This window comes from Schistocerca serialis, chromosome 3, assembly GCF_023864345.2.
Source record: "Schistocerca serialis cubense isolate TAMUIC-IGC-003099 chromosome 3, iqSchSeri2.2, whole genome shotgun sequence".
In the NCBI taxonomy this organism is placed as follows: Eukaryota; Metazoa; Arthropoda; class Insecta; order Orthoptera; family Acrididae; genus Schistocerca; species Schistocerca serialis.
Genome location: NC_064640.1, coordinates 15,144,313 through 15,277,353, shown reverse-complemented (window position 1 = coordinate 15,277,353; position 133,041 = coordinate 15,144,313). Strand labels below are relative to the sequence as shown.

At 40.8% G+C, this 133,041-nt stretch overlaps 1 protein-coding gene across 2 annotated transcripts; it reads left to right on the top strand.

Annotated features, from left to right (window-relative positions):
* Window positions 1–12,366: 12,366 nt before the first annotated feature.
* Window positions 12,367–110,084, top strand: LOC126469673 (epoxide hydrolase 4-like). 2 transcript variants are annotated; one of them, XM_050096821.1, is made up of 6 exons: window positions 12,600–13,083; window positions 13,159–13,283; window positions 77,085–77,360; window positions 82,832–82,983; window positions 91,638–91,889; window positions 109,298–110,084. In XM_050096821.1, the coding sequence occupies exons 1-6, from the start codon at window positions 12,871–12,873 to the stop codon at window positions 109,477–109,479; spliced, it is 1,200 nt and encodes a 399-aa protein (XP_049952778.1). In that variant the 5' UTR covers window positions 12,600–12,870; the 3' UTR covers window positions 109,480–110,084. The 2 variants fall into 2 exon arrangements, with proteins under 2 accessions (XP_049952779.1, XP_049952778.1); XM_050096822.1 differs by lacking the exons at window positions 12,600–13,083; window positions 13,159–13,283 and adding an exon at window positions 12,367–12,497.
* Window positions 110,085–133,041: the final 22,957 nt, after the last annotated feature.

Here is a 133,041-nt window from a genome sequence, read left to right as displayed (position 1 = left end):
CAAGGAGTGTTGGCAGCATGTGTAACTGTTTCCCTTTTTGTAATTTTGGGTGTAATTTGATGTAACAAATGACAAAAATTCATGCTTTGACGTTCTGAAATATTTATAAAACATCAGTTCTTCTTCCCTGAGTTAACTGTATGCTGCATGAAATTCGCCTTCTGTACCACATAATTATAACGTTGTTCTGACCCACACTCTTCTTCTGCACTGTTTTGCACTTTTTTGCTTCCTCCTAAAATATATGAGCCATTGGTGCAAGCTGCAATCCATTGAAATATTTTACAATTTTTTTCCATCTTTGAGCAAATTTACTTGTAATCAGTGTCAACAAGGTTAAAACAACAACAATAATAATAATAATAATTAATTAAACAAACACTGTTTTTTGCCTTGTTTCACAAATTCTATTATGGTTACTGTGTTACCTAGATTTCGGGTTATAAGTACATTTTAAGGTACATAACTTATTCCAACGATGATATAGCAAAGATAACCATAATAATAAGACAAAGTTACACATGTCAACTTCTTAATGTATTGATCGTTGACTTAACATAAAAATACTTCAATGGCCATTTTGACAAATTATGTATGGAATTACACAATTCAGCAATTACACAGACATGACAAAACATACCTAGGAATAAAGTTATGCATCAGCCTAGCACTTTTTATCTACTCATGTACTGATGTCCAAAGTTTTATTTCTATGTAGAAGTTGTGGTATCATCTAAAAGAAGTTAATAATTCAATTGGGTCTGTTCATTTAATAACAGATGTGGGGATCACACATCTGTTTTTTTAAATTTCTAGAATTTTGGTGTGTCCGACTTTTGCCCCCTTTTCCTCTTTCTATAAGACTTCTACATCTGTTATGTATTTGTGGTTTTTGTTAAGCATTGTCCTGCAAAGGCTGAATCATGCTTCATCATTCTCCAGCTTCTATGATGTTGTTTAAGGAGGCAAAGCTCAGCCATTTATAAATTCTGGAAATTAAAAAACAGATGTTTATGTCCACACAGAGCAATTGCAAGATGAATGAACTACATAGTTATGTGAATGACAAAGATCTAAGTAATCAAATAGATAATTAACAATAAGTATATGAATCAGTAACAAAATAGTTACACAGTGGGGCATATGTAAGGTTCATAGTTAATTTATTCTCCATTTTCATAAGAAATGTGGTCCTTTGACACACACTCAAGGAACTCTTGAGCTGAGTGAATTACTTTACTTTTTGTTCAGCTCAAAAGACCTGTTTCAAACTTATTTACTGGCACTGTGTAGGCATTTTCAAGTGAGGTGTTGAAGTAGACAGGACCAAGATACTCGTAACTGTTATGAGTCTTTGCAAACCTAGCATATGGCACATTAACTCTATGAACATTTCTTGTGTAATTGTGATAAACTGTACTCCTTAGGTAAAATTTTCTTTGATTCTCGTTAACAATGACAATGCAGCTGTAAATATACGGGCTAGGCACTGTCATTATAACTAGTTTCTTAAAATAATCTCGACATAAATCACATGATTCATATGGGCTAAGTCCTTCAATGCCCCTTACAGCTTTCTCCTGCTATTTAAACACTAATTTTGAGCCTAACGAATTGCTCCATAATAGCATCCCATAATTCAGGTGGAAATCCGAATGCAAAATATGCATATAATAAAAGCTCTTTACTGACACTATTCCTCAGCTTGTACAACAGATAGATGACATGGGCTAGTCTGCCACATAATTTCCCTGTGTGGGTACCCCAACTGAGGTTTTGATCAATGTCAAATCATAATAATTTGACTGTTTTGTTATCATGACTGGGAGTATTCAGACTGAATACAATGTCTTCAGTTTTACTATCATTTTTCTGCAGTACATTTTCCTTGAATCAAGTAGAACGTCTCTTCATTGCTATTGCCATGCTGTGTTGCACATTTTCAAGGCTGGTAGCACATGTGATAATTGTTGTGCCATTGAGACTGATAAATGATACTTTCATACCAATGTGAACTCCAGCACTCAAGTCTATCAGGACCACCAAAGAATGTGGTACTGCCGCATCATGTGGATATAGGGGCTTCAAATGGCTCTGAGCACTATGCAACTTAACGTCTGAGGTCATCAGTCGCCTAGAACTTAGAACTAATTAAACCTAACTAACCTAAGGACATCACACACATCCATGCCCGAGGCAGGATTCGAGCCTGCGACCGTAGCGGTCGCTCGGTTCCAGACTGTAGCGCACAGAACCGCATGGCCACTCTGGCCGGTGATATAGGGGCCTCACACATTCAATGATACTGTCAAACTGTCAATATTTTGACCATCTGAGGGCGCATATTGCCAATACTACAAATGTTGACGAGCAATATTGATGGACTTCAAAATATTCTTAGTATTGTCAATACATACTGAATATGTGAGGTCAAATATTACAGTTTGACAATATTCTCCATTCAGATGTTGACAGACTTCAGCAACCATCTCGTGGCGTTAGTGTGCACTGTTTATTTTTTCATTTCACCACTGTGCATGTCATACCCCAGTTTCAATTTTTAAGGAATCTTTTAACATAAAATAATTTAAATACACCAATGCGACGGTAATCATTGTATATGCCACTTTAATAATGTTAACAGAGGATTCTCTATGACACTGCTCATTTCACTAATTTGAAAATATGGTACAGATTGTTGTACCACACAGCAGTTTCGAAAAACGCTCACATTTGGAAAAATACGTCATATATCTGCAATGATTAGCAGGAAGTGTGCGAAATGCACGTCAATTTCACCAAATTATCACAAAGTGCTTACGTTTATTGCCTGCACAGGTTCTTGCCAGGAAGATATGATTGCTCCACAGGTTTCCATGGAATTTTACTAATTGTGCTTGCTGATGTTACAGAACTAAACTTCGAGGTTTAGAATGACATCTCGAAGTTATTTCTAATCTCTTGTCGACTGTGACTGCCTCTTTCAATAACGTATTCTGCCTCTCCATTTTATCTCGTACAATCACTGATAACTTGTACGATGCAGGACTCATCGGAAAATAATTTATGAAATCTTTCAGGTTCTGATTTCAGTTAGTAAATTAATATGTGGCCAGTCGTCCTTTTTTCAAACATTCGCGGACCCATTTCCTCTTTTTCGTTGTTTTCTGTTGCGTGCAAGGTATAGCTAACATAATTTCAGCACAGGCTTTGTTTTGTGTGTTCAACATGTTAACCTTGTAAAATCTCGTTTTGTCAGAGTCATTGATAGTGTGAGGTCACTTCAATTTGTTGAAGGATTGACAAACTGATATTATCAATATGTGCAGGCCCTTACCTCCCGCATAAAAACTAGACTTCGGCACTGTTTCCTTGTTTTGATACTGTGTATCGATACTTGGAACTGTTTTTGAATTTCGAAACGGCTATGTTTCACAATTTCGAATGAGTGGTGTTTCGTTCTGCTCTGTGTCGAAAACGGGGCCAGATTCGATCTTGAGCCAGACACAGAAACTGTATCGTTGTTTCAAAATAACGCTGTTTCAGTCCACTTGTGCTCGGAACGGACTAATTGTATAGAAACAATGATGTTTCATTTCGCTCTGTGTCGGACGAGATTGGGGCACGTACAGAGATACTGAAAAACGTTTAACATACTACTTTACAAAACACTTTCAAGAGAGTCGAAATCTTTTTGACACACAAACAGCGTGAAGCTTAAGATTTCCGAAAATAAAGGTTCGTTTCTAATTGACTGCCCTGTTCCGAAATGGCGTGATAGATGCTTTATGAACACTAACAAACAACAAAATAACGAACACTATTTGCATTCAAAATAATAATAGTATGAAAAACATTCATTTAAATTACACATCTCTTACGCTTCTCTGTTCATGTACAGTAATCATATTAAAAACGCAGGGAAACCTACAACATTTTGAATTAAAAAAAGGCGTAGAGTGGCAGTTTTTAGACATATACATAAATTGGATATACTTTAAAGCAGTCTCATTGACGGATCATTGATAGTGTAATGATGAACAGGAAGGGCTGGGAAGCATGGTGGATTTATAGTAACGGTTCGAAATACCTTGGCGCACAAAAAAATTTTCTCTTATATTTTGTTATTTATCCGAATTGTGTGGCTTTGTTTGCGAGTCTGTAGTCAATGTGCTTATTCTACACAATGATTCCCTTTGTGTGCATGGAATTAGCAGGCTGGGAAATGTGGGAATCCCAGTACTGCATCCATTGTTTCTGCAGTTTTCTCCCGCCTCCAGTTCCATTAGTGCTGGTTATTCTGTCTTCAGCTATGGCGTTACGAAGCCCGGAGTGGGATTTAATTATGAAGATGAATCCTGAGAAAATTAAATGTAACTTGTGCTTGGCAGTGTTGTCGTTTAAAAGTAGTTCAACTTCTTGCTTAAACAGACGCTTGCGACATTAAGCATCCAACAGTTAATTTAAGTGAAACTCGTTCAAAACCACTTTTTATGAATCTGAGCAGTGACTAAGCCAGTTCAGTTTCTACAGCAACTGTTCAGGAATCTGCCATTTCAGTGCCTGTGCGTCAAGATGAACAATCTGTGCAAGAAATACCCAGCACTTCCAACGGTTCAGTTCTGAGTAGGTGTAGTAGACAAACAAAGATTACCGGATTTGCATCAAGACCAGTGGCCTTCATCTAACCGAACCAAAAAACAAGACGAACAGATTTGAAGACTTGTTGTTAAAGAATATCTTCCATTTAATGTAGTTGAGAGTGTAGAGTTTAGAAAAATAATTTATTTATTAAATGAAAACTATGTACCTCCCAGCATAAAAACACTTTCCCACCGTTTACTTTCTCAGGTGCTCCACAGCACACTAATACGAGTAAGATCTGCAGTGCAAGCTGCAGCCTACATCTCCATAACAACTTATGGATGGACATACGTGAAAATGAGAATTATATTGCAGTGACTGCACAATGCATTGATGAAAACTGCAATCCGAAATCATATTTGTTATCTAGTGTTAAATTACATGACAAGCATACAGCAGAAAACATTTCCAGTGAATTACAAAATGCGGCTTCAACTTACCAATAAAATTATAGCTTGCACTATGGATAATGCACCTAATATGGTGAAGGCAGTAATGATGTGCATATGATGGCATGTACCTTGTTTTGCACATACACTGAATTTAATTGTGCAAGCAAGCCTTGAACCAATTACAGACACAAGGGCAAAAGTGAAGTCAATAGTGGAATTTTTCAAAATAAGTCCTCAAGCACTTGAGAAATTACACAATATTCAGAAGCAAATGGGCTTCCCTATTTTAACATCGAAACAAGATTGCTCCACAAGATGGAATTCCACGTTAGAATGTTTAATAGGCTTTTGTAAATCAAAGAGCCTTTGCAAAGCACCCTCGCCATCCTCAGTGGGGATTCACAAACAATATTGTCCAATGAAGAATGGTCAGTTATTGAAGAATCTTTGAAATACTATCTCCTTTTGAACAAGTCACAACAGAAATTAGCAGCAAAAGAAATGTAACCTTCTCAAAAGTTGTCTTATTAAGCAAAGGTTTACAAAGTCGTTGTCTGAGACTGAAAAACTCTGATCACAGCAATGAAGCCACCAATACAGTAACTGCTAAACTTGAAGATGGAATCTGTACCCGCCTCGTTCAAAAGTGTGCTGATAAAGCAATTGCATGCGAAGCAACATTATTGGATCCTAGCTTCAGGGAGCATAGATTTCCAAAAACTGGGCATTGATTAAAAGGAACAAAAGACGCCATAATTAACAAGTGCTGTACAATATGACAGAAATCTACTCAGTGTTCTACAGACAATCCACTACCAGCCAAACCAGTTGTGGTGAGCACATTCAACTCTAGCAGTGGCAGCATCTGGCAAGACTTTGACCAAGCTGTAGGTGGCTTGATCCAAAGTGTAGACAATCCATGTGCTGCAAGTATAGTCGAGCTTGATAAATGTATGAAGATGTCACTGATACACAGATCAGAAGATCCATTGCTGTGGTGGAAACAAAATCATGTGTTGTTTCCCATACTATTTGAAATAATGAAATGATGTCTTTGTATTATGGCACCTCTGTTCTGTTTTCAAAGCAGTGGCAAACAATAACAGATAGGCGATCCCATCTTCCAAGCAAAAAAGTGTCAAAAATGATATTTCTAAACTATGACTTAGAATAGGAACAGCAGATCTACTCAGAAAGGAACAGTAAAATTTCGACTGATTTTGTTCTTCTCTGGAGACTGTGCACTGAATTTGTATTTGACTGTATTTTGTTTAATCCACTAAATCCTACATGTAACTACCTTACAAGAATATTTTTTGTTTTTCAAATTTGTTGCACACAGAAGACACGTTTTTGCTCACCATACAGTGAGTTTAACTTTTTTGAGTATGTTATTTATTTAAATGTTTGAGAATAATTATCTCTTTATGTACGTATATATTTGTGTGTTTATTTTTGTAAATGTGCTATCTTTGGTTATTAAACGATAGGCATCTTGATACTTGTGTATCATAAATAATTCTCAGGAAAATCAAGAATACTTTGATACTTTTGGTTTTGGCGTTCAGATACTGTGATACAAATTGCATTTCAACAGCAACTTAACTTCATCTCTGATTTCCTGGGGAAATTTATAATGAAATGATAATACAACTGCTTGCTGTGTGTACTTGAGGGAACTCCATATACCTGTACCTCAAACTGACTTCTCTAGCAAGAACAGTAAGTGGTGCAGAGCCAGGTCTGCCATGACATAGGTATCACAAAGGCATTACACTGTATGAATTGTTTCAAATTTTAGTCTAGATTTTATACTTCGAGGAAACATACTGATCTCAGCATTTCAGTTATTTTGAAATGTTTTAACATGTTTTCTAGCGCTATCAGGTGTACATATTATGATATGTATCCAGCTAACTTGTGAGTGTCTAATGAAAAACTGCCATACTTGACCATTGTGCTACATGCTCCAGTCTGTTATGGTAATTTTTTGATCTGTGTGCATCAGTCACTTTGCATCCTGCTCTGTGTGACAAACAATGAAAAATTGAACTGTAAGAAAAGTGTGAGTGGCACACTCATAAATGTTAATTCAGTGCCTCGCTTTCCAGAATGTTATCTCAATAAATTACGTCTCATGATACGCCTTTTCAAGAGCACATGGAGATGATCACTAATGAAACCATTCAAAATTAAGCACTAGAATACAGGGAAACAAGCTCTTATGTCAAACATATGAAGTATGTTCTCGGCCAAATGGAAAGTATGAAAGTCACATGAGACGAAAGCAGCGCATTTTCTACAGGAAATACGAAAGTGCCAAGACACCTAATTGAAAGTTTCGTACGTTTGTGTTTTTATTACAATATTTATACAGTAGACACGTAAGATGATATTATGTGACGGCTATTGCAAAACACAAACTGTTTCACTGTTGCGAAACATTACATTGTTCTGTTTCATTTGTTTCGAAACAGTTCCCTTTTGCTCATCTGTAATAAGAACAGTTAATATCTTGCGAATTGCGCAGGTCCCGCCAAAAAACTGTTAAGAACAATTATGCGAATTGACATAATGTGACCTGACGCAAACAGTTAATATCTTGCGAATTGCGCAGTTCCTGCCAAAAAACAGTTGAGAACGATCATGCGAATTAACATCATGTGACATGACGTGGCGTGTAACATGAATACATTTTAAGTACTTTATCCTGTTCTACAAAGAAGCATTTGACTATTAGCACTGTCTTTGTATTGCGGTACATAGATGTGTCCATTTAAATCCAAGCCGATTCAGATCCGCCTGGTTTAAGCAGTACGGTATTTACATTATATGCTGTTCAAAAGCCTTGTTTCTCCTTCGCAGACAAACAAAAGTTTCTTAAGATCTGATTACTAAAACGAAGCCTGCCTTTCGCTATACAATCGAACTCGTAAGATCTTTTCACCTTTCTGTTGTTTAATTCATAGGTACTTTTTGAGTATGGATTTAGGACTACTGAAACCACCTCTAAGGACTAAGGTTCAAAAAAATGGTTCAAATGGCTCTGAGCACTATGGGACTCAACTGCTGAGGTCATTAGTCCCCTAGAACTTAGAACTAGTTAAACCTAACTAACCTAAGGACATCACAAACATCCATGCCCGAGGCAGGATTCGAACCTGCGACCGTAGCGGTCTTGCGGTTCCAGACTGCAGCGCCTTTAACCGCACGGCCACTTCGGCCGGCTCTAAGGACCAAGGCTTGTACCATTTTAAGGCGCGTTTTCGCTGAGGTCGCAACATTGTTCGTGGCTAGTAATGGACTACCGATGTTCGCAACACTTAGATAATTTAATTATTGTTTGTTACTCATATTCTGTCTGTATCTCTTATATGTATTCTGCTATGTGCAGTATTGACCACCGTCATCTCTCATCACGCACCACCTTTTTTATACAGGGTGATTCAAAAAGAATACCACAACTTTAGGAATTTAAAACACTGCAACGACAAAAGGCAGAGCTAAGCACTATCTGTCGGCGAATTAAGGGAGCTATAAAGTTTCATTTAGTTGTACATTTGTTCGCTTGAGGCGCTGTTGACTAGGCGTCAGCGTCAGTTGATGCTAAGATGGCGACCGCTCAACATAAAGCTTTTTGTGTTATTGAGTACGGCAGAAGTGAATCGACGACAGTTGTTCAGCGTGCATTTCGAACGAAGTATGGTGTTAAACCTCCTGATAGGTGGTGTATTAAACGTTGGTATAAGCAGTTTACAGAGAATGGATGTTTGTGCAAAGGGAAAAGTTCTGGACGGCTGCGAACGAGTGATGAAAATGTAGCACGCATCCAGCAAGCATTTGTTCGCAGCCCAGGAAAATCGACTCGCAGAGAGCTGCAAATTCCACAATCAACTGTATGGAGTCCACATTGGCACTTATCTGTCCGTAACTACCTGAACGTCAACTACCCGAGGCGATGGATCGGCCGCCAGGCAGCCTGTGACAGAGCACTTCATCACTGGCCTCCAAGAAGCCCTGATCTTACCCCCTGCGATTTTTTCTTATGGGGGTATGTTAAGGATATGGTGTTTCGGCCACCTCTACCAGCCACCATTGATGATTTGAAACGAGAAATAACAGCAGCTATCCAAACTGTTACGCCTGATATGCTACAGAGAGTGTGGAACAAGTTGGAGTATCGGGTTGATATTGCTCGTGTGTCTGGAGGGGGCCATACTGAACATCTCTGAACTTGTTTTTGAGTGAAAAAAAACCTTTTTAAATACTCTTTGCAATGATGTGTAACAGAAGGTTATGTTATGTTTCTTTCATTAAATACACATTTCTAAAGTTGTGGTATTCTTTTTGAATCACCCTGTATTTTGTCTATGTATCCTATATGTGTTCTACTACCGGTATGTGAGTTATGTGCCACTACTGTCATCTCTCGTCATATACCATCTTAACATAATTTTTCAAATTGACTTGTCCTATATCATGATGTGCTTTGCTGTACAAATTGTATGATCTGCAGGACCAATAATAAATCAAAACAAATCAAACATATTCGCAATACAAAATCAATGTTGCACAGCTGCGTCATTAGAGATCAAAGAAACATTGTTCGTGACCTGCTACCACTAAATTCCGCTACGCAGCGCTAGTGTTCATTTGCTCTTAGTGAGTGTTTTGTGTTTATTTTGCTGGAGTGTAGTGGTGCGTATGTTTTATGTCCCTTCATTTTTATTTGAAATGGAACAGTCACGAGACAAAATTTTCCAATTGATATCGCTCTATGAGGCAGAGGAGTGCCTGTGGAATTTACGTTGCGCAGGTTACAAAAATACCAAATATCTAACATGAGTCATTACAAAAAGTTGCTGCGGCGCTTGGCACTAGCAGCAGTGACGTGGACAAAAAAATTAAATCTCTCTTGTCTAAGTACCGACGAGAGAAAAGAAAAATAGAGGAATGTAAAACATCTGGATGTGGTACTGACACACTTTACGAAACGAAGTGGTTTGGATTTAAATATCTACGTTTCCTGGATGATATGGAACTATCTGAGATATGGCTGGCTTTGATAGGAGTCTCCTGACGCCAGAAAATGAAGAGTAACAACAAATCTTTGGTTCACAGGGATTGATTATCTGAAATTTGTGTCTTTCTTTGAAACAACTGGTCCTATAATATTCAACAATATTTCAAAATCTGACGGCGACATCCTAGTGAAATTACAAAAGCCAGAACCGTCTTCCATATTCAGCTCACAAAGCATGTCATTCCCGCCACGTCTCCTATAGTATGTTTTGGTCCTCCAACGTCGGACTAAGTCGTTTTCTTCATCTGTTTATTTCGTTTAGTATTATTAATGCAGCACCAAATGTCATTAATTCTTCCTCTTCACTTGGCTTAGCGTATGTCTTGATGTGAATACACACAGTAACCTATCAGTTCACCGCAGCAGACTATGCGAATACGTAGAAAATCAGAATTGTTGGTCATAGTGTAAACGGGAATGCGAACAACGAACAATGTTGCCAACATGTTGAGGGAACAAGTTGCACACAATGTTCCGAACAAATACAGGGTGTTTCAAAAATGACCGGTATATTTGAAACGGCAATAAAAACTAAACGAGCAGCGATAGAAATACCCCGTTTGTTGCAATATGCTTGGGACAACAGTACATTTTCAGGCAGACAAACTTTCGAAATTACAGTAGTTACAATTTTCAACAACAGATGGCGCTGCCGTCTGGGAAACTCTATAGTACGATATTTTCCACATATCCACCATGCGTAGCAATAATATGGCATAGTCTCTGAATGAAATTACCCGAAACCTTTGACAATGTGTCTGGCGGAATGGCTTCACATGCAGATGTGATGTACTGCTTCAGCTGTTCAATTGTTTCTGGATTCTGGCGGTACACCTGGTCTTTCAAGTGTCCCCACAGAAAGAAGTCACAGGGGTTCATGTCTGGCGAATAGGGAGGCCAATCCACGCTGCCTCCTGTATGTTTCGGATAGCCCAAAGCAATCACACGATCATCGAAATATTCATTCAGGAAATTAAAGACGTCGGCCGTGCGATGTGGCCGGGCACCATCTTGCATAAACCACGAGGTGTTCGCAGTGTCGTCTAAGGCAGTTTGTACCGCCACAAATTCACAAAGAATGTCCAGATAGCGTGATGCAGTAATCGTTTCGGATCTGAAAAATGGGCCAATGATTCCTTTGGAAGAAATGGCGGCCCAGACCAGTACTTTTTGAGGATGCAGGGACGATGGGACTGCAACATGGGGCTTTTCGGTTCCCCATATGCGCCAGTTCTGTTTATTGACGAAGCCATCCAGGTAAAAATAAGCTTCGTCAGTAAACCAAATGCTGCCCACATGCATATCGCCGTCATCAATCCTGTGCACTATATCGTTAGCGAATGTCTCTCGTGCAGCAATGGTAGCAGCGCTGAGGGGTTGCCGCGTTTGAATTTTGTATGGATAGAGGTGTAAACTCTGGCGCATGAGACGATACGTGGACGTTGGCGTCATTTGGACCGCAGCTGCAACACGGCGAACGGAAACCCGAGGCCGCTGTTGGATCACCTGCTGCACTAGCTGCGCGTTGCCCTCTGTGGTTGCCGTACGCGGTCGCCCTACCTTTCCAGCACGTTCATCCGTCACGTTCCCAGTCCGTTGAAATTTTTCAAACAGATCCTTTATTGTATCGCTTTTCAGTCCTTTGGTTACATTAAACCTCCGTTGAAAACTTCGTCTTGTTGCAACAACACTGTGTTCTAGGCGGTGGAATTCCAACACCAGAAAAATCCTCTGTTCTAAGGAATAAACCATGTTGTCTACAGCACACTTGCACGTTGTGAACAGCACACGCTTACAGCAGAAAGACGACGTACAGAATGGCGCACCCACAGACTGCGTTGTCTTCTGTATCTTTCACATCACTTGCAGCGCCATCTGTTGTTGAAAATTGTAACTACTGTAATTTCGAAAGTTTGTCCGCCTGAAAATGTACCGTTGTCCCAAGCATATTGCAACAAACGGTATATTTCTATCGCTGCTCGTTTAGTTTTTATTGCCGTTTCAAATATACCGGTCATTTTTGAAACACCCTGTACATGTTCTGAGCTCAATGTAAACGCGCCTGTACACATCTTAAGCGCTTTTATGTTTACATTTACCTACGTTGAGAGTTAACTACACTTCTTGCACCAGGCTGATACTACACTTTTTAAAATGGTTTCTCACAAATAACCGCGCCATCTGTGAAGGTCTCATAGTGCAACTGACAACTTATTCTTCAATTTTAATTACAAAATACAAACATGTGAAGCTTTGAAAGAGATGAAACTGCGACTGCCAATGTGCATAAAAAAAGAAGAAATACTCAAGAACTCCCACCTTTCGTTGGTGTCAGATGCCTACAAAGGTTTCACTTTCACATATAGGAGGGAAATATGGTAGTTACCTTAAATATTTTACTTGCATATCATTTTAGCTCATTCTATAACAACGATTTTTTCAAAAAGATTGTGATTCACATCTTTCTCCTTTAGTGCACTCATTCCTAGTTCCAGTGACTCACATCTTTCCCCTTTAGTGCACGCATTTCTAGTTCCAGTAACTGATGCGATTATTTCGTCACTGTTTTCCGTATCCTCATATCACAAAACCATGTACGTGACGATTAGTATTGAGTACTGGAAGTCTTTGATCATAGAGGTGAAGGACGCAACTGCGTGCCCGTAGACGTCAGTTTTAAAGTTCATTGCTTGGTTGTAGTTGGTGGTAAAATTTTGCAGTGAGTGACAGTCGCGGAGAACGGCAAACATAATGAGTGAAAAAGAAGCTTGTGTTGTGAGCATATCGCATTGGGATACATTGCGAATACACGCAATATCGTGTGTTATTGGCAGCTGGGTTGTTTTCCGAAGACTCGTCAGATCATTATGGAGCCCATTAAATCTAAATCTACAGGATAGAGAGAAACCTCCTCAATGCCTGGTTGACTCTTCACTGGGGCAACATTCGTATATAAAAGTCAAAGTAAGTGTTGAAGTAATGTTTGTTGCACGTCTACGCACTGTACAGATCACCTTAAATTATCCATATTATCCACAGGGTGCCAAACTACATTATGTAGAAGCTGGTTCACGAAGTAAGCCGATGCTTTTGCTCTTGCATGGTTTTCCTGATTGCTGGTTAACATGGCGATACCAGATTCCAGCACTCGTAAAGCATTTCAGGTTGGTTGCTACTCAATGAAATATACCGGCTACACAGAAACGTGGAAATATGTTGTGTTGTCTTACTCTAAAACTGTATTGACAGTGATGGAACTATTTGTTTCCACATTTATAGCTATTAAATGTCAATTAAGGACTAACAACATATCAAGTGTTTAAAGATGCTGACAATCCAATCCATTATTTATCAGCACTAAATGCCTTCTCTTATGTGAAACTGTTGATGTGAACATGTTTCTCTGTTTGATATTAAATTAAACATTATAACACTGTGCCATGTGCTTCAGTGGATTGCAGTGTATGGATGTAAATGTGAAATATATTTCACATAAAACTTTATTTTCTAGGACATCAAGTAAAATATTTATACTTGTATTAAGATACACTCCATTCTGATGGTTTATAGAATATGACCATTTTGGTACCACAAGTATAGATGTGAATCACAACTGCACATGTCAACATTACGCAGTTAACTAATGACAGTTGTTAGGTCAACGGTAGAAAATTATCACTTTATCCTCAGAGGCTCAGATTGAAGTAAATGAGATTTGTATGCTTACATATGCATGGTAATTTTTGGTAGTGTTAAAATTCCCGGGTTATAGATACCTTTGCTAATGCAAAATGTTGGTTCTTCTTTGATAGCGGCTTATTCATACTAACCTTTTGTTATTCATTTTTATATATATATATCTGCCGCTTAGGTCAACCAACACATTTACAACGCTTATGTGATAAAGCTATGCCAATGATTTGGCCAACATGATGCTTTTACGTTGTTTATATTAATAGAGGCATATTAGGGATGTGTGACATCCATTTAATATTTCTTGAAAGGGACACAGAGGGCAAATATTAGTACATTCCTAACTTTATTTGAAAGTGTTCTGGTGTTTAAATTTTGCATATCGACTGGAGACCATTCAAATAAATTGTTATTCAAGGGCAGTGTACTATTACAAACATTGTTTTAATTTCTGCTGCTAGATGTGATGGACAGCATTGCAGCCTTAAAAAAACTAAACTGACCAGTTTAAACTGTTGTAACTGAATAGTATCCAAGTAGTTAATTATTTCCTTTAAGGCTAAATAAACACATTACTGTGTATTTTACTGGGAAGCATAGGTGTTGTTCCAGTATTTGTAAGCCAGAAATCATAACTAAATAAACTTGTTCATGGATTTTTATTCAGTACAATAATTTCATACTAATGAAGTGATATGCATACTGTAATCATTCTGCAGTGTTTATTTCTCTTGATAGCCAACTTTTGGCTTAAAAGGTCTTTGTGAAATAACATTAAGTTTGCACTTTCTCGAGAGGGAACAGTAAACTGAAACAGTTATTTTGGTTTGAAGTTTGTGCAAAGATAGCACTGCTGTGGTCACTGTAGTATTCTCTCTCTTCCCTGTCCAATTTCACTTAAAAGTATTCCATAATTCACACAGTCTATGGGATGCAGGAAGAAGGCCAGTGGAAGTTGTGGACAGAAGCACAGAGATTTGAGTTTATAGAATACAGCAATATAAAAAAGTTGGTACTACAAATATTGCAATAAAAGCTGATTTCACTACTTATAAGTTTGAGTCACTGTGGATATTCACTGAAGAGTTAAGCTGTTGTACACATAAAAAAAAAGTAAAAACCTCCTATCCAAGTGATAGAGAGAATCATTTAGCTTGTGAAGCCCATTCTAAGTAATACTTTACACAACCTGCAGATTGACCTTTGAATACACCTACCAGGTCAGTTATAGGGGCACCTGAACCATGGTGTAACTTGACATTTTTCAGATTAACAGTTCATTGACAGAGATGGAAAAAAGTGATAAGTGACACAAAAAATCCTTGGCCTGGCTTGGGACTTTAATCAGGGCATTGGGACCTTTTAAAAAGCAAAGAAGTATTATGCCTTCAGTATAAGGTTGTATGTAAATGAATCATTGGGCAGTTTTTATGATTATGAGCAGTAGAATTTCACCTGCCTATAGTAAAATATAGCACCCACTTTGACCTTGATGGTAGTGAGGTAGCAATAACACATTGTAGTATCTACTTTGAGAGTCCAAAAGTGTTGGGAAGCCCTTCTCATTCGTGACCACTCGAGAGCACCCACAATTCATGGAGATTGGTTAGAGCTGGGTCCAAGATGCACTAAATAATATTTAGGTCAGGTGACCTGACAATTTAGGATTGATACGGTTGTGCATTGTTTTGCTGAAGGAATTGCCAGTGGCATGATGTAAGTGAACAAACATCTGCATGTGGCTGGGTAAAAGGCTCCTGTACCATTCAGTGTCACAAACTTATTTCATTTAAATGCACAACTGTATGAGAGAAACTTAAGTGTATGCTAATATGTGACATGTAATGATAGTTGGACACTGTCTCCATGCTCAGTGTCAATGGCAGTGTTCTTGCCCATATGTTAATCTGTGTCATAGTCCATGTAGAGAGAAGAGGTGCATGTGTGGAGGCTGTGGCTTCTGCACTTCATAATTGGGGGACAGTTCTGTATGGTATGGCTATCTAGCTTTGAATTGGTGAGACGTTTGCTCACAGAGGCCTATGTATTTGATATTCAAATTTCTATTTATCTTTGATGGGATACTATCAAGTTGTCAGTGGCAATTGGCATTGATACTAGTAGTTTTCTCTGAATCAAAGTACCTTTGGGCTTATCATTTACATGATGGCACATGAGATTCACCATCACTAGAACATCTGAGATGGAGTGTCCTATGTGTTGGGCATAACTCAATATGGCCTTGACCAGATGTGCTGCTATCATGCATTTTGCTCATCATGTGTTACTGTAAAGCTGATGGTCAGTATAAGGTCTGAAGAGATTCCAGTTATGTGACACACTATTCTATTCAAAACACAATGACAGTCCCCAATCCAGTTGCTCATGAGTATTGTGTAACATTCTTAATGGCACTGTTTATTTATTTAGAGAGACTGGAACATCTATTACTTCGTGTAAGAAACTTAATCTTAGTTTTCAATCATCATTCCCTGAACTTTAAACCCTTTCACTATTGGATGGCTTGCACAGGTGCATGAAAATGACAAGATTTGGATACATAATACAATAAAATAAGTTTCGTGCAATCTTATTGCTGGCAATGGGGGTATGGCCTGTGCATCCACCTCATTATTTTCAGTTTCAGATGCGATTGCATATGGGAGAACTGCATCTCATGACCAAGGAGAGATTATTCTGCATCCGATTACAATAAACTCATTTGAAAGTTACTGGCACACCTGCGTTAAGGGACTACGGACTAGTCAGGATTGGAGACAGGACTAAAGATGGGGTGGCTGTTGTAATTGATGAGAGGTACCACTCCTCTCCCGACCCTCTTACCACTGCTGTCCAAGTAATTGAATTGGAAGCTTTTGTGCCTGCTAAAATCACAATGTGTTCTTTATAGTTTCCACTGCATGATATGCTGGTTGTAGATGCACTGACAGCTTTTCCAGGTACTCGCTCCACCCATTCTCTCAAGTGACTTCAGTGCATGTAGTGTGCTGGAAGGCTCAGCTACCACGTGCCCCAAGGGGTTGAATTATTGAGTGCTTCATCCATTCAGAGAGTATCTGACTTCTGAACTGTAGTCAGAGGACTCTTTCTTTTCTACAGCTACAAGATCTTCAGCAATTGACCTTTGTTTTTGCTCTCCAGCTATTGCAGACTCTGTCCAGGGGAAGAGGCTACAGATTTTTATTCCAGTGAAACACACTTTCTTGTGTATTTCCACCTGCTAAGTGGTACAGTGACAGGTTGAGACTGCAATGATGGATGCTCTAAAGGGCAAATTGGTCATGATACAGTCAGCAGGCCATCTTCAAACAGGACTGTGCCCAGGAGATTGTGGATCATATAACCTATCTGATCCACTGAGCTGCTGTCGATTTCATTTGCCAGTCTAGGAACCATCTCAGATGACAACCCGTTCCTTGGTGGAATAAATAATGTCACAGGCAGTCAGAGCCAGGCATTCAGCTTTGGAGAAATTCAAACACTGTCCAACTGCAAAAAATCTTTTACCTTCAGGGCTGCGAGAGTACAAGCAAGGTGAGTGATAAAAGGAATGCTGAAAGGAATTCACCACTTCCATCAGTCGATCAGTTTCCACTGTGAGAGTTTGAGAATCAGTTTGGAGGATTTCAGCAGGTGCTGTACACCTCCCCTTATGGTTTTGATGAGAAATGGGGTATTTATGTACCTAGAAATGTGGCTCAGGTTTTTAGCTGTGTCATGTGGCAAACTCTAGAGTTCCAGGTGTTCTGTAGAACTGTAGAGACAAGAAGGCTCCGTTTCTTTTTGTGTAATAAGGAGTTCTACAATCGTCCATTCTCCATGTAGGAACCAGAATCAGCTCTGTCCGCAGCCAGAGACATTGCTCCAGGACTGGATCAGGTTCATTATGCCATAGTCATCTGTGCCCTAGGGCCAAAGATGAGCTCCTATCTTATTCCAATCAGATGTTGTTTGATGACTAGTACCCAGCCACTTGGAAAGAGGCAACATTAATTCTCATATGGAAACCAGGTATAGGTTGTATCTACCATCAGAGTTCCTGGAGTGTAGCCCTTACCAGCTGTATGGGTGAGACTCAAGAACGCATGTTCGAATGCTGCCTCATCTCGCTACTTGAATCCAGAGTTCACATGTGCCACTTTCAGTGTGGTTTCAGGTGCAACCATTCCACCCTTTAAAACTTAATTCCACTATAGTCAGTGAGACAGGAGTGTCTCTTATGCTGAATCCATTTAGTGACATTGTGACCATGAAAAGGTGTATGACACCACTTGGAGGTAAAACATCCTTTGCCAACTTCATGAATGAGGAACTATGTTCATGACTGCTGCTTCTTATTCAGTTCTCCCTCAGTGCTAGATACTTTCTCTTTAGCATTTCTGATGCCTCACGTGACTCTTTATGTTAAACAGAATGGGGTCCCCCTAGGCAGTGTACTCATGTGAGAACTATGGCTGACAGTCAAGAAGCTGGAAACATGAAACAATAAAACTGGTTTTAGGTTCTCACTACACAAGACTACTTCTTAATTTTAACTGTGCTCATCATGGTTTTAACGAATTAGTGCTCACAGTGGGGAACAGTATTCTAAATTTTAAAGACAATAATGTTTTTTTTAATCTACTATTTAACTCAAAACTAACCTGGCTCCCACACCTGAAAGACCAGCAAACAAAGGACATAAAATCATTGAATATTTTGAAATACCTCGACGGAAAGATGTGGGTGAGCTGTCAGGTACTGCCTTATGCAATTTCTTACGGCATTTGTTAGATCATGATTAGATTACAGCATTGTGTTTGTGGATGAGCACATACTTTTTACCTCAACATGGTATGTGCTGTCCACCATGAGGGCATTTGTGTATCATCTGAGACATAAGGGACCAACCCAGTTCAGAATCGGTGTGCAGAGAATGGTGAACCACCACTCCAGATTTGGCAGCTCCTCCTTCTGGCTTGACCGGTCCTGAAAAGTCTTATCATTGCCTCAGTCATGGACATGTAGTGCGGTGGGCAACCACAACTTTGAGCGGGTGTTCAGGAATCAGCTGCCTGTAACCGAGCCATTAAGTATCCCTCCCACTGTCTGTCTCATATATCTTGATATATTGGACTTCAGAATATCCAGCTGGGGATGGAACAAATTGCCATCTTATCTTCAGAGTCTTGATGTGATTTTAAGCTCAACACATTACAAGTTAACTTGTATTCGAGATTGTTTTTACAAATTTGTTTTCTTCAATTTTAAGTAAGTGCCATCATTTAATCATTATACATATGGTTGAATCCCAGCAAGGGAATGCTCTTGGCTGTTCAGTTGGTTTCACTGATAGGGTTTCCCAAGTACACCTTCCGGAACAATTCACAAACTATCGTGTGGAGTTATAAGACATAATGGTGGCAATGGAATGATTTCAGAGGCATCACAGTACAAGGTTTCTCATCTGACTTGCTCAGTGTGCTAAAAGTGTTCCACCATGTGTGTCCAGTAGACATGTTGATTCATCTATGATACCTTAAAGTTGATCTATCTCAGAGGCAAGGTGGTGGTCTTTTGATGGGTACCTGGAGACTTCGGAACGCAAGGAAATGACTCAGCTGACAAAGCAGCCAAAGAAGCATGTGGGGGTGGTGTTGTACGTTTGAGTGTTGTCACCTTGCGTGATGCCATCTGATTGTGATGCCATCTGATTGTCTGACAGAAGAATCGTGTGTGATGAATGATTGGAAGTGGTGAGCAACAAATTGCAGTTGCACAGATCAACCTAGTAGGCATGGCAGACGTCATACCAACCACACCAATGGAAGTAAAGTTTCTCACCAGACTGTGCATAGGGCATTGCGGATTAACATATGGTTTCCTCGTGCGGCAGGATGAGCCACCATTCTCTGAAGTTCGTGCTGTGCAATTTTCAGTTCAGCATGTTTTAGATACTGACATAAGGGTGACCTTTGGTTTTGCTGGAGGTTTGCCTACCATCCTCACTGATGCTGACACTAATGTAAGCTCATTTTGAAATTTTGTGAACTGTTGGTTTTCTTCTCCAAAGTGTTGGCAACAAGAGATCAACATGCTGTGAATGAATAGCTTGTCAAGACAGTTCAGCATTTATATTACTTGATTTTGTTTCATAGTTTAGTGTGTCATGATATTGTTTTTAGAAATGATTGGTGGATTTAAATGCATTTTAAGCATATCTGCATATGGGGACAACCTTTGTTCCCCAAATGAGAATGGCACACTGACACTTTGTACAAGTGCTGATCACCACGCACGGGACTGCCCTACATAAAACATCATTACTTTCATTTCCCTTGTTTAGAGGTAAAATGCCAAGTGCTTAAATATAAGAAATGATAAATGTGGAGTAAGTGACTAACTTTAGCCAGTGCAAATACACACTACACAATGCTTCAGAAACTTTTTAAATATATTATGAACACATTATTTACTTTTGACGCAAACGTGCAAATTTTCAGTTTTTCTTTCTTGAATGTAAGTTGATGGTAGCTTTCATATCATCTCTAAGAATGTTAGTTTGTAAGTAATAGGCTTTGTACAGTTGCTGGTGGACTTAAACTGTGATGGACTCAAACCCTTGTCTACTGGGGGCAACAGTGGTGTTAACTGTATTTGCATTACTTCTTGCTTTGATTTGTTGATGTGCATAAATATTAATGCAAATGCTACACTCTCACATTAAACAGCTGGGAGTAACGTCATGAAATGACTCCAAAGATGTAAAGTAAGGATGACAATGATGTGTAGTAGATGCAGAAAACACCATGAAGAGAGTTTGACCAGATAAGATAATGGCTGTGTGTATACTTACTTAATGTTCACTTATGTTGCCAGAACATGTCAAGGCTGGTTTTCTCAGGCTTGAAGTGAAACTATATGTACTCAACCAGTTGAGGTGTGCTAATGTCAATGCACTAGATTTGTCACCATGTCATGCAAGTTCCAGGCAACATTTAGTAAAAATGGCAAAGCTGCTTCAGAACTCAGCACACAATGGTAGTTGCTATTCTGTAAATTATTCTAGAAATTGAGTTTGGAGTCACAAATGGGAAGCTTTTGTTCAGAAAAAGATTGAGATTATAGCTTACCAGTTGTATTTCTTATGCCAGAGCTTAAAGTATAAGATTGTTGGGCCATTAGTATTCATGTAATTTACATCTATGACCAAAAAATTAGTGAATACATCTATACTCAGCAAACCATTGTGAAGTGCATGTCAGGGGGTTACAGCCCATTGTAGCAGTTATTAGTGTTTTTTACTGTTCCATTCATGTATGGAGGAGAGGTGGAATTATTGCTTAAATGCTGTAATTAGTCGAATCTTGAATTTGTGACCCCTATAGGAGTGGTATATAGGGACTTGTAATATATTCCTAAATTCATCATTTAAAACTGTTTCTTGAAACTTCGTAAGTTTTCACTCGATTGTTTGTGTCTGTCTTGAAATGTCTTCTAGTTCAGTTCTTCAGCCATGTTCATAAGTCTCCCATAGGTTGAACAAACCAGTTACTATTAGTGCTGCCCTTCTTTGTATTTGTTCTATATGCCCAGTTAGTCCTACTTTTTGTGGGTCCCACAGACTTTAGCAATATTCTAGGATGGGTTGCACAAGTGTTTTCTATGCAGTCTCCTTTGTAGACTTGGTTTTTTTTCTTCTGTAGTATTCTGCTAGTGAACCACCTGCCATCTGCTTTACCCACAGCTTGAATCCATGTGGTTATCACTGCTACCTCGACTCCATAATGGATTATATTAAATTGAATCCATGTGATCATTGTTTCATTTCTTTACAAATTGGTGCACCAGAGTATTGTATGAGTTGGCAGATTACAACTGTGCCTCATTGATATTACAGTTATGATATGCAAGTTTTTTTTTTTTTAAAGTGCACAGTTTTACACTTCCGAATGTTTAAAGCAATTTACCAATCTGTGCACCACTTCAAAATTTTGTCAAGATCTGACTGAACATTTATGCAGCCTCTGTCAAACAATACTTCATTATAGATAACGCCAAGTCCTGCAAATAGTCTGAGGTTACTGTTAATATTGTCTACAAGGTCATTTGTATAAAACTTGAACAATATGGGTCTCATCATACTTCCATGAGGCATATTCAGAATTACTTCTACATCTATCGATGACTTTCCATCCAAGTGTACCAAACATTCCTCAGTCCAGTCACAGATTTAGCTTGATACTCGATATGATCATACTTTCATTAATAAATGTTGGTGTCATATTGAGTCAGATGCTTTTCAGATGTCAAATACTAAACCTACCTGATTGCTTTGCTCCATAGCTTTCAGGATGTCACATGAGGAAAAAAAAATGTGACTTGGGTTTCACTTGATCAAAGTTTTCAGAATCCATGCTGGTTACCATGGAGGAGGAGGTCTTTCTGTTTGAGGTACCTCAGTAATCTTTAATTCTACAACAAATGGATGGAAAGAATATTGGACAGTAGTTTTATGGACCACTTCTGCTACCCTTCTTGTAGGTGGGTGTGACTTTTGCTTTCCTCCAAATATTGAGCACAGTTTTTTGTTTGTGGGATCTGTGGTAGGTAATAGCTAAAAGAGGAGGTAACTCAGCCTCAAATTCAGTATGGAATCTGATAGGGATTCCAATGTTTAATATCCCTGTCACTGGATGACATTGATAGTGTTTCAGTGGTGTTGCAGCTCATGAGTGAAGAGTGCCACCAATGGCACAGACATTGTCTGTGGGCTCAGCCGTTCACAGTAGTGGGCTAAGCAAGCAGCTGTGGCTCTTTCGTAAATAGCATGCCACATAGCTCTTCCAGATCTCGCCTAGCTGCTATCTGAAAACCAGTCTTTCTATGGGTTTGAATATTCTGGTTATTACTGGCATTCCTTCTGTGTGCCACTCATGAAAAACTTGACAATGATTGTGTTGGGAGTGGACATACAACATTAGGCCCGGAAGCATTTTCAGTTTTAATGATTTTTGCAGTTTCTTGATGAGGTGCAGCAAATAGGTAGGATGCTGGTGATCTGGAAAACAGGGCAGTAGTGGTTAAGAAGGGAGAGAATAAAGACATAACATCACTGAAAAGCTATAGATCTTTTGCTTATTAAGCATCTTGGCCAAAGTTTAGGAACATCTGCTTCGTGATGGGTTGTAGGTGCACAGGGAGCTTGCGGGTCTGAGCCAGTACCAATGTGTGTTCAGAAAAGGGAAGTTTATCGATGATACTGGTAATAGATCTCCTCAGATTATAGAAAATTTGCCAACGAAGTATGCACTGTCCTCATGATTGATAGTGCAAGCGAATTCTATAATTTTCAGTGCCCTGCGATGTTTGTGCACGGCAGAGATCTTGGGGATGTCTATAGACCATTGTAGTGGGCATAGGGTCCAGTGGCCTGCAGAGCAGAAACAGCAATCAAAACTATCGCTAAGGGTTGTCATCAAGGCTCCATATGTGGTCCATTGTTCTGGAATCTTACAAGGGAACTTCCCCATCGCACCCCCCCTCAGATTTAGTTATAAGTTGGCACAGTGGATAGGCCTTCAAAAACTGAACACACATCAATCGAGAAAACAGGAAGAAGTTGTGTGGAACTATGAAAAAATAAGCAAAATATACAAACTGAGTAGTCCATGTGCAAGATAGGCAATATCAAGGAGAGCGTGAGCTCAGGAGCGCCGTGGTCCTGTGGTTAGCGTGAGCAGCTGCTGAATGAGAGGTCTTTAGTTCAAACCTTCCCGTGAGTGAAAAGTTTACTCTCTTTATTTTCGCAAAGTTATGATCTGTCCAATCGTTCATTGACGTCTCTGTTCACTGTAATAAGTTTAGTGTCAAGAAAGTTTCAAGTTTAGTGTCTGTGTTTTGTGACCGCACCACAAAGCCGTGCGATTAGTTGACGAAAGGACGTGCCTCTCGAATGGGAACCAAAAACATTTGATCGCAAGGTCATAGGTCAAGCGATTCTTCCACAGGAAAACACGTCTGATATATTCTATACGACACTGGCGACAGCACGTGCGTCACATGACAGCAATATGTTGTCGACCCACCCAACTAGTACACTTCGCGAATGGGTAAAAAGATTCTTCTACCTTACCCGATTTAGGTTTTCTTGTGGATGTGATAATCACTCCCAAAAAAGTGATGAAAACATAAGAGTTTGTCACATAAACTGAAAATAAAAAGTTAAAATTTTCACTCAAGGGAAGACTGGAACCAAGGATATCTCGTTCCGCAGCTGGTCACGCTAACCAGGGGACCACGGCCCTCCTGATCTCATCTCTCCTTGATATTGCATATCTTGCGCATGGACTACTCAGTTTGTATATTTTGCTTATTTTTTCATAGTTCCGCACAACTTCTTCCTGTTTTCTCGATCGATCTATGTTCAGTTATTCAAGGCCTATCCACTGTGCCAACTTATAACTAAATCTGAGGGGGGTGCGATGGGGAGGTTCCTTGTTGGTACTGAAACCCTGAAGGTGGCAGGGGTAAAATACAGGGAGCGAAAGGCTATTTACAATTTGTACAGAAACCAGATGGCAGTTAAGAGTCGAGGGGCATGAAAGGGAAGCAGTGGTTGGGAAAGGAGTGAGACAGGGTTGTAGCCTCTCCCCGATGTTATTCAATCTGTATATTGAGCAAGCAGTTAAGGAAACAAAAGAAAAATTCGGAGTAGGTATTAAAATTCATGGAGAAGAAGTAAAAACTTTGAGGTTCGCCGATGACATTGTAATTCTGTCAGAGACAGCAAAGGACTTGGAAGAGCAGTTGAACGGAATGGACAGTGTCTTGAAAGGAGGATATAAGATGAACATTAACAAAAGCAAAACGAGGATAATGGAATGTAGTCAAATTAAATCAGGTGATGCTGAGGGAATTAGATTAGGAAATGAGACACTTAAAGTAGTAAAGGAGTTTTGTTATTTAGGGAGCAAAATAACTGATGATGGTCGAAGTAGAGAGGATATAAAATGTGGACTGGCAATGGGAAGGAAAGCGTTTCTGAAGAAGAGAAATTTGTTAACATCGAGTATTGATTTAAGTGTCAGGAAGTCGTTTCTGAAAGTATTTGTATGGAGCGTAGCCATGTATGGAAGTGAAACATGGACGATAACTAGTTTGGACAAGAAGAGAATAGAAGCTTTCGAAATGTGGTGCTACTGAAGAATGCTGAAGATAAGGTGGGTAGATCACGTAACTAATGAGGAGGTATTGAATAGAATTGGGGAGAAGAGAAGTTTGTGGCACAACTTGACTAGAAGAAGGGATCGGTTGGTAGGACATGTTTTGAGGCATCAAGGGATCACAAATTTAGCAATGGAGGGCACCATAGAGGGTAAAAATCGTAGAGGGAGACCAAGAGATGAATACACTAAGCAGATTCAGAAGGATGTAGGTTGCAGTAGGTACTGGGAGATGAAGGAGCTTGCACAGGATAGAGTAGCATGGAGAGCTGCATCAAACCAGTCTCAGGACTGAAGACCACAACAACAACAACAACAACAACAACAACCCCTGTTACATCTGTTAGGCATGGAGGATACTGCTGAAGATCTTTTTGCATATAAGAGTGAGATCCTAGTGGTGGTGTCTGTGGACACCAGGACGAAACTTGAAGAAAACAAGAATGATGTGCTACTTCAGATACAGCGTTGGTGCACAGGAAACACACTAATTATAGCTGTTCGTAAAAACACACACACTTCTGAAGCCCAGATATTTTCTCTCACCAGAAAACCACTGCTGAAGTTTGATGGCATCCTTATAAAGGGCAGAACTGTTTGCAGGTATCTGGGCATTCTCTTACACAAGGTGAACTTTCTAGAATATGTAAAATCTGTTACTCAGAAAGAAGCTAAAATTGCACACAAGACTGCCATGCTTGCACTGCTGACAATAAATTACTGCTGCATGTTGTATGGTCATGTCAGAAAGCAATCTTCAACATTGTTATGGGCTTCACTGCTACCTGCTGGTTTCATTGACTTTGACTGGAGAGCTGCAAATGGAAACTGGGGTGAATTCGGTGGAGCACACTTCTGAGGCTCGCTGGCGCCTTTTGGAACTAAGCCTCTTGAGGGTTTACTGGAGATTCTTGGCATATGTCCAATGGATATCGTTGTTACAGGTGGTGATGAATTGGTTGTTGCATGAACAGTAATTTTGTGGGTAAGAGATCACAGGAGCTCACATTACTGATAAGACATTTACAAGATTGAAAGTTAGGTGAATGGCGATCTGACTGGGACATGAGATGCACAGCAAAATGGGTATATAACATATTTCCAACCATTAGGAACAGATTCAAATTGCACAAAACTGCCCCTAATCGAGGTATGTTGCACCTATTAACAGGTTATGGTCTGTAGACCAAACATTTGCATTCTAGTGGGATGTAGGAAGCTCACCAATCTGTGAGTGTGGAGAGGAAGGTTCACCTGATCGTGTCATTTTCAGCTGTCACCATTCCCAGTTAGTGTTGTAAGTGAAGAGAAATTTGTGGACTACAGTTAATCATTTCACATTGAATATCTAAAAGGCAACTGCTCAGTTTTTTTCTATAGTGTTAAGTGCACAGTAAGGATGCCAAATAAATGTCAGTATACATAAAATTAAGAGGAGCATTAAAATATATACATATATACATATGTAAATATAAAATGCAGTGGTCTCTCAAACAGGTATGCGTAGACTCCAGGATTGCCGACACACACACACACACACACACACACACACACACACACACACACACACCTGTGTGAGCAATGTAGAATAGTGTAGCAACAGTGAGGTCTAGGAGTAGGTGTAGTTGTTGTTAGTCAGCAAGCCTAGAGTTCCTCAGAGCTTGTCAGTAACATGAGTACTAATAGAAGCTGGAAGTTATCAACATAGAACTTCAAGTAATTCCTTTTATTTTTATGTTGTTATTATTATTTGATTAAATTTTCAATATTCTGATTATGCTGTTAACATAGTTTAAAATTGTGTATATGTTTAGTAAAGCAGTGTTAAGTCACCATGAGTACTGAACAGTAACAGGTCTAAAATTCATGGCAATCAATTGAATCGAACTGAAACTGTACCTCCGTTCCACTGACATTCTGTTTCTCCTCTTTTCAGTGGAATGAGAATTGAATTGGGGGAATTCTTGGGGTTTTCTCTCGTATAGGGACATTTTAAAACGGAGTTGCCCATTTTTGCTTTTGCTTCACTACCCACAATTTCAGTTCCTGTTTCACCAGTGAGTGCCTTGACACTCACTGTGGTGCCACTAACATCATTTACATATGACCAAAATTTCCCCCCTGCAGGCCTGGGGGCTAGAATAGGCGTGAAGTATTCCGACCTGTCATAAGAGGTGACTGCAAGGAGTGTCACACTTTTCGGCCTTTATGTGATCATCCCCTGTAGGGTTTGACCTCCATTTTTCAAAATTTTGTTGAAGAGCGAGCCAGTTGGGGAAGGGCGCCTTACATGGTGCATCGTGCATTGGGATTTTTAGCCCACTTTCTCGTCACGGCACTGTAGTCCTGCTCATCCTCCATTTCTTGAGTGAGGACACCTTCCTGAGTGTGTTTTCCTTCATCCACTATGCAGTGTCGTTTCCTGCGCCGACAATGACCATGGAATTCTTTACACCTCATATCCAGCAAGGTAGCCAGTCTGTTGTGGTACCCCCGACTACACAGGGATGGCTCCACTGATGCCTACGCCCTTAACTCCCCATATGCGCCAAGGAGTATATGCCCGTGACCCTGGGGCATCGGGACTCCAAGCAATGGCCATCCTGCCAGGTGGCCTTCGCTGTGGCTGGGTGGCGCCCTTGGGGAGGGACCCTGGTCGGAGTGGGTGGCACCAGGGCAGATGATGTGCGATGAAGTGTACCACGTTATCAGTTGTTGGTGATCAAATGCCAGCAGTGTTCAAAGTCTCAGTACAATGCAAGGAAGTATGATCCCAAATCATTCCCCTCCCTGGCGACACCATGGGAGGAACACCAGGCTAAGGATGGCAGCGAATTTTATTCACCCTGGTACCTTGTATGTACGATAGCTGATGGGAAATCTTTCATGATGATGAAGCCACAGTTTTTGTTGAGCATTTAGAGGACAAGTTTGGGGAGGCGGAGGGCTTGTCCAAAATGAAATCTGGGTCAGTCTTGATCAAAACAGCATTCTCTGCCCAGTCACAGGGTTTACTTGCTTGTGACAAGCTGGGGGATGTTTCTGTAACCATAAGAGCTTATATATGGCCCTGGCTCTCATATTACACAGGGACTTTGTTTTGCAGTCCCACGATGAGCTGCGCGCCAATTTAGAGCGGCGAGGTGTACATTTCGTTTGGCATGCCCACCAGGGTCCAAGGGATAAACAGGTTGCCACCGGTGCCTTCATCTTGACCTTAGAGGGTGATATATTACCCGATAAGGTCAAGATGATGGTCTACCGCTGTGACATCAAGCCTATATCCCTCCCCTGATGTGGTGCTTTAAGTGTTGGAGGTTCGGCCATAAGTATTCCGCTGTACTTCCAGCCCCACCAGTCGAGATTGTGGACGACCATCGCATCTCAATACTCCATGTGCCCCACCTCCCATCTGTGTCAACTGCGAAGATAATCATTCACCATGGTCACCAGGCTACAGGATTTTACAGAAAGAGAGGAAAATCATGGAATATAAGACCCTGGACCGACTGACCTACGCTGATGCTAAGAGGAAATTCGAACGGCTACATCCTGTATGTATGACATTGTCTTACGCCAATGCTACAACAGTTCTAGCTCTGTCAGCTCCACCAACCTGTCACCTCTCAGAGCCGTAAGACTACACATGCCCCCTCCCTGTTGTTCCTGCACCACCTACTTCAAGAGCAACACTCCCCCCAACAATCGGGGATATCAGTCCCCACTTCTGCACCGGAGAAGTGAAAGTCTTCTTCAGCTCCTCTTGCTAGGAAGGGGTCCCTTGGGCCACTCCCTTCCCAGGTTGCTACTAGTGGTAAAGATGACACCCGGCAGTGGCTGAAGAGCTAAAAAGCAGCTGGTTGTAGGGCTTCACACTCATCCTCAGTCACAGAGACTGAATCGGTGAAGTCCTCCCAGCCAGGGAAACCCAAGGAGCAGCTAGAGAAAGCCAAAAAGAAGATCCCCAAGACCAAGGGAATTGAGGTGGCACCCACACCACTGCTACCTAAAAGCTCTGCGTCTGTGGATGAGGTGGAGATTCTGGCGTCCGCTGAGGACCTAGATCTCGCTGGACCCTCAGACATAATGGATATTGACTGCTTAGGCAAAAAGTCGGTGGCAGTAGGTGACCGTGAGGCGTAAACTGCCTCATTGAATGTTACATTCCTTCCCAGTCTCAAGATGACGACATCCTCAGTGGATTTGCGACCATTTTTTCCACCGCCTGGCTGAGATACGGCAGCTGTTAAGCTTTACATCTGCTTTCTGCATTGCCCTCCAGGAAACCTGGTTCCCAGCAATGCAGACCCCTGCCCTCTGCAGCTATAAGCGATATTACAGGAACTGTAGCGACTATAATCAAGTGTCAGGTGGAGTTTGCGTTTATGTTCTAAACTCAGTCTGTAGTGAAACTGTGCCCCTTCAAACACCTCTTGAAGCTGTGGCTAGCAGAATAAGGACGACACAGGAAATAACTGTCTGCAATGTATATCTTCCTTCAGATGGCGCAGTACTCCTAAATGTATTAGATGCACTGATTGATCAGCTCCCTAAACCTTTCCTACTTTTGGGAGATTTTAACGCCCCTAACCCCTTGTTGGGTGGCACTGTGCTTATTGACCAAGGCAGAGATGTCGAAACTGTACTGTCTTACTGTTACAGTTTGACCTCTGCCTCTTAAATATTGGGGCCACCACACATTTCAGTGTGGCTCATGGTAGTTACTTGGCCATTGATTTATCAATCTGCATCCCAGGACTTCTCCCATCTATCAGCTGAAGAGCACATGACGACCTGTCTGGAAGTGACCACTTCCCCGTCTTGATTATCACTGCCCTGGTATCAGGCATACAGACGCCTGCCCAGATGGGCTGAAAACAAGGCGGACTGGGAAACTTCAACCTCTACAGTCACTGCTGAATCTCCCCCACACGGGAACATTGATGTGTTGGTTGAACAGTTGGCTACAACAGTCCTTTCTGTGACAGAAAATGCGATACCTTGCTCTTTAGGGTGCCCCTGGCGAAAGGCAGTCCCTTGGTGGTTGGCGGAAGTCGGTGAAGCAATTAAGGAGCGTCGGTGAGCTCTACAGTGGCATAAGCAGCACCCTTCCTTGGAACACCTCATGCCCTTTAAACAGCTCCATGACCACATTCGCCAACTTATCAAACGACAGAAGCAGGAGTGTTGGGAGAGCCTCGTCTCGACCATTGGGTGCCATACGTCACCTTCCCAAGTCTGGACAAGGATCAAATGTGTTCTCAGGTACCAGATCCCAACAGTTGTTCCCGGTGTTAACATAAATGGCGTGTTATCTACCAACGCAATCACGATTGCTAACCACTTTGCTGAGCCCTATGCTTGAGCCTCTGCACCGTAGAATTACCCCCCAGCCTTTCGCACTCCCAAATGTCGGTTGAAAGGAAAAGTCCTCTCATTCACTATACGCCACAGTGAATCCTATAATACCCCAGCTACAGAGTGGGAGCTCCTCAGTGCCCTTGCACATTGCCCTGACACAGCTCCTGGGCCATATCGGGTCCACAGTCAGCTGGTTAAACATCTCTCATCTGACTACAAGCAACATCTTGTCATAATCTTCAACCGGATCTGGAGCTATGGTTTTTCCATCACAGTGGCGGGAGAGCACTGTCATTGCGGCGCTCAAATCCTGTAAAAACCTTCTTGATGTGGATAGCTATCGGGCCACCAGCCTCACAAATGTTCTTTGTAAGCTGCTGGAACATGTGGTGTGTCGGCGGTTGGGTTGGGTCCTGTAGTCACATGTCCTACTGGCTCCATGTCAGGGCAGTTTCCACCAGGGGCACTTTACCACTGATAAACTTGTGTCCCTCGAGTCTGCCATCAAAACAGCCTTTTCCAGATGCCAACACCTGGTTGCTGTCTTTTTTGATTTATGAGAAGCGTATGACACGACGTGGTGACGTCATATCCTTGCCACATTATAGGAGTGGGATGTCAGAGGCCCACTCCAGATTTTTATCTAAAATTTCCTGTCACTTTGTACAAGTTGGTGCCTCCCGTAGTCCCCCCGCCTCCATATCCAGAATATCCAACTGCTGGCCAGTTACGTTGCACACGTTTGTAGTTCTCCTGCGCATCCGAATTACAGTCTCTTTTCCTGCCCTGGTGGTTCATCTCCTGCATCGGTGGGTCTGGTCAGATCTTCCAATTACAGTTCATGTCCGATGCCTTCTTTCCGAACTGGAGTCTTTGCCTTTACCACCTATACTTGAGGTCCATTCACGTGCACCTAGGTCGCGGCTTCACCTGGACCTTTCACATGGCCCTAAGGATTCAGTTAACACCGCGGCTCTCCGCTGCCACTTCCTCTAGATTCTTTACATGTACTGAGGCCATGAAGTGGTTTACACCAACGGCTCAATGGCTGATGATCACATTGGATTCGTGTATGTCCATGGAGGACATATTGAACAGCATTCCTTGCCCGATGGCTGCAGTGTTTTCACTGCTGAGCTGGTGGCTATATCTCATGCTCTTGAGCTCATCCATTCATGCCTTGGGGACTCGTTTCTTCTGTGTACTGATTCCTTGAGCAGCCTACAAGCTATCGACCGGTGCTACCCTCAGTCGCTCAGTGGTGTTTGTCTGCCAACAGGCTATGCGGAAACTGCTTACGGAGATCGGCTTCTCTGCAACCGACCTGCATTAAGTACTATGCCACAAGATTTAGCAGCTTTGGGAGGCGGAATGGCATAACGTCAGTACTGCACAACAAACTGCGTGCCATTAAGGAGACTAAGAATGTGTGGAAGACCTCGAAGTGGGCCTCTCGCAGAGTCTCTGTGGTTCTCTGTTGGCTCCGTATTGGCCACGTTTGGGTGACACATGGCTACCTCCTGCACCATGATGACCCACCTCAGTGTGGTGCGGTGCCTGGCTGACAGTGGCCCGTATCTTAGTGAGCTGTCCTTCTTTGGCTGCCGTGCGACCGACTCTTCAGTTATCGGACTGGTTGCCATTAATTTTAGCTGACAACACCTCATCGGCTAATTCAGTTTCACGTTTTATATGTGGCGGTGGGTTTTATCATTCTATATAATTTTTTGTGCAGGTCTTTTGTCTTTTTGTGTTCTCCACTCTAATGCTTTTAGGCTGGATGTTTTAATGTGGCTGGCTTTTCCTTTTTATTCTCGTGGTCAGCCAGGCACAGTCATCTGCTCCCTTGTTTTTAGTTCTTCTACCTGTTTCTTGCTTCTCTCTGTGGTTTTCTTTTCCTGTTTTGTCCGTAGTAATGTTGGTTGTCCTTCTGGTTCTTCCATTCTCCTGTTATTGTGCTGTATGTCTCCTTTCTTTTCTTCTTTCCCTTGTGTAATTATTTTACGGGAACAAGGGACTGATGACCTCGTAGTTTGTCTCCCCCCCCCCCCCCCTCCCTCACTCATTTAAACCAACCAACCAGAATTTCATTGGATTTTTTCAGTAACATTGTGCTACAGTAGTTTTTGGAGGCTTCACACATGGCTCTCTTGACAGCCAAATGCATTTCATTCTGCTTCTGTATGTACCCCTATGCTTTGTTTTAAACCTATTATGTGGTATTATCTGTTTCCTTAGAAGTTCTTCTACAATGTCTGTGTACCCTGGAGAGACCCTCCCATAATGTAGTGATCAACTGGGTACGTATCGTCCAGTAAATTGTCAATTATTCTTTTAAATTTGATCCATAGCTCCTATCAGTACTCCAGTTCTGAGCTGTGAAAGTTCAGAGTTCCTCATTTAGGTGTGATACTACTGCTTCTTCATCTAGTTTACTGAACATATCAGTGTCTCTAAATGTTTTAGTTGTCCTTCATACTTCAGTAATCAAAGTTGCTACAACTGCCTCGGTACAGTTCAGTGTGGACAACCTCAAAGTGATCACATTTATTTGTCGCCATTAGATCTAACATATTTTCATGAGTTGGGTTCTGAACTATCTGTTCTGTTTCATGGGGTGTCCTGTCACATACAAAACTGTAATTTTCCCAATTGATTGTTGTATGATTGAAGTCTCCTCCGCTGGCCGGTGTGGCCGTGCAGTTCTAGACGTGTCAGTTTGGAACCGCGTGACCGCTGCGGTCGCAGGTTCGAATCCTGCCTCGGGCATGGATGTGTGTGATGTCCTTAGGTTAGTTAGGTTTAAGTAGTACTAAGTTCTAGGGGACTGATGACCACAGGTGTTGAGTCCCATAGTGCTCAGCGCCATTTGAACCATTTTAAAGTCTCCTCCAGTGATTACACCATGATATGCGAGCTTAAGTCATAGGTAGCCGAGGTTTTCTCTAAGGTTAGTTACATCAGGAAGCTAGTCTGGTGGTTGATAGAAGGATCCAATTATTATCTTATGCCCACCTTTGATACTGAGTCTTGCCCAAACAATCTCGCAGGCAGCTTCAATTTTTATCTTGATGGATTTGAGTTTTTTGTCTACTGTGACAAATACTCCACCTCTAATTCTCGTTAGACAATCCATTCAATAGATACTTAAAATTTCCCCAAAAAATCCCACTGATATCAACTTCAGGTTTTAACAAATTTTCTGTAAATAGTATTATGTGAACTTCACTGCTTTTTACAAGGGTGCACAGAAAACTAATGCTTCAGATTTTTTCGTGAAAACTCATAACGCTTTTAAAACAAAGCAAATGTTCTTAACATTCTAAATCTTTATTCATGTCTGCATATTTAGTTCTCAACGTAGTCATCCTAGCGACGAACACAATTTTCTCAATAAGACACTGCTTTGTTGACACTATCACTGTAGAATGTTTGACTTTTCGATGAAGTGACAACCACGCCTTTGCTTATGCTGGTTGATTACTATCAGAGTGAAGTCCTAGAAGGGTATTTGTAAGTTTTGGAAATGGATGAAAATTGGATGGGATGAAGTTGGGACTGTTTTGGAGGATTATCAATGACAGTGAACCCAATGCATCAGATTATTACAGGTTTTGCAGTTCTCATGTATGGTTTGGCATTGTCATGATGAAGTGGGTGTTCCATATGTGGACAAACTCTTTGAAGTCAAAAGTCGCTTACAGTATGCTGTTTCTCATACACAAAGTCACGTTATTGCCACCATGTTACACACTACAATTGGGAGCCCTCTAGCAGCAGAGGGATGCAAATATTTAGACATGAAGAATAAAGATGTAGAAAATTAATAAAATTTGTTTTATTTAAAAAGTTTTAACAGTTTTCACATAAGAAATTTGGAGACATTACTTTCTGCATGCTCTTGTTGTTCTTCAGACTTGGGCACTTTATTGTGAATACTTTGACAGTTAATCAGCTTTTGATGTTCTTGCCTGTGGGAGGGATTTATTTTGATCTTACACTGATACTTTCCATTATCTTTCAGATTTAGTTACCTGGTCTGGATGGAGAGTTGTCTAACTCAAAAAATCCTTGTGTGCAAGCCGCACACATTCAGGTACCTGGGAACAGCCTCTGACACGGTGCACACCAGACCCATTTAGTGGGGCCTTACAGTTTTCTTCCCTATGGTGAAGTCTAGGAAGTCACTGTGTATCTTGTTTCAGAACCTTCAAATTCTCTGGTTCAAGCATTCCACTTGACTGAGAACCAGGGGACCACAATCTATTCTTTGAACAATGCTGCAGATATTCATCATTGTTGAAACTCCATGAGCAAAGCTGGTACTTCAGCCTTCTCTGCCAATTGCTGGAATGATCCAGGTATGACCTAGGAGCCCAGGCAACAGGTGCCATTTGTCCCAAAGTGAACCACAGTCTGGCACTACCACAGCACAGGTCTACATTGATGTTTTAAGCACGTTCTTGCTTGCTACTGTTGAAAAGCAATTTGGGGATGGAGATTGCATCTTTCAACACAATTGAGTACCTGTTCATAATGCATGGCCTGTGGTGGAGTGGTTACACAACAACAATATCCCTGTAATGGACTGGCCTGCACAGAGTCCTGACCTGAATCCTATAGAACACCTTTGGGGTGTTTTGGAACACCCACTGGTCACACCTGAACCATGAGCATGCTGCTATGCCACTTACATCAACTCAAGTCTGTTTAGAAAACTGACTCCACGTCTGTAATTGTACAGCTATGCCCAATAGTCCACATGACAAACTGTCAGCCTCCTCCTCCTCCTCCTCCTCTGATGAGTGAGATGCTGAAGTCAAGAGAATGACAAGACACTGCTATCATGCACTTTATGTCTTCGCGCATGATTTTCTTGTAAGAGGGTCAAAACATAACAATGTTGGAATAATGTGCTTTCAATATTAACCACTAGTCTGAGTCCTCTAAGCAATCTTCAATTCCATAGCTGTTTTAAAGAAATTTATTTCAGTAATGGTTTTCATCTCCTTGAGCAGTTTATTGTAAATTTTATTCCCTGATAGAAAGTCTGTTTTAAATTCTTTTGTTTGTTTTTCCTTGGTAGACAAGAGTCCAAACTGGCTATTGATCCTTTGGCATTCTGGTCCAACGATTTTAACTGCCTGCCAGAAGGCATGGATGTAAATGACAGCCGCCAGACGATGCCCTTATGATTTGCAAGCACTGCTGTTGCTGCCACAGCGCTATGCGCAGGCCTTTTCCGCCACGTTTTTCTATCGATGCTAATGATGGTCCTATAAAGCCAGCAGATTTTGTTTTGCTCTCTGGTCTAGGTATTTTGCCGTGTGGTCTGTGTCGTCAGTTGTTGATGTGTGTGTCTGCGTTGTACTGTCAATTCCCTGTTGAGCAGTATGCTCCGGTCTCACTAGATTGTGGTTCCTAGAGTTCCACAATTAGATGTAAAACTGTTAGTGAAATATTTAGTAATGTTTTCCCTGATATGCACAATGGATTGATTGATGTATTCACTTGGTGCACTTACGGATACCTAGTTCTTTAAACAGTTCTTTACAATGAGCCTGACTACCTCTTCCAGTTGTCATTCTTAATGGCCCTAACCTGCTTCTTAAAATTTGCGTCCACTTTTTGTCAGATCTCCAGAAAAGAATCCCATAGCTAAGAGTAAAGTGTAAGTAGGATAGTATGTCATCACAACACATTGGATGTTACATATAGGTGATAGAACCCTGAGCAAAACTTAATGATTTGCCAATGCTTTTGTGTGTTCTTTCTGTGTTAATTGGCAATCAGTACTCCTCCCTACCACTTTGTGTTTTCACACAATATATGGATTTATTGTCCATGGTTACTGCAACAAAATTTTTTCTCCTCTTTATGCTGAAGTGCTTACTGTTTGTTTTCTTTATGATCAGTGTTAATTTATTACATACTGCCTAGTCATAAACATCCTTGAGATTTTAATTTGCTTTCTCTAATATGAGTTCTTGTGTTTCATCAAAAAAATGTCATCAGCAGATGTGTGAACTATCATTACATTTTGCACCCAGTTTTACAGGCAAGACTGGAACCAGTCATTTGCTATTCCTCTTACACATAGTGCTTCTTGCTTGTGTAGTAATAGTTTATGGCCAGCAGTGTGAAAAGCCTTGGAGAAGTCGAAGAATATGCCTACAACTGTCGTGCTTCTTCAAAACTTCGAGTACCATTTTTTGTGAACTCTTTAATTGTTGATGTTGTACTTGTTCCATTTCAAAAACCAAACCTTGCCGCATTAAAAAGGATGTTTTTATTCGTGTAACTCATTAATCTCATTTATGATTGAATCAGTTATTGTAGAGACTGCTGACAGTTAGGTTGGTTAGTTTAGTTAGGTTAGTTACTTTCATGTTCCATGGATCATTTTGCGTGATAGATCATCATAATGTAGAACGAGTTATTTTACATTCATATTGAAAATTAATTTGTACATCTAGTTGTACTTCAAACATCACCATATAATTATTCCCCTCCCCCCCCCCCCCCCCCCCCGCCCTCCCCCACCACCACCACCCGCCTCCCTCCTTCCACAAAAGGAAAACAAGACATACACACTGAGTCAGCAATTCCTACCCACCACATTTTACACATTACAGATGTAGAAATTCTTCTGCGGGATAGTAGTAGTTATCAAGGAGAAACTTTTTCACTTTGTTTTCAAATTTTACCTTGCTGTCTCTCAAGACACTGGGTATGTGGTCAAAAATTTTTGCTGCAGCGTTGTGCACCTCTTTCTGTGCTAAAGACAATCTTAATGTTGAGTACTGATTGTCATTTTTTTCTTCTAGTATTGTGGTTATGTACCTCTTTGTTCTTTTTGAATTGTAGTGGATTATTTACAACAAACTTAATGAGAGAATAAATATACTGTGGAGCAGTAGTCAGAATGCTCAACTCCTTAGTCAGATGTCTACAAGATGAGTGCGGGTGAGCACCACATATTATTCTTACAGTGCGTTTTTGGGCAATGAAGACCTTCTGTCTTAAAGATGAGTTACCTCGGAACATTGTTCCGTATGTCATTACTGAATGAAAATAAGCAAAACACAGGGTGATTCACAAAGATATGCAAATAATTTACTATGTTATTCTACAAGTAAAACTGAAGAAAAAAGTTCATATAAACATAGGTCCATAAATGTTTAGTTTCTGAGTTACGGCTAACAAGATTTTGCCTGAAATTTAGCAACTTTGATAATATGAAGCCATTGCAAATGTGTATGAGGTTAAAGTAAAGCACAATTTCTTTTCTTTTTATTGCTCTTATGAATCTAATAAACCATGTCCCTGACGTGTATCTGCAGTAGTTTTCCAGAACATCCAGAGAAGCAAAGATTATTGTAAAAGTAAATTTGTTTACTGTCCATTAAGGATGTAGAAATGTTTGTGATTGTTGGCAGCTGTTAGTGAGTTGTTGTCATTTTCTAACCATGAAACAAGTTAGTTTTCTGCATTGTTCAGTGAAAGAACATAACAGTGTATTTAAGTGAATAAGAATTATTTGCTTGAATTATGAATGCAATAGACAAAATTAAGGACAACCCTGTGAAACTGAAACAAGCAACAAAATCTGTTCATACAAGTGCAGCTAAATGCATTGAATTCGGAGACATTTTTGAACATTTATTGTGAGTGTATTGTGAAATTACATGTACACTGTACAACTTCCTTGACACGGAGCTTTGTTTTTTTTTTTTTTTGGGTTTAACACGAATTCATGGGTGCTATTGTATTAATAAAAGCAGATTATCTGACACATTCATACAGTTTCGGTCAACGTTATTACCATCATTTTTCCAAAATTAAATTCTCTACAACTTCTGTTGAAAACTTTGTCAATTGTCTGGAATTAAAAAAAAAAAAAAAATTGGGCCAAGTAGTTAATAAATTAAAAATTTTACGAACTTACTTCTTTGTTTCTCTGGATATTCTGGGAAACTACTGCAGATACACTCCAGGGACATGTTTTATTATATTCACCAGAGCAATAACAACAAAATAAATGGAAATCGTGCTTTACTTTAACCTCATACACTTTTGCGATGGCTTCATATTAGCGAAGTTTCTAAATTTAAGGCAAAATCTTCTATTAGCCGTAATTAAACATTTGTGGACCTATGTTTAAAGGAACTTTTTTGTTTAGTTTTACTTGCAGAATAACATATTTTAATATTTGCATATCTTCGTGAATCACCACGTATACCAAATTACTGACTTCTCTCTCCCCAAAATTTGCTATGATTCTAAGTGCAAATGTGGCTGAACTAAGTTGTTTTTGGAGTTCCAAAAATGTGTTTTTTCCAATTTAAATACTCATCAATATGGATACCTAAGAATTTTGAAGTTTCCGCGCTATGTATTATTTCATCACCATGTGTTACATGTATCACTGGTACAGTAGCCCTAGGGATGCAGAACTGAATATGACGTGTCTTTGTGAAATTCATGGTGAGACCATTCGCAGAAAACCAGTCAATGATGCTTTTGAGAACTTTGTTCTCCATTTCTGTATGTACACTGGGAGTGGTCACAATACCAGTGTCATCTGCAAAAGGAACTATTCTGCTTGTTGTACATTTGATGGTAGATAATTTACATATATAAGAAACATTAGTGGACGTAAGTTTGAGCCTTGGGAACCCCATACATGATTTCTCCCCAGCCAGAATTATGTCCCTGGATTCTGTTGGTTGAATTACTACTAAGTACAACTTTCTGCATTCTTTTTGTTAGGTATGACATAATCCATTGGTTGGCTATACCATCAGTCCCATGGAACTTCCATTTATCTAGGAATACACTATGATTCACACAATCGGATGCCTTGGATAGGTCACAAAAATACATACCAGTCCTATTTTGTTATTTAATGCTTGTAATATCTGGTGTGTGAAAATGTAAATGACATTCTCAGTAGAGGAACCCTTCTGAAACACAAACTGTGACTTGCTGAGGATATAATTGTTGCCAAGGTGAGATACTATTCTAGAATACACCACCTTCTCAAAAATTTTGGAAAGTAAATCATTTAATGATGGCATCTGTCCACGTCGGTATCCCATCAGAGGAAAGTAGTCGGCCCACTTACTTACTGCAGAAATAAGCACCGAAAGTCGGTAGTTACTGACATCTCTTTTACCACTTTTCATTAAGAGGGGTTTAACAACTGCGTATTTTAGTCTCTGGGAAAATGCCTTGAGTTAATGATGCATTACATATTTCGGACAATACCGGACTTATTATAAGGGAACAAATCTTTAGTACTCTATTGGAAAAACCATCAAAACCACAAGAGCTTTTATTCTTGAGAGAATACATGACACTCTTAATTTCAGAAGTAGAAATTAGTGGTACATTCAAATGATGTAATTTTATGAGAGTTACTTCTTCAACATATTGCTGTGATCTTTCTCTTGAGCTGTTGTTCCCTATGCTTTCTACTATATTTAAGAAATGACTATTAAATAAATTTGCCACCTGTGACTTGTCATTTATAACTCTTCCATTCAATTTAATAGTAATGTTATCCTCTTTTGTGGTTGGTTGTCCTGTGTCTTGCTTCGCTATATTCCATACTGCCTTAACTCTGTTGTCAGACATACTGATTTGGCATGTGCATGTTTCTTTCTTTTTTTTTTTTTTTTTTTTTTTTTTTCCGATAACCTTTCTTAGTAATTTTGAGTAGTTTAAAAGTGTGCAACTATTGCAGGGTCTCTACTTGTTCTTGCCAAAATATATATTTCCCTTTTCATTTCACAAGATACTTCAATTCCCTTAGTGATCCATGGTTTTTTACATGGCTGTTTTATGTTCCTTCTGATTAGCTTCTGTGCAAAGCTATTCTCAAATACTGATATGAACTTGTTGTGGAATAGATTAAATTTTATTTTGGCATTTAGTTCTTTACAAATTTCATCCCAGGTTGTTTCTTGTAAACTTCTCTTAAAAAAGTTTGCTCTGTAGTCATTAATGATTCTGACTGGCTTCCACTTAGGTGCATCCACACTGTAAGGCACAATGTCATTTGTACTGACTAGCTGTGCATCATGATCAGAGAGAGCATTTGTTACTGATAAACAGTTATTTTCTTACTTTGTGCCTCGTCAAAGAAAACAATATCAATTAAGGATCTACTGTATTTATCCACCCATGTTGGAAAGTTAACTACCGAGAGCAAATTGTAGGATCCAAATAAGGTGTCCAGATCATTCTTACTATCAGAATCCTTTAGAAAATTTACATTGAAGTCACCACAGACTATTAACTGCTTGCCGATGTCTGACACACAGCACAGTAAGGAATCCAGGTACTTCATAAATAATTCAAAATTTCCCAGTGGGGATCTATATGCAGTTACAATTAAAAGTGAACTGTTTTTCAGCATGAATTCACAAGTGCACTTCTTTGTGTTGATCACTACAAAATCCATTTGTGTCAATGCTTTTGAACTTGTGTTCTGTCTTAATATATGCAACAAATCCTCCTTTTCCCATTTAGTTCTGCACGAGTAAGCTGATAGACCATAATCTTTTATATGTAACTTATCTAACCTTGTGGTTATGTGGTGCTCAGACAAGCACAGGATGTCTATCTTTTCCTCTAAATTTTGCAGGCAAGCAAAAAGCTGTTGTACCTTATAACTCAGTCCTGTAATATTTTGGTGGAATAAGCAAAGCTTACTTTCTGTGCATTCTTGTGGGGCTCTTCTGTTATAGTGACTTCCTTCAAAACAGGGTGCCTGGAACTTGATTGTAACCTAAAAAAGGTGCCCCTCTGACAACAGTAACCACAGGGATCTTGCATTGTGTGATGCTGGCTCCCCGTACATTTTGTGCAAGAAGTTCAGCCAACCTATCTTTCCCTCTCCTATTCAGGTGCAGGCCATGTCTAGTATAACCCCATCTCCCAATTGCAGCAATGGGCACTGCACTCATATGAGAAATCAATTCAGTCAGTGGTAACCTGCTCAACTCAGAGTTAACACGGCTCACAGCAGTATTAATCCGGGGCTGGCCATGGCACTGCAGGACCCCCATGAAACTCGCATTCGTGTGTGTAGTTCCTAATCCTAGCTGTCATTTTCAACACTTTCTGCAGTAGCTGTCTTTAATAAGGGCACAATTTGTACGTGCTTTTGGTACTCTGGAGAAATACCTGGACTAAGGGACTCATTATGTCTGTCAGTGAGGTTTGTGTATTATGTATGCACTCCTTTAGTGCATAGACTGGAATGTTGTATATGCGTGCCGACTCTTTTTAATTTCTGTATTATCTTCCAGACTGTGAGCTCTGTTGTGGGAATCATCATTGTGCTTGCTGTGCAAGCCGTAGTGAGTAGTACATGAGGATTTTCTATTATTCCACCTCCATCTTTGATCTGTATGTTGTTATACTTATTTGCATTTTAGAATTACTTGTTTTGTGAAATCCTACACAACTTTGCTTCTATTTTGTGAATTAATCTTATTTTGTCATTTAATGGTTTATTACAGCAAGTGGTAGTCTCCTGTATGTATTTTTTATACCTGTGATAGTAGTCTAGGAACTGTAGATTAGTATAGCACTTCTGTAAAAAAAACTGAGAAATTTAAGCACCTGGGAAGACTTTCTAGTACTTGCGGTTATGTCTATTTTTGTTAGCAGCTGCTGTGTTGAAGTGACCACTTTTGGAATTGCCTCCTCAAGAATTAATTTAAACAGTGTTCAGGATTTGTTTACCTGTAAATTTCCCAGTTCCCTAAATGTTTTTTTACATTCCAAGATGAGCCTTTTGTAGGCCTGCAGTTTTGTGTGTTTTACCAAGCCTGTTTGTATCTTCATCATCTGACAGTAATGCTTAGAAAGGCCAGTAGGTCATCCTATCAAAACTGGGGCCTGAGACAGGGATTTGTGTGACTTGATTCTGAATGCCTTGTCCAAAAATTACTTTAAACAGATAAAGAACAAGCAGCCCATAAGAAACATCAGACCCTCCAAAGATCTGACACAAGACCAGCCAGTATGGAACTAACATGACATGCCTGGAAAACAATTAATTGGATCTGCAGAGGCCACGGCATCTGTGCTGAAAATCTCTACTGATTGGGAAAGGCTTCATCTTCTCAATGTGACTGTGTGAATGAACACCAGAAGATCCATAACATTGTAACAAGCTGTGGCAGAAGAGCCTAACATGGGAACTTTGAAGATTTCTTTGAAGTGACAGAGGCAGCCCTTGAATGGAGCGACAAATTAGATATTAATGTATAGACTTATTTTTTAAATTATAAATTATGAAATTAATATATTTTTGTGAAACTATGTAATCCACAATTGTTAGTTGCTGTTCATATGTAATGCCATATACTAAATAAATATTATGCAGAATATTTATAAAGATAGGAATTGCTTAACAAGAATGACAGGATACAAATTACAGATTATCTGAGAAGTCAGCATTGAATATTCAATGATGAGGGCAGAGATGTGGAGCACAAATGGGGAAAAAAAAAATCAAAAACCTCATTAAATATGCATTACACAAGTATGTTCTGAGCAAGGTCGAAGAGAGCTGCATTTCAGATTGAAGAAAAGTCGGAACGTAGCTGGCAAATGAAAGACGAATGAAGTGAAAATTACTGTAAAGAGAGCTGCGAGAAGTGTTCAATGACTTGGAAAATAAAATTTTCCTGCCCTGCTGTTCTGGGGGTTAGAATAGGCTAGAGGTATTCCTGCCTGTTGTAAGAGGTGAGTAAAAGGAGTCCCACATGTTTCGGCCTTTATGTGATGGTCCCCTGTAGGGTTTGACCTCCATTTTTCAAAATTTTCCTTAAGAGCGAGCCAATTGGGGAAGGGGTCCTTACATGGTGCATCGTGTCCATTGTGCATCGAGATCTTTAGCCCACTTTCTCATCGTGGCATTGCAGTCCCACCCATTCTCCATCTCTTGGGTGAGGACACCTTCCTGGGTGTGTGTTCCACCATACACTACGCAGTGTAACTTTCTGTGTCAACGATGACGATGGACTTATTCGTACCTCATATCCAGCATGGTAGCCAGTCTGTTGTGGTGGGGCTGCCATGTACCCTGTTGGTTGTAGCCCCCTGACAACACAGGGATCACTCTGCTGATGCCTGCACCGTTAACTCCTCACGTATGCCAAGGAGTAGATGACAGACACCCTGAGGCATCGGGACTCCTGGCAATTGCCATCCTGTCAGGTGGCCTTTGCTGCAGCTGGGTGGCGCCCGTATGGAGAGCCCCTGGTCGGAGTGGGTGGCAGCAGGGCAGATGACACGCCATGAAGTGTAGTAAATCATCTCTTGCTGGTGGTCTGCTGCCAGCAGTTTCTAAGCGGGCAAAGTCTAACTCCAATGCTAAGAAATATGACCCCAAGTCGTTCCACTCCCCGGCTATACCATGGGAGGAATGCCAGGCTAAGGATGGCAGTGAAGCTTATTCGCCCCGGTACCTCGTATGTACGAGAGTTGATGGGGAATCTTTCATGTCCATCAAGCCTCAGTTTTTTGTGGAGCATTTGGGGGACAAATTTGGGGAGGTGGAGGGCTTGTCCAAAATGCGCTCTGGGTCCATTTACGATAAAAACAGCATCCTCTGCCCAGTCATGGGCACTACTTGCTTGTGGCAAGTTGGGGAATGTTTCTGTTACCATCACGCCTCCTAAGAGCTTAAATATGGTCCAGGGTATTATATTCCACAGTGATCTTCTTTTGCAGTCTGACAACAAGCTGCGCGCCAATTTAGAGCAGCAAGGTGTTCATTTCATCCGGCGCATTGGGGTCCGAAGGGTAACCAGGTTGCCACCGGTGCCTTCATCATGGCCTTTGAGGGTGACACATTGCCCAAGAAGGTCAAGGTGAAGGACTACTGCTGTGAAATCCAGCCTATATCCTTTAAGTGCTGGAAGTTCGGCCATATGTATTCCCGCTGTACTTCCAGCCCCATTTGTTGAGATTGACTGTCCATCGCATCTCAATACTCCATGTGTCCCGCTTCCCATCTGTGTCAACTGCGAAGATCATAATTCACCTTGGTCACCAGACTGCAGGATTTTACAAAAAGCGAGGAAAATCGTGGAATATAAGACCCTGGACCAACTGACCTACAATGAGGCTAAGAGCACACTGGACTCGCATCCGGGAGGACGACGGTTCAATCCCGTCTCCGGCCATCCTGATTTAGGTTTAGGTTTTCCGTGATTTCCCTAAATCATTTCAGGCAAATGCCGGGATGGTTCCTTTGAAAGGGCACGGCTGATTTCCTTCCCAATCCTTCCCTAACTCGAGCTTGCGCTCCGTCTCTAATGACCTCATTGTCAACGGGACGTTAAACACTAACCATCACCACCACCTGAGGCTAAGAGGAAATTTTAGCGCCTACATTCTGTGGTAATGACCTCTTCATAGGCCACCGTTACGAGAACAGTTGTCACTCCATCAGTTCATCGAATTCCTGCTGCCTCTCAGAACAGACTACTACTCCTGCCCCGTGATGGTGGGGGCACTTCTTCCCTGTCACTTCCGAACCACCTACTTTGGGAGCAACAACCCCCCCCCACCCCACCCCCCCAACCATCGAGGATTTCAGTCCCCATTTCTGAGCCAGAGAAGTGTAAGGCTTCTTTGGCTCATCTCGCTAGTAAGGGGTCCCTTGGGTAACTCCCTTCCCAGGTTTCTGCTAGTGGGAAAGATTACACCTGCCAGTGGCTGAAGAGCCCAAAAGCAGCTGGTTGTAGGGCTTCACACTCATCCTCAGTCCCAGAGACTGAATTGGTGAAGCCCTCCCAGCCAGGGAAACCCAAGGAACAGGGCGACAAATTGAAAAAGAAGACCCCCAAAACAAGGAACTTGGGGTGGCACCCACACCACCGTTACCTACAAGCTCTGCGCCTGAGGATGGGGTGGAGATTCTGGTGTCTGTTGAGGACCTGGATCTCGCCAGACCCTCAGACACAATGGATATAGACTGTTTGGGGAGAAAGTCGGTGGCAGCAGGTGACCCTGAGGCGTAATCTGCCTAATTGAATGTTCCATGCCTTCCCAGTCTCACGATGACGTCATCCTCCAGTGGAATTGCGGCGGTTTCTTACACAGCCTGGCTGAGCTACAGCAACTGTTAGGCTTTACTCCTGCTTTCTGTATTGCCCTCCAGGAAGCGTGGTTCTCAGCAATGTGGGCCCCTGCCCCCTGCCGTTATAAACGATATTACAGGAACCTTAGCAACTATAATCACGTGTCATGTGGAGTTTGCATTTATGTCATAAACTCAGTCTGTAGTGAAACTGTGCCCATTCAAACCCCTCTTGAAGCTGTGGCTGTTGCGGGCATTCTAATAACTACGCACCCTCAGACTGAGTTCAAATATTAAAAGTTTTGGCTGGTTTCGATGTCTAGGGGCTGGGATATGTAGTTGCTGCATTACAGGCCAAATACTGCTGAGTCTACAGTATACGATAAGACTACACACATGAATCGAATGGTCGAAGGTTTCTATCACCTGGCAATTGTGAATTATGAAAGTAACATATAAATTTATAAATGAAAGATTGCGTTTAAATAAAATCTGCAGGTACTATCGTAACGACTTTAAATGATGAGTACAATAGTAGTAGTAGTAGTAGTAGTAGTAGTAGTAGTAGTTTTGAGAATGTGTTATATTTCTGCAAAATACTTACTGGTGTCGATGATCTAGCAATTAAATAAAATATAACTTGAATAACAGGGAAACAATAGATTTCTACAGCACATAATTAGTTATGAACAGCAATACAGCTCGCGAGGTGTTCACCCCTAAACACACACTACATCTTCACTGTAGAATCCACGGAAATCTCACAAGTGCACAAGTCGGCACTCCAAAGTATTTCTATCTGCCGTGACCACATGCAAACTGCTCGACACTCTCAAAGTCTCTGCCGTGACTGTCTGTCCGTCACGCTGTCATTCCAGCACCCGTGTCCTGTGAGACTCTCCCCTCGTGCCGCACTCCCAGAACTCCCTGTCCTCTCTCAAAACAATGCTCTTCCCTCGCTTCCATCCAGTCTCCCCATTCACGAGCACTGTGATTGGCTAGAGCGCTCTTGCCATGTCTTTGGGCTAACGCACCCACACATTATTGAAACATACGGAATACTGGATTTACATTTAAATAACTTGAAATTAAATAAATATTCCTACAGCTGGACCATAAACATGCTCTAACACACATTACTAAATACATAAACAAATTAAATAAACATATATCAAAGAAATAGCAGTAAAGATAGGCCAGTAGCCTAATGTTCCTGTGCTTTCTAAAAAACAGTAAATATTTAACAAATTTCTTCATGAATAGTATACATCGAATATAAAAAAAGTCACAGATGAATACATATATTTATAAGCATGCTGCTACCATTTTTTCGTGTAACTGTGGAGTACTTATGGCCTGATGCAATCGATAGTAATCAGCCACTTTGACCTCCAATAATTCGTGTACTATTAAAGTTTCATGCCTGTAATTAATACCAATTTAGGTTTACTCTAATAGCTTTCAAAAGACATGGTGATCGAATAAATCGAATGAAGCGTTTATATTTTGGAAATTGGTTGCTGGGTGTTACTTGTATAATTTACCTTCAGATACTAAACTTTAAACTAATAAAGATATTGAAAATCTGATTACACCATCAGAATCGTCTTGCAAATAATAGTATTGTACATGTTTCTTTTTGAGATATCATGATTCATCTGGCTACTATTAATTTCTATACGAACTGTGAAATGTCTGCCATTAAGGTTTCACGAAGTCCACCATCTTTGGCACTCTTGGTGTGTCTCCTTCTTCAGCATAGTGTCACCACGGTCCGTTGGCGGTTGCCGGAAGTCACTGAGGCAATTATAGAGCGTTGGCGAGCTCTACACCGACGTAAGTGGCACCCTTCCTTAGAGCATCTGATAGCTTTTAAGTGGCTCCGTGCCAGTGTACACCTGCTTACAAAACGATGGAAACAGGAGTTTTGGGAGAGGTACATGTCGACCATTGGGTGCTGTACGTCACCTTTCCAAGTCCGGACGAAGATCGGACGTCTTTCTGGGTACAAGACCCCAACAGGTCCCTGGCGTTACCATCAATGTTGTGCTACGTACCGATGCAAACACGATTGCTGAGCACTTCGCTGAACACTATGCTCAGCAAAGTGCTGCACTGCATTGGAGACCTACCCCTGCAGCCTTTCGCACCCTCAAACGGCGGATGGAAAGGAATGTCCTCTCGTTCCCTACACGCCACAGTGAACCTTATAGCTCCCCATTTATGGAGTGAGAGCTCTTCAGTGCACTTACACATTGCCCCGACACAGCTCCTGGGCCAGATCGCATCCACAGTCACATGATTAAATGTCTCTCATCTGACTACAAACGATATCTCCTCATCGTCTTCAACCGGATCTGGTGGGATGGCATCTTTCCATTGCAATGGCGGGAGAGCACCATCGTTCCGGTACTCACACAGTAAAAACCTTCTCGATATGGATAGCTATTGGCTCATCAGCTTCACCAATGTTCTTTGTAAGCTGCTGGAACGTGTGGTGTGTCAGCGGTTGGGTCCTGGAGTCAAGGGGCCTACTGGCTCCATGTGAGGGCGGTTTCCGCCAGTGGTGGTCTACCACTGATAACCTTGTGTACCTTGAGTCTGCCATCTGAACAGCCTTTTCCAGATGCCAACACCTTGTTGCTGTCTTTTTTATCTACGCAAAGTGTATGACACCACCTGGTGACACCATATCCTTGCCACATTATACGGGTGGGGGGGCTCTGAGAGGCCCGCTCCCGATTTTTATTCAGAATTTTTTCTGTCACTCCGTACTTTTGTGCCCAAGTTGGTGCCTCCCATAGTTCATCCCATATCCAGTAGAATGTGGGTCTGCAGGGCTCTGTATTGAGTGTATCACTATTTTTAGTGGCTATTAATGGGTTAGCAGTAGCTGTAGGGCCGTTTGTCTCACCCTCTCTGTATGCTGAAGACTTCTGCGTTTCATACTGTTCCACCAGTACCAGTGTTCCTGAGCGGTGCCTACAGGGAGCCATCCGCAAGGCACAGTCATGGGCTCTCGCCCACAGCTTCCAGTTTTCATCTGCAAAGTCGTGTGTTATGCACTTCTGTCGGCATTGTACCGTTCGTACGGAACCGGAACTTTACCTTAATGACGATCCACTCACTCTAGTGGAGACATCGGTTCTTAGGACTGGTTTTCGATGCCAGATTGACTTGGCCTCCTCACCTTTGTCAGCTTAAGTGGAAATTTCTGGCAGCACCTCAATGACCTCTGCCCCCTGGACGACACTGACTGGGGTGCAGATAGCTCTACTCTGCTGCAGCTCTACAAGGCCATTTTTCAATCCCATCTTGACTGTGGGAGTCTGGTTTACGATTCGGCGGCATCCTGAGCGTTGCGTGTACTTGACACAGTGCACCACTGTAACGTTCACGTAGTGATGGGAGCTTTTACGAAAAGTCCAGTGACCCAGTGTCCTGGTAGAAGCCGGAGTCCCTCCATTGCAGACTAGGCATGCACAACTGCTGGCCAGTTATGTTGCACACATTCGTAGTTCTCCTGCGCATCTGAGTTACCGTCTCCTTTTTCCACCCGTAGCAGTTCATCTTCCGCATCGGTGGCCCAGGTGAGGACTAATGATTGTGGTTCACGTGCGATCCCTTCTGTCTGAACTGGAGTCCTTCCCTTTACCACCTCCCATCCAGGTCCATCTGCATACACCTCTGTGGTGTTCACCTAGGCCACAGATTCATCTGGACTTTATGCGTGACCCTAAGGACTCGGTCACTCCTGCCGCTCTCCACTGTCACTTCCTCTCGATTGTTGGTGTGTTCTGGGGCTCTTAAGGTGTTTACACCGATGGCTGATGGTCATTTTGGCTTCGCCTACATCCACAGAGGCTATTTTGAACAGCATTCCTTGCGTAACGGCTGCAGTGTATTCACTGCAGAGCTGGTGGCCGCCTCTCGTGTACTTCAGTATATCCGTTCGTGCCACAGGGAATTGTTTCTTCTGTGTACTGACTCCTTGAGCAGCCTACAAGCTATCGACCAGTGCGACCCAGGTCATCCTTTGACAGTGTCCATCCAGGAGACCATCTATGCACTGGACCAGTCCCGTCATTCAGTGGTGTTTGTGTGGACTCCAGGACATGTCGGAATCCCAGGCAATGAACTTGCCGACAAGCTGACCAAACAGGCTATGCCGAAACCGCTTCTAGAAATGGGCATCTCTGAAGCTGACCTGAATTCTGACTTACGCCGTAGGGTTTTTCGACTTTGGGAGACGGGATGGCATAACAGTACACACGACAAACTGTGTGTCATTAAGGAGACTATGAATGTGTGGAAGACTTCCTTGCAGGCCTCTCGCAGGGAATCAGTTGTCCTCTGTCGGCTCCGCATTGGCCATGCTTGGGCGACCCGTGGTTACTGCCGTGAAGACCCGCCTGAGTGTCGGTGCGGTGCCCGGTTGACAGTGGCCCATATTCTGGTGCACTGTCTCACTTTGACTACCTGGTGATGAAATCTTGGGTTACCGGACTCGCTGCTAATTTTATCTGACAATGCCTCAAAATTTTAAGTTTTATTTGTGAGTGTGGGTTTTATCATTTGATCTAAGTTTTAGTGCATGTCCTCTGTCCCTCTGTGTCCTCCACCCTAGTGCTTCTAGGGTGGAGGTTTTAAGGTGTTGCACAGTGGCTGGCTTCTCCTTTTTTATTCCCATGGTCAGCCAGCCATGGTAATCTGCTTTGTTGTTTTAATCTTTTCATCTTGTTTCTTGTGTTTCTGTGGTTTTCTTGTCCCCTTTTGCCCATTTACATGCTCGTTGCCCTTCATTATTCTTGTGATTTTCCTTTCATTCCATTTTGAGTTGTCAGTTCCTTTTGTTTTATTCTCCCACTTGTGGCATTGCTTTATTCGGAACAAGGGACTGATGGCCACATAGTTTGATCCCTTTCCCCCTCTTTTAATCCAACCAACCAATAAAATTTTGTCAGCCAATCTGAGTAAAACCCCTAAGAGGTTTTGGTCTTATGTAAAATCAGTAAGCAGTTGGAAATCATCTATTCGTTTGCTCAGTGACCCTACTGGTACCAAAACAGAAGCTAACAGAGATAAGACAGAAATACTGAACTCGTCTTCCGAAAGTTCTTGACTGCGGAAAGTAGTAATACAGCCCCTCCTTTCAACCATTGTACGAATGTCGAAATTTGCACCTACTGATGTAACAGACAGTGGAATAGAGGGACAACTAGACATTGGGACAAGATGGAAATGTCGTATGACTAGGGCCTCGTGTCGCGTTGACTGTTCGCCGGGTGCAAGTCTTTCGATTTGACGCCACTTCGCCGACTTCGGCGTTGATGGGGATGAGATGACGACGATAATTAGGATAACACAACACCCAGTCCCTGATTGGAGAAAATCTCCGACCCAGCCGGGAATCGAACCCGGCCCCTTAGGATTGACAGTCTGTCGCACTGACCGCTCAGCTACCGGGGGCGGAAATTGGGACCAGATGAGACACCTATAAGATTCTGTGAAGATTATGCAAAAGATCTTGCTCCCCTTGTAGCAGCAGTTTATTATAGACTGCTGGAGAAATGAATGGTACCTAACAATGGGTGAAAAGCACAGGTCAGTCCTATTTTCAAGAAGGGCCGCAGTACAGATGGACATAACTATAGGCCTACATCATTGATGTCAGTCTGTTGTAGAATTGTGTAACACTTTTATGCTCAAGAATTGATGTTTTTGGAGAGCAGATGCCTCCTCTGTAAATATCAACGAGGAGTCTGCAAATATAGAACCTGCCTAATTCAGCTTGCTCTGTCCCTCTGAGAGCCATAGTGCTGTAGACAATGGCACTCAGCTTGATGGCATGTTGCTTTACTTCAGGAAGACATTTGACACCATCCCACACTGCTGTTTAGTGGAAGAAAGTGAGCTTATTGAGCACCAGACCAAATCTGCTACTGGACTCAAGACTTCTGCGGATGGAACTCAACATGTCACCCTTAACAGAACAAATTTGCCAGATGTAAAGGTAATTTCTGGAGTACCTCAAGGAAGTGTGATAGGACAGTTACTGTTTACAATGTATATAAATGATCTAGTAGAGAGTATTAGAAGCTCTTTTTTACTGTTAACATGTGATGGATGGGGTTGTCCATAGGAAAGTAGCATGCAGAAGACAGTATCAATTTGCAGAATGACGTGCAGAGGATTTGAGTGGTGCAGGCTCTGGCAGTTGACCCTGAGTGGGAATAAATGTGACGCACTGTACATCCAAACGAAAACAAAGGCACTGCTGTACAGTAGACTGTTGATGAGAAACTGCTGGAAACAGTATCTACTGTAAGATATTTAGGAGTAACTGTCAAGAGTGACACGAAGTAAAATGACCACACAAATCAAACAGTGGGAAAAGCAGGAGTCACACTGAGATTCATAGGAAGAATCTTGAGGAAATGTAACTTGTCCATGAAGGAGTGACTTATAAGGTGCTTACTAAACCGATTCTTGAGTACTGTTCATCAAAGTGAGATCCCTACCAGACAGGACTGATAAAAAAGATAGAGAAGATCCAATGTAGAGTGGTGCATTTCATCATGCAATTGTTTAGTTGGCACGAGAGAGTTTGAGATGCTCAACAAACTCCATTAGCAGTCGTTACAAGAGAAGCATTGTGCACAACAGAGGTTTACTGTTGAAATTTCTAGAGAGCAATTTCCAGGAAGAGTTGGACTAAATATTACTCCCTCCCACATACATCTTGTGTAATGACCTTGAAGAGAGAATCTGAGAAATTGAAGCCAATACAGAGGTGTACTGACAGTCATTTTTCCCATGCACTTTTTGTGAATGGAACATAGTAGACATAGATCTTTTACAAATACACCACATTTTTTTCCCCTGTCGATATCTGTAAGTACATGGTCTAAGACTAATGCTGAACTTTTTGATGCTCCAGTAGCAGTGTTAATCATTTGCGCCAAGCCAAAAGTGCTCAAAATGTTTAGGAAGGTATTACTAATTTCACTCTGTCTGCATATTACTATGTTTGTTTTTGGGGCCAAGACTCTTTCCAGGACTTCAGTTAATTCGTTGAAGAAAGAGTCCACATTCTCTATATGAGTAGTACATGTACAGAATGAATAACTTCTTGTACAAATGTAGCTTTGTTAGTTCAATGACTGCCAATTCAAAGTGTTTATCTAAACCAACTGTGATCGTATTTTCTCTGGCTGTAAAATGTGTGCCACCTTTGGCACGAATACATGATCCCTACCCCTAAGGAATTCCTAAAGTAGCAACTGGCTCATTCATATGTTGATAGCACTGTATGCTATATTTCATTATCTCTGCACCAGTACTATTTAAGCCGGCCGCAGTGGCCGAGCGGTTTTAGGCGCTACAGTATGGAACCGCGCGACCACTACGGTCGCAGGTTCGAATCCTGCCTTGGGCATGGATGTGTGTGATGTCCTTAGGTTAGTTAGGTTTAAGTAGTTCTAAGTTCTAGGGGACTGATGACCTCAGCAGTTAAGACCCATAGTGCTCAGAGCCATTACTATTTAATGCAAACCACTGTGCTCTTCAAAGACTGTAATTCAACTTCAAGCTTGTGTTCTTAATTTTTAGTGGACTGTGTGCATTTTGTGGAGAATAGATAATTATAAACAAATTTTTTGTGGTGTTTGTGCACTCCGGTGTGGTAGATGGTCTTCTGTGTGCACGTTGAAGAAATCTCTAAATAGATTGAAATGCTGTTAAGGGATAGGAGCCTGTGGTCTTGATTTATCCTAAAAAAGACCTGGTTCTCTCCAACCCATGACAACACGTATTTGACCATATGTGGCCCCACACCCATGTGCTATACTCCAACTTAATCAACCTTTCTTTTCCAGTCCTGTTGGGAGCAGACCATGTGTATCTCCCGATAGTCCCCACTGACACCAGTGCAGTGTGCACATGGGTAGCAGTCACCAGCACCAACACAATCTCCAGCTCTGTATTGACTCGCTGTACAGCACTGCCAAGACAAGGCTGATCATGCTGTCAGAACAGCCCAGTCATGCTGAAATTGGTGCTACCATTTAGAAAAACCATCTGAATCTGTACTTTGCAAGCCATGTTCCCGTGTATGGCAGAGGGTACTTAATGTAGCAATCACTCCCCCATTTTCCAATTCCAGTCGAGAATGTTTCGCAGGAAGAACAATTGCTTGTAAGCTTCTGTGTGAGTTTTAATCTCTCTAATTTTATCTTCATGGCCTTTTAATCTCTCTAATTTTATCTTCATGGCCTTTTTGCTAGACATATGTAGAAGAAAGCAGTATATTGGGTGGTTCTTCTAGGAATATACACTTTAACAGTAAGCCATACCGTGATGCAGAATTGTTCTCTTGCAACATGTGGCACTGGAGTTGGCTGAGCATCTCCATGACGCTTACTAAATGAATCTGTACCGGAAATGTGCAACTCTTCTTTGGATCTTCTCTTTCTTCTATCAATCCTATCTGATACGGATCCCAGACTGACAATCAGTTTTATAGTATTAGTCAAAAATGTGTTTCATAAGCTACTTCCTTTGTTGATGGACTACATTTCATGAGGATTCTTCTAGCAGATCTGTCTGGCATCTGCCTTACCAGAAATTAAATTTATGTGATCAATCCACTTTTAATTGCTCCATACATGTACGCAGAGATATTTTATAGCTGTAACTGCTTCCAGTGATTGTTCTGCAATTGTATATTTGTACATTAAAGATTCTTTCTGTCTATGCATTCGCAGTATGTTACATTTGCTTATGTTGAGGGTCAGTTGCCACTCCCTGCACCAAACATTGATCCTATGTAAGTCTTCCTGCATTTCACTCCAATTTTATAGTGTTGCGACTTCTCTGTATAGAACAGTGTCTTCTGCAGAAAGCCTCACAGAACTTCTGGTGTTATCTACGAAGTCATTTATATATACTGTGAAAAGTAATGGCACTATAACAGTCTGTCGGGGGCACACTTGATGTTACTTTCACCTTTTAAGACTTCTCTTTGTTGATAATGATATGCTGCATTCTGTTTTCTAGAAACTCTTCAATTCAATCACACAGCTAGTCTGATATGCCACATGCTCGTATTTTCTACTGTAGGCAGTAGGTCAAACTGTATTGAAGGCTTCCCAGGAGCCAAGGAACACAGCATCTACTTGGGTGCCTGTATATACTGCTTTCTAGATCTTGTGGACAAAGAGAGTGAGCTGGGTTTTCCAAGATCGTTGTTTTTGGAACTGATGTCAGTTTCTACAGAGGTGATTTTTGATTCCAGAAATGACGTAATACAAGAGCATAAAACATGTTCCAGAATTGTACAACAGACCGACATCAGAGTTATAGGCCTATAGTTTTGTGCATCTGTTTGATAACCCTTTTGGAAAAAAAGAATGACCCGTGCTTTTTCCAGTTATTAGGAAAGCATCACTCCTGCATGACAGGCACTCTGAAATCAGTCAGGGGACTGTGTAATGGAATGCTATGAGTTGAAACTGCTAAGTCCCAACAAGTCACTGACCTCTGGCAAGCTAAGTGCCTTCAGGAAAGTGCCATAGAAATGGAGCTCCACAACACCTTGAACTATAGCAAAGATGTTGTGACCTATAGAGATCAGGTCGACATTCTTGAGGAGAAATTGAAGGCTGAGGAAGGAATTGTTGATGTGCAAAATATATTGGAAAGGGTGAATGGGAATCTTATAAAATCTGGTTCCTTCATCCTTACCTTCAATAGCACAAAACTCCCAGATCATATAAAGGTAGGTTTCCTTCGTCTAAGTGTTCGGTCATGTGTCCCAACCCAGTGTGCTGTTTTCAATGCCAGTGCTTTGGGTGCACTGCCTTAGGATGTAAAGGTGAAGCCACTTGTGGCAAATGTGGCAAGGCTGCCCATGATGGAGATGGTTTTTCCTCCCCTCTGATGTGTGTAAAATGGCTCTGGAGTAGGGATTGTAGTGTCTTTCTTGGAGAAAGGAAGATACGGGAGATTGACATCAAAATGCATCCCATATGGTGAGGCCAAATAGATCTACAACGCCATGCAGATTCCCACATTCACTGCATTTGCTTCAGCCCTTAAAAAGTTTCTTGTGAGAGTCAACACTTCTACACAAACGGAGGTTGCTAGTGTCATCACTAATACCTGCGTTTGTCAGTGCATGTGTCAAGCTGGGGTTGTTTCAGAGCCTATAGCCCTCCAAAGAATGTCAGATAAAGCAACAGTTGCCACTACTGCAGACCTCCCAGTACCTCCAATGCCAGAGCACATCAGGCACTGCTGCTATTGCTGCTGCGGTAGCTCGTACAAAGCACTCGCAAACTAGCAAAGCAAATGGGAAGCTTCCACTGCATGTAAAAACAGGTGGTAAATCATCAGATCGTGTCGATGTCATTTGACTTAATGAACTTATCACTTACCACCACCACCACCACCACCACCACCACCACCACCACCTGTTGTGGGCCCCCGACCTCGGTGGAAAGACAGGATGAAAGTGCAACATCAGTGGGTCCAGGACTCGTGTAGGAACTGCAACTTCTGACACAGGCACAACCCCTGTGCTTTTGTTTACAGGAAACAACACATTTCAAAGCCACTGATACCCTTGTGCTACAGGGCTACACCCTCTTCCGAAAGGATGACCTGACTGGAGAAATTGACAAGGGAGGGATTACTGTGTTTGTCAATAACACAAACCATTCCTCTGCTCTCTCCTTGGTTACTGACCTACGAACAGTAGCCATTGCAGGTGGGTCAGAAGATCACTGACTGTTCCCTGCATTTAGCTCCATAGTATGCGATAGACTCTGAGGCTCTCGGACGTTATTGAGCAACTCTCCTGCCCATTTCTCCTACTGGGTAATTTCAATGCCCATAATGTATTATGGGGCTCAAACTATAACTGCCCCAGGGGTCGAGTCTTGGAGAACCTTGTGATGTCTCAGGAGCTGTGCATCCTCAACACGGGCAGTCCCACTCATTTCTTTCGCTGCTAGTGGGTCATTCTCAGCCATCAATCTCTCTTTCTGCTCTCCAGCCCTTGTAGACGCGGCACAGTGGGAAGCAACTGATGACCTTCATTCCAGTGACCATTTCTCGCTGTGGATCCACCTATTGGATGGAGGAATTGGTGAACAGAAGCCACCAAAATCTATGATCAGTAGGGCTAACTGGACACTCTTCCCCCCCTGCAGGTCCGGGGATTAGAATAGGCCCGCGGTATTCCTGCCTGTCGTACAAGGCGACTAAAAGGAGTTTCAACCGTTTCGGCCTTCCATTTGATGGTCCCCCTTGGGGTTTGACCTCCATTTTTCAAAATTCTACAGAAGTATGAGCCTTTTGGGGAAGGACACCTTACATGGTGTACCACTGGTCCTAAGTGCACTAAGACCTTGGCACTCAGCATTGCACTAGCGTTGCAACCATACCCACTATTCCTCAAATTGGGCCACAACGCGTGATGGGTTGTCCAAGTTACGCCCATCGTGCATCTCCATCTGCACCAGCGATCATGATGGACTTTCCATGGCACCAGAAATCCAGCATGGTAGCCAGCCCGTTGTGGTGGGGTCGTCATGTACCCTCTAGGTTGTAGCCCCCTGACAACACAGGGATCGTACTGCCGATACCTGAGCTGCACCCTCCCCACGTCGGCCAAGGAGTAGATGCCCGTCTCCTTGGGGCATCAGGACTCCCGGCAATGGTCATCCTGCCAGGTGGCCCTTGCTGCGGCTGGGTGGCGCCCGTGGGGAGAGCCCCTGGTCGGAGTGGGTGGTATCGGGGCGGACGTTTCGCAGATGAAACGTCAACATGTATCAGGTCGCTCTGCGGCCGAGTCTTTCAAAAGAAAAGGTACCGTTTCTAGTTCTGGTTCTCCTGCCCTTTCCCCCTTGGCCACTCCATGGGAGGAGGGACAGGCCCGCCGGCTTGGGGCGAAGTACTTCCCCCGCTATTTGGTCTGTTCTCGAACCGATGGGGGGGACGTTCGCCACCTCCAAGCCCATGTTCTTTGTTCAGCACATTGAGGACGTCTTTGGGGAAATCGAGGCTCTCAGCAAGATGCGTTCAGGGTCCATTCTTCTCAAGACCACCTCCGCCACACAGTCGGCGGCGCTCCAGGCGTGCGACCGCCTAGGGGACATCCCAGTATCCATTGTCCCACATCTGGCACTAAATAGGACGCAGGGGGTTATTTTTCATCGTGACCTCCTGCTACAATCTGATGAGGAGCTCAGGGCCAACCTGGAGCGCCGAGGCGTGCATTTCGTCCGGCGAGTCCAGCGCGGCCCCAAAGACCGTCGCATCGACACCAGGGCCTTTATCCTCGCCTTCGAGGGGACGTTCTCCCGGAGAAGGTAAAGGTGATGTGCTACCGGTGTGACGTGCGCCCTTACGTCCCGCCTCCTATGCGCTGTTTTAGGTGTTTGCGCTTTGGGCACATGTCATCACGGTGTGAGGCTGAGCCCCTTTGTGGCGATTGTGGACGTCCTCTTCGTGAGGAACATACATGCACCCCACCACCTCGGTGCGTTAATTGTCCTGGCGTCCACTCGCCTAGATCCTCAGACTGCCCCGCATATCAGAAGGAGAAGAAGATACAAGAAATCAAAACTTTGGATCGGCTCTCTTATTCTGAGGCCCGGAAGAAGTACGACCGCCTCCATCCCGTGTCATTGACCACTTCGTTCGCCTCAGTTGTGTCCACTCCTTCTGCGGTATCCTCACCCCTATCCTGTCCCCCCTCCGCCTCCTCCGCTCATCAGGGGGCTCTGCCTCCGCCTCCCAAATCCCTCCCTTCCAAATCCTCCTCCCCGTGGCCCCCACCCCCTCTGCCCCAGGGGCCACCCTTCCTCCTCCTCCTCCTCCTCCTCCTCCTCCTCCTCCTCCTCCCCCCCCCCCCCCTCACGCCACCTGAGAAGCGATCCTCTTCTCAGGCGTCCATCGAGGCAACGTTCCGGACCCCAGCTTCCGAGGTCCGGCGTTCCAAAACGGACCCCGCGTGTGAGGACCTTCTTCGGGTCCAGCCCACCATCCCTGTGCCTCCTCGGCCTTCCAAGAAGGCCTCCAAGAAGAAGTCTCTATCCCCCTCTCCACCCCGGCGCGTTTCGTCTGACGCTCCATCCGCGAGTCGCTGCTCCCGGCCGTCCTCAGTTTCGCCGGGACGCTCTGCTGCCAGGCGCTCCGCCGGCCTTTCGTCGGCAAATGATGCGGCCCCTCCTACACAACCAGGGACAGCGGCCGCGGCTGGCGATGAGTCGATGGAACCGGATCCGCCTCTCGTTGGTTGTAGCGTTGTTCCCTCGCAACCTGGCCCTCCGTGGCCGTCGAGGTGACCAGCTCTTCCCCAGTCTCGTTCCCCCAACCTTTTGACTAGCGATGGCGTTGTTTCATTGGAACATAAGAGGTATTCGATCTAATCGGGAGGAATTACAACTGCTCCTCCGCCTGCACTGTCCGCTCGTCCTTGGTCTCCAGGAAACCAAGTTGCGCCCGACTGACCGTATTGCCTTTACTCACTATACCTCGGAGCAGTATGACCTCACCCCTGTGGACGGTATCCCAGCTCATGGTGGGGTCATGTTGCTCGTTCGGGACGATGTTTATTACCATCCCATCCCATTGACCACCCCACTCCAAGCAATAGCTGTCCGCATTACTCTTTCTGCTTTTACTTTTTCAGTTTGTACCATCTACACTCCACCGTCATCTGCTGTTAGTCGGGCTTACATGATGCACCTGATCGTTCAGCTTCCCCCGCCGTTCTTATTGTTTGGCGACTTCAATGCCCATCATCCCCTTTGGGGCTCTCCTGCATCCTGTCCAAGAGGCTCACTCTTGGCGGATGTCTTCAACCATCTCAATCGTGTCTGCCTCAATACCGGCGCCCCGACTTTCCTCTCGGACTCTACTCATACCTACTCCCACTTGGATCTCTCGATCTGTTCTACCAATCTTGCCCGTCGGTTCGAGTGGTATGTCCTTTCTGACGCCTATTCGAGCGACCACTTCCCCTGTGTCGTTTGTCTCCTGCACCACACCCCATCCCCACGTCCTTCGAGCTGGAACATACTGAAAGCTGACTGGGGACTTTACTCCTCCCTGGCGACCTTTCCGGACCACGATTTTCCCAGTTGTGACAGTCAGGTCGAATACCTCACGGCTGTTATCATCAATGCTGCCGAACGTTCCATTCCTCGTACTACTTCTTCTTCACGTCGCGTTTCCGTCCCCTGGTGGAACGAGGCTTGTAGGGACGCTATCCGTGCTCGACGACGTGCTTTACGCACCTTTCGCCGCCATCCTACGTTGGCGAATTCTATTGAATGCAAACGACTCCGAGCGCAAAGCTGTAGAGTCATCAAAGACAGCAAAAAAGCTTGTTGGGCCTCTTTCACCAGCTCCTTTAACAGTTTTACTCCCTCTTCTGTCGTTTGGGGTAGCCTGCGCCGGCTGTCGGGCATTAAGGCCCACTCCTCAGTACCTGGCCTGACCTCAGGTAATGAGGTCCTTGTTGATCCTGTGGCTGTCTCCAACGCCTTTGACCGCTTTTTCGCGGAGGTTTCAAGCTCCGCCCATTACCATCCTGCCTTCCTTCTCAGGAAAGAGGCAGAAGAGGCTCGGCGACCTTCCTTCCACTCGCTGAATCTGGAAACTTATAATGCCCCCTTTACTATGCGGGAACTCGAACGTGCGCTTGCACTGTCTCGGTCCTCTGCTCCGGGGCCAGATGCCATTCACGTTCAGATGCTGGCACACCTTTCTCCGGCGGGCAAAAGCTTCCTTCTTCGTACCTACAATCGCGTCTGGACCGAAGGTCAAGTCCCCATGCGTTGGCGTGACGCCGTTGTTGTTCCTATACCCAAACCCGGGAAGGATAGACACCTTCCTTCTAGTTACCGCCCCATTTCTCTTACAAGCTGTGTCTGTAAGGTGATGGAGCGCATGGTTAATGCTCGGTTAGTCTGGATTCTTGAATCTCGACGACTACTTACTAATGTCCAACGCGGCTTTCGTCGCCGCCGCTCCGCTGTTGACCACCTTGTGACCTTGTCGACATTCATCATGAACAACTTTTTGCGAAGACGCCAAACGGTAGCCGTGTTCTTCGACTTGGAGAAGGCTTATGATACCTGTTGGAGAGGAGGTATCCTCCGCACTATGCACAGGTGGGGCCTACGCGGTCGCCTGCCCCTTTTTATTGATTCCTTTTTAACGGAACGAAAGTTTAGGGTACGTGTGGGTTCCGTATTGTCCGACGTCTTCCTCCAGGAGAACGGAGTGCCTCAGGGCTCCGTCTTGAGCGTAGCCCTTTTTGCCATCGCGATCAATCCAATTATGGATTGCATTCCACCTAATGTCTCAGGCTCTCTCTTTGTCGATGACTTCGCGATCTACTGCAGTGCCCAGAGAACATGCCTCCTGGAGCGCTGCCTTCAGCGTTGTCTAGACAGCCTCTACTCTTGGAGTGTGGCAAATGGCTTCCGGTTCTCTGAAGAGAAGACGGTTTGTATCAACTTTTGGCGATATAAAGCGTTCCTTCCGCCATCCTTACATCTCGGTCCCGTTGTTCTCCCATTCGTGGACACAACTAAGTTTCTAGGGCTCACGTTGGACAGGAAACTGTGTTGGTCTCCACATGTCTCTTATTTGGCGGCCCGTTGTACACGTTCCCTTAATGTCCTCAGAGTTCTTAGCGGTTCATCTTGGGGAGCGGATCGCACTGTCCTGCTTCGCTTGTATCGGTCCATAGTCCGATCGAAGCTGGATTATGGGAGCTTCGTCTACTCGTCCGCTCGGCCCTCCCTCTTACGCCGGCTCAACTCCATCCACCATCGGGGGATACGTCTTGCGACCGGAGCCTTCTACACTAGTCCTGTCGAGAGTCTTTATGCTGAAGCTGCCGAGTTACCATTGACCTACCGGCGCGACGTACTGCTGTGTCGGTATGCCTGCCGGCTGTTGTCTATGCCCGACCACCCCTCTTACGAGTCCTTCTTCGCCGATTCTCTCGACTGTCAGTACGGGTTGTATGTGTCTGCCCTGCTGCCCCCCGGAGTCCGCTTCCGTCGCCTGCTTCGACAATTGGATTTTGCCCTCCCTACCACCTTCAGAGAGGGTGAGAGCCCGACACCACCTTGGCTCCAGGCTCCGGTTCCTATTTATCTCGACCTCAGCTCACTCCCGAAGGAGGGTACTCCGGCTGCAGTGTATTGCTCACGGTTTGTCGAACTTCATGCTCGACTTGCCGGTCACACCTTTATTTACACCGATGGCTCCAAAACTGACGACGGTGTCGGCTGTGCCTTTGTCGTCGGGGCCGCCACCTTTAAATACCGGCTCCTCGACCAATGTTCCAGCTTTACGGCCGAGCTTTTTGCTCTCCATCAGGCCGTTCAGTATGCCCGCCGCCACCGCCATTCATCGTATGTACTCTGCTCTGATTCCCTCAGTGCTCTTCAGAGCCTTGGAGCTCCCAATCCGGTCCATCCCTTGATTCAACGGATACAGCAGTCCCTCCATTCTTTCGCTGATAATGGTGGTTCTGTCAGCTTTCTGTGGGTTCCCGGACATGTAGGAGTGCCTGGGAATGAGGCTGCGGATGCTGCAGCCAAGGCTGCGGTCGTCCTGCCTTGGCCAGCCTCCCATTGTGTCCCGTCATCTGACGTTCATGGGGATGTATGTAAGAGGCTTGTGTGGTTGTGGTGGGATGCTTGGTCATCCCTCCAAGGAAACAAGCTCCGGGCAGTAAAACCGCTCCCAACTGCTTGGACAACATCCTCCCGACCATCTCGGCGCGAGGAGGTCCTTCTGACCAGGTTGCGGATTGGGCATTGCCGGTTTAGCCACCGCTACCTGCTCTCCGGTGACCCAGCCCCGCAGTGCCCTTGTGGTCAGGCATTAACAGTGCGCCATGTTTTATTGTCGTGTCCCCGTTTTAGTCAATTTCGTGTTATCCTGTCCCTGCCATCTACTTTACCGGATGTTTTAGCTGATGACGCTCGAGCAGCTGCTCGTATTCTGCGTTTTATAACTTTAACTGGCTTGTCCAAAGACATTTAACCTTTTTACTTATTTTATCTGCGTCTTTGTCAGGTCCTTCTGATGTCCCCCCATCCCCTTGAGTTTTAGCAGATTCCATGTGCTCTAACACCAGTGACTGGGCGCTAATGACCTCAGCAGTTGAGCGCCCTTAAACCCTACCCAAAAAAAAAAGGACACTCTTCATTTAGCTACCTGTGTTTGAACACCATAACAGCATGCAGAAATGGGTGGACCACATCACACGAGTGATCCATCGTGGTGCTGACCTATCGGAGGATTTCCAGTTAACAGTTGTTTACAAATAGCAGCAGTGCTGAAACAGAGATGTCTCCAGCCAACACCCAGCGACATCGCTCAGATGACTGCAGAGCATTTTACTGCAGCTACGGCCATTGCCAGCCAGGATCTGGCATTTCACTGCTGCTATATGAATGCGGCATGGGGCAAGTTGAGCTTAAGATCCCACAATTCTGAGTCTTACAACTGCCCTTTCTCCATCTGGGAGCTGGAATCAGCTCTATCTGAGGCTTGTGATACTGCAACTGCTCACAACCAAATCCAGTAGTGCATGTTTAGACATTTGGCAGCAGCATCAAAGCAAATCCTCCTCAATTGTTTTAATCTGATATGGAAGACAGACAGTTTCCCAACTTGTGGGGAGAGGCAATTGTAATTCTTCTTCTCAAACCAGGAAAGGACCATCCATTTCCCAGTAATTACTGAAGCATCACCTAATGAGCTGTGCAGGAAAGACGATGGGGTACGTGGTTAAGAAACCTGGCAACTCCTTAGCCACTCTTTGTGGATTCTGGCGATTTCAGTCCACTGTCAACGTCACCCTAATAGAGGCCGCACTGTCAAAGTCACGTTAATAGAGGCCGCTATTCAGCAGGCTTTCCTATGTAAACATCACTGTGTCAGTATATTCTTAGATACCAGTAAGGTGTAGGACACTATTTGGAGACACAGTATTCTTGTACAACTCCATTTATGGGGCTTTCGTGGCCACTTCCCCATTTTCATATGGTCCATTCTGTCTAAGTGCCTTTTTAGGTCTCAAATTGGTGATGTGCTTTCAAACTGTTTTGAGCAGGAGAATGGTGTTCCTCGGGACAATGTTTAAAGTGTTACCCTCTTTGCCAGAGCTTGAAAGGGTGACTTGAAAATGACCCATCAGTTGCAGTTTACATTGTGGAGGTTAGAGGACTGGGCTGCAAATATGGGTTTTCAGTTTCCTGCAGGTGTGTGTGTGTGTGTGTGTGTGTGTGTGTGTGTGTGTGTGTGTGTGTGTGTGTTCGTTCATTCATTTTAATCACTCTCGTCTATTTTTAATTTTCCTGATTTGCATATGAGGGACACCATTCTACAATTTAAAGGCTCGGTGAGGTTTTGGGATCTCATTTTTGATTCCAAATTGTCACACCTGAGAGATGTGAAAACCAGAACCCAGAAGGCACTAAATATTGTAAAGTGCCTTAGCCACAGATCATGGGAGCATACATGGGCATCTGCTCCAGTTTTAAAGGACCTTTATGTTCTCATAGCTAGACTATGGATGCATAGTGTGTGGGTCAGTGAGGCCATCTCACCTGAAGATTATTGATACTGTCCACCATGAAGTGCTTAGGCTGGCCACAGGTGCTTAGAGGACCAGTGTCTCTGTACAGAGACTGGGGAACCACCACTCACCACCATCTGGTGGCAGCTCCTCATGGTGCCTCAGGCATCTAAGTTTCTCGCAGCTCTGACTTCACCTGCATACCATACCATGCTATTGCTTGTCCACCTCTGGAACGCCTTTTCTCAAAGTGTCCACCAGTGACAATACCATTTGGCATCAGCTTGCAGGGCGTGCTGGAGTCACTTGGTGTGGAGCATATGTGACCCAAAATTGAGGATTTTAACTGCCTGCCACCATCATTACTGCAATGGCCCAGTGTAATTTTAGATTTGGTGCAATACAGGAGAGACTGCACTCCTGCGCCTGTTTTTAATGGGATATTTTCTGACATTTTAAATGAGCACAATAATTATGTAGCTGACTTTACAGATGGGTCTAAATGGGAACTCCGTTGGTTTCTCTGGTGTCCTCCTGGATCGTGTCCTCAAGATCAAATTGCCTTGAGACTTCACTGTCTTCGACGCTTAATTATATGTGCTCTTGTGGCCACTGGAGCAGATGAGATGTTCTTCGTGTGCTAAATTCCTTGTCTGTTCTGATTCTCTGAGTGCCCTTCACTCTCTACAATTTTTGTACCAAACAGGTAAGTCATCCAAGACATCCTGCTCCAGCTGCAATGGCTGGGGAAGGTGGTGTTTTTCTGCTGGGTACCTGGATACATGGGTATTGTGGGGAATGAAAGGACAGATCTGGCAGCTAAGGAGGCATGCTGTTATCCTCGGTTATTTCAATGTACCAACCCCTGCATGCTGCAGCCTCACTGTAGAGGTACAGTGTCTTGCATTGATGGGAGGATGAGCGACTGGAAGTGACAGACAATAAGCTCCATCTATTAAAGCCCACAACACAGCCGTGGCATACCTCCTGGCCATGTCGACGGAGTGAGGTCCTCCTTACTTGTCCCTGCACAGGCCACAGCCCTATGACACATGACTTCTTGCATTGGTGAGAAGACCCTCCAATGTGTGATGCTTGTGGTGTGCAGATTTTATTAGACTGCGTTTTAGTGTCTGACCAGAGGGCAATGGCAGATTTGCCAATAGATCTGCCCTATGTTTAAAGTAACATTCAAATGAATGTGGTGAGAGTTTTAAGGTTTTGTGGTTTGTGCAACTTATTTCCTAAAATTTTGGGGAGATGTTCTTAATGTGTTAACAAGGTGACTGATTCTTCCATTTTTTTGTGAGTGGTCAGCGAGTCAAATTGCCTTGTGTCTTTCTTTTAGCACGTCTGTTGTTTTACTTCTCTTTTAATCCCATGTAGAGTGCATTTCACTTTTTCTCCCTTGTCTTAAGGCAGGATGACACATTGTGTGAGTGAATGGGAATGTGGTGGGAGTGAGTGAATGCTAGTAATTTTATCTGCTGGTGACAATTTTTGTAATTCTGTCCACATTAGTTTCTTTTAATATGTGTAACGGTGCTGATAACCTTGGGTGTTAAGTGCCCTCAGTCTGAATGACCTCACCAAAGTTTCCCCACATTAAATAACCCCAGTGAAACCATTTTCTACAGCTCCCACAATCCATACAACTACTTTCCTATGGCAACTCCCACAGTTTCCACTCATGATGTATAGCAGAGAAAAAAAAAAAAAAGATGTAATATATGAAACTAAAAAAAAAATTCTGAGCTCCATTTCCTTTATTTTACTATTAAAGGATGTAAACTCCAATAATGTGTTGAGTTTACTAAGAGTGTGAGATCAGTAATGTGTGATGGATGCATGTAAACAAAATGTTGGATAGAAGTTGTACCTAACCAAAATTCAAAACAAAAAGAGAGGTTTCCTAAATGTAAAGTCAGATTGCCAAATAGTCACTTGGGTGACAAGAAAAGACACACTAATATGGTTTTCCAAAGCAAAAGTACATAGTGTACATAAAGTCCGGGGACACTTTCAATTATTTATTGCACAAAAACCAAAAATTGTACAGATATCATACATATGTCATTTTGAAGAGAAACCCTGAAAGTTTTTCTTCATGTATACCACCACAGTGTAGTTTGGTAATTTGCCAATAGTCAGTGCTAGTTGCAAACATGGTGAGTTCAGGTGCGGAGCGAGCTGTGTCATGAAATGGCCTCCCCAATCACCAGATCTCATTCCGTGTGACTTTTTTCTGTGGGAACGCATTAAAGATCTGGTGTATGTACTGCCTCTACCACACGATGTAGCAGAGCCCCGGGGGGGAATACAGGAAGCAACTAAAACCGTCGATGATGCCATGCTGGGATTGGTATGGCAAGAATTTGATTACCGTATTGACATCTGCCGGGTCACTCTCTTCAAAGTGGAATATGTATGACATCTGTACGATGTTTGGTTCTTGTGCAATAAATAATTGAGTGTTCCTGGACTTTATGTACACTCTTTATATACAAAACTACTCATGGACGTGCACAGTTTGAGAGAGATCGAAAATTTAGTTTATACTAAACCTCCAATATAATAACCACTAACTGTATTGCAAAAGATATCAATAATGTGAAACAGACAAAAAAACAAAACAAAAATAAAATATAAATACAGTGTTAATGTCTAGACAAGCACTAAAATTACACTTGTTATTCTGCCCCCATGTTGGCAAAGAAAGACACACGTACTGCAAAGTCTGTTGTATTTCAGGATGCCAGATAATGATGCAGAGGCTGGGGTTGGGTTGGGTTGGGTTGGGTTGGCATCTATATTAGGTGGTGGAACTGGGTTGTTGGTCAGGAAGCTAGTAATCCGTAACCTTGGATGGAGTAGCAATGGAGTGGTGAGGGATGCCTAGTTGTCATTAGATGTTCAAGAAAACAGCATTGTTCAAACATTCATTTATTGCTCAGCAACGTACAATAGTCGTGATGAAGCTTGGAGGAGCCAGTGTACCCAAAGCCGAAGCTGTACACGGTCGGTGAGAAGGTGCTGTGGTCAGCTAGAGGCTGGTCACTCTCTGCCCCCGGTGTCACATGACTGGTGAAGTGATGATGGCAATGTTTTGACAAGGACTCTGACTCCAGCAGTGGGTGGCAACCCACAAGAGCAGTCACAAAGGCTAGAGACAGCCACATGATGGGGGCAACACTGGGGCCTGCAGAATCATGCCGTCAAAATGAGCAGAAGGGCAAGTGTACTGGCTCTCCTAGTTCACTGGTTCCACTGCAACATCTCAGCTGTTCCACTTGTGTGAACCATGGAAGTACATGTTAGCATGGCAATTGCAGGTCATGAATGGAATCGTTCATGAAATTTATGTAATGAATTACGTGGATATAGTTAACTTACCTCAGTGGACATCAGTTCTTCGCTAGTTTCGACAATTTCCAAGCAGTCTTTGAAGTTTTTGAAGACTTCAGCTCCTTCAGAATTTGTTTAATGCCACTGAAAAATTAGCATTTCATATAATGAATCAGCTTAGGAATGATGTCCATCACATGATATTTGCAACATCCAAAGTTTGATATTTCAACACTAATGTGATCTATACTATTTAAACATTCATAGAAAATGTTGCCCCATGAACTGTCCTTGTAGGGTTTTACTGCGACAATATTTTCCACCTATAAGAATAGTGAAGGCGCCTTTTGATGGGTATGATCAATGTCTTCTCTGTAGAGGAGCAGTAATCTCTAATAGATATCAGTAAAGAGTGTAGCATCTAAGATAAATTCCCATTCAGCTGGTGGCTGTCATACTGCATACTTGTGGCTACAAATGAGTTGTATTTATATGGGTTTGTTCTGTCCTTGTTTCGCTGTGACATAAATTCCGGTCATGTAAGCTACAACAGAGCTGCAACTCGGGCATCAAGCAAGCAGAATGCTCACCACCTGGCAGTTCTACCTTTCTGCTGTGACAATGAAATCACATCTACATTTGCAAGCCACTGCATGGAGTATGAATTTTCTGTTACACTCTCAAATAAAGGGAGGGGAAAAGATGGCTGTCTATATGCCTCTGTACAAGCTTTAATTTCTCATATCTTTGTGGTGCTTGCACAAAAATCTATTAGTGGCAGTGGAATCATTCTGCAGTCACCTTCAAATGCCATTCTCTAAATTTTCTCAATAGTATCTTGCAAAAAGAAAATAGTCTTCCCTTTGGGGATATCCATTTCAATTCACAAAGCATCTCCATAATACTTACATGTAGATCGAATCTACTAATAACAAATCTAGCAGCCTGCGTCTACATTGCTTTGATGTCTTCATTTAACCTTGCATGGTGGGGATCTCAAACATTGATTAGTTACAAAGAGTGGATCGCAGTACTGTTCAATACGTGGTCTCCTTTACAGATCCCCCCAGGGGACTCACAGTTCTTCATGGTGCCTGTGGGGCACCAAGCTGTTGCAGCCCATTCATCCTTCCTGGGCTGAATTTCCTTGCCTTGCCCTTACCCTCCCTCTGTGTCCTCACTCCTTCCTTGCTGCCTGCTCTTTCCCCTCTCTGTCTTCTTATGTGTGTTGATCTGGTTATCCCACTAGTGTCCTGTATTCCTTGTGGTTTTGTTCCCCTTGCCTTTTCTTTTTCATCCTTCCTTTTTGGTATTTTTGGTCCCCCTTTGGGGTTTGACCTCCATTTCTAAATTTTCTCTCCATAGTGTGACAACAGTTGGGACAGAACTCCTTCCCTAGCATCTTCGGTGTGGATTTCCCTCCCCCTTCCTTCTCCGCCATTAGACCCCTTCCATCCCACTAGGTCACCAGCACCTATCCCCCGTTTCCCGCGTCTCCTCGAGGGGCGGATTTACAGCTTTAAATTAAATTGTTGTTTGACCGACTCCTGGGAGGCCATCCCCTGTCTAATAAACTTTACACAATTGAGGAGACTTGCACCACATGACATTCTTCCTTCTGTCTCACCTGCTGGGAATGTACCATCATCTACTGTCTTCATGTTGGCTATACCAGGTTGACCCATGGTTTTTTACTCTGCAACGAGCCCCCTCCCCCCTCCCAACTCTCCCCCACCCCTTTGTAATTGCCGGGCTCCCCTCACAATGATCAATATTTTGCTGGACTGCCCCTGCCTTTCTTGGCCATTTGTATTAAATATGCTCTCCAACATTCCTTATCTTGGGTGTTAGTGGATGGCCCTCACATGCTTACAGCTGTCCTCAGTTTTCTTCGTGGAAGTGGTCTGTCCATTCAGGTAGAAGTCCTTGAGTTTTTCCTCTGGAATTTCAGTCCCTCAGTTGGTGTTGGTTATGGAGGCCTTGGTCTTGTCTCCACACCAGCCAATTTCTCCGTGCCTTTTTCCCTAAAATTTATCTGGTCTGTTGTGCAGTTTGTTTCCCCTTTTCCTTTTTCTCCTTTCGCTGGTGTTGTCTCGTGTGTGTGTGTGTGTGCCCTGCTGCTCTCCCTGTTTCCACTCAACCCCTCCTGCTCTTTCCTCTTTCTTCTGCCCTGATGTCCCTTTTCTCTCTTCGTTTGCTTTTTATCCCTTCCCCTTGACTGGACTGTGCTGTTTGTGATGTTCCTCCCTTGATTTCTGCCATCTTAGGTAATGAATGGGACCGATGACCTGACTGTTTGGTCCCTCTCCCCCCCTCCCCCCTCTGCTGGCCATCATCAAACCAACCAACCAACCAACCATCCATAACAGATGAACCACACTTTGCTAAAATTCACCCAATAAACCAAAGATGAACACTGGCCATCTCTACTACCATCCTTGTGTGCATGTTCCATTTCATATCACTTTGCAATGCTACACATAGATATTTAGTTGATATGAATGTGTCAAAAACCACACTACTGACATTTACATCTACATCTAAATCTGCATGGATACTCTGAAAATCACACTTACGTGTCTGGCAGAGGGTTCATCGAACCACCTTCACAATAATTCTGTTATTCTAATCTTGAACAGTGCGTGGAAAAATGAGCACCAATATCTTTCTGTGCAAACTCATGATTCCCTTTATCTCAGTATGATGATTTTCCTCCCTATGTAGGTCAGCGTCAACAAAATATTTTCGCATTTGGAGGAGAAAGTTGGTGATCGAAATTTCGTGAGAAGATCCTGCTGAAACAAAGAACACCGTTGTTTTAATGATGTCCATCCCAAATCCTGTATCATGTCAGTGATGCTCTCTCCCCTATTTTGCTGTAATACAAAACGTGCTGCTCTTCTTTGAACTTCCTCAATGTACTTCGTTAATCTTATCTGTTAATGATCCATTACCACACAGCAGTACACCAAGAGAGGATGGACAAGTGTAGTGTAGGCAGTCTCTTCAGTAGATGTGTTAAATTTTCTAAGTGTTCTGCCAACAAAACTCTGTGTCTAGTTTGTCTGATGCTATATTTGAAAATTTCTATTGTCACCCCTATGTGGTGCCAGGCTGTGTGCTAACTACTTGATGCCATGTAGCAATACTTGTATCAGCTGGTTGCTTCTACTGTAAGTACCTAGCCAGCCCTTGTCTGACCTGCTTCCATGAGGCTCTTGCATTACTGGTAGTGGTGCTTTATTCAGCCATGCTAGGTAAATTAGTTGCAGTGCAACAAAGTTAAAGATACGTGTACACTAGTTGCAGTCCAATTTTTGGTGAATATTGAAGAGGTGAGTAGACTGCCTCAGACCTATAAGCCTCTACCATCGCTGTAAGATAACCATTTAGATAAAAGAGACAATGTTGGAAAACTGGACTAAACCTGTCAGGTTGCACTCAGCTGATTCTTTCTGACAATTTTGAAGAGGACCCCCAAACAGCTTTAAAAACAGAGAAGCCAACAAGCCCTGCACATAATCTACTAACTGCTGCAGTTTCCCCAGTACATTGGAAGGCAAGGGACAGGAAAATCCTTCACTAATAAATGGCTCCCACTCTATAGTATAACAGAAATCAGTTCAGATCACAGGTAGAAGAGTATACTGTTGACGCATAAGGACCCATATTCTTGTATCTTCAGGAGACATCTTAGAGTGATACTGTTTTAATAAGGGGCAATGTCCTTAATAGTAAGTAGGCCTTCAGTGGCTAAGAGATAAAAGGGAGACTGCCTAGCTTTATTAATGATTCATGCAATTATTCACCTCCCCCTTTCACCACCAGCCAACATGTTGGAATCATGGTGTGCAAATCATGGTGTGCATGTACGTGTGTACCATTGGGCTACTGTATATTCCACAGATCTACCACTACACAATGTTCTAAGTGAAAAGATGGGTCCCCCCTTCATTTTATTTCAATGTGTGTAATTACGGCCACGGTATCGAATGAAAAGTATCAATACTGTACTCGTGAGTAGTATCGGTCAAAAAGTATTGTACTTCTGAAGGTATCGACAAAAAAGTATCGATACCCCCAAGTTATTGATGCTTTTGGTATCAATAGATTTTTCGAACAAAATGCGAACATTTACAAAATATTATCATAGAAAAATTGAAAGTATTAATGCTTTGAGGTATGTTTCCAAATTTTCTATGAAGTTCTTTTGTATAATTTGTACTTCATATCATACAAATTCAACATCTATCCATATTTTGAGATTTCAGAAATTTAAATGAACTTCACAACTTCCAGTCTAGTCGTAAGATACAACTGGTAAGCAATAATCTAATGCACAACACACAGTACAGTCTGCTCCATACAGCATAATACGTGCCTACGTAGAAGATACACGGCGATTCCTATGAATGTTTTAACATTGAAAATAATAAGCAATATTTCAAGTAATCAAACAATTTATTTAGTATAAATATTTCACAATATGAAATGCAAATTATGGTTATATATTTCTAACCTACCATTCTTCCTCTGCACAATCACTTAAAAATAGAAGTTTATCCAACCGTTTTGGTGATAGCCTGTTTTGCGTTTTAGACATAGTACTGTCTGTTTTAGAAAACGTTCATGAAAGAGGAAGTGGCTTAACCTGGTGTCTTGAAAATGGATGTTTTTGAATCTGGGATCGAGTAAGCAAGACATGGCTACTAAATGACTATCTTCCACTTGTCTAAACCTGTGCTGAATCTTCTAAGGGTTCCTGCCACCCAGTCACTAGACAAATTCAAAGCATCTATTTGTGTTTTTAAACAGTTGATCATCGGTATAATTTTACTGATTGTCACATACTGCTCTCCGGATATTTCTTTAGAAACGTATTCCAATGACTTCAAAACATGAAGCAGATCTTTAATATTGTGCATTTATATGGCCAATGGAGTAGACGGTGCTTTCTCATTAAGCATCAGAATTTGACGCACGAAAGGAGCCAGTTTGATATGCCTCTCAAGCATATAATATACAGAATTACGACGAGTCTTTACATCTAAGATCGACTTCAAAGTAGTTCCAGTTTGTTCTTGCCTTAATAAATCACTCTGAATCACGCTTGACTTGAAATATTTAACATCTGTTACTTCATTACACAATAAATTAAAATCGTTGATTGACAGTTGATTCAGCAATAAGATTAATGGTATGGGCAAAACAAGATAAATGTTTCCCTCTACCTATTAATTTTGTAATACCGGCTACCATATTTGCACCATTATCAGTAATAATAGTGGTGATTTTCTCAGGTTTGATATTCATTCCTCGACAAATTTCTTGCATCTGTTCAGAAATGTAGTCGCCAGTACGCCGTTGATCCAGTGTGAAGTAAGTTTATTATTATCAGAATAGTGGGCAGTGACACCTAAATAACTAGTGGTAGTCATTATCTCGGTCCATACATCACAGGTTAGTGAGATATGATTTAAAGTTTCGAATTTCAGTTCAATTTTTGGTCGCGTAACTCTGTAGGAACTGTCTAGATTTTCTTTGTGTGTAAGCTCTGAATCTTAAAAGATGGACAAACCTGACACATCAATTTCCAGAATCCACGACCTTTAACAATGTCGAATAGTCGTTTGTCCACACAAATAAAATAGAGACAATTTGCGCTACAGGGAGTTTGCTCTCCCTCCTTCCTCATACTATAGCTTTCTCTGTAGTGTTTCTCCAATGGAAAGTTGCTTCATTTTGTTAGATGGTCTGCTTTCTGCGTCCGTTGAATTATCTGATGATTACACAGGGTTGAAGACCTTATCCCCAGAAGTGACGTCAATGTCGATAGGCTCACTGGGCGATGGCGATGATTGTTGTTGCTCTTTTATCTTCAGCCATTTTGGTGGTAACTTGATTGTCATGTGCCAGGTTTCCTTTTTCACTGAAAAATACAGGAGGAGTGGATTTTTTTTAAACAAAAAATAAAAACTTCCAGTGTAGAACACCTCATACATGTGCTTTTTCAGCCGGCCACTGTGGCGAGCAGTTCTAGGCGCTTCAGTCTGGATCCGCACTGCTGCTGCGGTCGCAGGTTCGAATCCTGTCTTGGGCATGGATGTGTGTGATGTCCTTAGGTTAGTTAGGATTAAGTAGTTGTAAGTCTAGGGGACTGATGACCTCGGATGTTAAGTCCCATAGTGCTTAGACATTTGAACCAGTTTGTGCTTTTTCCTCTATTCTCAGATAGACGATGATTTAGTTTTTTTCTAAATAAAAATGAACTAGTTTCAGAAAAAGTAAAAATCTAAAAAGTATAATATTCTAAGAATATTAGTAAATTTACCTCGATATTGTGCTTGTGGGATGCTTTTGCAAATGTTTCTTCATATTTGATGTATTCCCCGATGATTTTAAGGTTTTGAAGCAAATTTTTCATTTCACTTCATTGGTGTTTAAGCGAGTGTAATAATTTTCACAGGCGCCATCCTAGGTGTGCATGCAAACCACTTGCTGAAAACTGACAAACCAATTTTTATTTTCAAGAAAGCCAAATTGTTCATTTAACATTTCTAACACAAAGTACCACGTGTGGACATATAGTATTTTGTTAGTGTTTTGAATAGCCGGTAGCGTTGCAACTGTGTTGCCAGCCTAATCTTTGTGGCGCCGCAGTCGCATTGCGTCAGTGTCAACAGTCTGAGCTCTAGAAAGTACTCGCTACCTACCATGAAGTACTCATTGAGTAAAAGAATCGATTGCAAAATGTCGAGTAGAAAAGTATCGTTATCGATTATCAATACTTTTTTCTATGTCCCTACGTGTAATATGCTGCGATGTCCTCCAGTTGTCTGCCCTAGACATTGAGCTTTTGATAACATCTTGATATTAAGAAACACATTTTTCAAACATAAGGCGAAGTATATACTTAAGCACTGTTACGGGGTCAGTAATCGACAACAACCTATAGGGGCAGTTTCAAATTCTTACACAAAGTACTCAATGTGGAGTAGTCAATATGCTGCCACGTGAACCCTATTTGATATGGATACACATGCCAGATAAAACAGTACCCAGATGAAAGCTACAAAATATGTACAATAAGGATAATTTGATGCTGGATTGACTGTATTAGTGACACATGTGACTGTATTCCTGAAGCATCTGTCTTCCAGCTAACTAAGAGAATAACTTGTCTACTATTTAAGTAAATATTTCTGCTTTACAATTGGGTTCAGATGTTGGCCACCTAATGAAAACTTTGCCACCACTTTTTGGTTGGTGGCAGCAAAATCTATCAGAATGGGTAGAGATTGTGACAACTGTTCTTGAGAACTGGAAACCATACCGTTAAACAAACATGAATATTGGAGGATTCTGTGGAGAGGTGAAAGATGCATTGTTAATGCTATAATGACAAACTTCTCTCTTGTGACAAATGAGGGATGTGTGGTCCAGACTGTGGCAAAATATTTTGCTATTAGGTTTCCATCATTGCCAAGTGATTGTTGAAAGGAGCTTTTGGAACCACAGTTCCACCAATAATGCAATTTACAACTGCCTTTCACCATAGGAAAGCTGAATTCACCCTAATTTGTGATCCCAACACTGCACCAGGCTATGACGAAAACCAGTATGTGTTGTGGGCACCTCAGTGAGAAAACTAAAGAAGTCCATCAACCTGTTAATGCTATATGGGAAACAGGACAGATTCCTGACTTCTGGGAGGAACATCCTGTATTTATCCTCCTCAGAAAACTGAAGTACCAAACTTGTCCTAGTAATTATTGTAGTTTTTCTTCCACTACCTGCTTTAACTGATGGTCAGACAGTCAACTGATTATGGGCCTGGTTCTTAGAACCCAGATAATACTTTCTCCCTCTTCCTTTTATTTGTTGTTGATCTGTGGTACTACTTAGTCACAATATCCACAAACAAGTCCACACGAGAATCTTCTGTGGCACATGTTCATGTTTTATGGTTTTTCCTCTCGCTTCATTGTTTTAGATGATCTGGTGATGACCTGTCAGAATGTTGTTTTATAAGAGACAATTGAAGTGGCTTTCTCAGAATGACCTTTTTTTTTAACAGCTGTAGGTAATGTTATATCCATAGCAAAGACACCCTTCAGTGGTCTTTGTTCATTTATTACTTTCGAATTTTCAGTTCACATTCTTAGCCTGGCAACAAGTCAACAGTTAGAAGGCTAGAAAAGTAAGCACTAAAGCTTGGCTCAAAGTTTTTCGACAGAAAAAATTGTTTCTCTTTTCACTGTTACATTCATGATTTTAATGTCAATGCCTGTACTGAAGGCGCCATTTTAAAAATGCAATGGTTTTTTTTTTTATTTTTATCAGAAGATTATGTGGTCTTCATGCATGGAGTGCCTGGAAACTTCATTCCACACAGTGCTTCATATGTTAAAGTGCATTGTTACTGGTATATGGGAACAGATTGAACTTGCCTGTTCCAATTTTATATAGCTGTATGGTACATAGATGATTTTGGATGCACATTGTATGAATGTTGGACCATGAGATCTGAAGGAACTGGATGAAATCCATTGTGACTAAATCACGCAGACCAAGGTGCATTTAGTACAAGGCCCACTCCAAACATTAGGCAGAGGCTGGCAAACTGGAACTTGAGTCGGGCAGCAACTCCTCATGATGTGGGAAGCATACAAATCATACAACGTACGCCAGGCACCTTCATTTCATTCTGTTGCTAGTGTAGTCATGGTAAGACTTTCATTAACTGTGTTCAAGCAATTAGTTCTTATGGGGTTTGTGCAAAGAACTGATTTTCAGAAATGAGAGTGAATGTTGAAGTAAATAATGACTTGGACTTCTCAAGAGTCCCAGAATTATTGGAAATTTAATGAATTTCAGAAAATTGAGCAGTCCCAATATATTTTCTTAGGTATTTGGTTTATAGTATTTTAGAGGAGCACAACAATTTTAAAATAGACTCCCTCAGCTCCATGCCTGTCTTCAGGCTTTTCCCATGAGAAACCTTAGCCATGTAAAACACTTAGTAATACAGAGTTGTGTAGACAGTGAAGCAGAGGAGCTGTGAATGAAGGAAGAACTTTCTCATTTGCTCATATTCCATTAGTGGTCTTCTGATCTAACAGCAATAGGACCTCCTATTCCTCCCAAGACAGCAGCACGAGCACATTTTCTGCTGGCCACCAGACGACATAGGAGTAAGGTGAATTGAGTGAGCTGAGAAAACAACTGTGCATGGCACGTGCGCATGCGTGCGCGCGCCTCTTTACAGTTCAGTGAGTACATCGAAGGTCCTGATGTCAAATGACCTAGACATCACCCCCAGCACGACACAGTTGCCGCAAGTGAAACCATCTTGCAATGCCCAGAGTACAGTGTCTGATATTATAGGAAACTAATAAAGCAACTGCGGGTGTAGAGTTTTTTAATTTTTTTATGACTAGTTCATACTGTTGTTGTAATTTTCTTAAGCTTGGAAAAATGTTGTTGGGTAAGGGAGTTGACTAATTTCTTTCTTTGTCAGTTGGCAGCACTGTTCTTACTCTAGAGTACGTACTCAACAAATTTTTTGCGTATAAAAATTTTGATATGTATGATTTGCTTTTTTTTTGTGCAGGATTGTTGCTCTGGATCTTAAGGGATTTGGTGACTCAGATAAGCCAGCCTGGAGGAGGAGCTACCGTGTTGACACATTACTGGCAGAACTGAAGGAACTGATAACGGCTCTTGGAACCTCAAGCTGTACAGTTGTTGCTCATGACCTTGGGGCATTATTATGTTGGTACCTTGCACACCAATACCCTGATATTGTTGAAAAATTTGTGTGCATATCGTGTCCTCACCCAAATGTTTACTGGAGTACAGTTCCAAGAGAGAGTGTTTTCAACTCGAGGTAAGCGTTTTCCACCTAATATTACTTTGTATCAACAGAAGTTTGTTGAATTACCTAGTTTCTTTTCTGGTGTTGCAAATGAATGATACAAGTGTGTTTAGGCCTGAAATGGAGGATGATGAATTTTATCCATAGTGGATGCTGTTGAACTCTGTGGCTGTTCCTTTATAGGGTGTAGAAAAATTTCCGCTACCAGTCACAATAAAAGGTTATTTATTTGTCACATGATCGGTTTCAGGCTTGTGCTCATCCTCAGGTGTTTATATTGCTGGAGATCACTGTATAAATACAAAAAAAAATTGCTGGTGACTAAACAGATAAAAGTGGGACAATTGTAAGTGGCAAGGCAGCATTTGTCAAAAATTTATCTGTACGTACATAAAGATGAAGCATCATTATTATAGTGATGACAGTTTTTCCACTTAGTTGCACACTTAACAGTTTCATGTCCATATTTCAGTTTTATAAAGTTTAGCTGCATATTTCACTATTAAGATGTGCACTCATGAAATACACTGTGTTTACATACAAACATGTGGGCTATGGTCTAATAACTCAGGCGTAGCTGGTGTAAAGATGTTGCTCATCCAGAAACATGTAGGTTATGGTCAAAGAACTTAGCCACAGGAAGTGCAAGTGTGTTGCACATGTAGAAACTTAAAAAGCTATTATAGACTGCAAAGTTTTTTGATACACATTATGAAATTTTTTGATCCACATTTTTGTCGGAGAACTTAGATCTAGAAAGTACAATGATGTTACACACATGAAATTTTGAAAGCTATTACAAATTATACAATGACAGTTACAGCTTGTGTTTGCCATATTATTTTTACAAATCACGGTAGTGACACTTTAACTGCTGTATGACTGCTACATTGAATTTCCATAGAATATTACTTTGTTATTATATCAGAGGATAATTAGTTTTTGTTTTTGAATATTTCATGAAATATGTGAAGATAAGATTTGTTTTTGCAAGCTCCACTTGTTTGTTGAGAATAGGGTCTGGTGAGTTATATCCACAGCTCTCTCACCAGACCTTACTCTCAGTGAACAAGTGGAGCTTGCAAACAAGTTGTTTGTGGCACTGAGAAATTTGCAGAGAACAATGTGGGGCTTTACTGATGATAGAAATGAGAGAGAGTAAAAACTAGTTAAAAAAAGAAAGTCTTATACAAGTAAGGAAAGATGTAGGAAAAATGGGGAGAGAGCAGACCCAAAAGTGACTAAATTGCTTTCCTGTGGGTGGAGGGGGCACTAGTTTGGTTTTCTGTAGGATGCAACTACTATACCCTGTTGTGAATTTGACACTGTTGTCTATAGGATGTGCCATTTGGTCGGAGAATTTGTTTTCGTAACTACCAGTAAAAAGTCAGGGGTGGGGGGTGCAGGTTCAGTGAGTTGGTTTGTGCTTGTCAATTTCTGACCAACGATTGTCACTCAAAACTGAATTGTGGTTGTGGTAGAAGGGTCAATCTGTTAACATGCAGGTATCCTCGTTTTGGGGAAAATGAATGTTACTCATTAATATGCACTTAGGAAAATAACTTTAAAATCGATAACATTCATAGCTTGAACTGCATTAGTTGGTGTTTCCAAAATGTGAGTGTACTACTGCTCCCTCAGTGTACACAGTGTGTGTGTGTGTGTGTGTGTGTGTGTGTGTGTGTGTGTGTGTGTCCAGTACACAGCAACATCTACATGTATAATCTGCAAACCACTGTGAATTGCATGGCAGAGGGTATGTCACATTGTACCAGTTATTCTGGCTTCTTCCCAGTATATTCACATATGGAGTGTGGGAGGAATGATTGTTTAAATGCCTCTGTGCTTTCAGTAATTCTAATTGTATCCTCACAGCCTGTATGTGAGCAGTACGCAGGGCGTTTAGTATATTTCTAGAGTCATTATTTAAAGCTGGTTCTTGAAACTTTGTCAAGATAGTTTGTCTACCTTTGAGTCTGCCAGTTCAGTTCATTCAACAACTTAGTGACACTCTCTCATGGGTCAGGCAAATGTGGAACCATTTGTGCTGCCCTTCTCTGTTAGTCCTATTTGGTATGGGTCCCACACTCTTAAGCCATATTCTAGAACTAGTTCCTCTGCATGCTCATGCCCTGTGCTGAAGTTTAAAGTTCCTCATTGAGATTTAACATTACTGATGTTTTATCTAGTTTACTGAACATGTATATTTTTCTGCTTGTTTTACTTGTCATTTGTATTTTGGTAATCATGTTGCCAAAACTGCATCAGTCACTTACAACACTTTTGACGTGGACGTTCTCAAAGAGGTCAAGTTTATTTATTGCCATTAAAATGAATATATTTCAGGGTTACGAACTATCTGTTCTAAATAGTTTTCAGAGAAGGCATTTAGTAATGTTTCACAGGATGTCTTACATCATGCCCACCACTAATAAAACTGTAATCTTCCCAATTGACTGTTGGGTGATTAAATCCTCCACCAATGAGTACAATATGATTGAGGAACTTACATGCAAGTAAACTGAGGTTTCTGAAAGTCTTCAGTTATATCAAGAGATGAACCTGGTGGGCGATAGAAGAATCCAATTATTTCATGCACACCCCCGACACTGAGTCTCGCTCAAACAATCTGACACGTAGCTTCAGTTTCTGTCTCGGTGGGTTTGAGTTTGTCTACTGAGACAAATCCACCACCTCCATTTGCCTATCCTTTCAATTTACACTTAAATTTTCCCCAAAAATTTCACTGCTATTAATTACAGGTTTCAACCAGTTTTCTGTACCTAATATTATGTGAGCTCTGCTGCTTTTCAGCTGTGCTTCAAACTCTGGCAGTTTGTTGGGAATGCTTTAGCAGTTTGGCAGTTAACCGTTAGGACAGAAAGTAGCAGCCTAGTTTGTCACAAAACCTTCGAAGTCTCTGGTTTAGTCTTTCCATTTGACTTGGAACCAAAGGACCATAATCCTCTCTAGGGACAATGCTGCAAATAGTGAGCTTCATTGAAACTCCCTGTGCAAGGCTGGTGTTTTCAACCTTCTCTGCCAGTCACTGGAATGACCCAAGTATGACCTCAGATTGTACCGTGTAGGAATATTCTTTGATACTGGAAAAGCATATGACACTATGTGGTGGTAAAACATACTCATCTAGCTTCACAACTGGCCTTCTGTGGAAGGTTGCCATTTTTATGGTTGCCAATTTTATTAAAATTCTTCCTTTTAGAGTGCTCATTCCATCATCAAGTAGGAGGCATACTCTCGAGCAGTTTTATGCAAGAGAATGGTGTCCTTGTAAGGCACATATTGTTACCCTCAACATTGCTATAAAAGACACAACTTACACGGTAGTGTGTCCATTGAAGATGAAGATGTCTTTGTTGTCAGTTGTATGATGATCTACTCCACCTCCTGTATAGCTTCTACAGCTAATCAGCTACAATTGACACTTGACAGACTGGAGGATTGGGTACAAGACAGGTTTTAAGTTTTCAGCAGATAAAATAATGTTTTCATTTTAATCATCCGCCACAATTTTAATGAATCAGAAATATTTTTTAATCAGTCAGATTTCTGAGTGGCATTCGATCAAAGGCTCACATGGCTTCCACACTTGTGGAAACTTCGTGTACCAGCACTTACAGCCGTAGACTTTTTAAAGTATTCCAGCCTGAACGTTTGTCTAAAACTATTTTATGAAACATTTTTTCCAGTCCCGTTAGGATATGAGTGTATCATTTATGGTTTGCTATAACTTCATATGTAGATGTTGGACACAATACACTGTGGGTATCAGAATGACAACAGGGTGCTGAAGCTGTGAGCTATCACTTACTACCAGATGGCAGCTCCTGACAATACAACATTCCTTTAAAGCTAAGGCAGTCACATAATCTCCAACTTCCATCATTTTGCTCATCTCTAGCAGAGCCACTATTCGTGAACTGCCCATGGGTCAAAAAAGTCATTAGGGATCTGGACAAAGCACTTCTTAGCAAGACCAATGTAGATGCTATTGAGGTCCTCCTAGTGTTATCAAGCAAGTTGGCACAGTGGTTAGGCACTGGACTTGTATTCAGGACAACAGTAGTTAAAAGTCCTTGTTCAGCCATCCAGATTTTGGTGTTTTGTAGTTTCCCTAAATTATTTAAGGAAAATGTTCTGTATTCTTCAACATTCTGAAGTTGTGCTCTCTCTAGTGACATTGTCCTTGATGAGATGTTAAACTTTAATCTTCCTTCCTTCTTGTCTTCTACATTTTGGGCTTATTCATTTTATGTAATTTTTAACTCGAGACATTTTTGAGGTGGGCAGTGTTGGTAGTGGTGGGATATATGTGGATTTGGTCTCGTCACAGGTGGGTCCTTCTGAATGTTAAGTGACACATTCTGAAACAGGTGCTATTACATTTCCTTTGTGTACAATTATAAAAAATTGTTCTGTAAGGAGAAATTTTTCTTCACTTCACAAACTGGAAACATTCATATCCAGCTTGGGCACTGAGAATCATGTTGTTGGGCACCCTAGAAGAAATATCATCCATCATCATCATCATCATCATCATCATCATCATCTGTGCAGGTGTTCACACTTCGGGTTGCCACTTCTGATAATACCATAAGTGTTATTTTTAAAATGTAAGTGTACTTTGCAACATCAATATTATTTTTAAATTTATAAGTACATATCCACTTCCACATTCATTCATAAAATCAGTTTGTCATTTCTTTCATCTGTTTGCTCCTTCTGTGATGAATTTATTGGGTACAGACACTATATATCATATATCATCAAAAATTAAATTAAGTTTCCTGTATTATTTTCTTGTTATTACTACCTTGGCTATATTTGCTGCAACTTTTTTCAGCTGGCTTAGTTCATACTTCAGATTTGTGGATGTCTGTAAAATGGTGAACCTCCAGTGTCACTGTATTTTGAGACCTGCAAGAAATATATGCTACTGTTTCCTAATGCTGAATTGTTGCATCTAGCCACTGATTGCAGTATAGTGTAGATTATAAGTTCAAAGAAACATTCTTTCTGTGTAATCCTCATTAACAGGTTGATTAATCTTACAAATAAATTATGCTTTCGATTTATTGAAGTACATGTATGTCGTCTAAACAAAGTCTTCTACCAATCTGCATTTAGCATACTGTCTCAAACTAAAATTGTTTGCCAGTTATTTAAACCACCAATTTAACAGTACTGCATATTTGTTCCAAATATTCAGGGTGACCTATAAGAAAGTATGTGCACTTGTGTGCACATGCAGAGTATTTGTAGTTTCAAAGTAGTTCCATGGTCTGTAGGTTTTTAAACTGGAGCAAATAATATTTTTACTACTAATGCTTAATGTACATATTGTAGAAATGAAATTGCTGTTTTTAAGTATAAGAAAGTCTTAATTTGTAAACCTCTCGTACTTGAGGTGGGGGGTGCAGTTAACTTGATTGATGTTTGTAAAATATATGTCAATGTTTCAGCTGGATCAGTTTCAGTCAACTTCCTTACTTACCAGAAACAGAAGCCTTAAGAAATGGTCTGAGCATAATCAATCAGCGATACCCTCATCTTCAAAAAAAGAGTGATGCGGATGATTATCTTGTAGCAAACAAATATGCTTTTTCTAGGAAAGGTAAAACTCTGTTGATATTATTTGCTTTCACTTTCACTATCTCACAGCTTAATTGTTTCTACATGATGTAGTGGAAATGTTCCATTAATTTGTTAACCACAGGTAACTGTTAGTTTTATTATTAAGTGCTGTCTTGACTGGTATTGATCAAACATTTCTTCATGAGGTGTGGCCATGAAGTTTTGATTATTAGCCCAAAAAATAGTTAAAGTTCATATTTTTTTGTTTGTGTTGTGGGTCATTGCGTACCAGGACTGCAGACGTGTAGCTGCAAAGAAGCAAAACCTTAAACATCTTTTGAGATGATAATTAAAATTTGATTATATTTTGTACAAAAAGAGATGCGACTTTGGTTTATGGCTAAATCAGTGCTGGAAAGTGTTCTCTATTTGAGGGCTGCTGTTCGCAGAGAGATATATATACTTCGGCAAATTCATGATTTTGCACATAAACAATGTTCTAGCAAATTACTTGTCTGTGATATATGAAATGATAGTCTTAGAAGACCTGAAATTTCAACACAGTTTACAGTTAGCAGATGGTAAAGTTATATGCCGATATGAATATCCATGGATACATCTGCTGACTTCCATAGTAACAATTACTTTGCAGCAAAAACCTGCAGGGTTGCATATATCTTTGTGTCTATCTGCTGACACAACAAAATTTCTTGTGGGTTAAAAGCACACTGTCAATACTACAGTGAAGTTTTTGTTTACTTGAATTAAAAGTTCCCAACATACATCATTGAATGTAGTGGTACCACATATCTGTAATAAAGTTGGATAAAATCTTGGTCAGCCTGCATACACTGACCTTGTGTTGCTGCGAGCTTAACTTGGGTGAAATCTATTAAGCATATTCCCAAAGATGTATCTGCCTCTTATACCCTCAGTTACAGTGGTGTTCAGCTAAAAAGGTGAGTGGAGGGGCAAATGCACAGTAACAAGACAGTGCACCATGTGACGCTGAAGCCAATAGCATCATTCCATTATTTCAGTCTATTTCATGCATTGCTGAGTGTGGTGATGTTTTCTCCAGTGTACGTGTGTTGATGGCTATTTTATTTGTGAAGTGTTTATCATGATTAATGGATCAGAAAAGTGACAAGTCTTTCACAAGCAAGAAAGAGTTGTAGTGTTCAGAGTGTATAACTTCATCAACAGTGTGTCTAAACCAGATGACCTGTCGTGACATAGTGCTCGATCCAATGTTGCCAACAGCATGGTGAGACCGACTGAGGGGTGTGGTGTGGGGCTGAGAACTGTGTAGCATATCTCTAATGAACGCACCTATCAAAGCCAGTGAATGAGTTTGAATCTTTTAAATCACTAGGGAAGTGATACAATTGTAGGAAGAAGGCAATCTGGATGATTCTGCTAAGAACGTTTCACATTGTACATTATTAGGTAGGTATTCGATAGGTGAATACCTGACTGCAGACAGTTTAGTTGTGAGAATGAGAGAAAACTTTGATTTTAACAGCAGTTGTTAGACAACACAAAGATTGTTAAAGGACATGGGATTTTGATATATTAAGATGAACAATGGGGGAAAATTCCTTGTGGAGAGAAATAATATTGTGGCTGTGATGACCACATTTTTAAGAACAATGCATGAGATTCTAGACAGTGGTATAGCTCACATTGATAATATCAGTGAAATGTATGTGAACCAGAATCATACATGATCACTGTGCTGGAAAACAAGTGATGGGCGTGGTTGTATTAAAGTTCCATTAGGTGAAGGTAATTGCCTTATTATTGTACATGCAGAGTCAGTAGACAGAGGGTTTATTCATGAGAGTAAACTAATGTTTAAAGCTTCAGAGTCAGAGTTCCAAGGATTACCACAGTGAGGTGATGTACACTGTATTTAAACAGAGGGTTTAAAAAAAAATTATTGTTGTATCTCTGCCCAAATTCAGTTATTGTGATGGATGAAGACAGTATGCACTCACTGCAACTTAAAGAAGTACCTACTATGCATATCAAGGTAAGTGACATTATCGCTCCGGTTATCGAGCAACAGCATCCCTCAGTGGAACTGGTTGTCAATGCCAGCGAGTCAGCATACCATACCTATGAGACACGATAAATTACTTCACAACATGGCATCGAAACTGGCTTCTACTTTTCTGCCAGTAAGGCCGTATGTGTAAAGTTTTGCCATTGTACAGAGTTTCCTCCGCCTACCCTATATCTGGGCATGTCGACCTTCTGTTTGCAGACGTCGCCAAATTCTTGGGCCTTATGTTTGATAGAAAACTGTGCTGGTCTTCCCACATTTCATATCTTTCGGCTTGCTGTCTGTGATCCCTCAACACCCTCTGTGTTCTGAGTGGTACCTCTTGGGGAGTGGACCGAATGGTCCTCCTCTGTCTATATTGCGCCTTAGTGTGCGCAAAATTGGACCATCTATTCTTCTGCATCTTGACTCTGTCCACCACTGTGGATTGCGTTTAGCGTATGGAACTTTTTACACCAGCCCCGTGCAGAGCTTGTATGCTGAGACTGCTGAACCTTTGCTGTCCAATTGGTGAGCTGTCCTACTGAGCCATTACTCTAGTTATCTGTATTCCATGTCTGCCCATCCGACCCTTGCCCTTTTTTTGGACACCACCTTGGATATGGTATGCAGGCAGCTCTTCCTCTCTCCTACCACCAGGAGTGTGCTTCTGTCAACTGCTGTGTTCTTTTTCCTTCCACTTTCCTAAAACTTTCTTGACAAATGGTGGTATGGTGCCACCTTGGTTTCTTCCCCGCATCTACCTGCTACATCTACATCTACATCTACATTGATACTCCGCAAGCCACCCAACGGTGTGTGGCGGAGGGCACTTTACGTGCCACTATCATTACCTCCCTTTCCTGTTCCAGTCGCGTATGGTTCGCGGGAAGAACGACTGTCTGAAAGCCTCCGTGCGCGCTCTAATCTCTCTAATTTTACATTCGTGATCTCCTCGGGAGGTATAAGTAGGGGGAAGCAATATATTCGATACCTCATCCAGAAACGCACCCTCTCGAAACCTGGACAGCAAGCTACACCGCGATGCAGAGCGCCTCTCTTGCAGAGTCTGCCACTTGAGTTTATTAAACATCTCCGTAACGCTATCACGGTTACCAAATAACCCGGTGACGAAACGCGCCGCTCTTCTTTGGATCTTTTCTATCTCCTCCGTCAACCTGACCTGGTACGGATCCCACACTGATGAGCAATACTCAAGTATAGGTCGAACGAGTGTTTTGTAAGCCACCTCCTTTGTTGATGGACTACATTTTCTAAGCACTCTCCCAATGAATCTCAACCTGGTACCCGCCTTACCAACAATTAATTTTATATGATCATTCCACTTCAAATCGTTCCGTACGCATACTCCCAGATATTTTACAGAAGTAACTGCTACCAGTGTTTGTTCCGCTATCATATAATCATACAATAAAGGATCCATCTTTCTATGTATTCGCAATACATTACATTTGTCTATGTTAAGGGTCAGTTGCCACTCCCTGCACCAAGTGCCTATCCGCTGCAGATCTTCCTGTATTTCGCTGCAATTTTCTAATGCAGCAACTTCTCTGTATACTACAGCATCATCCACGAAAAGCCGCATGGAACTTCCGACACTATCTACTAAGTCATTTATATATATTGTGAAAAGCAATGGTCCCATAACACTCCCCTGTGGCATGCCAGAGGTTACTTTAACGTCTGTAGACGTCTCTCCATTGATAACAACATGCTGTGTTCTGTTTGCTAAAAACTCTTCAATCCAGCCACACAGCTGGTCTGATATTCCGTAGGCTCTTACTTTGTTTATCAGGCGACAGTGCGGAACTGTATCGAACGCCTTCCGGAAGTCAAGAAAAATAGCATCTACCTGGGAGCCTGTATCTAATATTTTCTGGGTCTCATGAACAAATAAGGCGAGTTGGGTCTCACACGATCGCTGTTTCCGGAATCCATGTTGATTCCTACATAGTAGATTCTGGGTTTCCAGAAATGATACGCGAGCAAAAAACATGTTCTAAAATTCTACAAGAGATCGACGTAAGAGCTCCGTGACCTTTGTCAGCTTCCCAATGATAGTAACCCCCCTATAGTTTATCATTGGGCATTTGCTGCTCTAAATGGAGAATGCCACATTTATTTACACTGACGGCTCAAAAACCACATCTGGTATTGAGTGTGCCTATATTGTTGGTGAAACCCATAATAGATTTCGGCTTCCCGACCAGTGTTCGGTTTTTACTGTGGAGATTTAAGCTGTTCCCCAGGCTGTCTAGTACATCTGTCACTATAAGCGGCTATAGTATATCATATGCTCGGATTCACTCAGCTCTCTCCTCAACCTCCAAGCTCTTTATCCCACCCACTCTCTGGATTCAGGACTGCTTCCACTTGCTCCTGATGGGGGACGTCTCTGTGGCATGCCTCTGGATCTCGGGGCACGTTGGAATTCGCAAAATGAGGCAGTTAATATAGCGGCCAAGGCTTCAGTCTCTCTTCTTCAGCTCGCTGTTTGCGTGATTCCCTTAGCCGATCTACAGAGCGTTTTATGTCGTCCTGTTGTTCTTTCATGGCATACACATTGGCCTACGCTTCCTGATAATAAATTACGGGACGTAAAACCTCTGCCCTGTGCTTGGACCTCTTCCTCCCGGCCTCGTTGTTGGGAGGAGGTAATTTTAACAGGACTCCAGATAGGGCACTGTCTTCCTAGCCACTGACATCTTTCAAGTGGCAATCATCCCCTGCTTTGTCCCCACTGCTCTCAACCATGGACAGTGAGAGACCTTTTACTTCAGTGCCCCTATTTTAATCCACTTCGCACCTGCTTACAGCTGTCGCCTGATACGTCTTCCCTTTTAGCAGATGACAAGCGCTGAGCTGATCGTATCCTTGAGTTTGTGTCAGTAAGATGACATCGGTCATTTGAAGCTCTTTTTTGGGGACAACAACCCCCCCTCCCACCCCTTCAGTAGTAGTTTTCTAAGATTTCCGTCCTTTTCTAAATTCCGTCCTTTTTGAGTTTTGCTCCCATTGCTGCTGAATTAACATTCAGTTTTTTACCCTTCCCTAAGCCACAGAATGGGCACTTAAAACTGTAGCAGTTCTATGCCCTAAAACCATGGGAAAAAATCCCCAACCTCTTCTGCCTTAACACTAGAGCACCCACATTCTTTTCAAGCTTCTTGCACACCTATTCCTATTCAGACCTATCCTGCACTGTCTGGTTTGCCCATTGTCTTGATAGGTATATTCTTTCAGATGTCAGCTCGAGTGACCATTTTCCATGTGCTATGTTTGCTGACTCCTATCCCACCCGCATGCACGCCCAAATGGCAGCTCACTGGGCTGACTCGTGGCTTTACTCCATGGTGACCTTTGAAGAACAAGGTTTCCCCAGTTAGGTGGAATATCTCACAAACATTATCCTTACTGCTGCAGAACGTTCCATTTCTTGGGCTTCCTCTTTACAACGCTTTGTCCCAGTTACTTGGTGGACTGAGGCACGCTGCGGCACAATTTGTGCACAGGGACGTTCTCTCTGTGTTTTTAACCGTCATCTTACGATGGCAAACTGCATTCATTATAAACAGATGCGTGCAAAGTGTCATTGTGTTCTTCAGGATAGCAAACAAGCTAGCTGGATTTCATGCCACAAGCTAGCTGGATTTCATTTTAACAGTTCCACCCCTTCATCTGTCATGTGGGCCAACGTCCAAGAGCTCTCTGGGACCAAGATCCATTCCCCAATGTCCAGCAAACGATGTTATTGTGGACCCTATTGCTATCTCCAACACCTTGGACCATCATTTTGCGGAAGTTTTGAGCTCTTCCCACTATCCCCATGCCTTCCCCCATCGGAAACCAGCTGGGGCGGCTTGGCCAAAACCCTTCTTATCTCAGAATCGTGAGTGCTACAATGCCGCCTTTACTATGAACGAGGTAGATCATGCTCTCAGTTCATTCCGATCCTCTGCACCAGGGCCAGACACTGTCAACATTCAGACGTTGTAGCACCTTTCTCTTGCAGGCAACCACTTTCTGCTTAACATGTACAACCGCATCTGGGCAGAGGGCACATGTCCCGGGTGCTGGCATGAAGCCACCGTCATACTCATACCAAACCTGTAAGGACAAAAATTTTCTTTCTACCTACTACCACACCATCTCTCTCATCAGTTGCGTTTGCAAGATGATGCAATGTATGATTCATCCCCGGCTGGTATGGTGGCTTGAGTCTCACAATTTATTAACGAATGCTCAATGTGGATTTCAAGCGCAGCGCTCTGTAGTTACCTATCACGTTACTTTGTCCACCCATGTCATTAATGGTTTTCTGCGGAAATCCCAGACTAGGGCATCTGCTGGAGAACTGGCTTCCTCCATACTCTACACGTGAGGCTTCCGTCTCCGCCTGACCTGTTCTCTTCAGGAATTTTTGAAAGACTGAGTTTTCAAGGTGTGTGAGGGTTCTGCCTTGTCGGACACCTTTATCCAGGAAAACAGTGTGCCTCGGGGTTCCATCCTGAGCGTCGTCTTCTTTGCTATCGTCATTAACCCTATAATGGCTTGTCTGCTGCCGGGCATCTCCGGCTCCCTTTTTGTTGACACTTTTGTCATCTATTGCAGTTCTCCACAGACCTGTCTCACTGAGCGGCGTCTTCAGCGATGTCTTGATCATCTTTACTCCTGGAGCTTGACAATGGCTTTCGTTTTTCCACTGACAAACTGTCTGTCTGAATTTCTGGAGGCACAAATGGTTTCTCCCACCATATTTATATCGTGGGCCTGTTGCACTTCCATTCATTGAAACTATGAAATTCCTGGGGCTCATGCATGATAGGAAACACTCTTGGTCCTCCCATGTGTCTTATCTGGCAGCCCGATGTACGCGGTTCCTCAGTGTCCTACGTGCCCTCAATGGTACTTCCTGGGGTGGCGATTGAACCACCCTTCTCTGTTTGTATCAGTCCCTTGTTTGTTCGAAACTTGACCATGGGTGCTTTGTTTATGCATCTGCATGTCCATCCCTCTTACGCAATCTCAACACTATCCACCATTGTTACATCTGTTTGGCCACTGGCGCCTTTTACACTAGTCTGGTTGAGAGTCTGTATGCTGAAGCTGCTGAACTACCACTGTCCTACTGCTGTGACTTTCTCCTTAGCAGGTATGCATGCCACTTGTGTGCCATGGGTATGGGGTGCATCCCTCTTCTGTTACCTCCTGTAGTCTGCTTTCGGCTTTCGGCACTTGCTACGGCAGCTTAACTTAAGACCACCTGCAACTTTCGTGGTGGGTGTGAACCCTTCACCATCTTGGCTTCGTGAAGCAGCCCAAGTTAACCGTGGCCTTGACTAGCTTTCTAAGGACACTAGTCCAGCCTCTTTCTATTGCCTTCAGTTTCACGACCTTTGCATGGAACTTCATGGTAGTACATTTGTGTACGCTGATGGCTCTCGGACTGCCCATGGGGTCAGGTGTGCCTTAATCATTGGCACCTGTGTCTTTCGATATCGGCTTCTGGCACAGTGCTCAGTGATTACAACCAAGCTCTTTGCCGTGTATCAGGCCACGGAGTACATCCGGTAACATAGTCTTTTCAGTTGTTACCTCTTCTCAGGCTCTCTCAGTGCCCTTCAAAGTCTGTGTGATGTACACTGCCCATTCCTTAGTGCAATGGGTCCAGGAAAACTGTCACTTGCTCACTCTTGGTGGAGCCACTGTGATGTTTGTGGGTTCCTGGTCATCCTCCAGTCCCTTGTGTAGGCTGTTATTAACACCCCAACAAAAATGGCTGTGTCTGAAGTGCTACCATGGCTGGGAAGTATGGGGCACTGATGAATGGCATCACATCGTGTTAAGTAAGGTGGTAACCTGGTGAGAGGTTCCATTCTTCCAATGTTTTGGAGGCACACAGTGATGTTGCTCCTAGCATCATGGTGTGGGGAGCCATGGGGTATGACTTCAGATCATGACTGACTGGTAGTGATTGAGGGAACTGTGACAGCACAGCGGTACATCAAGGACTTCCTACATCCTCAGGTGTTAATTCTGATGTGACCGTGTTGTGGTGCCATTTTTCAACAGGACACAGATTAGCCCCAATTGGCATGTGTATCTATGAACTGTCTGTATGATGAGGTACATTGTGGCCAGCGAGAGTTTGCACATCTGCCCCCAAAAGAAAATGTATGGGACTTGTTCAAATGTCAACTTGGTCCCAGGGCCATTATCCAGAATATAAAGGACCAGTTAAAACAGTTGTGGGCCAGCTTGCCCCGGGAGAAGATAAAACTGCTTTATGACGCCATTCCAAACTGAATTGTGCAGGCATCAGGGCCTGTAACATCATACTGCTAGATGGGCTGAAACTATCAAGTTTTTTTGTAAATTTGACTCATAACTGTAATTAGTGAAATAACTTCACATATCCTCTCAGCTCCAGAAGTTTGATTTCATTTTATCTTCTCCTTCTGAGAGCTTCACTTTTTTGTCAGGCATTGTATATAAGCACATATAATTTTATGAAGGAAAAGACACGCATCATTCAGTACTTGGTTTAGAATTTAAAATGGCGTATACAGCATGTACATATTTACTGTTGGTGTGTAAATACTGTAAGCTTTCATTCCATCTTTCAGAGGATTGGACTGGAGCCATCAACTATTTCAGAAACCTACCTTTTCAAAGAATAAGTCCTGTCTGTGAACCAGTGAAGGCACCGTGCATGTTCATTACTGGCAATCGGGATCCATGTCTCACTCTGGAAAGTATTGTCACATCAACAGAGTTCACAGAAAAATTCCTTGTAAAAATTGTAAATGGAACTGGACACTATCCTCATCAAGAGAAGCCTGAAGTGGTCAACAAAATGATAATTTCATTTCTTAATGGTAAATTTCATTATTAGTTCAAATTATGTTAAACATGTTGCACTCCATTATTTTTAATTTGGTATTGAGTACATCTCTCTTCCAGTAGGATACTAACATTTAGCAAATATGTCCTCTGTAACTATGAACTAACCATCTTAATTAACTGCTTATCACAACCCTATAAATTTCCTACATTCAGCTGCTAGCTAATATCTCAAAGATGTTCAGGCTCACATGCAGTTCCTCTTTGTCAAAATGTATTGGCTCAAACTCGTCTAGGGGTTGAACCGCACGTGTTGCATTACACGCCCTAACTTAGACCCTTGTGACCCTTTGGTTAATTGTCTGGCTGATGGCAAGTTTGAGAAATTGTATGAAACATACAACGTTCATGTAACATACAACGACAATAATAATAATAATAATAATAATAATAATAATAAGCACCCGTATAATCTAACACAGCCACACATCGATCAAGACGCATCCAACACATGGCTAAGAAAAGGCAATATATACAGTGAGACGGAAGGATTCATGATTGCAATACAGGGTCAAACAATAAACACCAGATATTACAGCAGGTATATTATTAAAGATCCCAATACCACAACAGATAAATGCAGACTTTGCAAACAACAAATAGAAACAGTAGATCACATCACAAGTGGATGTACAATACTAGCAAATACAGAATACCCCAGAAGACATGACAATGTAGCAAAAATAATACATCAACAGCTTGCCTTACAACATAAACTTATAAAACAACATGTTCCCACATACAAGTATGCACCACAAAATGTACTGGAGAACGCTGAATACAAATTATCCTGGAACAGAACCATTATAACAGATAAAACACCACCACATAACAAACCTGACATCATACTCAACAATAAAAAGAAGAAATTAACACAACTAATCGAAATATCCATACCCAATACAACAAATATACAAAAGAAAACAGGAGAAAAAATTGAAAAATACATCCAACTGGCTGAGGAAGTCAAGGACATGTGGCATCAGGATAAAGTTGACATTATACCAATTATACTATCAACTACAGGAGTCATACCACACAATATCCACCAGTACATCAATGCAATACAGCTACATCCAAACTTATATATACAACTACAGAAATCTGTAATTATTGACACTTGTTCAATTACCCGAAAGTTCCTAAATGCAATGTAACATATACCGTACAGTTAAAAGGAAGTCACGCTTGATCAAAGTCCGCGTCACCTTCCATTTTTAACCAGACATAACGTCTGAGACAAGAAAGAAAAAATAATAATAATAATAATAATAATAATAATAAACCCCGTGGAGGCCCGGGAAAAGACTAGGCCTCCGGTATGCTCTGCCAGTCGTAAAAGGCGACGAAAAGAACAAACTACTAAAGGCAGAGGATGAGATGGTCAGATGAAGTTAATCGACACCTCATGTTCTGTTATTACCAAGCAACAAACTTAGGAACCAACACAACTGGATACAGATCACAAGTATACACAACATTTATTACCAGATACCCAGAATTAAAATTAACAGGACGACGACTAGCTGATCAGATCCGCACAATAATCAAAAGTAACAGGATACCCCAGTCAGAATTAGAAAACATCAAACAACAAGTACAACAAATACTGGAACAAAATAATGTGCAATCAGAAGAAGAAGAAGAAGAAGAAGAAGAAGAAGAAAATACAGTAATGGACTCAGACATCCCAGATCAAACAAACAAAGAACAACACGCATCAATTGAACAATCAGAGGAAAACAAAATCTTAAGACAGCCACCAGAACAAGCACAGATAGAACAAGAAAGTGACACATGTTAGATGTAGAAGAAAAATTTCAGCTGACATATATAGAATACAAAGAGACAAATACAGACATTAGACCATTCTTGCATAGGCCACCAAATAACCCACAAGTCGAAACAACAACAACAACTATCAACACAGTCATACACAACAAAATAAATGAAAATAAAACTATGGAAGAGTTCATATAGCAGCACTCAGTACACCAAATATACACACTAGGCAGAGATCAGAACAAACAAACACACAGAAGAAACCCACAAAACCAGCATGGCAACACAGGCTACAGATCAGAATAGAAAAACTGAGAAAAGACACCGGACAGCTAAAAATTTATTATAAATGAAATATCAGACAAAAACGAAAAAGGTTAGGTAAAATCTCACAACAAGAAGTGATAGAGCAATTAGATGAAAAGAAGCAGAAATAACAAGCATTGGCCAAATGACTTAGAAGATACAAAAAAAGCGAAAATAGAAGGAAACGAAACCAAACATTCAACACAAACCAAAATAAATTTTACCAGACAATAGATAACACACACATTAAAATAGACAATCCTCCAACCACAACACATGGAACACTTCTGGAGCAACATATGGTCAATCCCGGTACAACATAACAGACATGCATGGTGGATACAAGCAGAAACAGACACGTACAAGATGATACCACAAATGCCTGAAGTGATAATTTTGCAACATGAAGTCACCCGAGCAATTAATTCTACGCGCAATTGGAAAGCCCCTGGAAAAGATAAAATAGCAAATTTCTGGCTAAAGTAGTTCACCTCAACACATTCACATCTAACTAAATTATTTAACAGTTACGTTGCAGACCCATACACATTCCCATCTACACTCACACATGGAATAACTTATCTGAAACCTAAAGATCAAGCAGACGCAGTAAACCCAGCAAAATATCGCCCCATAACATGCCTACCAACAATACACAAAATATTAACTTCAGACATTACACAGAAATTAATGAGACATACAACACAGAACAAAATTATAGATGAACAAAAAGGCTTTTGCAAAGGAGCACGAGGGTGTAAAGAGCAATTGATATTAGATGCAGAGGTGACATATCAAGCTAAAACCAAACAAAGGTCGCTACACTGTGCATACATTGATTGCCAAAAAGCTTTTGATAGTGTACCCCACTCATGGTTACTACAAATATTGGAAATATACAAAGTAGATCCTAAATTGATACGGTTCCTAAACATAGTAATGAAACATTGGAAAACCACACTTAATATCCAAACAAATTCAGATAATATCACATCACAGCCAATACAGATTAAGCGTGGAACCAAGGAGACTCATTAACTCCTTTCTGGTTCTGCCTTGCTCTGAACCCACTACCCAAGGTGCTAAATAATACAAATTATTGATATAATATTACTGGAACATACCAACACAAAATCACACATTTGCTATACACGGATGATCTAAAACTACTGGCAGCAACAAATCAACAACTCAACCACTCAACCAATTACTAAAGATAACAGAAGTATTCAGCAATGATACAAATATGGCTTTTGGAACAGACAAATGTAAGAAAAATAGTATTGTCGAGGGAAAACACACTAAACAAGATGATGACATATTTGATAACCACAGCGACTGGAAAAAACAGATGCCTATAAATATCTAGGATGCGGACAAAAAATAGGAATAGATAATACAAATATTAAAGAAGCAGTAAAAGAAAAATATAGACAAAGACTAACAAAAATACTGAAAACAGAATTGACAGCAAGAAACAAGACAAAAGCTATAAATACTTATGCTATACCAATATTGACCTATTCATTTGTATTTGTGAAATGGAGCAACACAAAACTAGAAGCACTCAATACACTTACACGATCACAATGCCACAAATATAGAATACATCACATACATCCAGCAACAGAAAGATTCACATTAAGCAGGAAGAAAGGAGGAAGGGGATTTATCGACAAAAAAAACCTACATTATGGACAGGTAGACAATTTAAGAAAATTCTTCATAGAACGAGCAGAAACTAGCAAAATACACAAAGCAATCACTCATATAAATAAATTGGCTACACCACTGCAATTTCATAACCACTTGTACAACCCTTTAGATCACATAACATCAACAAATACGAAGAAAGTAAATTGGAAAAAGAAAACACTACATGGCGAGCACCCGTATCATCTAATACAGCCACACATTGATCAAGACGCATCCAACACATGGCTAAGAAAAGGCAATATGTACAGTGATGGAAGAATTCATGATTGCAATACGGGATCAAACAATAAACAGCAGATATTACAGCAAGCATATTATTAAAGATCCCAATACCACAACAGATAAATGCAGACTTTGCAAACAACAAATAGAAACAGTAGATCACATCACAAGCGGATGTACAATACTAGCAAATACAGAATACCCCAGAAGACATGACAATGTAGCAAAAATAATACATCAACAACTTGCCATACAACATAAACTAATAAAACAACTAGCTCCCACATACAAGTATGCACCACACAATGTACTGGAGAATGATGAGTACAAATTATACTGGAACAGAATCATTATAACAGATAAAACACCACCACATAACAAACCTGACATCATACTCACCAATAAAAAAAATAAACACAACTAACTGGCTGAGGAAGTCAAGGACATGTGGCATCAGGATAAAGTTGACATCATACCAATTATACTATCAACTACAGGAGTCGTACCACACAATATCCACCAGTACATCAATGCAATACAGCTACATCCAAACGTATATATACAACTACAGAAATCTGTAATTATTGATACATGTTCAATTACCCGAAAGTTCCTAAATGCAATGTAACATATCCCATACAGTTAAAAGGAAGTCACACTTGATCAAGGTCTGCGTCACTTTCCATTTTTAACCAGACATAACGTCTGAGACAGGGAAGAAATGATGATAATATTAGGAGCTAAATTAACGACCCATAAATGATGTAGACCATACAGTTGTGATTTGGTTAGAATAATGTTTATTCAGAAAGCAAACTGGTAGTGAAAGTGATTATATATAGAATTACTATTACACTCGAGTGAATATCCATGTGACGCAGTTCGATCATTCAGTCTCATCGCGAATTAAAAGTCCATACTCCACCTTGTTAACTACATGAAACGTTAGTTTACACCAGGCATGTGGCTTCTCATCACTCAGAGACTAAGTCCTGCGATACCACAAAATGCGAAATTTTCTAAGTTGTTTCACTTCCTAGCTACCTAAAGACCGACAGTCTGCTTTCACACCATCACCACCACTGTCCCTCTGCCCGTCCCTGTGCGCGTTTCCTGTTCACCGAATATCCTCGCTCAACTGACTAGTGCAGTTACCTTTCCTGAAGCCGTCCACCTGTTCGGCCACAGCTTATTCTACATTATTTTACATTTTAACATATTTAAATAGTCAAAGCTTGACCACTTTCACGTTCTAAATAAAGTAGCAATTATATGTATTACCTAATAAATGTTAAATTCTTTTACATGGAAACCAATACAATTTCCTTCTTAACTTTGAATGTCATGGCCAGTAGCCTTGCACCAATGTGCTTTCTGATAGATAAATAAATAAATAAATAAATAAATAAAGAACAAAAGTAACTGTAATGCACTAAACTTTACAACAGATATTCTATTACCTAATGATTCAATAAGATGTCGTGCTGTCATAGTTCAGTGTTTTGTGTGGAGGAAATGATGATCTGATGCTTAACTGAAAATACTGGTAATTTAAATTTACTGTATCTTTAAACAAATAAAGTTACAGAGTTGATATTTACAACATTTGTCATTTTAATGATGTACTTCTATATGAAATGTCGATATTTAAGATCGACCAAAGCATTCAGATTTCAGCATTCAGGTCTTCGTTACAAAACTTAATTTCATTTTAACAGCAAATACTAAACTATTATAAATATGATCCAATATTCAAGTTTTATTGGGATCACCATGAAAATTTATTAAGGATGGTAGATTAAAATTGCTGTGGCTTCATTCTCTGAATTACTACAAAATTAAATAGTTTTTATAAATGTTTCCCTTTATGGCCAATCTTAGGTGTGGCATATTTAACACTCCCTGGCCACAAACAGCTTCTACAGGGTTTCCCTATGACGTAGGTTCTTGTCTGTCTCACTCGCACACTACAGCACTTAGGCCTCATTCAGCACAATAAACGCCTGTGAATTTCCCCATCTCGTTATGAAGCTGCGCTCTTTGTGGCACGCAGTCCTAGACGACAGTGTTCTTTCCCAATTCCTGAAGGCTGGCTCTTTCAGCCATATACTTAAATGAGAGCGAAATGCTCGTTAACTCACAAGCTGCAGAATGATAAACTATATTCCATCATGGTACTCCTAAAATGTTTGTTTGTATGTCTTGTATGTCCTTTCACTGTGTGATTAACTGTTGAAACTAATGAACTTAAAGGATCAGCTGTAGAGGTAGCAACTGTATCAGATGAAGCACATTATAGTGTATATTAGGAATCAAATGATGAACTTGCTTAGCTTTTTCTTTTGCCTGGACATAAAGGCCTGACTCATAAAAGCCTAGATCAAACAGTCTCTCATAATATTAGGAGCAGCTGAGGTGAATAACTTCAACAGCTGCTTGAAGATTACATGAAGATCACAGGATGATCAGGGCAGGATCTACAGTGTGTACAGTATTTTAAACAGCATTCCAAATTTGCCCTGTATGAATTAAAGTTTGGCAAATGTTTGGCTAAATTGTTGGGAATTTTTTTTGGGGGGGGGGGGGGAGGGGCAGGGGGGGGGGGGGTGTACATAGTCCTTTTCAGAGTACAGGTGGGTGCGGCAAATTTAATAAGCTGATGCACATAGTTTGCTACTAGGACTCTGTCAACTTAACTTTTCAGAGAGACTGAAGCCATATCAGTGTTTCATTCAACTCTCATAAACCTGCATTTGAGGATAAAGTTGCCCTGTTTTGTATTCTGTTGGGAAGAGCAATCATGTAAAGCACTTTGATTCTCTTGTGTTTTACACTTGTACATGTTGTTATGGGTGATACTGTTCATAATTAGCTCATCCAGTGGCAGTGTTCCTTCACCTCTGAAGATTCTCTGTGTAGTTTGCGAAGTCAGCAGTTTGTAATGGTGGTACTGTAGAGTGAACCACGAACCTACTATGCTGTCATAATAGGAGGAGAGGTGATACTCCTACGTGGCGCGTCCCAGGTGGCGGATAGGGAAGTCCTCACCGGTTTACCGGCGGACTTGAGTGAAATAAAATAGCTCTCGCAGACCAAACACACCCTCTGTGGTTAACAACCATAGCTGTAAATCGGAGCTTGCTCCAACTAAGGGTGACAACCTTCGAAAGTCAAAAATGGAAAGGTCTTTTAGGAAAAAAATTCCACCGCCCTGCTCAAAAAGGCAGGAAAAGGCTACATCGGATTCGGTGGGTAGTCAACTAGAAGACAGTAATGAATCGGAGTGTTTGCAACCATCAAAATGCACACTAAAACACAAAAAGAAGATTAAACATGAGCAAATAAATTATATAGCAACACACAACATAAACTCACTACTTCAGACCGGAAAACTCAAGGAGCTCACAGATGAACTAAATAAACAAAAAATTTTAATAACAGGGATCCAAGAAATGAGAAACACCACAGAGGACCCATTTTTATAATGGGAAACCAGGACCGAGGGCAATGAAACACTGTCCCCAGTTCGGAACAGGGTTTTTAGTAAACATAAAAATAATAGATTCAGTAACGGACTTCCAAGCAGTATCACCAAGAATAGCGACTCTAAGCTTTAAAACAATGAATAAAACCTATATAATAATAAATGCTCATGCCCCAACAAATGAAAAAAATTGTCTAACAAAAACAAAGAAAGAGGTAGATAAATTTTGGAACCTTCTAGAACAAACTGTGAATAGAGTAAATAAAAAGAATGTAAAAATCTTATTGGGAGATTTCAATGCTCAGTTGGGAAAAGAAAGGAAATATAAAGATATAATTGGAAAATGGAGTCCACATAAATTTACGAACAAAAACGGTCAAAGACTCGTAGAACTCTGCAGAGAACAAAACCTAATATCTAAATCAACATACTTTAAGAGGAAGCCAAGTAAACTTAAAACATGGAAACATCCAGACTGGAGGAAGGGGGAGTGGCAGCTAGACCATGTCTGTATGGACAAAAATTTTCATAAGGAGATCCACAATGTTAAAGTACTGAGAGGAGTAGACACAGGCTCAGACCATTATATAGTTAAAATTAAAATGAAATTCACTCCGTTAAAGAAGAGGACTGGAAAAACTAATAAAATAAAAAGGTGGTTTGACCCACATCAGCTAATTAAAAATAATAAATACCAACAAATAACACAAACCATCAAATTAACAGATGATCTAGAACAACTAGTGCCTAATCTTAAAAAAGAAGCAGAGAATCTAGCTCCCTTGAACCCCCGAAGGAAACATGCCTGGTGGACATCGGAATGTGACAAATTCCATGAAGATAGACACCAAGCATGGTTAAAGTTTCAAACACACAAAACTGAAGATAATGCCATCAACCTAAAAAATGAAAGAAAAAATTCACACAAAATATTAGAAGAATCAAGAGAGGATTCCATAAAGATATTATAAACTCCATAGAAGGTAATTATCATAAAACCAACTCCAGGAACTACTATAAAATCTTTGGGAAACAACAACAACAATATGAGGCCCCTACACTAATACTGAAAGATGAAGATGGAAGAATGACACACAGTAACAAGGAAAATGCAGAAATCATGGCAAAAGCATTTAACAAACTTCTGAATTGCGAGGAACCCAAAGAACTCCTACAAATCAACATAAATACCCCAGTAAAAACCAAACCTAACAAACTAGACCCTCCAACTTTCCAAGAAGTAGAAAAAATTCTTAAAGAACAAAAAAATATAAGGCATGTGGAGAAGATCAGGTTTTTGTTGAAATGTGGAAATATGCAAGTGACACAGTCAAAACCACCTTACACATGGCTCTAACAAAAATTTGGGTAACAGAACGATTCCCCGAACATTGGACCACAGCTATCATCCAACCACTACACAAAAAGGGAGTTAAAAGCAACCCAAACAACTACAGAGGAATCTCTCTCCTAGATTGCACATACAAAATTCTGTCCAAGATCCTATATGAAAGAATCAAGGAGCAATTAGAACAGGAGTTAGGGGAATATCAGGGAGGTTTCAGACCACGGAGAAGCTGTGCAGAGCAGATAATTAGTTTAAAATTGATTATGGCATACTACAAGAAATGGAACAAACCTCTGGCAATAACATTTGTAGATTTTAAGAAGGCATATGACTGTCTCCACAGACCTTCAGTATTAAAAAATTTTAAGAAATCTAGGACTCCATCCAAAACTAATTAAAATAATACAACTCACTCTAACCAACACCAAATCAAAAGTGAAGTTTAGAGGAGAAATTTCGGAACCATTCCTCATAAAAACAAGCTTAAGACAAGGTGACTGCCTATCACCATTACTGTTCAACTGTGCACTGGAATACATAATGAGAGAATCGTACAAGGACAATCCAAAGATGATAAGAATTCCAAGTGCAAAAGATGATATTAGCTTAAACTGCTTGCGATTCGCTGATGATCTTGCTCTCCTAGCCAACACCGTTCAAGAAGCCAGGCAACAAGTGAAATCCCAACAAGAAATAGCAGAGAAAGTAGGCCTTAGAATATCATTTGAAAAAACGGAGATTATGCTAACTGATCCACCACTTGCAAACAAAATTACAATAGGAGAACAGGAAATCAAAATTGTCGATAAATTTAAATATTTAGGCGAAATAATAACATACAATCTAAATGAGAAGCCATCATGGCAGAATAGAATAAAAAAACTGAACTATGCGAATTACATTACCAAAACTACATACAACAAAAAAAGCCTATCTATAGATGCAAAATTAAAACACTATAAAACAGTTACACAACCAGAAATAACGTATGCAGCTGAAACTATCTTCAAAACAATTAATACAGCAGAAGTTGACAGAATACTAAAAATAGAAAGAAGAATAATTAGGACATGTATAAATAAACAGTACAAAATAAATGGACATTCGAGAATAGCATCAAATGAAACAGTATATAAGAAAATAGAACCAGTCATGAGCACGATCAGGAAGAAACGCATCTCATTCTTTGGACATCTGATGAGAACTCCAGAAAACAGAATTATTAAACAAATAATACAAAAATTGTGGAATAGCAAGAGCGACATTAAATGGATCACAGAAATTAAGGAAGATATAAAAGAACTCCAAATTACAGTAGATGACCTAAAAAACAAGACAGAGAAAACCAGAATACTGCAAGACACGCAAACCAGACTACAAATGAAAATCAATAAAAGGAGTACAGGAAGAGTGGTCTCAAATGAAGAAAGAAAGAAAATATCTGAAAGAATGAAGAAATATTGGGCAGACAGAAGAGCAAAACACCTTTCATATAAGAATAAACGCAAATAATTATATTACTTAAATATCATATTAAGTTATTGTTGAGCCAAATTGTATCCCTGTGTAACAACTTGTTTATAACCTTGTATTTTTGACTACAGTGGTCCAATGAAGGCCATAAAATAAATAAGCAACACAACAACAACAACAACAACAACAACCAGACATTACGTCTGAGACAAGAAAGAAATAATAATAATAATAATAATAATGATGATGATGATGATGATGATGATGATGATGATGATTATTATTATTATTATTATTATTATTATTATTATTATTATTATTATAAATGAAGAACAAAAAGGCTGTTGCAAAGGAGCACGAGGATGTAAAGAGCAACTGATAATAGATGCAGAGGTGACATATCAAGCTAAAACTAAACAAAGGTCACTACACTATGCATACATTGATTACCAAAAAGCTTTTGATAGTGTACCCCACTAATGGTTACTACAAATATTGGAAATATACAAAGTAGATCCTAAATTGATACAGTTCCTAAACATAGTAATGAAAAATGGGAAAACCACACTTAATATCCAAACAAATTCAAATAACATCACATCACAGCCAATACAGATTAAGCGTGGAATATACCAAGGAGACTCATTAACTCCTTTCTGGTTCTGCCTTGCTCTGAACCCACTATCCTACATGCTAAATAATACAAATTATGGATACAATATTACTGGAACATACCCACACAAAATCACACATCTGCTATACATGGATGATCTAAAACTACTGGCAGCAACAAATCAACAACTCAACCAATTACTAAAGATAACAGAAGTATTCAGCAATGATATAAATATGGCTTTTGGAACATACAAATGTAAGAAAAACAGCATAGTCAAGGGAAAACACACTAAACAAGATGACTGCATATTGGATAACCACAGTGACTGCATAGAAGCGATGGAAAAAACAGATGCCTATAAATATCTAGGATGCAGACAAAAAATAGGAATAGATAATACAAATATTAAAGAAGAACGAAAAGAAAAATATAGACAAAGACTAACAAAAATACTGAAAACAGAATTGACAGCAAGAAACAAGACAAAAGCTATAAATACTTATGCTATACCAATATTGACCTATTCATTTGGAGTAGTGAAATGGAGCAACACAGAACTAGACGCACTCAATACACTTACACGATCACAATGCCACAAATATAGAATACATCACATACATTCAGCAACAGAAAGATTCACATTAAGCAGGAAGGAAAGAGGAAGGGCATTTATCGACATAAAAAACCTACATTATGGACAGGTAGACAATTTAAGAAAATTCTTTATAGTACGAGCAGAAGCTAGCAAAATACACAAAGCAATCATTCATATAAGTACATCGGCTACACCACTGCAATTTCATAACCACTTGTACAACCCTTTAGATCACATAACATCAACAGATACGAAGAAAGTAAATTGGAAAAAGAAAACACTACATGGCAAGCACCCGTATCATCTAACACAGCCACACATTGATCAAGACGCATCCAACACATGGTTAAGAAAAGGCAATATGTACAGTGAGACGGAAGGATTCATGATTGCAATACAGGGTCAAACAATAAACACCAGATATTACAGCAAGCATATTATTAAAGATCCCAATACCACAACAAATAAATGCAGACTTTGTAAACAACAAATAGAAACAGTAGATCACATCACAAGCGGATGTACTATACTAGCAAATACAGAATACCCCAGAAGACATGACAATGTAGCAAAAAAATACATCAACAGCTTGCCTTACAACATAAACTTATAAAACATGTTCCCACATGCAAGTATGCACCACAAAATGTACTGGAGAACGATGAATACAAATTATACTGGAACAGAACCATTATAACAGATAAAACAACACCACATAACAAACCTGACATCATACTCAACAATAAAAAGAAGAAATTAACACAACTAATCGAAATATCCATACCCAATACAACAAATATACAAAAGAAAACAGGAGAAAAAATTGACAAATACATCCAACTGGCTGAGGAAGTCAAGGACATGTGGCATCAGGATAAAGTTGACATACCAATTATACTATCAACTACAGGAGTCATACCACACAATATCCACCAGTACATCAATGCAATACAGCTACATCCAAACTTATATATACAACTACAGAAATCTGTAATTATTGACACTTGTTCAATTACCCGAAAGTTCCTAAATGCAATGTAACATATACCATACAGTTAAAAGGAAGTCACGCTTGATCAAGGTCCGCATCACCTTCCATTTTTAATCAGACATAACGTCTAAGGCAAGAAAGAAATAATAATAATAATAATAATAATAATAATAATAATAATAATAACTGTAGAGTGAAATTTCTTTGCCTTGTTTTTAATGGGACCACAGATTTTTAACATCATAAGTGGGGAAAACAGTGCCAAACAATAGCTAATTTGGTCATGAGAAGATTTTTCTCAGGAGTAAAAATGTGGGATTAAGGGTACCATATTTATGGCAATATATGATCTCTTAGCACCTCACTACTATCTCACCAAGTTATAATTCAAAATGTGCCTTTTTGGGAACACATTTGGAATACCACACCTGGTAATTGGATAAGAGTTGTCGTGTCAACAAACTATCGATGTATCGTACACCTTAGACTAGGTACCATAGGCATCCACAAGGCGGTGAGATGTGGCACTAGCCTCTCACTCTTATGGAGTGTAAAAATTCTGTATTTCATTCATATATGGAGCGAATAACCATAAATTCTCTGGGATGTAATAATTTGTATAATAATTTTTTAGTGTCACCCATAAAATTTATTTCTTATTCTCACAATTCAATGGTCAACTCATATATACAGGGTGGTCCATTGATAGTGAGTGGACCAAATATCTCACGAAATGAGCATCAAACGAAAAAACTACAAAGAACAAAACTCGTCTAACTTGAAGGGGGAAACCAAATGGCGCTATGGTTGGCCTGCTAGATGGTGCTGCCATAGATCAAACGGGTTTTTTAAAATAAGAACCCCCATTTTTTACTACATATTCATGTAGTACATAAAGAAATATGAATGTTTTAGTTGGACCACTTTCTTCGTTTTGTGATATAGTGCTGTAATAGTCACAAACGTATAAGTACGTGGTATCGCGTAACATTCCGCCAGTGCGGACGGTATTTGCTTCGTGATACATTACCCGTGTTAAAATGGACCGTTTACCAATTGCAGGAAAGGTCGATATCGTGTTGATGTATGGCTATTGTGATCAAAATGCCCAACGGGCATGTGCTGTGTGTGCTGCTCGGTTTCCTGTACGACATCATCCAAGTGTCCGGACCGTTCACCGGATAGTTAGGTTATTTAAGGAAACAGGAAGTGTTCAGCCACATGTGAAACATCAACCATGACCTGCAACAAATGATGATGCCCAAGTAGGTGTTCTAGCTATTGTCGCGGCTAATCGGCACATCAGTAGCAGAAAAATTGCGCGAGAATCGGGAATATCAAAAACTTTGTTGTTGAGAATTCTACATAAACATAGATTGCATCCATACCATATTTCTATGCACCAGGAATTGCATGGTGACGACTTTGAACATCGTGTACAGTTCTGCCACTGGGGACAAGAGAAATTACGAGACAATGACAGATTTTTTGCATGCGTTCTATTTAGCGACGAAGCATCACTAACCAACAGCGGTAACATAAACCGGCATAATATGCACTATTGGGCAACGGAAAATCCACGATGGCTGCAACAAGTGGAACATCAGTGACCTTGGTGGGTTAATGTATGGTGCCCCGTTATGGGAGGAAGGATAATTGGCCCCCATTTTTATCGCTGGCAATCTAAATGGTGCAATGTATGCTGATTTCCTATGTAATGTTGTGCCGATGTTACTACAAGATGTTTCACTGCATGACAGAATGGCGATGTAATTCCAACATGATGGATGTCCGGCACATAGCTCGTGTGCGGTCGAAGCGGTATTGAGTAGTATATTTCATGACAGATGGATTAGTCGTCGTAGCACCATACCATGGCCTGCACATTCACCGGATCTGACGTCCCCGGATTTCTTTCTGTGGGGAAAGTTGAAGGATATTTGCTATCTTGATCCACCGAAAACGCCTGACAACATGTGTCAGCGCATTGTCGATGCATGTGCGAACATTACGGAAGGCGAACTACTCGCTGTTGAGAGGAATGTCGTTAAACGTATTGCCAAATGCATCGAGGTTGATGGACGCCATTTTGAGCATTTACTGCATTAATGTGGTATTTTCAGGTAATCACGCTGTAACAGCATGTGTTCTCAGAAATGATAATTTCACAAAGGTACATGTATCACATTGGAATAACCGAAATAAAATGCTCAACCGTAACTACGTTCTGTATTTTAATTTAAAAAACCCACCTGTTACCAACTGTTCATCTAAAATTGTGTCATATGTTTGTGACTATTACAGTGTCATTTATCACAAACCGAAAAAAGTGGTCCAACTAAAACATTCATATTTCTTTATGTACTGCAAAAATATGTAATAAAAAATGGGGGTTCCTATTTAAAAAAAACGTAGTTGATATCCATTTGACCTATGGCAGCGCCATCTAGCGGGCCAACCATAGTGCCATCTGGTTTCCCCCCTTCAAGCTAGACAAGTTTCGTTCTTCGTAGTTTCTTCGTTTGACGCTTATTTCGTGAGAGATTTGGCCCGGTCACGATCAATGGACACACCCTGTGTGTGTGTGTGTGTGTGTGTGTGTGTGTGTGTGTGTGTGTGTGTGTGTTTCACCTTACAGCTTTCATTGTTGTAGGAACTGGCAAAGCTTCTGGTTCATCCTCATCTTCACATTATTATTGTTTTTCATCCATCTGTTCCTGCAAGGCTTCATAAATTGTTGTGGACTGGCAGGCGGCAACACCTTCGTTACATTCAACATATGCGTTGAAGTTAAGATGGTCAGCGTTTTCTTCTTGCCCTGTTATTTAGTATCTGATGAAAACCAGTTTTTTTTAAAGTAATTTGAGATTGTTGGTTCTTGCATGGAATCCCAGGCACTTCTTACAAAGTGCGTAGCACCCAAGGCCATTATCTTTGTCACTGCATTATAAAGACATGCTGTCTGCTTTGGCATAAGAATATTTATGTATTTTTGTTACAGGCATTTTATAATGACTTAGTTGAGTGGATGAAGGTGGCTTATACGGTTTGAAGGAAAAACACTCAATTTATAGTACATAGATATGACATATCTTTGGGATGTGCTGTACAGTGGTCATCAAACAGGATGATTTTCGTGGTTCTAACACCTGACCTTGCATCCCAAACATGGAAGAATTATTTGAATATAGTTGTCATTCCCCATACTTTCTCATTAGACATGTATTTGCTTCGAATGTCCAGACAATTTTTGAAGAATTGTTCACTCTTCGCCTTTCCAATTATGGTGCCACCAACTTCTCAGTTCCACTTTCACTACAACATAACAAAGTTAGTCTCTCTTTACTAAATTTTCCGTTGTGCCATTTCTTTTTCTCTCCTCCGAACAGAGTTTTTTTCAGGTATAAAGTGAAAATTAATCCCATTTCATCTGGGACTGTACTTTCCGTGATAGATGAGAGCATTTTTCCGTGACTCGACAGTATAAAGGTTTACACTTCTAGCCTCACATCGAAGCCATTTATACACTAAATTACATCTGTTGTTGAACCTTTTGATCCAACCACTGGGTGCTTTGAACTCTGTGAGTTTTAGCATGAGCCACAGTACCACAATTGAAATACTCAAAGCAGGAACTTGTTTTACACATTACAATAGCCATTTTCCAGTTCTGGAAACTGAGTGTCTTACACTTGTTTGTTTGTCATTTCCACCTTCCAAATATGCTGCATTAATTACTTTCTCATTTTCTCACTGTTGTATTTAATGCTGTAGGAATGTTCAGTTTCTTTGCAATATCAACATGCTTCATGTGTGTGTTTTTGTCAGTTTCCTGAATAATGGTTGACTTTTCTTCGTCTTGTTAAGTCTCACTGTCATTCATGATGTTTCAGTACACCATTCAGCACACAAAAATCATGGACTGAGAGTGAGTCATACACTAAACATGTACAAAGAAAACCAGTGTCTGAGTTACATGTTATTAAATATTCAGTTTATTGTTTTGCTGCTACAACTTCACCTCTACCTGCAATTAGTACTTGTCAGTAGAAGTCTGAAATTGTCAAAGCTACTGCCAGCTTATATGAACAAATATTCAGTTTATTGTTTTGCTGCTACAACTTCACCTCTACCTGCAATTAGTACTTGTCAGTAGAAGTCTGAAATTGTCAAAGCTACTGCCAGCTTATATGAACTACTTCAGCATGTCGTTTCTGCAATAGAAAATGGTAAGAATGGTGCACAAAGTTGCCGGCACTAAACAGCGTAGTTGGCCTACTTGTTTCTTCACCCATCAGCCAGAAACATTGTACTCCTTCCATTCTCAGAGCTCTCGATGGCAAAATTTTCAGCGGCCAAACAGTACAGATACTGCCAAATGTCAGTGCACTAAGCAGGGAGGGAGAATGTATAAATGAGTCATTTTATCACAAATTTACTACAGTTGAGAGTAGGGCTTGACCACTTAAGAGTTAGCCATACTAAAAGATGTATACATGTGTGAAGTAACTTTCTAAGAGTTTTTAGGTACTAAAACTCCGATACGACATGCCATACTTGATACTTTTCTTCTTCAGAAAATGAAAAGAGAAACCGAGCACCCAGCTGTTTCGAAAAAAGTTATAGAGTAATTATTGCACACACAGTCATAACCTGCCAGGAAATTTCAAATCAGTGCACACTCCGCTGCAGAGTGAAATTTCATTCTGAACTGTTTGTAATTTAACTATTGACAGCAAGACTTCATTCCTAGGATATTATCCATTTGTGTACTAACTGTAGGTCGCTCACTTCCAGGTTAGTGTCTTTTATTTGACATTATGTAGAAACTTTATTTTACTTTTTTGCAGTTAATGAATCTCCTGAGAAAGTGGATAAACCTGTTCAAAAAGGTCTGATGGACCGCATGTTTGGAGCAGTCGCATCTACTGTGAAATATGGAAATCAAATGTTTGATGTTGTTCAGAAGACTAGTAATATAGTACCAGGATTGCAGCGAAAATCTTCAGTACTGGGACAGAGTGCTAGCTGATAACACCATTAAAGGTAAAAAATAGGGGTTTTCCAGGTTCCTTCAGAAATCTGGTGGAAAGTCTGATCTCTTGTTAACTACATGAGACACATAGTTCACTGTTCATGTATCTTTTGTAGTTGTTTTACATTGTCCTGATATGTAGAACGTTGGAGTCAAATCTTCATTTTCTTATAATATTTTATACAAGGAGTATATTTGTATGGCAACTGATATTTATTTTTAGAACACCTTTTGTACAAAATATTTTTGTTGTAAAATGTGCGGGATGTAACATTGGTGTAAAGACTGAAATTGTATTGTAAGAATTTATTCTTGCTGAGTAGATAAAATTATGCAGTGTGTACTGTTCATTCCATGTCACAGTGGTAATACCTATAAATTTTAGTTGTGACAAAAACTTAAATATTTCTTTTTGTTGAGACTATTCAGTAATAAGGTGCTAATTTGTACATAGACATGTTGTATATTTTATTAAATTATTGAAACCAAAGGCTGTTTAAAACTGCAAAACTGTTCAATAAGCTTTACTGCAAATTGTTGTCTACTGCTATGCAGATGATGTATCTATTTTTTTGTTAATAAATGGGAATTTTTCATAAAAATCCAGTGTAACAATTTTGTTAGTCTAACTGCTGATATGTTTAGTGAAAGGCACAGCACTTTCCTAGTAAGTATATTAACTACTTTTTTCTGTTAAATATGATTATCCTCAGCCATTCGTCCTGATTATAGTTTTCTGATATTAGGACGCTGTTGGTGTTGTTTTCGTTGTTTTTCAAGCAACTACTTCATAATATTTTTGCATTGAACAGGCTCTGGAAAACAAATATGGGACCCTATGGCATGGTGACAACAGTGTTCTAACAATCTTATTTTTCCTTCTTTTAAATTGAATACCAAATATAATTTCTCCCTCTAATGCAGTAGACAGGACTGTTGTGATCCCATGTTATATCATATCTAGCATTAATTAGCTGGTAGTAGCTTCCTTGGTTGATGGTAAAGAACTATCCCAGTAAATAAGATATCCTCCATCCCCATGCAGTCGGTACATAATTTTACCAATTCACACCACATGAGTGCAGAGGTTTATCATTAAGTCTGATAAGTTTTGATGAGAGAAATTCAGGACATATTTCAGAATCGTCTTTGATTGTTGATACCTAAATGATTGTGCACCTGGTTAAGTCATGTCATATCCATTATACTTATGGTGTTAAGATATTTCAATATGTGTGAAATTTTAGAAAAGACAAGGTAGCCTCCCATGTATTTATGAATGATTGCCTTGTTAACATGCACCTAGTGTGCTTGTCGGTTACTGGGTTTGAGTCTGATCTCTGCAGTGTCATTAAGGATTGTAGAAGTCATAATCTGATCTGCAGTTTTCCTGTGCTATGGAATCAGTTCCATACTGTTCAAGTTTTGTGAGGGTATTGTGAAAGCTGTGCAATTCATTACTTTTCTGTGTTTCAGGCACACTGCACATATGCCACGAACACTTTGTTTATGGTGTCGACATTTCCATCAGTCAATTCCCTGACAGATAGGGGGAAGGGAGAAAGGATGAGAGAAGTAGACAAAAATCAAATCCAATCAGATAATGTAATATTCGCTCTCACACAAAAGGCCCATACAGAAAACTGTGATTTGTAAAATATGTTGAGTTTTTTGTGTGGATTGCCTTGCCTCAAAGCACCACATGGCAAAAAACACCTAAATCATTCAAAAGAATAGATAAGTAAAAGACTGAAGAGTTATTAGTATAGTCTCCAGTGTTTCAAGATTACAGCTGTGTAAGTCATTTTCTGTTTCGTTAGCTGTCTGATTAAAGTGTTCAGATTACTAGTGTTTGCATCCCGGTTTCCTTTGGAACTGTAGCTGTCTGAGGATTGTGGTAATGACATTTCTTTGTGGAATATTATCCAGAATTAAACTAAATTGTAATCTTCACCACAACGGAAATGGCTTTCGAAAGGAGACACCACTTAATACTATTATTTTTTCCACAGTCAACTGCAACCTGGCATTGTATTATGTATGTTTTGCCTATTAACTTCTATGCAGGGTGAACCAGAACTCCACCGACAAACTTTTGGAGATGGTAGTATGGACCAAAACTAGAAAAAATATCTAACATGGAGTCTAAAATGCCTACCTAAAGAGCTGTGAACAGCTGTTAATATTTTATACTGTGAAAAACAGCTCTGCTGCTGTAAAAGTACATACTGCAGCATGTCCACATGCATCAATGACCATCCAGCAGTTGTCGATCACACTGCTGGGGAATGAAACGCCTTAGCACAAGAAATCCTTAACAACTTTGTGGCCAACATGAGAGATTGTTGCACTGTGTGCATTGCCTTATGTGGTGATGACACACCCTGTTAAGAACTAGACCCCACGCTTTTAATGTCAAGGGAGCCATCATGAAGTGCAGTGACTTCAGTGTAATTACATCTACAGCTACATGGTTACTTGGCAATTCACAGTTAAGTGCCTGGCAGAGGGTTAATCGAACCATTTTCATACTACTTCTCTACCGTTCCACTCCTGAATGGCGTGTGGGGAAAAAGGAGCACCTAAATCTTTACGTTTGAGTTCTGATTTCTCTTATTTTATTATGATGATTATTTCTCCCTACCTAGGTGGGTGTCAACAAAATACTTACACATTCGGAAGAGAAAGTTGGTGATTGAAATTTCGTAAATAGATCTCGCTGCAAAGAAAACCGCCTTTGTGTCAGTAACTGCCACCCCAACTCGTGTATCGTATCAGTGACACTTTCACCCCTATTGTGGGATAACACGAAACGAGGTGCCCTTCTTTGCACTTTTTCGATGACCTCCGTCAATCCTACCCAGTAAGGATCCCACACCGCGCAGCAATATTCCAGCAGAGGATGGGAAAGTGTAAAGTAGGCTCTCTCTTTAGTGGGTTTGTTGCATCTTGTAAGTGTTCTGCCAACAAAGCACAATCTATGTTTTGCCTTCCCCAGAATATTATCTATGTGGTCTTTCCAATTCAAGTTGCTCGTAATTGTAATTCCTAGGTATTTAGTCGAATTGACAGCCCTAGATTTGTGCAATTTATCGTATACCCAAAATTTATTGGATTTCTTTTAGTACCCATGTGGATGACCTCGCACTTTTCTTTGTTTAGTGCCAATTGCCGCTTTCCGCACCATACAGAAAATCTCTCTAGATAATTTTGTAATTGGAATTGACCGTCTGGTGATTTTACTAGATAGCAAAAATTACTGCATCTGCAAACAATCTAAAGGGGCTGCTCAGATTATCATCTAGATCATTTATGCAAATCGGGAACAGCAGAGGGCCTATGACACTACCTTGCGGAATGCCAGATATCACTTCTTTGTTTTTGAATAAAAGTGTCATTTCTGTTTGTCTCATTACGTTTTTCTTTCAATTACCTTCTGTACTCTACTGCAGCTGTTCTTTCTATGAATGGTCTAAGCTTCATTGAGCTGTGTTACTTGGCTGTGACACATCATGTGAAAGTTATTTTCATTCGTAAGTTTTGCATACCAGTGTACATTATTTTGTTAGTCCAAGAAACTGCAATTCAGGAAAATACAACCTTTGAGAAGCATATATCTCAAAATTTGAGAAGTAGGCTTACATGTGCCCTGCAATTAAAGAACCACATAGCAACAAACTCGCACTACTTTCAAGACATAGTAATATACACAGTATAAAATCAAAGTGTGCACTCACAATTATCAGTATTTCACAGAGCACTATAATGTGAACACTGGTATGAAAACCAGTGCTATATGTGTGTGTAAATTGTACAGTGAAGGGAATGTTTCTGAATGTAGGTGGTAAGTTTAGTGGAGGGTCTTTCCCCTTGTCTTCTCAAACTTGACTTCTCAAACTTGACTTCTTATAGTTTTCCCATTGTGCCTATGGATTCACTAAATCTCATATTTGTTGTTACCAGCAGGAAGGTCTGCTTGTGCACGTGTGCCTTTGCTGGGCTGAAATGTTACCAGCCAGACTGCAAACACATCCTTGTGAACAGGCCTCCATTCAGTCAATGGAAAGATATCCTAAGCTAAACATAGCTCGTAATAATAATAATAATAATAATAATAATAATAATAATAATAATAATAATAAACCCCGTGGAGGCCCGGGAAAAGAATCGGCCTCCGGTATGTTCTGCCAGTCGTAAAAGGCGACGAAAAGAACAAACCACTAATAGGGCTAACCCCCCCTTTTAGTGTGATTAGTTGGTTCAGGACAGAACTAAAGAAGCCTCGGACAAGCGCCGTCATGGTCGGGGACGACGCTTGAACCCTATGCCCGCCCACGATGGTAACGACACTGCTAGCCAACTGGAAAATGATTAAAATCCAAATAGAGGTGTTTTGCAGGATATGCTTCCTGCAACCACCCTAGAAGGAAAACAAAGACAGAGGATGAGATGGTCAGATGAAGTTAATCGACACCTTATGTTCTGTTATTACCAAGCAACAAACCTAGGAACCAACACAACTGGATACAGATCACAAGTATACACAACATTTATTACCAGATACCCAGAATTAAAATTTTTAACAGAACGACGACTAGCTGATCAGATCCGCACAATAATCAAAAGTAACAGGATACCCCAGTCAGAATTAGAAAACATCAAACAACAAGTACAACAAATACTGGAACAAAATAATGTGCAATCAGAAGAAGAAGAAAATACAGTAATGGACTCAAACATCCCAGCGCAAACAAACAAAGAACAACATGCACCAATTAAACAATCGGAGGAAAACGAAATCTTAAGACAGCCACCAGAACAAGCACAAATAGAACACGAAGTGACACAGATGTTAGATATAGAAGAAAAATTTCAGCTAACATATATAGAATACAAAGACACAAATACAGACATTAGACCATTCTTGCGTAGACCACCAAATAACCCACAAGTCGAAACAACAATAAAAACTATCAACACAGTCATACACAACAAAATAAATGAAAATACAACTATGGAAGAGTTACAACTACTGGTTTATATAGGAGGACTCACTACACTAAATATACACGCTAGGCAGAGATCAGAACCAACCAACACACAGAAGAAACCCACAAAACCAGCATGGCAACACAGGCTACAGATCAAAATAGAAAAACTGAGAAAAGACATCGGGCGGCTAACACAATTTATAAGAAATGAAATCTCGGAAAAAAAACGGAAAAGGTTAGGTAAAATCTCACAACAAGAAGCAACAGAGCAATTAGACGAAAAGAAGCAGAAATTACAAGCCTTAGCCAAACGACTCAGAAGATACAAAAAAAGTGAAAATAGAAGGAAACAAAACCAAACATTCAACACAAACCAAAAGAAATTTTACCAGACAATAGATAACACACACATTAAAATAAACAATCCACCAAACATAACAGACATGGAACACTTCTGGAGCAACATATGGTCAAACCCGGTACAACATAACAGGCATGCACGGTGGATACAAGCAGAAACAGACACATACAAGATGATACCACAAATGCCTGAAGTGATAATTTTGCAACATGAAGTCACCCAAGCAATTAATTCTACTCACAATTGGAAAGCCCCTGGAAATGACAAAATAGCAAATTTCTGGTTAAAGAAGTTCACCTCAACACATTCACATCTAACTAAATTATTTAACAGTTACATTGCAGACCCATACACATTCCCTGATACACTTACGCACGGAATAACATATCTGAAACCTAAAGATCAAGCAGACACAGCGAACCCAGCTAAATATCGCCCCATAACATGCCTACCAACAATATACAAAATATTAACTTCAGTCATTAAACAGAAATTAATGACACATACAACACAGAACAAAATTATAAATGAAGAACAAAAAGGCTGTTGCAAAGGAGCACGAGGATGTAAAGAGCAACTGATAATAGATGCAGAGGTGACATATCAAGCTAAAACTAAACAAAGGTTGCTACACTACACATACATTGATTACCAAAAAGCTTTTGATAGTGTACCCACTCATGGTTACTACAAATATTGGAAATATACAAAGTAGATCCTAAATTGATACAGTTCCTAAACATAGTAATGAAAAATTGGAAAACCACACTTAATATCCAAACAAATTCAAATAATATCACATCACAGCCAATACAGATTAAGCGTGGAATATACCAAGGAGACTCATTAAGTCCTTTCTGGTTCTGCCTTGCTCTGAACCCACTATCCAACATGCTAAATAATACAAATTATGGATACAATATTACTGGAACATACCCACACAAAATCACACATCTGCTATACATGGATGATCTAAAACTACTGGCAGCAACAAATCAACAACTCAACCAATTACTAAAGATAACAGAAGGATTCAGCAGTGATATAAGTATGGCTTTTGGAACAGACAAATGTAAGAAAAATAGCATAGTCAAGGGAAAACATACTAAACAAGAAGATTACATATTGGATAACCACAGCGACTGCATAGAAGCGATGGAAAAAACGGATGCCTATAAATATCTAGGATACAGACAAAAAATAGGAATAGATAATACAAATATCAAAGAAGAACTAAAAGAAAAATATAGACAAAGACTAACAAAAATACTGAAAACAGAATTGACAGCAAGAAACAAGACAAAAGCTATAAATACTTATGCTATACCAATATTGACCTATTCATTTGGAGTAGTGAAATGGAGCAACACAGAACTAGACGCACTCAATACACTTACACGATCACAATGCCACAAATATAGAATACATCACATACATTCAGCAACAGAAAGATTCACATTAAGCAGAAAGGAAGGAGGAAGGGGATTTATCGACAAAAAAAACCTACATTATGGACAGGTAGACAATTTAAGAAAATTCTTTCTAGAACGAGCAGAAACTAGCAAAATACATAAGGCAATCACTCATATAAATACATCGGCTACACCACTGCAATTTCATAACCACTTGTACAACCCTTTAGATCACATAACATCAACAGACATGAAGAAAGTAAATTGGAAAATGAAAACACTACATGGCAAGCACCCGTATCATCTAACACAGCCACACATCGATCAAGACGCATCCAACACATGGCTAAGAAAAGGCAATATATACAGTGAGACAGAAGGATTCATGATTGCAATACAGGATCAAACAATAAACACCAGGTATTACAGCAAGCATATTATTAAAGATCCCAATACCACAACGGATAAATGCAGACTTTGTAAACAACAAATAGAATCAGTAGATCACATCACAAGCGGATGTACAATACTAGCAAATACAGAATACCCCAGAAGACATGACAATGTTGCAAAAATAATACATCAACAGCTTGCCTTACAACATAAACTTTTAAAACAACACATTCCTACATACAAGTATACACCACAAAATGTACTGGAGAATGATGAATACAAATTATACTGGAACAGAACCATTATAACAGATAAAACAACGCCACATAACAAACCTGACATCATACTCACCAATAAAAAGAAGAAATTAACACAACTAATCGAAATATCCATACCCAATACAACAAATATACAAAAGAAAACAGGAGAAAAAATTGAAAAGTACATCCAACTGGCTGAGGAAGTCAAAGACATGTGGCATCAGGATAAAGTTGACATCATACCAATTATACTATCAACTACAGGAGTCATACCACACAATATCCACCAGTACATCAATGCAATACAGCTACATCCAAACATATATATACAGCTACAGAAATCCGTAATTATTGATACATGTTCAATTACCCGAAAGTTCCTAAATGCAATATAACACATACCGTACATTTAAAAGTAAGTGACGCTTGATCAAGGTCCGTGTCACTCCATTTTTAACCGGACTTAATGTCTGAGAAAGTGAAGATAATAATAATAATAATAATAATAATAATAATAATAATAATACCGTGGAGGCCCAGGAAAAGAATAGGCCTCTGGTATGTTCTGCCAGTCGTAAAAGGTGATGAAAAGAAAAAAACCACTAATAGGGGTAACCCCCCTTTTAGTGTGATTAGTTGGTTCTGGACAGAACTAATGAAGCCTCGGACAAGCGCTGTCATGGCCGGGGACGACGCTTGAACCCTATGCCCGTCCACAATGGTAACGACACTGCTAGCCACACGGAAAATGATTTAAATCCAAATAGAGGTGTTTTGCTGGATATGCTTCCTGCAACCACTCTAGAAGGAAAACAGACAGAGGATGAGGTGGTCAGATGAAGTTAATCGACACCTCATGTTCTTTTATTACCAAGCAACGAACTGAGGAACCAACACAACTGGATACAGATCACAAGTATACACAACATTTATTACCAGATACCTAGAATTAAAATTTTTAACAGAACAACGACTAGCTGATCAGATCCGTGTGATAATAAAAAATAACAGGATACCCCAGTCAGAATTAGAAAACATCAAACAAGTACAACAAATACTGGAACAAAATAATGTGCAATCAGAAGAAGAAGAAAATACAGTAATGGACTCAGACATCCCAGATCAAACAAACAAAGAACAACACGCATCAATTGAACAATCAGAGGAAAACAAAATCTTAAGACAGCCACCAGAACAAGCACAGATAGAACAAGAAAGTGACACATGTTAGATGTAGAAGAAAAATTTCAGCTAACATGTATAGAATACAAAGACACAAATACAGAAATTAGACCATTCTTGCATAGGCCACCAAATAACCCACAAGTCGAAACAACAATAACAACTATCAACACAGTCATACACAACAAAATAAATGAAAATAAAACTATGGAAGAGTTCATATAGCAGCACTCAGTACACCAAATATACACACTAGGCAGAGATCAGAACAAACAAACACACAGAAGAAACCCACAAAACCAGCATGGCAACACAAGCTACAGATCAGAATAGAAAAACTGAGAAAAGACATCGGACAGCTAAAAATTTATTATAAATGATATATCAGACAAAAAACGAAAAAGGTTAGGTAAAATCTCACAACAAGAAGTGATAGAGCAATTAGATGAAAAGAAGCAGAAATAACAAGCATTGGCCAAATGACTTAGAAGATACAAAAAAAAGTGAAAATAGAAGGAAACGAAACCAAACATTCAACACAAACCAAAATAAATTTTACCAGACAATAGATAACACACACATTAAAATAGACAATCCTCCAACCACAACACATGGAACACTTCTGGAGCAACATATGGTCAATCCCGGTACAACATAACAGACATGCATGGTGGATACAAGCAGAAACAGACACGTACAAGATGATACCAAAAATGCCTGAAGTGATAATTTTGCAACATGAAGTCACCCGAGCAATTAATTCTATGCGCAATTGGAAAGCCCCTGAAAAAGATAAAATAGCAAATTTCTGGCTAAAGAAGTTCACCTCAACACATTCACATCTAACTAAATTATTTAACAGTTACGTTGCAGACCCATACACATTCCCATCTACACTCACACATGGAATAACTTATCTGAAACCTAAAGATCAAGCAGACACAGTAAACCCAGCAAAATATCGCCCCATAACATGCCTACCAACGATACACAAAATATTAACTTCAGACATTACACAGAAATTAATGAGACATACAACACAGAACAAAATTATAAACGAACAAAAAGGCTGTTGGAAAGGAGCACGAGGGTGTAAAGAGCAATTGATATTAGATGCAGAGGTGACATATCAAGCTAAAACCAAACAAAGGTCGCTACACTATGCATACATTGATTGCCAAAAAGCTTTTGATAGTGTACCCCACTCATGGTTACTACAAATATTGGAAATATACAAAGTAGATCCTAAATTGATACAGTTCCTAAACATAGTAATGAAACATTGGAAAACCACACTTAATATCCAAACAAATTCAGATAATATCACATCACAGCCAATACAAATTAAGCCTTGCTCTGAACCCACTATCCAACATGCTAAATAATACAAATTATGTATACAATATTACTGAAACGTACCAACCCCAAATCACACATTTGCTATGCATGGATGATCTAAAACTACTGGCAGCAACAAATCAACAACTCAACCAATTACTAAAGATAACAGAAGTACTCAGCAATGATACAAATATGGCTTTTGGAACAGACAAATGTAAGAAAAATAGTATAGTCAAGGGAAAACACACTAAACAAGATGATTGCATATTGGATAACCACAGTGACTGCATAGAAGCGATGGAAAAAACAGATGCCTATAAATATCTAGGATGCAGACAAAAAATAGGAATAGATAATACAAATATTAAAGAAGAAGTAAAAGAAAAATATAGACAAAGACTAACAAAAATACTGAAAACAGAATTGACAGCAAGAAACAAGACAAAAGCTATAAATACTTATGCTATACCAATATTGACCTATTCATTTGGAGTAGTGAAATGGAGCAACACAGAACTAGAAGCACTCAATACACTTACACGATCACAATGCCACAAATATAGAATACATCACATACATCCAGCAACAGAAAGATTCACATTAAGCAGAAAGGAAGAAGGAAGGGGATTTATCGACATAAAAAACTTACACTATGGACAGGTAGACAATTCAAGAAAATTCTTCATAGAATGGGCAGAAACTAGCAAAATACACAAAGCAATCACTCATATAAATAAATCAGCTACACCACTGCAATTTCATAACCATTTGTACAACCCTTTAGATCACATAGAATCAACAGATACGAAGACAGTAAATTGGAAAAAGAAAACACTACATGGCAAGCACCCATATCATCTAACACAGCCACACATTGATCAAGACGCATCCAACACATGGCTAAGAAAAGGCAATATATATACAGTGAGACGGAAGGAGTCATGATTGCAATACAGGACCAAATAATAAACGGCAGATATTACAGCAAAAATGTTATTAAAGGTACCAATACCACAACAGATAAATGCAGACTTTGCAAACAACAAATAGAAACAGTAGATCACATCACAAGCGGATGTACAATACTAGCAAATACAGAATACCCCAGAAGACATGACAATGTAGCAAAAATAATACATCAACTACTTGCCATACAACATAAACTAATAAAACAACAAGCTCCCACATACAAGTATGCACCACACAATGTACTGGAGAATGATGAATACAAATTATACTGGAACAGAATCATTATAACAGATAAAACACCACCACATAACAAACCTGACATCATACTCACCAATAAAAAGAAATTAACACAACTAATCGAAATATCCATACCCAATACAACAAATATACAGAAGAAAACAGGAGAAAAAATTGAAAAAAAAAAAAAAAACATCCAACTGGCTGAGGAAGTCAAAGACATGTGGCATCAGGATATAGTTGACATCATACCAATTATACTATCAACTACAGGAGTCATACCACACAATATCCACCAGTACATCAACGCAATACAGCTACATCCAAACGTATATATACAACTACAGAAATCTGTAATTATTGATACATGTTCAATTACCCGAAAGTTCCTAAAAGCAATGTAACCTATACCGTACAGTTAAAAGGAAGTCATGCTTGATCAAGGTCCGCGTCTCCATTTTTAACCAGACATAACGTCTGAGACAGGAAAGAGAAATAATAATAATAATAACTAACAAGCATAGCAGTCAAACAGGACATGGACAAGTGGAGACTTGGACAATTTGTTGTCTTGAAGTGTCCATCCTTGAATACAGCTGAGTGCGAGGGGAAGAAGCATCACATCTTTGAGAGATACCATTTTCCTACAAAATAATGGGTTTATTCCTATGGAAGTAATTCCTGGAAAAGCTGTTGTTTGCTCGTAACCACTTTAAGTCCAAATGGAAGAGGGAAAATATGTTTTACACCATACGCAAGACAGTCTGTTTTTAAGGAGTGAGTGTTAGTTCATTTCATCTCGTGATCTCAGGTACTAGGTTCCTGCTTTACTCTAATAACAATAGAATGATATGCTTGAAATCAGCCCAATGTCCATCACTATAACTCTTGTATTTACTCCCGTCTTTCTTGGCAACACCACAGCATCTTTTCTGGAAATCGCACATAGAATATTATAACCAATATATATATATTACTTTTAGTATTTCAGAAAACATTCTGACACATTTCAAAATTTATGACCATTTTTGAATAGGTATGTGTGTGAAGTAGATTTAAGAGGTGCTTCCAAACAATTTACTTTCACACGTCCTTGCTGAGACAATGGAGCTTCCTGACGCATTAAGTGAAATATTGTTTAAAGTCTAAAGACTTACGTGTTTCAGGAAAGATTGTGCTTTCCTCTTCTTTAAATTGAGATCACCAGAGGGGTCTCAGTGCATCATTTCTAATAACACTTCTGCAGCTTGTATGCTAGCATTTTTATCAGCTTCAGGTAGGTCCTTCAGCATTTTAATGTGGTACAGCTTCTTTCCCAATCGAGGTGGAGAATTCTTAAGACACTTGTCCGATGATTTTGGTTTCCCATGCTAATCCCATACTTGACTTTCCTGGCCTTCTAATCATTGTGCCTTGAACATTTATGATGTTATCTTCCATTTGAATATTTCTTGGATGGCCACGATTTCCTTTAGTGTCATTGGTCATAGACCCAGTGCACACACATTTCTCATGCAATCGACAGATAGTTAAACGGCTAGTAGGGGCTGTATGAAACCATTGCTGAAATTTTTTCTTACTGTTAAGGGTGACCCAATATTCGTACATCCAAGCTGCTAGAGTCCTTCTCTCATCCAGAGTCAGGTGGCCACCTCTAGTTTGCAACAAAGAAACTTTTAAAGAAATGTAGTACCATGAGAACGGTAACATTGTTTTGGACATCTCTATATTGTGCACTCTACATTTTTGTTAATTAATAACATAACAGTGTATAAACGTCTCTCCAGTAAATAGCACAGAAATATTACAGACAGAGGCAAGTGTGGTGTTTGTGGTGCTGGTAGCTGATAGGATCTGGGGCAAATTCTAGATGGTCTGCTTACAAATATCTCTAGTATTGTTCGAGGAGGATATCTATAAGAATGCTTTAAACTGGTGTATTGGTAGTTAAAGTGCGCGTCATTTATGTTGGCGGCCAAGTTTAGGTTCGTTCTGCGCATCTGACGTCAAAAAATACAGTCAGCCAATGAACAGAGAACGACGTTGCCAGATCTCGACTGCAGAGCAGAGCACGGACGAGTGTCTTCAGTTTTAGAAATGTTCAGTCATAAATGAAGTAATAGAACAAAAGCAATGTCTTGATAGCAGACTTTGTTTTTTGAAAGTTTGGAATAACCATTCTTTATACCAACTGCTTCATTTTCTATTAATTAATTAAACCAAACAAGCAATAAGACTCTTAATTCAGGCGATAGCAAGGAAAGGTGATTGTATCAATTTCACGAATCGCTTTTTCGCAATAAAGAACAGCGGTAATTGTTTATTTCCTATTGTACTTCGACGAAGTGCGAGTAATTCATAGTCATACCAACAGTGTTTGTCAGAATTTTGCATCACCTGTTAGAGTCCTTATGGACCGCCTTATGGAGCAACCATCGTAAGATGAGCTGTGCTAGCGTAATGGTTAAGGCGTTAGGTCACTGAGTGGAAGGTAATGAGTTCAAACCTTGTGCAATACTAAATATTTTCTTTATTTAAAAACAATATCGAAGTGTCTTACTTCACGAATTTTATTCGTTTGAATGCAATTTTTTGAAATTTCTACTGCTTTGTCTCTTCATTAATCATTTCGCTGCTGCAGTCACGTGCTCCCCGCATTCCGTGCTGTGCGCGATTTTGTCATCACTGCACTGCTCGCCTGTGCAGACACATGGTGTTCCCACTGCTTTGACACACTTATCATTCGATTTCACAAAAACTATTTGGCTCAAAAATTAGATTTTTACACATCTTCTTGACTGATGCCTTCCCCCCATAAATGACTTAATTTTGTTTCGATGTTCAACCCAGTTATTGTGCAGCATTAAATGTAGTAAACCATTGCACGAAATTTTGAAGAGTTTGCAGAGGTAGAAGTCCATAGCGTATACTTTCCGTATGGTCGATTTTAGTTGCCACAATGTTGAGAATGAAATGTGGACAAGGTACCTAAATTTCATATAAAATTTACTGTATAACAATATCTCATTTAATTTAAGTACCACATAGGTGTTGTATGTGATATTGAGAAATATTCCGTCTTTCGTGACTGTAATAAAAGTTTTATTTACACTGGGCGCGTTTGGCTTTATTTTAAAGCACTTCAATTAGTCAAAGGAAGTGGGGGGAAGGTATCAGTCAGGAAGATGTGTAAAAATCTAATTTTTGGGCCAAATAGTTTTTGTGGAATCGAATGATAAAGTGTGTCAAAGCAGTCGGAAACACCATGTGTCAGCACAGGCGAGCAGTGCAGTGACAAAATGCGGGGAGCACGTCTCTGTAGCAGCGAAAGGGTTAATACGGCCGTGGTGGCTTTACTTCATAAACTGCGCGCTCCCCCCTAAACATAAGCTTGCGAACTATACTATACTATGGCGTTGCTTCTCTTGGCGCGTGCGTCGTGTGCAACTGGCAACGCAGCAATCTCCCGCGTCTGGGCGGGCATGCGCGAGCCGCCAAGATAAAAGAATTCAACTATAGCAGAGAAATCGTACCATGGACTGGTATTAATTCCTAAATTTATGTTTTCACTTAAACATCAAGCAAAAACTTCTTGAAGTCAACTACAGTTGCTGATGTTGGAATAATGATTGTGGTTAGAATAGGATTAGTGGTGTTAATAGTAGTAGTTGCATTCTTTCTAGAGTCTTGAAATCACTCTAGTTCACAAAATTGTTTTACTGTAGAAGCATAATTCATGTCATGTAGATGTGCAGTTTTTTCAATAATTGTTAAATTAGAAAATGTAAGGGAGGAATTAGAATGAATGAGGAGGGAGGAAGGGACTGGTAGAATGGGAAATCACAGTTGGGAGGAAGGCTGCTAGAACAAGGATATATTCAGACAGTTGCGCTGTGTGCATCACGAATAGATTTTACCAACTGTCAGAGTTTAGTGGAGAGGAGTGTCTTGTAGCTATAAGAGCAGGAAACCTGCAGATGATATCAACAGTAAAGAAGCCTAAGTCAGTCATAAACTGAGGAGGTTTTGCTGTTAGGTAGGTCTCATGACAGAGGCATAGGCCAACAACCACAGGAGGTATTGGGGAATGAGTACCAGTCACCAGTATTGTGAAGCCTGGTTTAGGATTGGCCCAGGTGACTGATAACATAGGGGAGTTATGTAGGAATTTTACAAAAGAGGATCAGATAGTGATTGTGAGTGGAGCTGGGAATAGGCTTGATAGAGGCAGGGGGTATGACAGTCAGTGACATGGAATAGAGGACTACTCAAACTGGTGGCACAATTATGCACCTTGTGCAGTTGTTTCATGTTGTGATTGGCCTCATCTTAATACAGCTGTTAGATATATTAATGTGGTGCTTGGAGAAGTCGCTGATGATGGAGGATGTGGCTCACATTGCAGTGGTGCCAGAAGAGTCAATCGATAGTTAAGGTTTCACTAGGTATGTCGTGCACCTTATTGGGTATAGGTAGAGGAGGTTGGCAAAGCTTATAGGTGATAGTGTGTTAAGGGGTGGTGGGAACACTCTTGGGAAAATTCCTGTAGTAACTGGTGTTAGAGATGCCCCTTTCTGTAGACTGAAGTCAGCTGATAGCTATGTCTCCTTAAGGTATCTCTCTCTAACAGAGGAACACCCTTGAAAAAAGGCCAGTTATCTAAGCAACTCAAGAATTTGGATATTTCATTAAAAAGGTACTGGAGATAAAGTTAGTGAACTGCTTATAGCCCTTGACTCTGACATTACTGGTACACCAGAGCACCATTTAAACAATTTGACAGTTCAGAGGCTTCATGTACCAGGATACACATCAGATGGCAATTTTTTGAAGAGCTGTTTGCAGAGTGGTGCTGTAAGTGAAAAATGACATTCTGTTTGATTCTGTTGATGTATCTAAGCACTGCACTGGACAGGTCATTGAAGTTGTGCAAGAGCAATTGAATTTAGTGAAACTAAAGTTTTAATTATAGTTATCTGTATGTCCTCTACTTCTGATTTCAGAGTACTTCTGTTCAAGCTAGAGAAAGTTCTTGGTTTGTTTTACAGAAAGTACCAAAATTTTGTTGTATGTGGTGATTTTAATATTAAAATTTAATGAGCGAGTGTGCAAGAAAAAGAATGTTGGAAGATATACAAAATTCATATGTGGTGAGATTTGAAAGTTTTAAGAATGGCTTTGTAATTGTATAGTGGTGGTACTTACATGATACTGTGATGCATCTCCTTCAAAATGGTCCCCTTCTGACTGAACGCATGGACTCCAACAGTGTTTCCACTTTTGGAAACGTTTTTGGAAATTTTTTCTCCTGAAGTGTGTTAAGGACGCTCTCCATATTTGTCTGGATGTCTTCAATTGAGTCAAATCGCCTCCCTTTCAGTGAAAATTTCAGGTTAGGAAACAGGTAGAAGTCTGCAGAGCCCAAATTAGTGGAATATGGCGATTGTGGAAGCATAGGAATTTTGAATTTGGTCAAAAATACGATTGCGAAAGCACGATGAGCTGGAGCATTGTCATGATGTCTTTCCACAATGCAGGCCTTTTCTTCCACACCCTTTCGCACAAACGCACAAGGACACATTTGTAGTATTCCTGGTTGTCTGTCCTCCAGGGGTAAATTCATGATGCACAATACCGGTAGAATTAAAAAAAAAAATCACCAACATTGTCTTCACCTTCGACCGACTTTGCCGCACTTTTCTCAGTAGTGGTGAACTTGGAGTCTTCCACTGCGAAGACTGCACTTTGGGTTCAGCATCATATCCATATACCCACTATTCATCCCTGTAATTACCCTATTTAACAAATCTGGGTCATTTTTAGGCCAATTAATCAGTTCTTGGCACACTTAAAGGCGGTATTGTCTCCGATCACTTGACAACACTCTTGGTATGAATTTTGTAGACACTTGATGCATGTTCAAATCTTCAGTTAAAATTGCCTGAACTGCATAGAAACTTAAGTTCATCAGCCATCTCCGTAATGGTAAGTCTCTGATCAGAGTGCAGTAAGTCATAAACTTTCACATTATTTTCGTTCGTTTTTGAGGTGGAAGGACGTCTGGACTGTAGTTCATCTTCAAATGATTCGTGGCCATTTCTAAATCTGTTGAACCAGACACAAACATTTGACTGACTCATACAATTATCTCCAAATGCTGTTCATAAGTCTCAGAAGCTGATTTATCGGTTTTAAAACAAAATTTCACACAAACTCGTTGCCCCGTTTACGTCCATTTTCCCGCAGACAGAATCTGGCAACAAGCCCTAACAGACCCACATTCAACCAGCTGTCACAACGACTTAAATATAGCAAAAACAAGTTCCTGTCTGAGGGAGTTAAGGGACAAGGCAATGATTCACTTCCCACGCTCTGTGTAACTGCCCGGCCAACCAGTAAGCAGTAGCAGATCTATTCTTAAAACTTTCCAATCACACCTCGTATCATCTGATGCAGACTGCATTCTTTCCAACTAGAGTGCGGAGGACAATAACACAACTACAGACATTATTTTTGTCCATTCTTTATTACCAGAGGAGCATTCCGTTAAAAAAGAGTAAATGGCCTTTCAAACCACGATGCACAAATTTTAACACTAAAAGGAATTTGTGAGTGCACGTGTGCTGCCACACATACATGCATACATGTTAAATGTAATTGCAGACTTAGTATAAATGTTAATCCAGTGGTAACAGAGACCTTGTAAAACCTCTTTAAACAAAAGTGGCAGTATGTCTACAGTGCTGATAGCAGATATGATAAATATAATGCTTTCCTCAACGTATTTCTCATGCTCTTTGAAAGCTACTTTCCATTAAAGTGTTTTCAACAGGGTAGTAAAACTAACAGGCAACCTGGGTGGTTGGCTGGTGGGATAAGGATATCATCCAGAACACAATCAGAATTATGTAACAACATCAGAAACAGTCACAATCAGGCTGCAGAAGCTCATCACAAGCAGTACTATAAGTCAGTTTCTTGAAAATGTTATTGGGAAGGCAAAAAGCATTTGGTATGCAAATAGTTAATTCCCAGGAAAATATTAAAACATGAGGTCAGCCATGAAGGAAGTGTCTGGCCAACAGTGCAAGGTCAAGGATATAAAGTCGATATGTAGTGAAGATGTGTTTTTCATTGATAAGTGAGACACATGTACATTAATTAACAGTAACTTTCAGAATACAGCAGATGATTAATACAAAAACTTAGTTTCTGTAAGGAATCATTTAACCCTCGTAGAAAACATCTTTCCAAGACTGCTATCTGGAACAAACCTCAGTGATACTGACAAAAGGAGAGACTGAGTCAATAATCAAATTCCTGAAGACTTAAGGACTGTCATGGATATGGTGGGGTATGTAGCAGAGTACTGAAGCACTGTGCTGCATATGTTAGTCCAGTAATTAGCCGTATTTTAAATATTTGTTTAGGAATGGTCAGTTTCCTGACTGATTAAAGTATTTGATAGTGCAACCACATTATAAAAAAAGGGAAAGGGATAATGTACACAGTTTTAGACCCATTTCTATGCCATCCGTGTTTGCCAAAGTTATTGAAAAGGTAAAGTGGTAAGTAAAGTTCTGCGATCTGCAGTCTAGCCCTTGATGGGCCAATCAGGCCTTACCAACCGCTGTGTCATCCTCTGCCGGTGGCATCATTGGATGCAATATCGAGTTGCTTGTGGTGCTCCTAGTTGTTGTTGGGTTTCTTGATTTTAGAACTGCTACTGATTAGTTCGGTAGCTTCTTAGTTGGCTTCGTGGGGCTGACTGCACCCCATACCTGTCCTCCCACAAAGGAAAAATACATGACAGTGCTGGAAATTGAACCTGAATCCCCCTCCCCTGGCGTCTCCCCCTTCTTCCCGTGGTAGTCAGCTGCACTGACATCTTAGCTGTTGAGGCAGACACATATAAGGGTCATTGATTATAATTTGCTGGCAAATATACAGTTTGGTTTTATAAGTGGTTTAATGACCAAAAATGCTGTATGCCCTTTTCTCTGTGAAACACCAGATGGATTAAACACAAATTTGCAAACACTACGCGTCATTGTTGATGTAACTAAGGCGTTTGTATTGATCATGAAATATTCCTGCAGAAGTGGGACCATTATGGATTGAGAGAAGTAGCTCACAGTTGGTTCCTTCATAAAGCAAAAGGTCATTTTCTGCAGAAATGGGAATGGCTACGACGTGGAGTCTGACTGGGGCACGTTTAATTGGTTAGTGCCCAGAGGTCAGTGTTGGTCCTGTTGTCCAATTAAACACAAAACATAATATTTTGAATTCAAAGATGTTATTTGGAAACTTCCATTGTTTGCTGGTGGATACTAGCTTAGCACCGAAGGAACATTGAGTGCAACATGGGGAATGCAGTTCAAGACATAATTTCACAGTGTCTACAAAACAAATTGATGCAAAATCACAGTAAGACTCAGTTTTGACAGCTTCTAACCCATAATTCAACTAAAACTGACATTTTTACTACACAGAATGGGCATATGATTAGTGGGTCTGAACAGTCAAAATTCCTGTGTTCAGATAGATGGTAAGCTGCCACAGAAATCCGCGGCCGCAACGCTGCGGTCGGCGTTCTGCGCATGCGCACTGGGTACCTACATCTGTTGTCTACGCACTGACGTCATTACAGTCTGATTCTTTCTTGTTTACGTTGTGTACTGAGTGTTTAAGATGCCTCCGATAATCGTGAGCCCCGCCGACTGTCAAGTACGGGCTGTTATAAGATGTCTTAGTGCTAAAGGCCTAAAAGCGATCGATATTCTTCGCGAGATCTGTGCAGCTTACGGAGAAAACATTATGAGTGATGGAATGGTAAGAAAGTGGGTGAGAGTATTTAAAGATGGCCGCACAAATGTGCATGATGAACAACGGAGTGGGCGTCCTTCTGTCGTTAATGAAAGTTTGGTGCAGGAAGTGGACAATAAAGTGAGAGAAAACAGATGCTTTACGATTTCCTCCTTGCGGAATGACTTTCCTAATGTTTCTCATAGTGTTTTGTATGGCATTGTGACTGAGCACCTGAATTACCGAAAATTGTGCACACGCTGGCTACCAAAAATGTTGGTGGATGTGCACAAAACCAAACGTGAAGACAGTGCATCAACTTTCCTTGAGCAGTACCACAACGACGGTGATTTCTGAAGCCAGACTGTTATGGGCGATGAAACATGGGTGGCCTACGTCACACCAGAATCAAAGCAACAGTCCATGGAATGGCGGCATTCAGATTCACCCAGAAAAGTGATGTTTAAGCAAACAATTTCTGCCCGGAAAATCGTGTGCACAGTTTTTTTGGGACAGAAAAGGAGTACTGCTTGTGGAATTTGTGCCTCGTAATGAGACAGTCAATGCAGCAGCTTACTGTAAGACATTGCACAATCTGCGCCGTTCAATTCAGAACAAAAGACGTGGCAAGTTGAGCAAGGGCCATCGTTTTGCTGCAAGACAATGTCCGTCCGCATGTGGTGAATCAGACCAAAGATCTCATCACATCTTTTCGATGGGAAAGTCTAGATCATCATCTGTACAGCCATGATCTTGCGTCCAGTGACTACCATCTGTTCCTGCACTTGAAGAAACACCCGGGCAGTCAGCGTCTTCAAGACGATGACGAAGTCAAAACAGTGGTGATGCAGTGGTTAACAAGTCAGGCGGCAGACTTCTATGAGGAGGGTATTCAAAAACTGGTACAACGTTATGACAAGTGCCTCAGTATTGACGGAAATTATGTAGAAAAGTAGATTAAGGTACAGGCTTTCAAGTAAAAATAAAATTATTGAGATATCTTAGCACGTCTTTTTTTAATTTCAAAACGGTACTTAAAAAACGCGCCTTGTATATACTCAGCAGGTTGTTATCTGCATAGGATTCTTGTAAATTTTGTTTAATCTATTATTTGCTTTTATAATGTTAATTTCATATACTGACTCATTCTGTGACCGTGGAGATTTGCTCCTCAGTTTGTCCCCACGGAACTAGACGTGTAAAATTCTAAAGTAGACACCAGGCCTTTCCAACTGGTGCCTACAAGACTGTACGAGGATTGATCTATGATCGTGGGACATGTTATTAGCCAATCCTCCAGCCATTATCGCCAGTAGATGAATCCTGATGATGCCGCTGCTTCTTTATTCGAGGAACTCCTCCTTTGGCTTCACAAGGGCTGAATGGACCCTGTTCTAGACCGACGATGTTTATTTCCAGTCTGATTCTCAACTCGGCAGCACATAATGATGTCAAAAACAAGTTTTTGACTAACCACTGGAAGAAAGACTACCACAACCAGGACATTAAATTTTAACAGTAGGAGTTTATTGCAGACAAACTGTTAGTAAAAGGTAAATATAGTTTAACACTGGATTTTACTACAGATAACTACAAATCGGAATTTCGTTTCTTCATTGTAACAGTTATTGTTTAACATTTAAAAGAAATAATTACTTTTATTTGTCGCGCTCATTTCTCCACGGAACCGCGCCGATTCCGTTGTATGATATGAAAGTGTTTCTGACAAGCCTACCTCACACCCCACAGGCATCACTGGATGTGCGGGTCTGGAGGGGCATGGGTCAGCACACCGCTCTCCCAGCCGTATGTCAGTTTACGAGACCGAAGCCGCTACTTCTCAATCAAGTAGCTCCTCAGTTTGCCTGACAAGGGCTGAGTGCACCCTACTTGTCAACAGCGCTCGGCAGACCGGATGGTCACCCATACAAACGATAGCCCAGCCCGACAGCGCATAACTTCGGTGATCTGATGGGAACCAGTGTTACCACTGCGGCAAGGCCATTGGCTATTCGGGTAGTTAAGGCAGACGAAAATTTAATAGTCGTGGAGGACTGGAATTCGATAGTAGGAAAAGGGAGAGAAGGAAAAATGGTAGGTGAATATGGACTGGGGGTAAGGAATGAAAGAGGAAGCCGCCTGCTAGAATTTTGCACAGAGTGTAACCTAATCATAGCTAACACTTGCTTTAAGAATCACGAAAGGAGGTTATATAAGTGGAAGGGGCCTGGAGACACTGGAAGGTTTCAGATAGATCATGTAATAGTAAGACAGGACTTTAGGAACCAGGTTTTTAATTGAAAGACATTTCCAGGGACAGGTATGGACTCTGAACACAATTTATTGGTTATGAACTGTAGATCAAAATTAAAGAAACTCCAAAAAGGTAGGAATTTAAGGAGATCGGACCTGGATATACTGAAAGCTCCAGAGGCTGTGGAGACTTTCAGAGGGAGCATTAGGGACTGATTGACAAGAACAGGGGAAAGGAGTGCAGTAGAAGAAGAATGGTTAGCTTTGAGAGATGAAATGGTGAATACAGCAGAGGATCCAGTAGGTAAAAAGGCGAGGGCTACAAGAAATCCCTTGGTAACAGAAGAGATACTGAATTTAAGTGATGAAAGGAGAAAATGTAAAAATGCAGTAAATGAAGCAGGTGAAAAGGATTACAAACGTCTCAAAAATGAGATCGACAGGAAGTGTAAAATGGCTAAGCAGGCGTGGCTAGAGGAAAAATTCAAGGATGTCGAGGCATATGTCACTAGGGTACGATAGATACTGCCTACAGGAAAACTAAAGAGACCTGTGGAGAAAACAGAGCCACTCATATGAATATCAAGAGCTCGGATGGAAAATCAGTCCTAAGAAAAGAAGGGAAGGCAGAAAGGTGGAAGAAATCTACAGAGTGTCTATATAAGGGCGATGTACTTGGGGGCAATATTATGGAAATTGAAGAGGACGTAGATGAAGATGAATTGGGAGATATGATACTGCGTGAAAAATTTGACACATCATTGAAAGACCTAAGTGGAAACAAGGCCCCGGGAGTAGACAACATTCCACTAGAACCTTTGATAGCCTCTGCAGACCTTCCATCACAAAACTCTTCCATTTGGTGAGCAAGATGTGCGAGACAGGTGAAATACCCTCATACTTCTAGAAGAATATGATAATTCCGATCCCAAAGAAAGCAGGTGTTGACAGGTGTGAAAATTACCGAACTATCAGTTTAATAAGTCACGGCTGCAAATTATTAACATGAATTCTGTATACACGAATGGAAAAACTGTTAGAAGCCGATCTCGGGAAGATCAGTTTGGATTCTGTAGAAATATTTGAACACGTGAGGCAATACTGACCTTACGACTTATCTTAGAAGGTAGGTTAAGGAAAGGCAAACCTATGTTTATAGCATTTGAAGACTTAGAGAAAGCTTTTGACAATGTTGACTGGAATACTCTCTTTCAGATTCTAAGGTGGCAGGCGTAAAATACAGGGAGCGAAAGGCTATTTACAACTTGTACAGAAACCAGATGACAGTTATAACACTTGAGGTGCATCAAAAGCTAGCAGTGGTTGAGAAGGGAGTGAGGCAGGGTTGTAGCCTA

What these genes read in the sequence shown, in the direction of transcription:
- LOC126469673 (XM_050096821.1), top strand. Translation starts at nt 12,871, where the DNA reads ATGAGTGAAAAAGAAGCTTGTGTTGTGAGCATATCGCATTGGGATACA. An exon ending in ATTCGTATATAAAAGTCAAA is followed by an intron (nt 13,084 to 13,158) that starts GTAAGTGTTGAA and finishes TATTATCCACAG; the next exon opens with GGTGCCAAACTACATTATGT. An exon ending in ATATGCTTTTTCTAGGAAAG is followed by an intron (nt 82,984 to 91,637) that starts GTAAAACTCTGT and finishes TCCATCTTTCAG; the next exon opens with AGGATTGGACTGGAGCCATC.